We start from the raw sequence: 110,415 nt of genomic DNA, 5'->3' as shown, positions 1-110,415 counted from the left end.
TTTACCTACAAAGTAGATTTGTTCTAGCTTCCAACTTAAAGTTGTATGATGTTTTTCAAAAAAAAAAAAAAAAACTTAAAGTTATATGATAAATTTTTATTACTTATGGTCATTTTCATATGTTGATTGATTCAAATGGCTGTGCATGTATGTTTTCCAGGACTCTAAATGTGAATAATAATGAAATACTATCTTTTGTTTTATTCTTCCTTTCTCTTCCACAATTCCCCTCACATAATTCTATAACTCATTGTGTGATATTTTGACCTTTGTCACTAGTGGCACCATTTATGCATCCTGTCCGAAAGGATATATATATTATATACAATCAAAAAATGGCAAAATATAAGAAAGGGATAATTTTAGAAATCTCCTCTGAAGTTTTTGACAATTTCACTTAGCTCCTCTAAGGTTTCAAAATTACTCACGCCTCCCTCATCCATTTAAAATGATAATACTACTAATTTCAATATTTTAATAAAACTCCCTTCTTGCCATGTTTGCACAAAGGATAAATTTTATAATTTTTTTTCTTTTTCCTTCTTATTCATTTCTCTTATATTTCATTAGAAATATGAAAAAACTATTAATGTTGTCTCGAACCTCTATTCTGATCAGATGTTAAACTAGTAATATTTTTTTGATAACTTTCAATATCTTCCAATTTTTTGTATTAAAATAAGAATAAATCAATACTTAAAAATAAATGGTCTAAAATCACTGCTAAACTATGGTAGTTCTATCATTGTATTAGTCCACAACTTTCCTTCAAAAAAAAAAAAAACTAATTCACAAACTTAAAAGAAAAGATAACTGTTTCTTCTCCATCTTAAAAAGAATTTATATCTCCAATAAAGTACTATGAAAAGTAACCTATTAAATCAAAAAATTTATTGTTACAAGTGTAAAAGGCACACCCAATGTGTGTGCAATTTACAAATAATTAAAATGAATTAATATTATATGAATTTTGTTTTTCAAACAAATAAAATTGTATAAATGAATTAAAGAACTTTGACTTATAAGGCTATAGTAATTTGGTAGTTACAATACTTAAAGTGGTTATGGGTAATTATGTTGGTAAAATGTGATTAGGTAACTAAGGTAAAAATTTAATTTCTGTAATGATAAAATTGAAAGTTTAAAAAATAACAAAGAAAAGTTTACACCAACTGCCACCCTTCTACCTTTATATATTGTATAGATAATTGGTTATTAAACAATAAATATTGGCATGAAAAACTTGACATTCATTTCTATTATAAATTGTGAAAAATTACTTTATAATTATTTAGAAGAAAAAATTAAACTTTATAAGCTAAGGGTATTTTAGGGTATTCATTATGATTTTGGCCCTATTTTAAGGTTTGGTTATCAAAGTGTCAAATTAAAGAAGGTAAATGAAAATTTTAAAACTTTGAAGGAACTAAATGAAATAGTTAGAAACCTTTAAAGAAATTTCTAAAATTATCCCTACTAGAAAATGCTCCTTTTATAATATCTTAACTTGTCTTCCCTCCTGCTCCCTTCAAACTACACCAAGCTTTGGGAATCAAACCCAAAGATTCCAAAAGCAAAGTATTGGAGCACAAAGAAAATGGATTTTATTTGGGCATCACGTTATTTGTAAAAAAAAAAAAGAAAAGTATTTGCTTGTATGATAAATATTTTTTTCAATTAATTTTTTAAAATTTTTTAATTATTTTTTTATCTTTTATATATCACATTATAAAAATACTACAGTGGATATTTCAAAATGACTTTCTATTCAAACACACTCAATCAGTGTAGATTTTTTTTTTTTAACTAAAAGACACAATATCGATGCTTAAAAGTAACCAAGAAACATAACATTAAATGTTAGACATATGCATCAAATAATTTTGAGTGAACTTTAGATTTTAGCATAATTATTATTGGAGTTTTTAGATATCAAACGTTGAACTATGAGCATATTTTATTGTAGATTATATAAGATCTTAGGATTGAAGCATTCTCCTTTTCTTTTAACCATTTTTCACTTTTTCTCATATTTTAAGATACATAGGGAGTTGAGCAAGCGTGTCTGGATAAGAGAGTATTTGAAATATTATTTAAAATAATTATTATAATATTTTTTGTAATGTAATGTATGTGAAATAAAATGCATTAGAAAGAGAAAAAATTGAATGAGATTATAATTGTAACATAAACAAAATAATATTTGAAAAAAATATTATTGCTATCCAAACACACTCGAATACCTCAAAAAAACTCTAGTGAATTTCATTTCTAATTAAAAGAGGGATTAATTAATTATCAAATAACGTATACGGAAGAATAGAGATTTTGCCAGAAAAAGAAAAACAGAAAACAGAAAATGCAAATACCATTAAAGCGAACTTTTATAAAGCGGATCTTTGGCGCAACTTTTCAAAGTACCAGAATTTTAACTGCTAACGGTAACCTACGACCAGAAAAAACACCATGATTCTACGACCCTCTCTGAGAAGACTAAAGATTCTTGGACATTCTGAAATTCTAGTTCGAACCCATTACTCGGTTCTGTCGCAAGCCATAGCCTTTGATTCTGATGTATCGGCGGAGGGAGCTGGACCTTGGGAATTTTATAATGCGTACGAACCGTTTGGTGAAAGTTCCAAGAGGGACATTTCTCATTACAACCATATGCTTTTCGAGTGCTCTCGCAATAATTCCTACATAGAAGCTTTGGATCTATTCAAGTGCATGCATCGTTTGGGCGTTTTAATTGAAAGGTCGAGTTTTTCTTGTGTCTTGAAGGTCTGTGGATGCCTGAACGACGTTGCAGTTGGAAGACAAGTGCATTGTCAGTGCATCAAAGCTGGGTTGCTCGATGATGTTAGTGTGGGCACTTCTCTTGTTGATATGTATATGAAGACGAAGAGTATTGCTGATGCAGAGTGTATGTTTGGCAAGATGGAGGAGAAGAATGTTGTCTCATGGACGTCATTACTTACAGGTTTTGCAAGTAATAAACTGAATGATAGAGCTATAGAAGTTTTCAGAATGATGCTACTGGACAGAATCAGACCTAACCCTTATACGTTTTCCACCATTCTTGGAGCGCTAGCTGATGATGGCGCGGTTGGGAAGGGAGCTCAGGTTCATGCGATGATTGTTAAGAATGGCGTTGAGTCAACTGTATATGTGGCAAACTCCTTGATTAACATGTACTCAAAATCAGGTATGGCTAGAGAGGCTAGTGCTGTTTTTTGTGGAATGGAGGACAGGAATGCTGTTTCATGGAATGGGATGATTGCTGGTCTTGTGACAAATGGGCATGATCTGGAAGCTCTTGATGTGTTTTACAGAATGAGGCTCTCTGGTCTGAACCTTACTCAAATGACATTTGCTCCAGCCATTAAGTTATGTGCAAGGCTTAGAGAATTGACTTTTGCCAGACAGCTTCATTCACGGGTTATTCGACATGGGTTTGAATTTGATCCTAACATTAGTACAGCTCTTATGGTGTCGTACACCAAGTGTGGTGAGATGGATGATGCCTTAAAGTTGTTCTCTGTTGTGCAGAGAGGTCAGAGTGTGGTCTCTTGGACAGCAATGATCAGCGGGTACTTGCAGAATGGTGGAAAAGAGCAAGCTGTCGAGCTTTTTGGCCAAATGAGAAGGGAAGGTGTGTCACCAAACCATTTCACGTACTCTGCTATCCTTACTGCACATCCTGTTATTTCTCTGTTTCAAATGCATGCAGTAGTCATCAAAACAAACTATGAGAACGTGCCTTCGGTAGGAACAGCATTACTAGATGCTTATGTTAAGATAGGAAATGCTAATGAGGCTGCAAAAGTTTTTGACATGATGGAAGATAAAGATATTGTTGCATGGTCTGCAATGTTGGCTGGTTATGCTCAAGCAGAAGACACTGAGAGCGCGGTAAGAGTTTTTTGCCAGATGGCAAAGGAAGGGGTTAGACCAAATGAATATACATTCTCTAGTGTCATTAATGCATGTAACACACCTACTGCAGCAGTGGAACAAGGGAAACAATTCCATGCCAGTTCCATAAAGTCAGGATATAATAATGCCTTGTGTGTTAGTAGTGCTCTTGTGACAATGTATGCAAAAAGAGGTAATATAGAGAGCGCAAATGAGGTCTTCAAGAGGCAGAAGGAGAGGGATTTGGTCTCGTGGAACTCGATGATCTCAGGATACGCACAACATGGTTATGGAAAGAAGGCTTTAATGGTTTTTGAGGATATGAGAAGAAAAAAATTAGCAATGGATAACATAACATTCATAGGTGTCATTTCTGCCTGTACTCATGCAGGACTGGTGAAAGAAGGTGAAAATTATTTTGACATGATGGTCAAAGATCTTCAGATTCCACCTACAATGGAGACCTACTCCTGCATGGTTGACTTATATAGTCGAGCTGGAATGCTGGAACAAGCTGTGGCTCTCATTAATGGGATGCCCTTTCCTGCTGGTGCAACAGTGTGGCGCACACTCTTGGCTGCTTGCCGAGTTCATCGAAATATAGAGCTAGGGAAACTTGCCGCAGAAAAACTCATTTCACTGCAGCCGCAAGACTCAGCGGCTTATGTACTCCTTTCTAACCTATACGCAGTGGCTGGAAATTGGAAAGCTCGAGCAAAAGTGAGAAAGCTCATGGATTTGAGGAAAATTAGAAAGGAAATTGGTTACAGCTGGATTGAGGTTAAGAAAAAGACATACTCATTCGTGGCCGGAGATGTTTCACATCCATTATCAGACCGTATTTATATGAAACTTGAAGAGTTAGGTATTCGCTTAAAGGATGCAGGATACCAACCAGATACTAATTTTGTACTTCATGACGTTGAGGATGAACTTAAAGAAACCATTCTTTCTCAGCATAGTGAAAGGTTGGCAATTGCTTTTGGATTAATTATGACATCACCTGGAATTCAGATTCAGATTGTTAAGAATCTTAGAGTTTGTGGTGATTGCCATACTGTGATTAAGTTGATATCAAAGATTGAAAGCAGAGAAATTATTGTGAGGGACTCAAATAGATTTCACCACTTCAAAGGTGGATTATGCTCTTGTGGGGACTATTGGTAATTTTTACATTTGACTTGAGGTTCATATTCTATTAGAAAAATGTAGACATCTTAAGCATCAGGAATGAATGCTTTCTGCAGTTGCAGAAACTTTGCAGTGCTGTTGATGCATGGGACCACCATGCATGTGAAAAGTGGGTTGTGGCTGGTGCACGTCTATTGGGAAGCCTAAGAAATATACATAACAATCAGTGGTCAAGTTTTACTATAAATTTTCTGGGACACCAGGCAGCTTATAAGGAGAGCAAACAGACTTCAACTATCTGGGCCAAGCTGATGACTTCTTTTGAAGTACTTTTCTGGTGATTTCCCCAGAAGATGTATTAGTGCATTTCTTCATCGAAGGTTGTGTATATTCAAGTTAATAACAGAAGGGATAATGGGGAATGCAGATGCCCAAGCAGGTTGCCATCTGCCTTTAAGAGTTTCTCATATTTGACATCCATGTGCTGTAGACCTTGTTTTGGTAAGTGACTGCTTCCCTGCACACGTTCTTTTACATGTTAGAAATGTGTCATTTGTTAGTGTTTATCTATCTTCATTATTGGATTCTGATTGTTGTTTGTCTTGACAAAGGATAATGAAATTGATCCAGATAATGAAAGCTGGTTCTAAACTATGCGGGATTGAGCTATGCTCATTTCAATGCCAATCAAACCTTCTGATTTTGGAGATTTTGATATGATCACAGTGAAAAAATGGTGGATCAATGTATGCAAAATGCACTGAAATCATTGGTATCCTCTCATTTCTATCGCTTATAACATCTTATTAGTTGTGCTTGTTAAGTATATGAAATTAATCTATCTCCTAGTCATAAAGGGAATGTATGACTCTTTAAAAAATGTTTTGTTAGTAGGAAAAATGTTTAATCATATATGCTGTTTCTTTGATGTAATATTTCACTTGCATGCAGAATATTTGATAGGTGTGAGACCCCTCCACGCTGATTCAGATAGTTAGGTTGCTAAAGAGGTGTCACTAAATATTTGGATGGATATCACTCTTCAATTTCTTCATGCAAGTTTATAGTGCTCATATTGTAAGGAACATGATGAGAACATTTTACATAACTCACTATGCTTGAACTTTTCTTCTGTTTCCTACTATGGGAAGATGTCCTTTAGGATAGATTTTATACCTTCATAAAGCATTCCTGAATCTTAAATTTTGGCTCTCATTTGATTGTTATTTCTGAGTTAAACAGCATACAATCAGGGAAGCTAATAATAGCAGCATTCAGCAGCCCCTGAGCTAGCTTCTTAATCAATTCAAAGATTGGAATACCTAATTATTTAGTAGATCAAAATGAAGCTGCCTTAGAATTGAGACATTTATTAAGAGGTCCAGTTCTTGTATACATTTACTGCATAGTCTTTTGTAAAGTACTACATTGGATGCAAGAAGCTTGAAACTCCTCAATAGGATATACAAGTTTTGGAACAGATAGTACAATAGAATCTATGTTTTATAGAGATAGCACATTAACTGCAATGGGACTCCTGACTGTGTGTATTGCATTACTCCATGTCAAAGCCCCAAAAACAAAGCTTCCATTACTGGCCTTTGAGGGCGTAAAATTTGCCGTAAATGACATCTTGTCCCCTGCATTTGTGAACTTTAGCACACTAGGGGTGACTGTAACATGTACACCACTTGGTTGTTCTATTTTTGAGATGTATTGTGTTGATCCTTTACCATAGTAGGTAACAGTTCTCTGCACTGATAAACTACCATTCATGTTGGAGACTCCAATTGAAGGATAGTTAAAATCATAGGAAGGTCTAGAAGGGCTTTTGCATCTAAAGATTTGACTGGTTAAGTTTTTCAACTGTGCTGCTGTTGCACCATAACTGCAGAGGAAATCAATTACATCATTGGAATCCAGGTCGTAGATTAGTCCAGGCTGAATTGCTGCGACTGGATTTACGTGCCCAGATCCATAGTCAAATGGAGTTGCACAAGTGTCATCTGGATGTCTTCTGATGCAATTTCCGGTGTTATCTAGGACTGTAGCTGTTCCAGACAAAGTGATATTTGGATTCAGCAATCATACATCATGATAAGGGTACAATTGAACTGGTTAGGAATGTTTCCAATTGATGTTACCTGTTGTCATCATCGCAGACTTTATTGCTGCTGGGCTCCAGGAAGGGTGGGAAGTCTTTATTATGGCAGCCACTGCAGCCACATGTGCTGCAGCCAGGGAGCTACCGGAGATTACGTCATAGTCAACAGGGTGTAAGCCAGAGAAAAAAAGAGCTACTGGAGACCATGCTGCAAGAATATTCACTCCTGGTGCTGCTATATCTGGCTGCAGTGGGCATGTGAAATCATCTCAATCTTTGTCTTCTTTGTTTTAAACAACTTTATTCTTAACGTAGATTTATTGCAGAAGTGGAACTTTTATAACTTGGCCATTTGTAACCGTTCTAATATTGAACCAAGGATTAAAGATGATTCTGAGAAAAAAATTTTTCAGAAGCACAAGAACCTACTTTTATTATATCTGGAGTAATAATGTTTGGACCCTTCGAAGAAAATGCTGCAATCTCTGGTGCTGGTTTAGTGGCTAGAACAGTCTTGGTTTGGTATATGGCAGCCACTGGATTCCTATACTTAGCAAAGAATAATAAAATGCATGAGCTGCTGGGTTGACATTAATCCTTTTGGGGACTTTGAAACATACCTTTCAGTAGCTATATACTTCTGAATTTCTTCCAATTCATCTTGACCTATCAGAGTGGCTTGGGTTCCAAATTGAAAGACGAGATCTTGGGCAAGTGGTTCAACAAGTATCATTCCTACACCTCCAATGTTTCGTGTATAGACACCTAATTGTGTTGCATTGTCTGTAATCTTTTCAACTGTGCAGACTACTATTTTTCCCTTAACCAAGTTCGGATCTAGGCTGTTTATCTGGCAAAAGCTGAGAAAGACAGATATGAGAAAAAAAAGAGAGATTAAGACTTGTTCAGGAGATTTACATTAAATGTTTCAAACATAAAATAAAACTTGATTAAGATCTCCAGCAAGAATTTATGAACAGATTCTCTTCCCGTAAGCATATCATTTTGTTGAACTGTCAGTGAAGACCCGATGTAAGAAGAAATGATAGTTACTTCTATTTGCTATTTGTACAAGCTGGATAATCTCAGAGTGTATTAGCAATAAAATGGGATAGAGCCATGCCTTGCATTTCTAGGGGGAATTCCTGGAGCTGCTGCATCACTTCCAGCTATTAAACCAGAAGCACTCTCCAAGTTTGATGGATTTAGACCAAAACCCTGAAACAAGAAGGCGTTCTGGTAAATTTAACAGAGAAAATTATTTCAATAAAATAAGTTGGCTGCAAGAATTATGCTGCTAAAGAAATCTCCGCTCTGCAACTTTATACTAAAACAAGAATTTTGACAATGTAGATGGTGGAAATAACTAGATGGTATTGAAACACTTAACCTTTATTATTTTTGAGTTCCCAAGGCCGATGTTGGACTGAAATTCACGGTCCATGGTGCTGGCAGCAACTGTAAGGATCCATGGAGCAACATTGGTTGCAGTTTGTGCGAAAAAACCATTCCCTACAGATGCAGAAACAAGAATTCCTTTCTGAAATGCATGAAAAGCCCCAATTGACACCGCGTCATGGAAATAGCTAGGTTGGGGCGGTTGAGGACCGACAGCAGTAGACAAAACATCAACCCCATCATGAATTGCATCATCCAGGGCAGAGAGCATATCTGCATCAGTGCATATATCAAACCAACAAGCCCTGTAGATGGCTAGTCTAGCACTTGGTACACCTCCTCTTGCTGTGCCTTTTGCTGCCTCGATTAAGCTCACATCTGGGACCAAGGAGCCAGCTACAATGGAAGCAACATGTGTTCCATGTCCGTCGCTATCTCGAGCTGATCGGAAAAATGTCCCGTTGAATGACTCGAGAGGTCCAACCTGTGCTTCAAATCCTTTGAAATAGTATCTAGCTCCTATTATTTTCCTGTAAAAAGAGTTCAATGAAAAGTATTGACATCAGAGAATTCAATACTAATTAGTATATCCACTCTGATATCGCATATTTCTTCTTGCCTGTTGCAATTGGCCAAAGTGAACATTTCTCCAGGTACACATTTCCCCTTGAATTTCTTAGGAACAGGACCCAAGCCATGATCACTGAAGCTTTTCGATTCTGGCCAAATTCCTGAGAACGCAGATATACTCAACATCTATTAGTTGTAGCAATTGTAGTAATAAACATTGGATTATTTACCCAGCAACTAAGATTATTACCACTATCGATGACACCAACAATTACATCAGATTTAACTTTTATTGGCAAGTGATTGTATTGTTGAATTGAGTCTACTTTCAGAAACTTCCACGAGTGTGTTGTTTGAACCTTGTTTATCTTACTCTGGAACACAGATACAACCGATTCCTCTTCTACAGGATAGGTAAATAAGACAGTTAATATACTTTGAACACAAGCCTCGGAACCAATTTTCTGATTAAAGAAAGCAGGTTAGGGGAAACCTGCCAGCCGCTGGGCTTGATCAGCTGTTAACATAGCAGAAAATCCTCTAAAGCTTTTGGTGTAATGGTGATGGATCACATCCTGTGCACCTTCATAACTGAAAATCACTAGCAATTTTTCATCAGAAATAATGGAATAGTATCTCATTATTTTCAAACTTGTCGTCCAAATTAAGAAAGAGAGAGAAGTACATGCCTTCCAATTACTGAAGCAAGCATATGATGGTTATCCTTGATCACGGACTCTGAGCTTGGGTGAGCATGATTCCCCATGTAAACTATGTAATGCTGCATGGTTCAAGAATTTCTTGACATCAGTTCCTGAGTCTAAGCATGAAGAACGTCATAATCCATTATCCCTCTCTCTCTACCAGTAGCACCTTGAGGGTACAATCCTCCATTTTTTGCTTATGAAGTCAAAGTCTGTGAATCAAGATTAGTCTTGATTCCCATACTTCCATTCTGCACCTTCATGACTCTTGCTATATCGCATTAATTTGAAGGTCGGATATGGTTTTTACAGGGATGTAGACTGGTTGGTCCATGAAGTGCAGATGTTACTAATTTAGCGCTAATATATTCCTGTTTGTTCTCATCTTTGCTATATTAAAATTCAACATGACTTTTCATGCTCAAAATCATGGAATATTTGAACTTGTAAGCCTTCTGTTTTGGGACATAGGTGAAGTTATAACTCAATGGATACTGCCACAAAATCATGGCTTGGTGGGAAGTTCATATTAACTCGTGGTGTCAAGACAAAAGATGTGCAAAAATCCTACATCTCATTGTTCTCTACTCGTCGAAATCAGTTTTTCAAGGGAACATACAACTATTCATAGACGTAAGAATGAAATGTCAAGAATATTTACCTTTGCATCAGTGCTGATTGCATGTATGTATCCGAATCTCAGGATTAGGAAAAGAGCGAAAAGTTTGTGTATCTTCATCTTGTCAGCTCAAAAACTCAATAAAAAGATTGAAAGCAAAAACTAGCTGTTCATATGTTGTGCAGAGCTTTTAATTTGGAGGCAAAAAGTAGATGGGGACTATGTTCAGTGTTCATTATAGACACACACCTTAGGGTCTTTTCTCAACTGATTCTGATTTAGTAAAATCAGACTTTTCACAATAACTCATGTGTTTTTTGTTTATTGTTAAAAAAAGGTGATTTTAATAAATGCATAGGTGATCTTTGAAAAAGTTAAAAAGCTGATTTTTGACAAAAGATGACCCTTATTTGGTACATAGATGAATTTTTGTGCTAATTAAATAATTTTTTAATGCAGTTAATTACTTTTTTTATGAAGATTAAATGGTGAATGAGAAAAACAAGAACCACATAAATGAATCTGAGAGTGAGAATAAAAAGAAAACAGAAGGACCATAACAAGTTATCTGATTTTTAGATACTTTAGTAATTATGCTGAAATTTGAAGAGTAATTTTGGCCTATATGAAAAATAGGCTAAAATCAGAATTCAAAAACAAGTCAACAGTCAACACCAGCTTCTTCTGATTTCCAGTTTTTTTTCCGACCCACAAATCTAAAATTAATTTTTTAAAATCAGTTGAGAACACAATAAAATAATTTTTTGAAAATCAAAAGCTAAAGTCAGATTTCCAAAATTAGTTGAGAACAAGGCCTTTATCTCATTCATCCAAAAAAAAAAAAAAAAAAAAAAAAACAAAGAGCAAGAATTTCTCTTGACTCAGTCAAGTTGACTAACTAACTATTTAGAATTTTGTAAAGCCAAGACTTCCCTAGAATTAACTTGATCGTTTTTTTTTTTAAAGGAAAGTTGAATAGAATTTAGAATGGACGGCTGCTAATCTAACCAATGATTGTAGCTAGCCCACGTCCTTTGGTGTATTTAATTAATTTCCAATGTACGACTGGAAAAATAATTCCAATTCAAGCTCATATCCATATTCTTTTTAACGTGGGTCTTCCGGCCCGACCGCCTGTGTTCGTCTGAAATGAATTAAATTAAGTAAATAAAAAACTGTAATTAAACACAATTAATTAATTCTTTGATGTAAGAGTTTTGTGACAAGCTAACGGTCTATATATGCTTGACTTTTTGGATCTTGCCTGTTGCTTGTAATAATTATTATCAAAATTTAATGGTTGACTTTGGGATTAGTTGCTTTTAATGTGCCTCGTTTGAATTGCCATTTTTCTCCAAAAAAAAAAAATAATTTTTACGTTTTCGATTAACCTGTTTTCTAGTCTTTTTTTTTGTTTCCATCTCACATACATCAAATCATTACAATACATTTTTTCTACAAAAATTTCGAAAAGTAACAATCTAAACCGGCTTAAGTTGTAACTTGGAAGCTATAACCATACCTGCTGGAATTTTGGTTATAATATTAAATACCAATTATTTTGGGAGCTGTGGTTGTGTTGTCTAATTCTACGACATTATTTAATATAGTACGAGCACCAGAGGGTCAAAAATAATGAACTAAAATTGTGATGTTTTAAAAAAGTATTAGAACTGAAAAATGAATCAAACTATTTGGTACTCGAATCGAACTCGGCTTAGCAAGAGTTCGTTCGAGTTTGGTTCGTCAACTAGTTAAGTCAAGATTGAATCGCGTCTTATGTTCGATAACATTCACACTCGATAATAAAAAAAACTCGTTCAACTTCGATTCAATAAAATAAATAAGTCAAACTTGAACAAAATTTCAAACTCGTTAAAATAATCAAACAAGTTTCAACACTGGGGGGTTACTCGTTTACATGCACCCCAAGAAAATAACAGTTATTATGTGCGTTTGAGGTCCAAAAAGGTGTGATTTGGAATGTCGTTAATCCAAACGGACCCTGTGTTTCTGCTTCTTTTACAGTATCCATTCCATGACATCTTTCTGCTGTAGTTCGAAAATTCCCAACAATTCTTTGTAGAAGGGACATTTGGTCTTTCTTTTCCCCCTTTTTGGAACCATGATATTTTGTAACGTACAAAAATAGAATCCATGACAAGTGACATATAAGTTCTACCATGCATTTCAACATTAAGAAGATAAGAGTTAAAAGTGCCACTCGAAAGTATATGCATTACACGCTATAGGTGTTATATTTTTGTGATGCTTAATCAAATAATCATTCTATCGTAATTAGTCGGTAAGAAAAAAAATTAAAAACTGTTTAAAATGTTGTATGTTTGTTAGTATTTATTTTCGTTCAATGAAACATATAAAATGCTTTTGGAAGATTTTTACGAATCTGATGGAAGGTATATGTATCTTGGAGCCCTTATAAGGAAGTAAATACACATCAAGGGACTATATTGAAAATGAAAAATTTGTTTGCTTAAAATCAAACATAAAAAAAACCTCTTTCTTAAGGAATTCTTTTCCTTTTCCTTACAAGTTTCCGGGAACCAAATAGGACCTTCTTGTTTCAATATTGAAACATGATTGACATTAATTAGAGTCATTTTTATAATTTGGTCACAAATGTAATTAAGCATGTTTCAATATTCTACTTTTGAAGCATTTACATTTTTTTGAGTGAGAAAGTGTTTTGCAGTTTCAAAAATAGAGGTTACAATTCTGTTTGAAAACTCTTCTTGTAATATTAAAATAAAGCAATTAATTATGAAGGCATAAAATAGCAAAAACAAAAGTAAATACACATACACGCCCACCGTGGGGCTCGAACCCACGACCACAAGGTTAAGAGCCTTGCGCTCTACCAACTGAGCTAGACGGGCTTTTGATAGCTAGGTAACTTATATTTTATTAAATTCAGAGACCTAAGATGAGAAATTTGACTCAAGAATATAAGTATAAAAATATACGTGTATAACTGGTTAACAGATAATGTGAATACAAATGAAAATATGAAGCTAAAAATACTAATATACTACCTGATATACTTATCATTTTTAAGTACTATGCTACGTAGGCTAATGCCAATTTAATTATGAGACATCAATATTACGTTACAATCTCTTTTTTTACAAATTTTTTTTTCTATCATGGAAGAGATGGGATTTAAGAAGTGATAAGGGGCAATGGGAAAAATGAATATAATTTAGGATCTCTAGTTTTTGGAGTCTCAACGTTAGCCACTAATTATACATTACAATCTTTATATGAACATATATGAAATAAATCACCGGATATATTCCGCCTCTTATTATCTGCAATTAAGTATAAAATTGCCTTTTTTTATCATACAAAAAAAAAAGGTTTAAAATTGTTCAAAATTCAATTACTATTTGTAGAGTGTAATAGCAGAAACGTATTTGATATGCTTAGTCTAATTACAATTATTTTTTTAAATGTTAACAAACGTGCATAAAAAGGAGTTTTGTGAATTGAAAGATGAAGAGGTACTATATATATGAGTATACTACAACTTTTTAATAACTAGATTCGTTGGAAAATAATGCTAATTTGCACTAAGAATTAGTCCAGAGCCTAATGCTAACTGCCCAATAAAGATTAGCACAATATATAACACATTGTATCCTATCCACGCAACTCCTACATTTCTAGTAAACATTAGTGTAACAAAATACTGCACTGAAGAACGGTAGAAGAAGAAACCAAAAAAGGGTTTTCTTCTTTTTATTAAAAAAAGAGTCAATATCCTCAATATGGTAATAACACAAACTTAATTCTTGAGGTCGTAATTTTTAGCATTTCCATGTGGGGTAAATGCTCAAAAGCGTAGCACCACATCATGATGCTGCTAAGAAGTATCCATAATTTTGTACAACACTTAATTATTTACTTTTTTTTTAAATGCTAATCATACTTCTATAGTAGATAAAAATCTCTCAATATTGCTCCCAAAAAAAAAAAAGCTTCTATGGCAGACAGAACCACAACACGCATCAAGAATGTTTTGCTCAGAGCTGATCAAGAGTTCGTGCATGCAGAGCTTAGCTTTCTCCTACTCAGATTTGATATCACTTTGGCTCCTGAGGCTATCTCGCGTCTGAAAAAGATTCAACAGGGTACATTTGGAGACGGGATCAAATATATAATCAGCATATTGGGATAAACTAAGGAGGAAAATATAGTTAGTGTCGAAAAGAAATTAACGTTTACAAGGTACAACTTTCTATTTCTTTTGGATTCTGATGTTTACCACTTGAGATTTTACAGTGTTTGGTAAAAAAATGTTTACAGATATTATGTTTTGATGGATATCAAGATGCATTGCACGGTCAGATTTTAAAGCTGAACAAGGACGAAACTGATGATCCTACGGTATTGTACTGGAAAATCAAGAAGCAAGGAAAACAAAAGAGCAGTCCTTATTGGTATATGGGATTACTGAGCTTCAGACAATATATACTGGATTAGAATTCTCAATATTTGACACCTTAATCATATCAAACACTGTCGATCGAGGATGTTTAATTTCTCGTTGTTGCTAAATTATTTTGTGCCATGCAGATTAATTGATTGATCAAACAATTTGTTCATCGTGTGGAGATGAACACATGCTCATGTTGCTTTGAATATAGCCATGCAGTCATCTGCAAAACTGTCTACTCCAAAAGTAAAAGATAATGTAATTTTACCTTTTCAAAGACATTTTTCTGGTATCGATATCCCTGAAAAAAAAAACACATGAATATGAAAGTTCTGTCAATGACGAAAGTTCGATGAGGAAGTATTTGCTAAATTCACGTTTAATTATTTGAAAACATAAGAGTCACAAAAATGATAAGAACAAGAAGTTCATTGGCTGAACATATAGTTCATTGCTGACCTTGTCGGTTCCATATATGTAGTCACAGTAAGTGAAAACAGATGCAAAGTTGCTCTGACTTTTGCCCCCAACGTAATGATGGTAATCATGGTAAACTGCACCTCCATAAAATGGAATAAGCTTGGAGGGGCTCCAAGGAAATTCGTACCTGCACATATGGATAATTGTGCAAAGAAAGCAAAACATGTTAGTCGTTGAGTTTAGGTTGCTTAACTATTCCAGTATTTTGATGAATTGGCAACAGAAAAAGGAGAATGAGAAATCACCCGCTATGAGTCTCAATGGCTTCGAGCTGCCTTAGTATAAACCAAAGCCAAAAGGTGAGCATGTGACCGGGGACCATGAGAGGACCAAGAAATGAAGCAAGTCCAAGGACAATAATCTCTGCCCAATGAGCATAAGGTGCTGCAAAACCAATAGGAGCCGTATACTCATGGTGCACCCTGTGGATTTTGTTATAGCCCCATGGCGAATGCATTAGTCTATGGAGCCAATAATTTGCATAGTCCTCGACTACTACATACACCACCAGTTGCCAGAATACTTCTGTCCCAGATGGCAACGGCAAGCTTGTTCGGATCCCAATCCACTGCAAAGATTAGGGTGAAAAGTTCCTCAGTTCTAGTAGGGAATAACTAATTTTAGGGAGTAGTGTAACTTCAGTAAGTTAGGAAAACGTCTCTCTTCCTCTTCTGATCATAAAAATCGAAGGAAGTTTGGTGGGATTTCGCTAAGCTATGAAAATCAATAAAGGTAAGCAGACAAAATGATAATAAGCATACCGTACTAATGCATTTGGCTGCCTTCGGATTCAAGCATATGATTTTTCGCCTTTTGTAGTTATTTTTTTTGGATGAATATCATAATTTCATTGCATAAGGTCTGCATTAATGACATAAAAATATAATAAAACATGCAGCAATCACATTACGAATCAGCTCATCAACATACATTAAGTTAATTTTCAAGAATCCCATTTGGCAATCATTTGTACCAAATTGGATTTAAATCCGATACTTCGTTTCTTGAAACATTTTCCCACCAGAATGAGATAATATGTTAACTCTCTAACTAGTTAATTGATTCTATAAAATACTCGGAATTGAAACTTACTCAAAGACACGTCCATTTCCAAATAAAGGACCAGCTATGCAAACTCAAGAATTGAGAACGGAAAAGACAAACAACAAATCCTATTAAAGTAACTAGGGGAACTAGCCAAGCTTGTACCTTAATGACGGGGTAAGAAAGGACTTGCAGGGGGCCAACAGCATAGACAAAAGTCCACATAACTTTTTTGTAGCATTCCATCATGTCAGAGAATGAGTTTTTGAATTTTGGCTGAAGCTTGTACTTGTCAATCTTTTTGGACCCCAGGAGCTCAAGAATGACAAAGGGGATCGGAAACAAGGTGTAAAAGATAAACAAGAAAAGGGTGTTGTGACAATAGAGGATATAATCTGATTTTTGAGCCGAATATTTGAACCATAATGTTTCTGCAAATGTTAGATTTCTTCCAAGAGAAATTTCAGCTTCTTGAAGCGTATGGTATGGCAACATTTTGCTTAATTCGTGGCTTCGATATTATGGTTTCTTTTTCTCTCCCTCTCCCTGTACAAATTTAGATAGAGAGAGAAGGGGAAAAGCAAGGAAGAAGGAAGAAGGAAAATGCAGGTAGAGTTTGAATAAAAATGGCCGAAAAGGAAGAGAGGCGGGGGTGGATAGAGTTATCAATGCTGAGAATGATGTTTGCTTTAGGAGGGAATGGTCTAGCGAAATAGAAGGAGCCTCCTAGTGTTGACTATCGTAAATTTTTCTGCATGAACGAGAACGGATATAGGCCGGAAATTGCACAGATGCGGAAGGGAATTATAATAATTAATATTTAGATTCTTCTATTCCAATTTTCTAATTTTTTTTTCTTGCAAATTGCACTACTATCGTTACAATTGAGAATTAAAGTTTCATTCTGTACGTGCTAGATTTTGAATTACTAATAACTGATGTAGGTTAAAATAAGAAGTAAAATAGAGGATCTTAAACACTTTTTTCTATAGGGAAAATACCCAAAAAAAAAAGGGGGGGGGGGGCACAATCCCACTTTCTAGTGCAAATAAACACTCAGTGCTAATTTTAAGTTCATCAATTTTCATCTCATGTATTTGGAAGTTAGAAAAATGTTATGAACTTATTATGTTTAGTTGTTTGACCTATTCATAACTTAGTTGGTTGAACTTGGAGAAGCAATTACCAAACACAAGTATATCTTGCTTTATGTGGTTTTTACCATGCAAAAAATCTAGATTCATACAATGAAATAGAAAGGAAGATGCTTAAAATATATATTTTTTCATAAATTTCTATAGTGAAAATTTTGATAGAAACTCAAAAAATATCAACGGCCAACCACAATATGTTTTTGTATCGTAATTTGCGTTCACTTTCTGTGCAATTGTGACAAAGAATTTTTTAAAGTATATCTAACCATCACTCATATATATGTATGTTAGTGGGAAATTCTACAGCGTAGCATCCTACATTGTGGTCAGTGATGCGCTAAAATTGCAGTTATATATAGATGTTATTTTTAATTACAAATTGTATAATGAAAAAAAATGGCAATGAAGCGATACCAAAACATTGATTATGTGAATAGTTTGGTTTTTCCTCACAATCTTGTAACATGAGTTTGAATTGTAAAACACAAGATAATAGACATTTGAACTTGTTTTTACATTTTTTTAGGTGGGCAATTTGACAGAAGAGAGCAATATTGAAAAATATAGGGGGAGCAATTCTTAAGAAGCTTTCAAAGATTTGGTAGTTTTCTTTAATTTTTCAAGAGTGGATAGGGGGCAATTGCCCACTCTCAACTCAATGTGATGAAAAGAATAGTCCCACAAATTGAGGATGATTGAGTCTTATCCACATTATTCTGGGAAAGATTTACATTTGCTATTGCAGATCGCCTCAAAGTTTCTAACATATGTAGGGTTCGTTTCACTTGTCTGCGTCGGGTTGTCTTTCTGGCAAAGGGCCTAGAAATTCTGGTAGAGCCTTGCATATGCATGAATCGAATGTCCTGCTCAACGTAGGGAACTTGGACTGCGGATGATAGGGTGCAATTTTATCATTTATTTTATTATTAATTTCTCCTATTGCCTGATCCGATGTAGATTAATTATTAGATTCTACTCACTTTTCGTAATTTGTATTTATTTCAGGGAGTAGAATGAAAATGTCACAATTAATGCTAATTTGACAGCCATCGGAAAAAGAAATAAAAAAGAAGACACTCAGGGACATTTTTGGAACAAAAGAGACGCGAGGCCTTTTTAGTCATTTTGGCCGAAGTCTTCCTGGAAGGGGAGAGCCGCCGCAAAGGATATCAGTAAAAGGGGGCAGCCGCAAAACAGGAGGGAGGCATTAGAGTAGGTTTTTAGATAGGAAATAAAGTAGAAAACAGGGAGGACTGCTCTAGGAATTGCTTTTGGTTGACTTTTCTTTCGTTGGCTTTTGCTTAGCTTTAACTCTCGTACGTCAATTAGGCACAATTGAATGATTCCCTGTAGCTTTTCTCTTGGACGTTGGCTTTTCGTCCTTTGTGGTAGGGCTGCAAACGAGCCGAGTCGAGTCGAGTTTTGAGATAATCGAGCCGAGCTTTAGCTAAATTTTATCAAGCTCGAGCTCGACGAGCTGGCAATTTTCGAGCTCGAGCTCGAAAAAAATAAAAAAAAATTTTTATTTTTAAAAAAAATAAATAAAATAATATTTTTTCTGAATAAATAATAAAATATTAAGGATATATCCGTAATTTCACTATGAAAATAAAAAATAAAAAAAAAATAAATATATAATATACGTAATTTTATTATTAAATAAAAATAAAAATAAAAAATATATATATATATATTCAAGCTCGCGAGCCGGCTCGCGAGCTAACGAGCTTAATATTCTGAGCTCGAGTTCGAGCTCGAGCTCGATTAATGTCGAGCTCGAGCTCGATTAATGTCGAGCTCGACTCGAGCCGCTCGCGAGCGGCTCGATTCGTTTGCAGCCCTACTTTGTGGTTGCCACAAGATGGCCGCAGCTTTTGCGTCAGTTTTGTATGGGTTGTTCTCGTCAACAATGAGCTAAATCCCTTTATCTAGTCAAGGGACAACGGATGCTTTGGGTCATCTAAAATTGTGAGATCGATTTAAACTTAAATTACAACCATATTGCACCAAAGAAGAAAACTGAAGATAAAGCACATTGCAGGAAACACAAATAAACTCCGAATTAATTGCCATTTTTCCAGCAGATGAATGGTATTCCTATTTGTGGACTGGGCATCCAGAAACCACTGTCACAACATGAGCAAATGTATTCTTCCAGAGGTTTCTTCCAATGGGATGCAGCTACGAGTTAAGAAAAAAAAAAAAAAACTCAAAAATACATGGCAGGGTACGTGTAAAGCTGCGTTTGGACTTACCATGTCAGTATTAAGCTGGTCTGTTGCTACAGCAATTTGCGGTGCCGAAAATACATCAGCCTGCAACATCTACAATTTCAAGTCCAATAATGAACGCTGAAAATATGAAATACGACTTTCTGTTTGTTGTGTCCTGGGACAGATTTTAAGCTGGTAGTTTCAATTCTGAAAACAGCATAGCAGCTTTCATTTCTGCTCCGTCCATTCGGCAATAAGATGAGGATTTACTTGTTTTGCTTTGACCTTTCCTTTTTTTTTTTTTTTTTCTTTTGTTACGGGTTTCCTACTATGCCATTTCCACAGAAAGATAGATCAATGCAGGACTACTATGCTCGTGCGATTTGCTTTTGCAAATAACAGTTTTCAACACCAAGAAGTTAATTGGTGACATCAGTTTTGCATACATATCCTTCAAAGTTAAATCCCTCAAGAGCCTCCCCCGGTTTGACCGCTCCAACCATGAACCGGCCTTCTTTCCGAATTGATTTGTAATATAAAACTGTTTTGGTAAAAAATCAGCCAAAACCATATAAAAAACAGATTAAACTAGTGACCCGATTGAAGTAGTTGACTCAGTTCTCAAACTTTTCTTTCTTCTTTTTCCCAAATATAATTTGAGTTACCTAAATTGTAACACTTTCATTTATTACGTCACCCATTTAGCGTAAATATCAATATCACTCGCTTTCCTAAATTATCTCTAAATCAAAATGTTTTTATCCCTATAATCTCATTAATTTAGCATTAATGATTCCAACTTGTATTAATTTGTTTAAATTTAGTTTTTTTAAGTAGTTTTGGAGAATGGACGTATTTTAACCATGAATTTACATTTTTATATATAATTATTAGGTGTATATTTGATTGCAAGTCCAATATTTTTGGAACATTTTTTATGATTGGCCAAATATAACCAAGAACTTAATTTCAATATTTCTGAAACTTATAAAAATATAAAATAATTATAACATCATGCTGACGTCAGCAGATTTTTGAGACCGATTCGATCAGCTGATCCCCGACTCAATAGTTTAGCCGAGTCGCTATCCGGTCCGATTTTAACAACATTGGTTTTCACTTAATAAGGGATAAATATAGCGTTAAGGAAAATGTATCTAATACACCACTTGATTGATTGCAGAATTTCCAAAGTTCTTACATGTTCCCTTTATTCCTTTCGTAAGGTTTCTAATAAAAAATTTGAGTAATTCCATAGAGGACAATGACATTTGAAAATGGGATGGTTATAGAATTGCTCATTTCTATAAAGAAAGCACGCTAAGTGCAATGGGACTCCTTACTCTATCGATCCCATTGCTCCATGTTAATGCTCCAAAAGTAAAAATTCCACTGCTGGTCTTTGAAGGTGTAAAATCAATCCTGAAAGTCAACTTCTCCCCTGTATTTGTAAACCTTAATGTTGGTGGTATGACTGAAACATTTACACCTGTGGGTTGTTCTAATTTTGAGACATAAACTGTTGGTCCATTACCAACATAGGTAACTGTTCTATACACTGATATGTTGCCCTTCATGTTGGAGACTCCAATTGAAGGATAATTGAAGTTGACGGAAGGCTTTGGAGGGTTATTGCAGTATATAGTCTCGCTGGTTAAGTTCTTCAGCTGTGCAGAGGTTGCGCCATTGCTGCAGAGGAAATCAATGACGTCTTTGAGATCGAAATCATAAACTAGCCCAGGGTCAATTGCTGCAACTGGATTTATGTGCCCAGAACCGTAATCAAAAGGCGTAGCCCGACTACCATCAGGATGTCTTCTGATGTAATTCCCGGAGTCATCTAGTATTGTTGCTGTTTTAGAGAAAAGGAAAAGCATTAGACTGTGTGAACTACAATAGAACCAGTAAGGGATTTTTTCGGTTTGAAATTTTGTAGACCTGTTGTCATTATTGCAGATTTTATAGCTGCAGGGCTCCAAGAAGGGTGGCTAGCCTTTACAATTGCTGCCACTGCAGACACATGTGGACAAGACATGGAAGTCCCGGAGACTATGTTGTAGTCAAGTGAACGTCCACCAGCATCACCAAGAGCTACTGGAGACCATGCTGCCAAAATGTTCACTCCAGGAGCTGTTACATCGGGCTACAATTGACATGTTGGATTAGTATTTATACAGCAATTTTTTTCTTAACATGTTTTTCTCAAATTATAATGAAGTGTTTGATTTCTTGAGGGTTAATAGCAGATTGGTGTTGTACATAAGTATATGATAGAAAATACATATATTGCTTGTGGAACTTCCAAGAAATTTCTAAAGTTATGATGATTTTTAAAAAAATACTACAAAAGTGGCATTTTTTGTATGGGATTCCGTTCAGGGGTTGTAAATGCGAGCTCAAGGAACTCGCATTTGCTGAATGCGAGGTCTCCCTGAATTTTCCTAGCATTCAAATCAAAAAAAAAAAAGAAAAAGAAAAACAGACCTCGCATTTAACTGTTAAATGCGAGGTCATATACCTCGCATTTAACAAATGCGAGGTTCTCGCCCAGGCAGCTCACTCAACCCGTAGCTCTCTTACAAACCCAGCTGCAAAGTTCCTCCTTTTTCTCTTAGTTTCTCCTCTGCTTTCTTTTCTTTCCTGCTCCAGCTCATCCTTTCCAACCCTCCGAAAGCTTCTTGCTTCCACTCTTCCCTTTTCCCCCCATTTCACTCTTGCTCTTTGTCTTCCTCAGCCCCAGTTCTTCCTTTTTTTCCCAGTTTTTCTTCTCCCCGAAAATCTCAACCTTCTTGCTTGCCCTTCTCGCTTTCTTTCTCTCCAAATGCCACTCCAATTTCTCTCCCCTTCCAAGCTGCGTTCCTCCTCTTTTTATAACTTCAAGAAATCCCTCAACCCTAGCATCCATGGTAATTGTTTGCTGCATTTTTATGGCCAGAATTTGAGCCGTTTGATGCTCTTAATTCCAGAATATTCTTGGCATCTTCTGGTGAGTGAGGTGGAATTGTGTATTGGTAATCTTGGAGAAAAAAGAAAAATGAAGAAAAATCCCATTTGTTGCTTCTCATTTCCAACCGCGAGGTCTTGTACTTCATGCTGGTTCTTGTACCAGCAAATGGAGCAAGAAGATTGAGTACCTCGCATTTAAGAAATGCGAGGTATCTCAGCTCGCATTCTCCAAATGCGAGCTTTTTTTTCTGAAAACACTTACCTCGCATTTGTGAAATGCGAGGTACCTGAACTCGCATTTCACAAATGCGAAGATCACATTTGTGGAACCAACTTCACAAATCACCCCCTTTGTAGAATAACTTTTTTTTTTTTCATCACAATTTAAGAATTTTCTCCGGAACTTCCAGGGTTATAATTGAACCAGAACAGTGGATAAAAATTCTAGCCAAACATACTTTGATTATATCTGGCGTGACAGTATTTGGACCCTTTGAAGAGAAAGCTGCCATTGCTGGTGCTGGTTCAATAGACATTTGTGTAGATGTTTGAGATAGTCTAGCCACTGGATTCCTGTAACAGGAAAAGCAAGCACGTCAAAAGACATGAGCACTGTAATGGTTGCTTTACACAAGCAAGTTCAAATGTATATATGTCACATGTGCAATAAGATATCTAATCATAAGAATTACAATTCTGTTCCAAAGATCTACAAACAAGTCAGTTATGAGCAAACTTACATTGATTAAATATCTATTTGAAAGAACAAAGATAAATCCTGATATTTCAACGAAATTTAGAGCTTACTTTTTTGTAGACATGTAAGTTTGAAGTTCTGTTGCTTCTTCTTGACCTATCACAGTGGCTTGGATTCCAAAATTGAATAATATGTCTTGGGCAACTGGATCGGCAAGTATCATAGCTACCCCTCCGATGCTTCTTATGTAAACACGCATTTGAATTCGGTCAACATGCTCATTCTCGAGTTGGCAGACCACAATCTTTCCCTTAATCAAGTTAGGATTAAGTGTGTTTGTCTGGCAAAAGCTGGAAAATCAAAAGAAATCAAGTCAAAATTTAGAGTTTAATGTCCAATTACAATCCCAAACAAATATGATCATCTGCAGCTACTGAGATGTAATAGCCAACGTTTCTGATTTAATCACCATCCAGAGTTTCTAAAATATGAAATCATGGAGAAAATGAATATCCTGATTCTTTGACAGTAAGCAGCGTCCTAGCCTTTGGGCATTCAAAGACAACAAGAGGAAAATTTTTCCCTCTTCAGAAGAAGTACCTTGCATTTTTCTGGGGAATTCCAGGAGCTGCTGCATCGCTTCCTGCTATTAAACCAGAAGCACTATCCAGTTTTGATGGATTTAGACCAAAACTCTGTAACAAGAAATTCCTTTTTCAACTCATGATCGGTAAAAAAGAAGTTTATGGTAAAATACTCGCATATTGACTTGAGACTATAAATTATTGGTTGGCGTAAAGGTACCTTTAAAACTTTTGAATTTCCCAGATAAATCTTGGATTGCAACTCCCGATTCAAAGTACTTGCAGCAACAGTCATGATCCAGGGAGCAACATTAGTTGCAGTTCTTGATAAACCAGCATTCCCAGCTGCTGCCGAAACGAGGATTCCTTTAGAAAATGCATGGAAAGATCCAATTGACACTGGATCCTCAAAGTAGCTGGTTTGGGGCGGTTCAGGGCCTAAAGAAAGAGAAAGAATATCGATGCCATCACTAATGGCATCATCTAAAGCAGAGAGTATATCTGCATTATTGCAAATTTTAAACCAACAAGCTTTGTAGATGGCCAGTCTGACGCTTGGTGCACCTCCTCTTGCAGTGCCGTTTGCCAACCCAAATAAGTTCGCATTTGAAACCAGCGAGCCAGCAATAGTGGAAGCTGTGTGAGTTCCATGGCCGTCGCCATCTCGGGGTGATCGGAAGAAAGTTTGGCTGAATGATTCAAGAGGCTTGCCTGCTTCAAATCCTTTCAAATAGAATCTAGCTCCTACTATCTTTCTGTTGCAGTTGGCCAAGGTGAACATTTCCCCAGTTTGACATTGTCCCTTGAATTTTGTGGGAACAGGGCCCAAGCCTTGGTCATTGAAGCTCCGGGATTCAGGCCAAATTCCTGAATGTAAACAAATTAATGTCCAGTCTTGTGAATTTAATGTTGATGGCCATCTTTAGAGACGCATGATTTTTAGGTAAATGTTTAAGGGGATCCGAGGCCTCTCCAGTTTCAATTTTGTCTAGTTTTGTAATCTAAAAAACATTCGTTGTAATAGGTACAATTTTAATATAAACTGAATTTGTCACTCAAACTACAAAATTCACGGTCACACCAAAGTTATACTAATTTACATCAAAGTTGTATCAATTTATACAAATTGACAGAACTGGACAGAAGTTGTGAGAGAGACCCCGGATCTTGTTCTAGGTGCTTCACTCAATCGACTACTTACCGGTGTCAATGACGCCAACTATTACATCTGATTTTACGTTCATTGGCAGCTGATTGTATTGTTGAGCAGAATCCAGTCTCAGAAAGTCCCATGATTGGGTTGTATGGATCTTGTATTCCCTACTCTCGAATACCGAAGTAACCGAATCACTTTCTGCGCAAAAGTTTTAATAAATGTAAGTGACGTAAATGCAACTATAGCGTACCATACTCTGGCTCTGCAGTAGATTATCAAGAAGATCATATTAGTTATCAGTAAAAATAGTTTGAAACGTCCCTTACAATCCGTTACATATTTTTTGTCAGTCATTTTTTAAATATTAATTTTACGTCCCTTATAAATTTAACTTAACTAAAATTGATCTAAATCTAAGTTTCCGACCACTTTTCAGTATGAAATCATTACGTGACCTACATATAGTCATTTTTTATATACAAAAATATCAAATCCCATTTTTTAATGGCACAAATGAATATAGAGTGGGTCAAATCTCACTTTTATAGGGAAAAAATAAATATGATTCAGGTTGGATCGAACATTTTTAGAAACAAAAATGAATATGAATTAGGTCATTTATTTAACTACAAATAAAATCTAACTTTTTTATTCCTAAACAATGATCATATGTGAATCACATGATGGATTTAGGATAAAAAGTAGTCGAGAACTTAGGTTGGAATCAAATTTTACTGATTTAATTTTATAAGAGATGTAAAGTTACTATTTCGAAAATAAAGGATGAAAAAATTCATTTGGCGAAATTTAAGGGACATTTTGAACGATTTTCCCTAGTTAATATATGCTGCTTTTTTTTTTTTTTTTGTTGCAGTAGATTTTGCAAAAAATTAGTTAATCAAAATAAAAGGAAAAGTTACTTTTGGGTAAACTAAAAATTTTATCTTTATTGCCGATTAAAAAAAAATGCAATAACTAGGCACAAAAGTGAAGAAGAACATAAAAAATATTGATGTTCGAAAAATCATAATCTAGAATCAGGTGAAATAATCAAATGACAATACCTTTATGCTTAAAACTGTCAATTAAAAAAAAAAAAAAAATCTGACCTGCCAGTTTTCGAGCTTGTTCTGGCGTTAGCATGGCGGAGAATCCTCTAAAGCTTCTGGTGTAATGGTGAATCGTCGCCTCCTTCGCTTCTTGGAAACTGAAAATGGAATTACAATCATTTCACTTCTACTATTTTCACCAAAGGAAGTAGAAATCTTGTGGAAGCTCCTGGTTTAGCTGTTTCTTTCAACATTTTGTCATTCTCTACCACCAACTTCTTGAAAAAACGAGACATCTGGGGAAGCTCAAATATATGTATATGTACATGCCTTCCAGTCACAGAAGTGAGCATCTCATGGTTAGCTTTGATGACAGATTCCGAGTTGGGGTGTTTGTGATATCCCATGTATACAATATAGTGCTGCAACATCACGTAATTTTGTCAAGATTAGTCCTTTGTGCTTACAAGAAATGGAGGTTTATTAGTCGATCGATCGAGCATTGTCAGAATTAAACCAAAAAAAAAAATCCCCCCGCCCTTAAAAAGAGAGAAAGAAATCCACACTGAAGTTGGAACTGGCTTCCTTGATGCAGCAAAATATTGAGTATCAGTTTTTGCATGCTTCCTTTTTCTCCAGTTTCTACTTTCTACATTTGAGCTTCCCCCAAGAATGGAGCCACACTCACAGAGAAGGGGGGGAAAAGTAAGAAAGGCAAAAGGGCAATGACTTTGTTTAATTTATCCATTACCTTTGTATTTTTGGTGGCTGCATGGGAGAATATTGCAAGCCTAAAGAGGAGGAGAAGAATGAAAATTGCAGTTGCTTTCATGGTTTTCCAATCAGAGAATTCCACAAATGGTTCAAAACAAATATATAGTTGTTGGTGATCAGATTGTGATGATTGCTTAGAACCATTTTATAGGTGGAATACAAATACTCTTTCCTAGATCGAGTTAGGATGGTTGGCTTCATGTGCCGGCTTGACATAGGGTTTTTAGTTCCTTAGAACAGGTTAATTGCAGGGATTATAATTCATGCAAGTTAAAGTGTTCGATTCTTCCATTTCCAAACTTTTAGAGCCCAAACAAATTACTTCATTGGAGTAGTCAGCATTACCTTGGAGTTTCCTCCTCCAAAAGATTTAAGAGCCGGCTAACAATTTGAGAAGCATCAACTTGACACTAGAATAAACTTATTCTGGAAAAGAATCACAACATATTATTGTTTTCAAAGTTGGAATATCTTATAGAACTCAATAAATGCGGTTTATTTAACCATCAAATAATCAAACTTATTTAAAGTTCATTTGCCAAAAAAAAAGTTTCTTAAAAAGTAGGGTTCATGTTCGAAATCTTCTTTTGGAGCTCATTCCCAACTAGTTTTCTCTAATTTGTGAAATGCATGAGAAACAAATTCGTTTCGAACTGGATTAGCTTATCTCAATAAGATTATTAGTTCATATTTTAGCAATATTTTACGGGTTCTTTTTCTTTCTTTTTTTTTTTTTTCTTTTTCATGGATTACAAACCCATTTTTTATAAGATCTTACTAGAATTTCAAAGGTGTATTAAAAGGATAATTGTAGGAAATCGAAAATAACATGGAATTTGTGTCGACCTTAAAACTCGTAAATCTGCCCTTCAAGGAAACAAAATCTTCTTAGGATTGGAATGTAGCATACTAAATTCTCGAAGGTTTCATAACTAATGTATACAATTAACAACTAATATTACTAATTAGGGAAGTCATCTATATAATAATTAAAGGGGATTATTTCAGCCCAAGACAACTGCTTTGCGTAAAGCATATGGCTTTGATACCAAATAATTTGGTTAGAAAGAAACACAAGTCAATTGGAATTTACAAAAGTTATGCAGTGCTAGAATTCATTTCAAACGTTAAACAATTATGAGTCATTATTTTCTTAAAAGTCCACTCTCTATTTTATCACCCCGAAAGAAAATAAGAAAAATTTGAAGCAATTGTTTGCAATGGCCAACTCAAAATTGGATGTCTACCTTTTGATAAACTTAGTTTATGCTTGCATACTCCAAGCAAGTAGTTCCATTTGGAAAGAAAGGAACAAAGTTTTTGAATAAATTACATCTATAGACAAAAATATAGGCCGAAATCACGGACCCAAAAATTAGAAACAAGTTATGTGTGTGATGTATCCATAGCATAACCCTTCATCTCCTTGTTTGTATCATACTATATATAAAACAACAAACATCTGGTGGTTCCATTGTGGTTTTCTAGCGGGCTATTTACACCAACATTCTAACTTGTATTTGAAATTACAAAAATATTGACATTTTTTCCCTATTTCTATAGGAACAGAAATGACTCTTGAATTATTATTAAGAAAAATCGTTCAAAACGTCCCTCATATTTCACAAAATGAATTCTTTCATCCCTCATTGATCATGTGTACGAATAGTTTTTTCTTGTTTTTGAAACCCCATTTATATGTCTGTTTAATTTTACTTGAACAATACGAATAGCATGTAATATATCTCTATTTGGTTTCACCTGAACAAACTAATTGTAGTTGTACGTGAAATCAAATAGAGATATATTACATGCTATTTGTACTATTCAGGTGAAATCAAATAGACATATACATGGATTTGAAAAAAAAAAAAAAAAAAGCTATTCATGCATATAAATCGGATTATGTGAAATGTAATTTGACATTTTTGCCTTTAAAACATGATCATGTGCAAGGCACGTGTTGGATTCTAACAAAAAACTAGTCAAAAACCTAGATATAAATTAAATTTAACCAATGTGAATTTGTAACGAACGTAAAATTAAATTTTTAAAAGTGAGGGATGAAAAAAGTTATTTTACAAAATGTAAGAAACGTTTTGAATGATTTTTTCTAATAATAATTCAAACGACGATAGTTCGATCCCATTGCCGACTTAATCAGAAATTAGCCCAAATCTTAGATAATAGTAGTGTAGCTGATGCCTCCAACCCTCGTTGAAATTATATAATAAGTTGTATTTGCTATTGCAATTATCGTAACTTGACAAGAGTGGATCCCGTGCCGAATCCCCGTCAAACACGAATTGGGGACAAGTACAATTGGCCTTAGTTGCAATTTTCTATAATTACTGTACAATTGATCCTGAACCTTTTCTTTACAATTACATAAATGTACATGATTTACACATCCAACTAAATTATGGAGTAAATCTTTAACATAAGTTCTACCACAAAAAATTCCTACCGTACCAAAGGAGTATGTAACTCCAGAAAGAGGAATCAGACAAGGTGACCCCCTATCACCATATCTATTCCTTTTGTGCTCAAAGGGGTTCTCTAACTTACTAAAGCAACATGATGAAAGTGGATGATGGCTACAGATGGCAAAGGCCATTAATTCTAAGGACTTTCAACCAGAAGGATGCAGAGAAAATCCTGGACATTCGTATCAGTATCTCAGGGAGAGAGGACAGCAATTACTGGTTACACAGCGGAAATGGTAACTACACTGTCAAATCAGGATACAAGGAATTGTGTAGAGGGACAACTGAGAAAGAGGGGAGAAGAGGAAATGAGGAAGAAACGAGTTTAGCTAAATCCAACAGGGGAATCTGGAAGAATTTGTGGAAGCTAATCATTAAGAGTAAGCTAAAGCACTTCATCTGGAGGTGTGTAAATGGAGTATTACCAGTCAATGGGCTAATATATAGAAGAACACATAAAGGTGACCCAATCTGTGAAGGATGTGGAAAGCAAGAAGAATCTATTGAACATGTGTTCTTTCACTGTAGAAGAGCTCAAGAGGTGTGGAAAATGGCACCAATACAATGGGATGGAATAACAGAACAGACAAGGAACTTTTTGGCTTGGTGGAATGCTATTATGGAAGCCACAAGTAGGAGAAATGGCATGGACCATGTAGAGCTAACAGTAAGCATTCTTTGACAAATATGAAAAACTAGAAATGATTGGAAGTTCAATGCCAAACAAAAACACCCATAGAAAGCTGTTCAAAAGGCTCAACAAGAGTGGTAGGAGCAGGGAGCAGCTCAGAGAAAGGAGAGAACCAACATTGATGATGCTGGAAGAGATAAAGAGGAAGTAGTTGCAAAGGAAGAAGGAAGTGACGAAATCCAAATCAGAGTGACAACTCAAGTGCGAAAAGAGTCTAACAGAGTTGGGATGGGGATCATTGCAACTAACAGCAATAATCTGGTGGTGACAGCATGGGCACTTAATGACAGAAGCTCGGGAAGTCAATTGCAAATTACTGCGGATGCTGTTAAACTGGCCATCATCAAGGCCAGACTACAGCATTGGCAGAAGATTAAAGTGTACATCCCCAGCAGTCAGTTGTTGAAGGAGATAACAGTAAGGAAGACCAACGACATCAAAATGGCAACGATAATTGATGACATTAACAATCTGAAGTCCTTATTCCAGAAATGCTCTTTTTGTTTGGATAGGAGCTTAGATTCTAGATGTAAATTGATTAGTGATTATGCCTTAGGCATCTGTCAAGATGAGGAATGGATCAATCCACAGTGTGTCTAGCACTGTTGTATAGAATCACTCGAGCCTTTACTTATATAAGTATACATCTTTTGTTTATCAATACAAATTCTACCGTTGTTAAAAAAAAAAAAAGAAGAATATCAGAAAGACATTAATACTAGAGTGACACCAAGAGTATATGCACAAAGACTCTTAGTTTTCACATGTGCCCCTTTTACCTTACGACTAAAAATGATAACCATGTTAGTAATAGAATTAGTGATTATGTTTTAGACATTTTACATGATGAGAAATGGATAAATCCTCTATACTACTAAGCACTTTTTGTATAAAAATAAGGGCCTTGCTCCAAACTGTAAAGCTTATTTTATGATCAATATAAGATTAATATCATTTTCCGGAAAAAAAAAAAAGAAAACCCAGGAGAATAAACAGGCACCATGTACGAAAGGGAAAGAGTCTGGCTATCGACAATTCAATACCCTTTTATCACCATTTTTGTTTTTGTTAACCACTTTTGTCTGGGCTGCATCATGCCGCATTCGCCCTTTTGACAGCCTTGTTTTGTTCAAATACCTGTCCCCCCCCCCCCCCCCCTCAAACATCTTGTAGAACTTTTGCTTCAACTTGCGGCAATGGGGACTTGCATGAAGTGCTACTAGAACTCGTCCAGAATTTGTACTCAAATATGTTAATTACTCTTGAATGCCCTACAAGTGAAGACTAATTAATTCTTCTACATAGAATTGGCACGAATAGGGAAGGACTAAAAACTTGAAAAATTCAAATAAAAGCATTTTATGTTATGTACATTGTCCTGCAGAGGCCTAAAAAAGAAAATTTCTTGCAGAGAGCTCTAAAAAACAATTGATAGCTACGGCCCCACCATGTTGAAATCTCAAGGACAAAAGCACAAAAAGCTGGTCTTGGTCATCGGCAATTGAGATTCAATCTGGAGAATCATCTCCAGACCCAGTGAAGATGCAGATCCTGCGTAATCGAAGCTGCATAGTCTATTTCTTCTCATTTTCGAAAGTAAAAACCTAGGCAGCTACAATAATGAACGCTTCCAGGTCACAATGACAGCAACAAAACCAGGGACTTTCTTTTTCATCACTTTCCTAGATTCATATGCATCAAGAAAGGAAAAAAATTATATATCAAGAGATGAATGTATTTACACTGAATTAGAAGTTCTTTCAGCAGGCGACTAAAAGGTCCAATAGCACGTAACTAAAGAACTATGTCAGATATTTACCAGAAAAGAGATACAAAAATATCCAGACGCAAACCGCAATTATTGAGGCAACATTCATACTCATCTTTTTGACATTTAACAAAAAAAATACATTGATATTGGAAGTATCAGAGTTCACTTCTTGCGGATAGAAAGGCAAAGCCGTGTATCTTTCCTCCGAAAGAGGCTCGTACAATCAGCACAAAGTTCATATAGAATACAAATGAGAGTAAGTTGCATAAATAGCACGTCCAATGCAACCTTTCTCTCAACCTTCCTCTCCAAACTCATTGGTGAATCTCTCATGCACCTCAAGGTCAGCCTTGCTCACTGTTGGCCTCTGTCTTGCCAACACTTTGTCAAAGTCTATTTTAGATATCGGAGGTGGGACTATCTGCATGGACATTAATCAGAAATACTCTCAGTTAACATTCTGCCGAGAACAAAAAGGAACATACTTGATCATTATATTATCATCCAGAATCATTATATTATACTCCATCATTATACTTCAAAGCATCACCTCAGTGATGTCAAGAGGTAATCATGATGACAGTAGATTGACAAGTTCATGCTCTGATAAGTATTTGTAATGACCATCATGGCAATGACGTATGCCACAAAGCAAGCACTTACAGACATTAAAAATCCAGCTAATATCGTAAACCAAGTAGAATTGACCCTAACATAGAATCCAATGTAAGCATCTATCTCACCTTAGCAGCAAGTCCTTTACCGGCTAGATCCTGCATAGTTATCTGGACAGCACCTGATTGCTTTGGTCCACATGGCATCCACATACCATTAGGAGTATTTATAAAGAACATGGCATCTTGAGTTTTGCGAACAGGTTCAAAAAGGACATCCTTGACCTATAGAACCAGGACAATAAATGTAAACATACACACACAGTCTCCAGAAATCACAAATCTTAACAGAGAAGCCAGTGAGGAATTAATTGATTTTTGTTCTTTAGGAGAATACTATATACTTGTCGAATCTTACTAAATCCCACACTTACACAAACAGAAATATCTGATCCAGAAAATCCTTCTGTCCTACGAGCCAAGTCTTCGAAGTCACTCTCAGTCAAGTTGTGAGGTGTATCTCCTAAATGAACCTGCAAGCAACAGAAAAGTTAACATTTCACATTCAACTACGAAAAAAAATTGGATGTCCTAATCTTCAATCTACCATCTTTCACAAAATAGATAAGGAGATCATTACTTTAAACATGTGCTGCCGGGCCTTGAGATCCGGTAGAGGAATATAAATACGCTTATCAAATCGTCGCCTAATAGCCTGGAGAAACAATTCCACATTAGTCAAGAATCAATATCCTATGAAGATTATCAAGAAAAGTACTTTAAAGTGCCATTATTCAATGCTCTTATCTGCATAGACACATACTGCAGCATTTACTCTGCAGAATGATGGAAACTTTTACCACACCACTACACCTTCAAGAGCATGTAGGTCATTTAACAAGCAACATATTACACTACGCCTTACCTGATCAAGAGCATATGGAGTATTTGTGGCTGCCAGAACTAGAACTTTCTCATCATTATTTCCAACCCCCTGAAAGTAAGATAAGGTCAACATTCTGGATCAGATACATTGTTGATGCAGATAATTTCCAAGCAATATCTTGAATCCAAATACCAAGAGTTCAAGATAAAACATGTAGGATATTGAAAACTGTTTACAGAAACATGAAATTGAGGTATCCAACTGATTCAAAATTGAAAGGATCAATAACTGATAAAATGATGTCAGAGATCTGGCAAACAGTTCACCAGGCAATAACTACAGTTAATATGATCCATGACTTCAGTTCTACACCCACGACCAAGAATCTTTCCTCCCTTTCCCCCACCACAAAAAAATAAAACAAGGAAATACTGCAGATTATCCAAAATAACAAAAAGGCCAGGGCTCATTAAATGGTTCAGGCACTTTGACATGGATTAACTCTTTCTATTAGAAATGACAAAGTTGACAAGCTCAAGCTTCACCTATTGCCTTCCCCGTAGCTTAAACTTGAAGCCTCACACTGCAGGCTACTCAGCAACAGTCCAAATCCAAATAGTATGTATGTCAGAGCCAGTAAAAAAACCTTGAAAGTTTTTCAACACAACTAGTGGAGAATTTCAGGAAGGATGCAAATGTTACAAGTACAACCTCCAAGCTTAAATGACTTGTAAACATCTTTCATCTCAGAGGATGCAAAAGCCACCACTCCCCCTACTGCACACTACACTCCCACTTCCCCTTTCATATCACGAAATCATCCCTGCACTTCATCATTGATACCATAAAGCACACTCAGAGAAAGTAAATGGCTTCCCCCATGCCTTTCTCCCACCTTTATCCTATGCATGATACAATGAATGTGATAAAGCTACATGTAGAAGGAGAAATTACATGACTAATACATGCAACAATGCAACAATTACCTGCATTTGTACAAGCAGTTCCGTTTTTATACGTCTTGAGGCTTCACTCTCATTTCCTTCACCTCGCTGACCACACAAGGAATCAATTTCATCAACAAATATGATTGAAGGAGCACTTTCCCGAGCCATCTGGAAAAGGTTTGAAACTAGCTTTTCACTCTCACCCATCCACTTTGAGACCAGGTCTGAGGATGAAACACTGCATAAAAGAAGCAGTTGGCACTTGCCAACTTTATGCTCTAAGTTCTTGAAAGCAGATTCTCAAAACAAAAAATAAAAAATAAAACAAAACATCAGAACAAATAGTTTGAAAGACAGAAATTTGTGTCTCAAACCAAACAATAAACAAAATGCACTGTCAGAATAACATGTCTAATTAAAGACAGAAACTTGCATGCTGAACCAAACATTAAGGAACATGCATGCTTTTACACAATGCAAAGTGCTATCAACATAGTACTTAGTCTTGTAGTTGGCAAACTTACACACCACATAAAGATCTTGTCAGATAAGACTTATGAGAACTCCATCACATGAAGAATAATTAACAAACAAAAGAACAATCTACATTCTAAGCAATCAAGTTCAAGGAAAGTACAAAAATCATCAAGATACACCTCAATCCAGCAAAGTATTAAAGCTGCTATTGAGGAATCTATCCACATGCAACTCAATCCAGTGAAACCAAGAGCCACCAATATTGAAGAACCTAGCACTCTTCATTCTTTATGTCATGCATCAAAAGCAGTGCAAAGTAAGAATGCATTACATGCTAGCCAACAAATTAATGAAATAGTCTAATTCCCCAAAAAAGAAGGTTAACTGGACACACTTGCACACACAAACATACAAAACAGAAAAACATGCAAAACCAAAAACCATGCATAGATATAATTCCTGTTTTTAAGACAACTGGATGCAAAATGTGGAAAATAAGCATCAATAGCAACACATTTTAAAAATAAATAAATAAAAGGCTCTGCAGTTCAGGTAAGAAATACTAAGAAGTTAGTCAAAAACTTTTCACTTCTAGGTCTTGAAGAAAATATCCAACATATGACCATATAACTAGCTTGTAAGCCCACACCAACTTAAATATTATGAGATTAATTTAGATAGTTTCCATATACTGTACCTGAAAAAAGTGGAGTCTGCTTCAGTAGCAACAGCCTTTGCCAAAAATGACTTCCCTGTCCCTGGTGGACCATATAAAAGAAAAGCCCTCCATGGCCGTCTCTTGCCTAAGAACACGAGATTGCTAAGCAGATTCAGTTTAAATGAAATACAGATTGTTTACAACAAACATGAACATGTAATGATAGTACCTATTAGATGACTAGATATTATCAACTGCATGAACTAAAATACGTTCCAATTATTAGGACATATAAATCTTTTCAAAAAACTCCAACTAACCTACACTTATCATGGTGGCTGGTAAGTAAAGTCTATGGAAGGTACATAGCGTCTGGATATTCAGATCTATGGACTCACGAATAAAACACGCAAGTTGGCATTAAAGGAGACAAATACCAAAATTAAGGCAGTTCATGTTATTTGAAATTTTTGTAAGAGATACCAATCACATGAGAAGAAGATATTATTTTTTCTCTGTAAACCCATACTTGATAGTAGTACTGAATGAGAGTTGGCAAGCTATAAAATACACAAAATAGTTCGAAAGAAAACATGCAAAAAGATTTATGCATCTGGGGACCTCTGGAAACTGACACAACCATTTCATTTTGGGTTTGAACCAATTATTTAACTGGGATTATAACTTAAGACGTTTTATAAGTACTAATTCTAGAAAAACTAAGTTTCACTAAATAAATAAACATTTCATATAAAAACTGAGTGACATCCTAAGTAAAATGAGTGACAGCCTCAGTAAGATTGAAGTCTTAGAGATGAAATAAATTCTTTCAAACCTTAGTCTAGAGTCTGCTATCAAAGGCAGTAGAACTTGAACCTAGTTTAACTCATGCAAGAATTGGTGGCATTTCTGACATCATCTAATCAAAATTTTGTCCTGCCAGACTAGGTTCTGTTATATGAACCACACTTGTCTCCTTAAACCAGCTAGCTTATTTCCCCAAAATAAAACCTAAAGTTAAACAAACTCCTTAGGATGTAGAAAAATTTAGCTCAACATCAAACTTGAAACCTGATTCCCTATCAAATAAGCAACGAGCTACTAAATTAATCTAATGCCGACAAAGCTGACATTCAACCCTGACAGCTAGGAGAAAGCTCCAGACTATCACCAACATATTGGATCCTACTACTTATCAAGACAAAACAACCTCAAGAATTTCAACTAATTTGAGTAAATTAACTTGCCCATCCAAATAATGACGAATTATAGGTAGAAAATTTTGCAACTTTACTACTAAGTTCACCAATCCCCACAAAATCCAGCTAAAAAGCGACAAATTTTTACCTATAAATTCCCATATGCCCAACAATAACAGACAGTAAGGCAAGGAACTTTACCCCTGGGATTCACCACTCCCAAATACTAACACAACATATTTGACTACCAACGACTACATAATATTCATCAATCCAACAAAAATCAGATCAGAATCAGGCAGACACTAACCAGTGAAAAACTGGGGGAACTTAACGGGCAAAATCACAGCTTCCTGCAAAGCCTGCTTAGCACTTTCCAATCCAGCAACATCGTTCCACTTTACATTCGGTTTCTCCCTAATAATCGCCGAATTCAACCCAGCCCTAAGCTTAGCCTGCTCAGGATCCTCCCCATCTCCCTCACCACCACCACCATCCTTGGGTTTCCCCTTCGGCCGCGTGGCCACCGCAGCATCGCCGTTTGCCGCCGGTCCCGAACCACCACCCTCGTCTAAAACAGCGCGAATCTCCTCGGCACGGCGCAGATACTCGGTAAACTTCTGGGTAATCGCTTCCCGAATCTTAGGGTTTTTCTCGTACTTCAAATGAGTCTTGAAATACTCCAGCGCGTTCATGTACAACGGGAACGCCTTCGCATAATTCCCGGCGTTATCTTCCTGAACTGCTTGCCGGACATACTCGATGGCTTGCTCCTTGAAATTACTGTACATATTCTCCAATCATAAATCAACAAGTTTTTCCCTCTAGCTAGAAATATGTATATATATATATAGGTTGATCGAGGGGAAGATTTGGGGGAAACTAAGAAAAAATCGAAGAACCCTAGAAATTGTGAGTAATGGTGAAATTGAAAGGAGTTTTGATGAAGAATATAGGAACAGGAGTAGAGGAATTTTGCGTTAGTTGACTCGAATCTTAGACGCGTGAGCAGAAGACGCGGCCAGCCACGGCTGACAAATTTACAACCCGAATAAATGATGCGGGAAGTGCAAGAATCCGAATACATCTATCATCAGCACTTCACAAGGCGCTAGACCAAGCAAGCGGCAAATCACAAAGTAGCCAGTCAATGGAAAATTCTTTTCTTTTTCCCGTTTTTGGTGGCAACCCCACTAGAGATTTAATCTAGACGGGGTACGGTTCCTGCATAAGTACTTTTTTGATTTGGGAGAAAATTAGTAGAAAAAAATTGCACAAATCGTCTCTCTCACACATATTGTTATTATTATTATTGACGTGAAATTTTAGCTTTTTAGAATCAAAATGAGTGTTTGTGGTCCCTAATAAATAAAAAAAAAAGGTCTTTTCAAATTGATAATGTATAATTTTGAATTTATGATGCATATTTATCTCTTCATTCAGTTCAAAACTTCTAATAAATGATTAAATATTGATAATCTGTATTTGTTAAGTTATACAAAAGTATCAACACATAATCTAGAATATATGTCCCTACCTTAGTTCTTTTCAGGAATAGTGATCAACCTTTTCCTACTGAAGGCCTACCATCAATTTTTAGTTCACAATTTTGTTGGACTTATTTGTTGGGAAAATATTGTGACCTTATAATTGCAATCAGTTTTCACACAGAAGGACATTATTGGCTTATACCAATTTACTATATACAAAATTAATCACTTCCAAAATTACAATATCCAAAAAGGTTAGAATTTTAAAGGGTGAAGGGGACAAAATATCTTTACAAAAAAGAAGTGGTGGGGGGTACTTGTTTTAGGTAAGGGTAAAAAACAAAAAAAAACTCCCAATGATAAATCTATTATATAGAAAAGCACCTTCCGTGGTTTCAAAACATACAACATCACACGGAATCCGTTAAACTTAACGGAAATGGATGAAATAATCAAAATACCTTGATATAATTAAACAAAAGACAACTCAAAAAAATCATTTGTTTTATTTTCTAGATAGAGAGAATTGAGGGTTGAGGGGTAGAACAGGTATATTTGTTAAAAATTAGGCATAGAAATTTTTTTTTTATGTTCCAATAAGTCATTTTCCATTAAGTTTAACGGATTCCGTCACCTTTACAGTTTAGTTCAAAGCATCAAATGTCATGTTGTACGTTTTGAAACCGCCGGAGGATTTTCTGTATATTAGATTTACTACAGCGGACTTTTTGTTTTTTTACACTTCAGATATAGCAAAATTCCCATAATAAAAGATGAATAACAAAATGGACTAACTTTACTTTACACTCTTTAGTTGTACCTCATGTCTCACTTTGATCTTAAATTATAAATTGGAATACTTTTGTTTTTAAATTATAAAAATTTTCTCATTTAAATACATTCATAAATGGAAATCTAAAAACTAACAAAATACTAGTCATTTTTTTGAGCAGTAGTATTGCACATTGCAAGGGCAGAGAAGAAAAATTAATAACCAACAAATTTCTAAAAATAGAGGGAAGAAAGGATTTTGGAGGATCTAAAGTGGAAATTCGGGTACAATTGAAAAATTAAAGTGTTCTAATTTAAAATTTAGGAACTAAAGTAGGAATCATGGCATAATTTAGGAGTTAAGGTGGCTTAATTCAAAGATTAGACACTAAAGTGAGAATGGGACTATAGGAGTATAGTTGAGGGTGCAAAATGGAATTAAGCGTATTAAAATAGGACTTCGTAACTTTTGCAAAAGTACCCTTCTAATAAGCCTTGAAAGGACCTTATCAAAAAAAAAGAAAAAGAATAAGCCTTGAAAGGAAAGCGTTCCTGACAGCAAGCTACTAGGTTTCACTGCCACAGAAAAGCGTGAGATACAGTAGCGTTCGTGGTGCCCCTTTTGTGGGTTTTAGTGAAGCCCCCGTCTTGCTTGTGCCTTGCTGCGCTTGCTGCCCTTAACCGATAATGGGGAAACACGGGAAAAAGCTAAGTCAGCAGCAGCAGCAGAAGCAGCAGCGCAGAGGTAGAAGAGCCTTTTCATACAACAATGAAGAAGAAGAGGAACAACAGTATATAGAGCAAAGGGATTCTGAAAAAAATGACGATGAATCCCAAGAAGAGGAGGAGGAAGAAGTAGAAGAAGAAGAAGAAGACAATGAAATTAGTCAAAGCCCATCAAACAATGATGTTCCTTCAAAGTTCTTACTTTATCAACAATCTGTTCAGGTGAATAGTAATCAAAATAAGAACTTTTAAACCCCATAGCTGTTATCAGTGGATTCTTGAAGCCACAGTTCTTTTAAATGGTTGAAAGTTGTGATTTTTTTGGCTCGATAATCAGGCATTTTAGTTTTTTTTTTGTTTTAATGTTTGTTGAATGAATTGCAGTCACCAAAAGGGGACATAAGTTACCTGCAAAAATTCTTCTTGATGTATGTGGGTGGAAGGATGCCACTACATCTGCAGGAAGATTTCTGTGGCACTGCTCTTTTAAGGTATGGTACACTTATCTAACTGTTGCAACTTTTTTTCATTTTTGCACCGATCCTTTTCTTTTGCGAGCTTGTATGTACTTTTTATCTCATATAATAAGAGTGTTTATCCCCTTTTCGTTCAATAATTTTTTCCTCTTCATATTAATCCATCATATACTGAAAATGCATTTACTAAATTTCTGTCCCCATGGGGCATATTGGATGAGGATAATGGTTGTTAGTCCATATTTTGTTCAAAGAACAGAGAAGCATTAATTTTTGTAATAATATATAGAACTGCCTTATTTGACAATGTCTATACTAGGACCTGTCTAGACTTAGCTTCTTTTATGCTATATGCATCAGGTGATTTTGGTACCTTGACGTGTTATTTAGGTTACAACTCCGTACAAAAGTTGATTTTCCAACTTAATTGTTTTGTCAAGCCTACTGGTCTCTTGGTTATGAACTATGGATTTGCAGATCTTTAGAAAATGGCACAACCAGGATATCTTGTTATTTCTTCATTGGATATGAGTTGCACTCCTGATGAACGTTTCCAGGGCATGGAGTGGAGGAAAAATAAACAAGTCTCCATGAAGAATGAAAGAATGGCTTTACTCAAATCAATTTATTGCCTTTTTTCCCTTTCTTTTCTCCTAATGTTTGGACAAGAGGATTTGGTGCTGTCGGACTGTGTACTTGCTCCTAACAAAAAAGTTGACATGTTTGTATTACTATAAACTCTCGCACTGAGTAAGGTCGCACTTAATTGAATTTCAAGAGCACCGCATTAGAGTTCCTTGTGATTTGCACTTTTGTTTGTTTGGATTTATAGTACTTTTGATGTTGTAAATTTTATATATGACTCTGAGCCATAGCTAGCTCCTGGTTTAAAAAACTGTAGTCAGGGTCTAGGCATGCCAAATAAGTCTTCAGCATAAAAATAAGAAATTAGATTTTTGTTTTTTCTTATCCTCAAAATTAGTTAATTGGTTCCAGTAATTTGTTCATTAATCCATATAGTTGCAAATTAACACTACTCTATGATTTTGGCAGTACAGAATGGCTTCGTACTGATGCAAGAAGAACGGCTATAGGCCTGGATTTGGACATTGAGGCACTTAAATGGTGCATGGAAAGCAATCTAAAAAAGGTTGGTGCCGATGTCTACTCCAGAATATTCTTGTTTCATGGCAATGTCTTGGAACCTCTTCAGGCTACCTTGGTGAACTTTGATCCTCAAGACCTTGGGCAAAGGATTACATCAGGAGATTGCCAGAATGGCCCGGATGCAGTTTTGGTGAACTCTAGTACACAGGGTAGTCTTCTTGGTGTTAGCCATAAGTTGATGAAGGATGCTCGACTCCCAGAAAGAGATATAGTGTGTGCTTTTAACTATAGCTGTTGCTGTCTGCATAAGCGTCAGGAATTGGTTTTATATTTCAAATATGCATTGAGTATCTTGAATAAAAGAGGAGGCATTTTTGTTATGGATCTATATGGAGGTACATCATCCGAGTGTCAACTGAGGATGCAGAGGAGATTTCCCACTTTCACAGTAGGTTTACTGAACAGATTCATATTATCTTATTGCCATTTTATTAGTTTTGAGTACATTTATCCATTGCCAAGTTTATGCTTACAGATGACAAATGCTTCATTCTCTGTCCTTGTCCTTTTAACCTGGTAGCTTTAGGTCATGATACGATACTACTGTTCATCATTCATAGTATGTGCATGCAGATAGGGGCAGTTTCTGTTGAAAGATTGGTCAAGCATGATACAAATCTTGATGTTATTGGTGATATTTTCGGCATTATACCATTCCCCAAAATCTCGTGGTGGGAGTCATGGTAGCCTTTTGAGAGCACCATTGAATGTTATCTGCTATTTTTGTTGCTTTGCCTTAGTCATGCATCTTATCTATCTGAAGCTAGTTACTTGTCAATAGAAACAAAAACCTATCTGAAGCCTCTTCTGTGGAATCATCTAATTCCACAGGCTGGGCAAATATGCAGCCACAGGAAGTACCAATAGTACTATATACTGTACCATTGATATTGTAGTTTTACTCTTAGCTATCTCATTACATTACTTCCATGGGGGAGTCAAAGATAGCTGAGTTGCCAATTATTGACTGCACCATATTGGATGTGACAAACGAAACGAAATATCGTTGTGCTTGTTGTGATGTGGTCAAGCTCCTTTGATTTTGATGCCTCCTCTTCTAGTAATAATTTTCCTGAAATAATTATACGGCTATTTCATTTTTGTATGAATGATCAGACATCCAAAAATGTGTTGCACGCAGAAGCTCCATGCTCAAATTTACACTAGTTGTATTGCACGCACCAAGCATTTTGTTTATATTAATTTCTGGGATTCAATTAGTTTATACAGGACTGAGGAAACAAGGTCTCAGCATTTGGCAGGTCTACTCTGCACTATTTATTTTGCTTCCTTTCCAAAGATTACGTTGTGAAGTTGTTTTTATTCTTGATTTGTTGAAGATTATGATATGAACTTCTTGCAGTATATCTGGGAGCAAGCTGAATTTGATGTCCTGCAGAGGAAGACCAGAATCAGCCTCCACTTTAATCTCCAAAATCAAAAGAAAAAGCTTCGCCATGCCTTTTCCTACAGCTGGAGACTGTAAGTTGAGCAGCTTTATCATGGTTTCTGAAAAATCTCTGAGATTGTTTGAAATATAGTAAGCTGGCACTTTGAGAAATTATGCTCAGCACCACAATACTTTATAAAAATTTGAGAGGAGAAATACATAATGAAGTAACTAATTAAAGGTCAAAATTTTCTAGATGAATAAAAAAAATCATCTTTTCTTGTCCACTTATTGGTGTATGGGTGTCAAAATTCGATCCCCATAAAATTTTGTATTTTCTGGTTAAGATTTCTTTCTAATTAAAAATAAACTAATACTCTTCATTCAGTAATAGACGTTTGTGGGGTAAAAGTTTCAGCATAAAGAATATTGGGCTTGGCAAAACTCTAGATTATGGTGTCATCTTCACATTGCGTAACTTTCAAGGTGCATATGAAACATATCCTGAATTCCTTGATGATTTATTGAGAAACTCAAGCCACAAATATGCATCCCCTGCTTATGATATTACATAATCTTTCTGATAAAATGGATTCAGTATTGATGTGTATCTGAAGAACCTTAGGCTCCAGCTTATTCTTGTCCTGTCAATGTATCAAATTTTGTTATGGTTCCTAATCTAGGGACCACTGTGGTATACCAGATACTATATGTTTGTAAAATGTAAGACTGGTGCTGAGTGCATTTAGGCTTTCTACATTATTTACACATAGCATAATGTGCACAACGACTTTAAAACGTTCCTTTCTCCTCAGGTGGTCATTGCCAGAAATCAAAGACTGTCTGGAAGAGGCTGGATTTCGGTCTGTCCACTTCTGGATGCGAAGTATGCCTAACAGTAAAGAAATTAGAAATATAGATGGGTTTGGCATTGGACGAGATATAAAATATGAAGAAGTAACCAGTTTTCAACAACAGGATTCATGGAATGCATATATTGTAGGTGTTGTCTAATTATCAAGTAGTGGCAGTGGTAATCATATGAATTTTTGAGCTGATGGAGAACATGTATCGTGAAAAGATAGGTAATCAAAGAGCTTTACTTGATTATTTGAGTGAATATGTTTCACATCCCTTTTTGGCAGCACTTTTCCACCCTCCCCAGATGTGCCTTAGAACTGTACCAGTTGTCACCAGCTAAATTTGCCTTTAACTCATTTCTCTATTTCTAACCTCATAGTTGATTCTTTATTTGTGGAGATCCCACAGAAACTTACAGTACAAAAAACTCTTATGTAATCTTTGAGATGCCAAACAATGTTATGCTGATTTTTTATCCTTTCCAATGATAAATGCCATGACAGAGTTCAATCCATGTTAATTACAGGTGTAGGAATTACTAATTCCCTTCCCCCCCTTTTTGATCTTGTAAGAATGCCACTGGATTGTAATCATTAAGAATGGCTGAACCCAGTTGATGATGTACAGAGTTAGTTGAAACTGGTAATAACAAAGAGTGACAACTAATGCCCTCTTTTAATGCTGTGGGCTAGGGTGGGTGCAGGAGCAGGCAGACAAGAGGCAGGGGAAGTGTTTATACTTTGTTGGCTGCAATTTTAATAAGAGTGCTGCCTTTTCTCCCTGCAAAATACAATCTGATGAAACACATCAAAATTCTTTTTTCTTTGATCAAGTAGAAGGACAAAAAGAAAATCGATTTGAAGTTGGAACCTCTTTGAGAGGCCCTGAATGGAGTGCTACTTTTCTTTAGTTTTAAGAGCAGATTGTTTTCCATGTCCAAAAGCACGCGTGTTGGAAAGTCCTCTTTGACCGCCACCAGCTATGCTTTTCTTTGTTTACCTCTTACTTGGGGAGGCTGTTGGTGCCAAGGTTTGGGGAAGGTATTTCTGGTTCAGGAATGAATGGCACTGGAAAGTGAAAGGGTTTTTGGTACCATGGTTTGCTACAAATGAAAGAAATGAAAAAGAAAGAGTAGAGTTGCAGACTCGAGGATTGTGATCTTGTGCATTACAATCTTTTGACTTTTCCAACCAGATGGATTTTGGGAAGATGGTTGTTTTGCCATTTAAGCGTGTGAGGAATTACTTTTTTTTTTTTTTTGTGTGGATAAAATATCATAATTTCATTAAAATCTGCACTAATGACAGATGTTACATCATCAAACGTACACAGATGCAAGCAATTTAGATCTATGGTTTTTCTTGCAATGGTCTTCCTTTTTTACAGTACCAATACAAGCAATTTGGGCTTGAGCGTCGGCAACCTTGGCCATTCATGTAAGGTTGTGGTCTATACTTTCATCAAGTATTTAATAACAGGGACCCTTTTCAATACACTAGTAATTGCTTTTCCTGCAGCAGCTCAAGCCTCAAAGGCCCTTTTTCCCTTATGGCAATCTTTACCTTCAAAAATTTGTTCTTGTTTGATTATTGCGAGGCTAAAGTTTTAACCAGCATATTGACTTTTGTCATATCGGAAAAAGAGAGAGAGTAATAAAAGAAGGGGAACAAATTAGTGGCTTCTTTTGCAATAAGAAGCTTCTTTTTTTGGGTATCTTGCAGCAACTAAAGAAAGTGGATCCTATGCGGACCTTTTAGCACCAGTGCCTGATCTTGTCAATTAATCAAAGCCTGCCTAAAACCTTCACCATTAAGTGTTTCTAATTGGTACCAAGAAACTAATGAACATTCTTGTTTTAGTGGTCAACAAACACCTTTTACCCCTTTTCGATTAACCAATACTACTCCCTCCTCCGCTCCAAAATTTTAGTTACACGTTGAAAATTCAATTTCTTATCAACAGTGCTTTGATTGCGACGTTTGAACTTTAATTTTCAATCTTACCACTCAAAATTTGATGAAAAGTAGGGACAATATTGAAAAAAGAAAAGATTAAAAAAAAAGAGTTTTAACTTTTTAGACATGACAAATATGTATTTTAAAATATTTTAAAATGAAAAGTAGGACAAAAGTTTTAGGACGGAGGAAGTAATAATTAATAGTACCACGCTTATTCTGTAACTTGTGGCTACAGTCAGTAATAATTAATAGTACTACGCTTATTCTGTAACTTGTGGCTACAGTCAATACTATATGAATATAGTCACGTACGCTTACATGAACCTGCACAATTTCCTACTAATCCAATCTAATTGCATCATTCGTTACGTCAATTTCTTTTATAGTATTCTGCTTCCGATGGAGAAAGATGCAGTTATGTCCATTCTGCAAATTTGGTGTCTATTTTTACCATTCTGCTCGTGGAATCGATGTTGGAATCCAAACTAAATACACTATTACTACTATTCTTGCGTGCACGCAGGGTTGATGTTATTTGTCTGTGATCGAAAGGGATGATTTTCCTACTAATTGATTTGGTCAACTTTTATTTAATGTGGTTTTTTTACTAGAAAAATTTGTACATGGAATATTCAAATGGATTTTCAACGTTGCATGGAGAGCAAGTGAAGAGATTCACACGCACTATTTCGAGTTCCATCCGGGGCAAGAATACCTGTCGTTGGATTCAAATAGTTAGTTGATCATGGAATGGTGCATGTAACACCTATAAGACTTTGTATTGAAGTAATGCATGCCACATACGTAAGATAACTACTTATGGCAGTAAATTACGGAGAGTTTCATTCTTTGAACGTATGCATTTTTTTTTCCCTCTGACTTATAGTCGCTTCCTTCTTACCATCCAATCCAATCATTTTCCGAACTTATGCTCCATTTCGAGAACAAGGAATTGTATGATATTCTGATATCAAGATCTCTCAATAGACCAAATGGGCTGTTGTTTTCAAAGGTAGAACTAGATGAATAGTTCAAGGAAAACAAAAAAATGTTGGTTGGATCTGAGAGGGACAACATTCAATTAGTTCAAAGAAACATCAACATCGTTTTATAATCATATCTAGTTAATTTTAGCTTTTATGTTAATTAAAAAGTTTAAGTAGATATGTAGTGTAGTGTCAGGACTCATGAGGCATAATTTTGCAAATATTTCTTTTACTTTCCACAAACAGCTACTACACCCCACTACCCACCTTCCCCAAAAAGAGGGAGAACAAAAAATAATTAAAATGTTGATGGCAAGTATCATTCTCCTTTTAGCAAAACCAATAATATATTTCTTGAATCTATACATATTGTTGATCAAAAAAAAAAAAGAAAATCTATAGGATTGACATTTCAAAACTCAGTTAGAGATGATAATGACAACCCAAATTCCAATTTTCACTTTAAAAAGATCAAACATCATTTCAACAACTATTTCAAATACTGCCTTTCCCAGAAAAGGCCAACCCAACACTACCAACAAGTTTTTTTTTTTTGGGAAAAAACAGCATTAGGATTTCAGGAAGTCATAATCAAACCACAAAAGGACACACACTGCACCCACAGAGACACACGCAATCACCGAATTTGAGCCATCCAACGCCCTCATTTCACACATTCCAAGCCAAATGGAATCACCAACAAACAAATCAATCATCAAAACTACCAACTCAACCCACCTTCCCTTCGTGACCGTCTCCCCTAAACCTGCCGTCCCCGCTTCTACTCTTCATCACTTCCATCTCGACTCTCCTCCCATGTCCATATAACCCCGCGATTCCCCTGATCCCTGTCAAACCCACCTCAATCTTCACCCAGATATTGCATACGAATCTACTCCAAAGCTCAGCTCCTCCTTCTTCTTGGCTCACAAGACATGCAAAAGATCCCGCATTTTATCAGTTCTTGATGTCTATCAGTTCTTGATGTTTAAGGGACGCTTGTTTTGACGAGTCCATAGTACAGTATATTGTTTCCTTCTTCTTGCAATATGAATCAGATTCGGAATATCCTTATTTTCTCCAAATTCTTGCATATTATTGGCCATTCTCTTTAGCAATTCAAGGCTGTCATAGTCAGATTAGATCTCTTGCTTTCCAAGTTTTGAGCTGAGCTGCGAAGGTAGACAGCCCGATGAAGCGAACTGTCCACCATTTATTCAGTGTACTCTTCTTGTTGGGGGTCCTAGGACTGCTTTCCTTCAGGGTTATCCTTCGCCAGAGCTCTATTCAGCTGAGAAATCAGAGCCCTTTCCTGGAAGTTGCGAATTTTCGAGTAGATAATGAGACCCTTTTGAAGTATGCTGCGATTGATGTTGGTGAGCCTAAGTTGAAGCAGGAGATTGAGCAGTTGTTAGAGGGGAATTTTCGGAACCAGGGTCGTCATAGATCATTTCTGTCATCAGGGAAATATCGGATTGATGTTAGAGCTAGGTCAGCTAGGGGTCTACCGGTGCAGGTCCGTTCACCTGAGTTTAATCAATTGTGGTTGAGCTTTCGGAGGCACTTGCATGATTGGTCTAGAAATAGGAGGTTTCAGTCAGATATTATGTTGGATTTGGTTAATGAGCTCAAGGATTTGATGGATAAAAATGGTGGTAAAACAGAAGGGTTGGGAAGAAAGTATAAGTCTTGTGCCGTTGTTGGAAATAGTGGGATTTTGCTGAAGACGGCGTATGGGAAGTTGATTGATAGTCATGAGGTTGTTATAAGGTTGAATAACGCAAGGATAGGGAGTTTTGAAAGCAAAGTAGGAAAGAAAACTAATATTTCCTTTGTGAATAGCAACATACTACGCCTGTGTGCGCGGAGGGAAGGCTGTTATTGCCATCCTTATGGGGCTGATGTGCCAATAGTTATGTATATGTGCCAGCCTGCGCATTTCTTGGATTTCTTGGTTTGTAATTCTTCGCACAAAGCGCCGTTGATTGTTACTGATGCACGGTTTGATGTGTTGTGTGCCAGGATTGTGAAGTACTACTCGCTGAAACGGTTTCTTGAGATAACAGGGAAGGATGTTGAGGCCTGGAGCGCTGTTCATGATGGGGCTAATTTCCATTACTCTTCAGGCATGCAAGCTGTAATGCTTGCTGCGGGGGTTTGTGACAAGGTCAGCATCTTTGGCTTTGGAAAATCAGCTGCTACTAAGCACCATTACCATACTAATCAGAAAGCTGAGTTGGGTTTACACGATTATGAGGCAGAGTATGACTTCTACGGAGATTTGGTGGCGAGACCAAAGGTAATACCATTCATCTCAGACAAGTTTCGGTTCCCTTCTGTTACTATATATCAATGACATTGTCTTGATACATCTAGCTCTGTAAACTGGTAGACGTTTTGTTGAGATTACGTTTACCTGTTCTTTGGCAGCCTTCCACGTGATAGGAGAGTAGAATAGCACAATTGTATTTTGAAACTGTTCTTTGGCAGCCTTCCACGTGATAGGAGAGTAGAATAGCACAATTGTATTTTGAAAATCAGGCAAAGCATCAGCCCAAGAAATTTTGGGTGAATTGTAACAGTATAATTGAATGAAATGCAAATTCTTATACTTTTGACTTTACTCAGCATTTGTTGCACTCTTAGTTTTTGACTTATCCAGTTATTGTCTTGAGGTAGAACTAATGGTACCTAGAAAGAATGATACCATCTTCCCAATCAAACATTATGTAGATTATGACACCACCAATATATTTGTAGATGGCCTTTGGACTGAATTATCTGCATCAGTTGGGAGTTGATTTCTTTTTTCCTGGATCATGATGATAGATATGAGACGATCTGTTGGCTTTCTGTTCGCACATATCAGTTCCTTCTATATTCTTTTGTAAATCAATTGTAAAAGATCTTTTAATTACAAAACAAAAGCTGTACAGCTGATCAAAATATTTTCCAACTATCCAGCTTCTGGAGATGTTGACAAATATTTTCTATCTATCTGGCTTCTATAGCTGTATGGTTGACAATGAAAAATATTTTCCAACTATCCGGCCTCTGGAGATGTTCCCATATTTAATGTCATCGTCCAAGGTTCAGTTTGTAGGATTTCTTAGCGCTTTCCTTGGAGATGCTCTTTTGTTGAATTTTTGTGTCTGACTAGTGAATATCAGCTTGATAATGCTATCTTAGCAGGATTTTCATGTAATCAGAACACATATATATACGAGTAAAAATTGACTTCACTGTCTACTTTGCCAATCATGCTGCATGTTGGCAAAGATTAAAGTTTCAGGAAGTGTCTGTATTATCATACCCCAAGAGACAGAGCCTTTACCATTTTTCCTTTTTGGTTATTTCTCCAGTAGCTTAGATCATTAGAATTTTGTCTTCCAACGGCTCAATCATATCACAACAAGCTAGATGCAACAATTTATATTTGGCATACCATCTTGGAACTATTTTCTTAACATGATTCCTCTCTTTAGAGTCAACTGCTTTTGCATTACGCTTTCTTAGTTGAAGTGTGCCTACGACAGTGGAAAACACAGCCGCAGGTACTTGCTTAAGCAATCCCTGTAAAATGTGCAAAACATTGCTAAAAAACATATAGTTTCATATTTGGGATCCTAGATTATAGAGTGAAATGGGAAGTAGGATTTTACAGAGAATGATACATCAGTTGTTTCTCCTGCTTAAGCATGCATAGTGGCATGAGCAGGCAAGTTGCTTTAATGTCTTGAATGTACTCATTAGTTTCCATCTCTCCAACAAGAGATTATGTTTGTGGCAATATTTTCTGCTAAAGCAAGCACACTAATTGTTGTGATGAACTAAGTGCCTCCACAGGCTCAGTTGTTCTTATATGTTCTAATTGTGATCCTGCTTGTATTTCCTCTAGAGGCGCTTCTATTTCAGCTTTCAGCCTGATTTGAGACAAAATTATATATGCGACTTGAATGAGTATTTATTATTTAGATTCCGGTGGTTCTTTGAGGTCTCATATAAACATCACAGTAAGAACAGATTAGGCACCATTAGGTAGTACAGAAGAAATAATCCAAACGGCATTGTGCAATATGCCTGTGAACCCTGTAATCAGGAATATCTTTCCATTCCAGACCAGGACAACAAAGTTGGTTATTGTGTGTTCAAAACAAGCCTCAAGACAAACGCCCCTAGTCCATATTGTCTTGTGCGGTGCCCTGCCCTGTATACAACACTTGATACACAGACCATTTAGTTCATTTTCATTAAAAAAAGCACCAGTAATTTGTAAACTGATCGAGGATCTTAGTGTTCCTTTCAGACCAGATCATTGAAAAAACACATAAACAAGCCACCGGTTTAACATCACGAAATAGAGAGATTGTATCACCTACAACTACACTTTTAGATGTTTGAAATAATTACAGCAAGCAAAATAGATCATTAGTAACATTTCTTGTTTAAGTTTTAGAACTCCAACCACCCATGTAAGTACCAACCTTTCCAGCACTCCCTTTCTAGTTTCTAAAACGAGAAAGGTGAAGCGATTTATCTACATACCTTCCCTGCCCTGTTATTTTCAAAAGTCTCTCCCAAAAAAAGCTGCTCTGCTTCATCTCTCTACTCCTCTACGTCGTACTCCACATCCTGTTCTTCATACTTAACTCCAACCAAGAACCTTATGCATACCTGACAAAAGGAAAAAGAAAGCCCAGAAAACAGAATTCAGCTACATATTCTTCTCCTACCTATCCAACTCCATAGAAAGTTTTAGCCAGGCCATATGAAAATTTTTTACCTGCTGTGGATCATAGACAGCATACTCATTGTACTCAAGAAGACTGTCTTTGTGCTCCGAGGGAATTAGGCGGCCACAAGGCACCTTGATGTCATCCTTCCACACAAGGTGTTCTGATTCATCGGTTTTCTTTCGACCCAGACCTTTCACCCCCGTCTTCTTCTCTTCCAGGGACTCTGTATCCTGCTCATGGACACGAGAGACGAGTTGAAAATCACCTACAGGTAAGCATGTACTTCTATGAAACGGGTTTAAGAAACAATTTCATGTACCTCAGGTGGGCTACTAGTTTCAAGAATCTGCTCCCCTAAGGATGCAACAGCCAGTACTAGGAAACCATCTGGTCTATCAACAGCTGTAAAACCATATCTAGCTGCTTCTGCTGCAGCATCAGAGCAGACAATGGCCCTGCCAAACTGCATAGAAATAAAATCATGAGCTTCTAAAAGAATAGACCTCTATGGATGCAACATCAGAACGGACTTCATTACCATATAACCGGGAGCAGGCAGTGAACAAACAGCAGGCAGAAAACCTTTGTGCAAGTGCCTCAGTAGATTTGAACTTCGAGAACCTTTACATAGTATATCAAAATTGTGTGAGAGCTGTAGGTGAAGTTCGAACTTTGAAGAGGTGAAACCAAAGAGAGAGAAGAAAATAAAGGAAAGCATGAAATCAAGCCTTACCACACCACAGGAGCATTTTGTTTGGTAACTTCTTTATTTCTTCAAGAGAGGGGCATGCACTTGGTTCAACCTCATAGATGTTCTCAACAGAGACGCCATAATTCTGAAAAAAAATGAAATTTTTAGCGAGATGAAAACTCAAATTTCATAGCAGGTTCTGTGATTTGACGTCGCTAGACCGTGAAGATTACAAGAAGTGATGTGTAAATGATCTTACAATTTCTCCAACTTTATAAGGTTCAGAGGTCCTCTCAAGATAATTTACTATCATTTTGTAGTCACTTGAATCTCTGTCAAGAGTAGAAATAGAACATCCCAGCTTCTTATACCGATCAAAGAGAGGATCCTCAACAATACCATCAGACATTTCTCCTATAACATAGGAAGCTGCAGTAATGTCTCTGACAGTTTCAAATGCAGCTGCACCCTGCGCAGTCATGCCAAGGATTCAGCTAACATAAATATATTGCAAGGTGCCAATATCTCGGAGAAAGTTCCCTAGGAAGAAATTGACTCACATGCTCTGCTAGATCACCCAAGTCACGGAATGTAAAAGGCCTTGTAGAGGGAAAAACTGTAAACCATCTTTGGCTGAAATCAGTCCAAAATGCCTCAGTCTTTGGTCCGGACTCCTCCATAAATTTCAAATTTTCAACAAATTCCAGGAGATAACTCTTACCTGCAATTAGAGAACAGCGCCGCCGGCCGGGGGGGGGGGGGGACTTTAAGTACAGCCTATGCTCTTAAATAATAAATTACAGAAATGAGCCTTACATCTATTCAAATGCACATCTGAGAGCATTCCGATGGGAAATTCTGGGTAATCTAGTCCCATTTCCGTCAAAGCATATCTGAGATCATGTAATTAAACTTTAAATTGGTCTCAAAGTTAAAAAAAATTCAGCAACTTATGCACAAGGGACTCTACCTATAAATCTCTTGACTGCACAAGATTTTCATGAAATTTGCCACCATCGGATCAAGCTTACTATGCACAACTGCTAATCCAAGTTGCCTAAAGCCAATTGCCCCATGCCTAACTTCCACACCATCGGCCTATTCCCGTGGTGGCACAACAGAAACATTAGCAAACATGAGTGTCACCGCATATGTTCCGTATAAGAAATGTCTTAGCCTGATTATGATGAGCATTGATGTATACCATGTCAAGGGGATAGAACTTGCCAGGCTTCTTCTCAAATTTCTTCTCTCTTTCCCACGGCTCAAACTCATTCCCAGTCACCTCCTCGAAAATCTTAACAAACTCCGTAATTGCGTTATCAATGTTTTCCCTTTCGTTTAGCTGATCATCTGCCCTCTCAATGTCACCAATTCTTCCCCTTTTTTGATACATATGCAATCGGTTTTCAGGTACGATGATTAATTGCATAATGTGGAAGCTGCATTAATTAGATTGATCAGTTTAAACCTGGAGACGGATTAATAAATCCATAAACATTGGGAAAGGTTAGAGCAATACTTGTTTCCTCGTTTTTGATTGCAAAGAGTAAAAGCGCAATTGTACAGTATACCATCTTTCTCGAATATCTTCCCACCCTCATCCTGCAACTTTTGTATCCTTATGGACACCCCTTTTTCCATAAACCTTTAGCTGCAAAGGATGTATTGAATATCATTACAAATATGCTCGACCAATCAAAAGTTTTGAGTATGAATCTCCTTTATAGAAGATCAGAAGAACCTCAGCCGCAATACTCTGGATTGCCTCTTCGCTTGGGTCCTGCTTGTCCAAAGGAATGCCTTTACCGGCTACAGCCAGATGACTCACAATGTCATAAGCATCCAAGGGTTGTGCTTCTTTTTTCTCAATGCTATCAATTAACCATTCTTCTCTAACAACAGGTATCCCCGTCTCACTGGTGAATATCGTTTTACACGAGAGAGAAAGATTTCAAAACTTCAAAATCAAACAACTGAATATATAAATCACGGATGCAGAAACTCATTGTACTTATCTGCTTAAAATACGAATCACCACTTACATTGCCTCAGCCAGTTTGCCAGAGCCACCACGTTCTCGCTCAGCTGATAATGCAACTAGGCAAGTGACCCCTGGAATTGCATACTTCCAATAAGTGAAGCTGATAAGGACATAACTGCATTAAAGAAGGGCTTTGTATCCTTACCAATAACAAGGTTGGCAACCTTCCCCCCGTGTTTCTCAATCTTTGATCTCCAGTGTTGCTATAAATGAAAATACTGGATCAGGAACACCTCAGGGCTATATGACAGTCGAAGCAACAGAGATAAGAAACTTACATGCGTTCGACTTACACGGCCTGACAGCGAAATCACCATTCCTGTAAATGGTTTATCAGCCAAAGCCAACTCCCTCTGGGGGCGGCTGCTTGAATCTTGATGTTTCTTTATTATCAACTAAATTACCAAGTAGCATGTTAGGCAATTCATGAAAATGGCTTCTCAACTTTAACTCGTATTATAGGTAAGGAAAAGAACAGTGTTGGATTACATCAGAAACCGGAGACTTCTCAACAGATTCAGGTCTCTCCAGGGGCTCATTCCTTCTTGGTGGATTCTTAGTCGTATAGGTGCAACTTGACCACTCACTATATTCTCCCGTGCAGGTATATTCCTTACCGTTGCATACCAATGTACCACCACATATTAGACAGTTAGCAAGTGGACCATAAAACAGAATGTCTTGGCTGCTTACAGAAAAAGGGATAGAAAGAAGACAGTATAAATTAAGGCCAAGAAACTGCTTCCAGATAATCTTGATGCATAGCTATTAATAGTCATATACTGCTAACATAAAAAAAAGTGCAGGTCTGACATAATGAGTTTATGTCAATGATGAAAATATATTGTTATTTTCATCTAGAAATGGAACCTTGCTTACCATATGGGGACAACAGCATCATCCAAACCAGAAGGATCTTGGCCATTTGCTTCAAGTATTCCGCGCATTTGTTCGATAGACAGATGCTCCCTCGTAGCTTTACAGAACTTGTCGAAATCTGCTGGCATCCCAGAAGTTGTTTTTCCATTATTCCGGTCATTGTCATTCTCTGATTTCGCCTTCTTGGGCGACTGCCCTTCCTCGTGCCCTTTGCTCTCTGCCTTCTGTTTCCTTGTTACCATTCTATCCTCCTCAGCAGGTTGATGAGCATGAGATCTTTTCTCATGAACCTAAATATGGACACATCAAACCACATTAACTAGGACCTCATTGTAAAAACGAGTTTTATCCATGCACGCCCGAAGTACAAAGAACAAGTTCCTTTTCAGTTCCTTTTTTTCTTTGGAAACATTTGCTTTGGAAAATCTGATGTACTAGTATTTGGTTTGAGGAATCCCCAGCAGGTGAGAAAAATGATGATACATACATTCCCTAGTCAGCTTTATTATATCATTTTCCCTTCAATTTTCTTATCCTTCTTGTTGGAAGTACCGCTAACCTACATACACGTTTGGCATTAAAGCTGAGGCAAAGTTTGGCCGTTTGTGTTTGCTAATTTTCGCATTTATAAAAATAAAAGCCAAGACTACCGTCCATGTTAATTGCACAATTACACAAGAAGAAACCACCATCTCCTTTTCTAGCTTCTTCTTTTCGCCATGCAAAAAATGGATACTATTCTATAATTCAGAAAAAAAAAAAGATTTATACCACTAGACTATTCCGTCTTTCATTTGATTATTTGGCTATCTTGTTCTTATTTTTCCCCTAGAAGACGCACCATTTTCCAAAGAAAAAAAATGCTATAAAGAATAATAAATAACAGCTCAACTCTTTCGAGTTCCAAGGGCAAAATCAGCCCACTAACATATTAAAGTTACGGTTAATCATCAATATTTCTTTGAGAACCAACCATGTCTAAAGAAGCAAATTGAACAAAGAATCAGCAAGAACACAAACCTTCATCTTGAACCAGATTTTCTTTCTCTCGGTTTTGTGCTCAAATTCCTAACCAAGAAACAGCAAAATACAGAAAAAAAAAAAAAAAAAACACTGGTTTATCTTTTTCCTTAGAATCAGAACTTCAGGTAAAGAAAGTTTCTGTAAAACATTTAGTCCTAGGAAGGTACTCTTTTTCACTTCACCAACAAGCTGGTGTTGCATGCACACAGCTCAGTGAACAGACACGTACTCCAAACATGGGTTATCTGTCATCCCACATAGCTAACAAGTGTTGATGAGAATTGCATCGCTTGCCACGACTATCAACATTGCCTAAGGTGCGGACAAGTGTTGGTTTAAACCCAAAGAACTTTACCGTTCGCAAGAGTTCTTTATTAGGTTTCTGGGATGCATGTTGGTTTGATCTTTGTCAGATGCTTTAATTAATGCTACTAGATAAAAACAAGGTAATGGATGCAGGGCTAAGGTTTGTGTAATTCGATGTCTATCTTAAATTGTCCTGGGATGTTGGTTTAATCTTGGTAATGCTTAATTTATGTTACTAGATATAAAAACAGGATAATGCATGCAGGAGGACTTGGGATTGGGACTAAGGTTCGTAATTTGCATGCAAGAGTGCAGACAAAGGATGGCAAGCTAGTTTGTTTATTGTAGTAGCAATTCTTTTGACACTTGGCAGCTTCTGAAGTTGCTGAAAAAACCTATCGTGTCCACCAGATAGAATAGGGACTCGGGCAAGAACGTTCCTGAAGGTCACGTGCATTTTGCATACGACGTAACTCTATTTGTATACGATATAATTTATTTTCAATAACGTGTAATTCTATAACAAAATTTTGTGAATTTCACACATATTATTAAAAATAAGGTATAAAATGAAATCTGAACCTTACAATTTTTTTGGTTAAATCTTGGCCATAAACTGCTAAGAACGGAAGCAACCGTTCCTGCCCTCTTCCGATAGAATAACATAGATCTTGACGCTGGAGTAGGTAATGATGGAAGCATTAGGGCCACAATTATTAGATACAAAAAAAATTCTTTTGGGGGTGCGCTTTAGACATCAGACTTAGAAGTAACAGAAGTTTCCTCTACAAAAACACCAAAAAAAAAAAAAAAAAAAGAAAGAAGAAAAAAGGCAAGAGGATATGGGCTATAAGCCCTTGGCTAGTTTGAGAGCAAAGCCTTCTGACCCAAATTATGGGCAGCAACCGGGTAAGAAGTGATTGTTAAAGATGAATGATTTCAAGCTATGTAGACTTGATTTTTTTTTATCGACTGTGGGTATGTGGATCCGTGGACTGGTTACCGTACGATCCAACTAATCTCACTACGGGCTTGGGAGAGGCCTGCCCCAAGCATCACCAGTCACGGTAGAACTGGGATTCGATCCTTGGACGTGGCTCTCCCCCAACTGGGACTACAACCACGGGACCAAACCCGGAGGGGCAAGTTTTTTCATGTTACTATTTGATTATGTGTTAATAAAATCAGTCACTTACCAAAAAAAAAAAAAAAATGTCGGGCACGGACATTTTATAGACAAATGAAAAATTAAAAGAAAATACTTGTGCATTATTAGTTCATAACAATTTATTCGACCATTTTATTTAGCCCTATGTTAGACGTATTATAACCCTAAAGGCTTTCCACAAATGGAAAGTTATTATCATTTTCTGTTAATGCTCCAAAATTCAGGTCTAAACTGGTGGGAGTTTGCATGTTTTAGAAAATAGGGTTTTTTTTAAAGCTCTAATCCCTCTCCATTAAACACAATGCCAAACTAAACCTTCATGGTGGATAAAAGCAGAACTTTTCTGAGCTTTTTCAAGCTGGGATAACAATTTTGCAATGTCTATATAAGCCCTTGTGAAGAAGCCTGAAAGATAGTAGGTATATGTATCTTCCACTATTGCCTTCAAAACTATAAAAATTTGGAACTATTATTAGAACTGAAGCGTTTTATCTCAAAAAAAAAAGGGAAATAACAACATCCTTTATCTTTTTATTGAATTTCAAATTACTACGGATGGTTTGATAAACACACAGAACTCTACTAATTAACATGATTTGAAGTTCTGGAATAAAGTTTTTAAATTAACCCTAAAATAATAAAATCCTGTCTAGGAAGGTCCTTCTATTTTCTTTCTTTCTTTCTTTTTTTTTTAAAAAAAAATGAACCATTTAAAATTGCTCTTTACGATCAAAAGATAAAACTCTTCTGCAGTAATTCAAACATCAACTAAAAAAGGTACGAGTCCTAGGACTAGTCCTATTGCTGATATATGTTTGCTCCTCCTTGTATGAACACATTATCTTGTATGCATATAAGAAGCTTGGAGAAGGTGAGTCCCCCCCTCTTTCCACACTCGACAAAGCATAGTGGGGGGGATCCCCATCCCCCCTTGACCCTCATCTTCAAAGTGCAATCGGACTTTTTCCATTTTCACTGCACACCTTTGATTTCATCTAAGTCAAGCCTACCCCATAAACAAAGTACGTACATACATTCGTGTATTCAACTCAGAAGCTTATGGGGATGACACATTTTTTTCTATTAAACACCAAAATTCTTCAAAGATTTTCCCTAAATTATTGACCTAAAATCAACTCCTGCTGCCTTTTTCCGCAATCTTGCATTTGTCTAACACGTTTTATACAATCAAAGCAGTCTAGGCAATAAGGACCAAAGAATTCACGGAAAAGTTAATCTTTTAAAGTAATAATAATTCCCTTGTAAAGATGTCGTTTACCTTTTTCTCTGTTTTTTTTTTTTTTTTTTTCCATTTACGTGTTGTGCCTCCAAGTTGGACTAACTTTTTTCTCATAATAACTTCTCCAACTTACAAACCGGAGCAGTGAATAAAGAAATCGCGGAGAAGGGAAAAGAAGGAGGAGAGGAAGAAAAGTAGTGGCGCTGATGCCGGCTTGACTTGCCAATTGGCTATAGTATTTGTCTCATTTTTCGGTAAAAAAGTGATGTAAACTTTATGTTCTACCTTCATTGCTTGGAATTATTAATGGTGCTTATAACATGGGGCAGGACTGTTCCCTAATCATATTACACGCCTTAGGATTTCCTGGTGGCTGACTTGTGTTTGTATGCCAGGAGGTAGCCCAGTTCTATGATTCTACCAACAATCCAAGTTAGAACTTTGTACAATTATCATAGTAACTTGTCTGGTTGTTAATTAGTCCTAATGCTGTTTGAGTTATAATCAGCATCACCACAGCGTGTTACTTGTAATCCATACCCAATCAAGAATCTAGCTACTAGTATTCATAACAGTTACTACTAATTCAGGATTATTATCTCTCCCAAACCTATTGATATTTAAATATGTGCGCCCCGTGTTTAATAGCATTGTCAGAAGAAACTATTTCAGGAAGTTGAAATGTTTCTCCAAAATTAATTATACAAGTTTGGTACTATTTTGAGTTTTACAAGTATATATAATTCTCATATATAATCACAATGTATATATGTATATGGTGCTATGTGAGTTACTTCTTTCAACAAATGTACACCAAGTTTATTTATGATACCATATATTTTGAGTGTTAACGAGACAATGCATGGTTGTGGGAAGAAAGTGGATAATAATAGCACATCATGGTACTACTACGCAAATCCAGATATTGAAAATTACAAGGTAGCCATGAAGCTGGTAGCTTTCCATCAAGAACAGTACCCACAATGGCTTACATGCATAATAGAACGATGGAAAAGCATTGGGATTACAATTTAGCAATGAAGCTGACAAATTTTCTCCATGCCTCACTAGTACAGAATCTTGATCATCAAAAACAAAAGAAGAGAAAATTCATCTGCTTCACCACTTCAAGGCAATCACCAACAACAGTCCAAGTGTCTTGCAAGAAAATGATAAAAATTCACATGATGGGATTACAAATTAGCAATGAAGCTGACAAATTTCCTCCATCCCTCAATTACTACTGTACCTTGATCATCGTGAACAAAAGAAGAAAATTCATCTGCTTCACCACTTCAAAGCAATCACCTTATTATGCAAACCCGAATATCAAACCGTGCATATACGTACCCATAAAAACATTCATAAACACTACTCACCCCATAGAAATTGGTCAAGTGCTCCATAACAAACCGCCCCCTATATGCTTCCTCCAATGGCAGTCAATCGAGAATTTTTTGTTATTGAGCAAATGCCTGTTGGGAGAGAGTGAAGAGAGAAAACCCTCAAAGAAATACTATATAGAGGGTCCCCGACTTTCATCTTTTTTTTTTTTCCCTTCTTCTTCTTGAGAATTTCGAAATGTTGAAAAACGATTTTTTTTTTCAAAAAAAAAAAAAAGCCTTCATGGTATGGTTAATACTGAGCATTTTCATCTTCAGAGCCACCAGTGATGCATTCCTTTTCATCTTCAAAGCCTTCAAGAGAAGGGTGTGGAGAATGACCGTTTCCGAAGGATCTTATATGATCCTTTAATGATCTTTTGTGTTTAAAATCAGAGCCACAGGTGCAATACCATAATTTCCCACAATTCTTCTCATGTGTCCTCCAATCTCCTTTGACTGCAAAACTTTTGCCACATTTTCTACAGTTGAATGGCTTTGCTCCATGCTTTCTCTTGTAGTGAGTTTGAAGGGTTCTGAAGTCTTTCAATGGCTTTGCTCGAGGATGATTGATGTTGTTTTTGCAGCCTTGTGCACAGCAATAGCAAGGAAGCCTAAGCATCGCTGCTGGTTGTGCCCCTCTTAGGGACTCTGGACCTTTTCTAAATTCAGAACCATGACCCCACATGTGCATCTGCATCAATAGAAATTTACTCTTACATTTGTACTCCAGATGATCAAATGGTAGAAAACTATTTTTGCACAACTTTACCTTCTAAAGTATACATTTTGGCTTTTGTAAAGACAACAATAATGTGTACAGTCGAAAAAGTTGTTTTTATCGTTTTCAATACTTTAGATTCATTAGGCTTCCCATGAATTAAGATGCCGTTAGATATAGGCTAAAGTGAGATAATACACATTAAAGAATTTATGGCTGTAAAATGTTATCAAAAATAAAGGATTAAGGTTAAGAACTTCCTAGGACGTTAAAATTGGAGTAAATGAATTTAGGTTTTTTTTTTTTTCCTTTGGATTGACGGATCTTTCTGTTATTAATTGTATTTGGCATCCATTTTCAAGTAGAAAAATGATGGATAGGCCATTAAAGTCCAAATGTCAAGAAGGGTAGCATATTCTTCCATCTTAGCAATTGCCTTTAGTCACTAGACTCTGAAGAATTTTTAGCATATATGACATTAAGGACAATGGAATCAAAAAATTATAAAGCCAAAAAAACCACAAGTGTTTCTACAACGTTTTTTTGGCAACAATAAATAAGATAATAGACATCTGTGTACGTAACAAATGCTCGTATTTGTTGTTATAATTGGAGAATGCAAAAGAAAGGACATAAAGAAACGTCGATTGACCCCAAAAAAATTTATAGGTTAGGATTTATCTGTATCAATTCAAACCAAATATTGAACTTAAAAAAATGATTAATTTCCTTATACTGAAATAGTTTGACATATGAGATGAATAATAACAATAATAATAATAATAAAGAGAGAGGCTAAAAATCAGGAAAATTGAATGAAGGCCCTGTGCTATATTATTATTCGTAATAGTACTAGTATAGCACGTATGGAAGCAAAAATGAAAAAAAGAGAGAAAAAGCTAAATCAGTTCATAAAAATGGTTTAAAAAAATTTTAACCATCCAATTGGAGAGAGAGAGAGAGAGGGAAATCCTTTTGTTGCAGAAGAATAAGAATATTAATAACTCATAGTCGTATTTCTATGTGTGCTAATTTGGGGGATTCATAGCATAGTCGAATTTTACTACTAGACAAGAAGTTGGAAATTGAATATTGCAATCCCATTTCTTGTTTAGTTCACATTTTAATATCGTTCTCTTATCATCTTGAGGATTCAACATATCAATTCCTAGATCGAAAGAAAGCTTTGGAGGCTAAAAATTCTCCTTCTGAAACCAAGAAAAGGGGGTGGGGTGTGGGGTTTGCGGGGTTGGTTGTGTTCCATTGCCGTTTGTTTCCATGAAATTCCAAAGGAAGAACCAAAAAGCCAAAAAGGACAGTACTATTAAGAATAAAAAACCCCCCACAGAAGAAATGAGAGCTAAGGCCACAATTTTTGGAATCGGGAAGTGGGCACACATATTGCAATTTCAATTCCCACCTCAACCCAAAGACTTTCCCCACCGGGATCGATCTTCATCCATAGAAAGCAACCATTGCAACCACGTCCAAATCACAAAATTTCCATCCTAGAGGCCTAGAATAACCATACACTTTTCCTAAATTTCGTGAGCTAGTTTGGAAGCACAGACCATGGAAAGCTCGAAAGTCCAATTCTGCTGGTAGGTCTGCGGTTTATAGCAAACATCTGGTTGCTCTTACACGAGAAAAAAAAAAAAAGTATTCGACCCCAAAAAAAATTAAAGGTGTAGGAGGAGGATATATGAGAAGAAGAAAAGCACACGGATGTAGGATAAAAGGTCTGGCTCAAATCCTGATTTTCTTGCTAGAAAGAGGAAACAAACGAGTACTAGATAGCCGATTATGAAGATGAAAAATGACCTTATAGTTTCCCTTGAAACATGTTTCTTTTGCTTGTTTACAAACCAGACTTTCTTGATATGGCCGGCAGATTTCTATTCACAGTATTGGCTCTTTCTTCATGCATGGAAATAAAATAACATATTTATATAGTTTCAAAAAACCATCATGGAGAGTGCATACAAGTAGTGAGTGCCCATCAATTGTATAATTTTGTGAAGGTGAAAAATCAAGAACCAATCCCCAGGAATAAAGAAAATAAAATTCACTAACCTGCATATTATTGTACCTATTGAAGGTCTTGTTGCATATGTTACAAGCAAATTGCATTGGTCCAACAAGGATCTGTGCTGGTGTTGGGATCCAAAATCTACTCTCATTGTTGAAAGTACAACCGTCAGTACTAGGACTCTTCTGATAATTATCCACAGGTTTTTCCTTCAAGTTGTAGGGCTTTGTCTCACTATCAGAAGAAGCACTACCTGAATCAGGCAATCCTATGTGAAGGGCAACTGTTACTTTCTCAACCTTATCTGATCCCTTGATTCCAAATATACTCTCTTCTTGCCCTATTCCATCCTCATCTAATTCCTCTTTCAATGGTTTTTTCGTGTCGGTGAACTGGCTAAGAAGAGGCAAGCATTGGATGGATTCATGAACTGCTAGCTCTTCTTCTTGTTGTTGATAAAAGAGAGGAAGTTTCAAGAAACTCATGGGATTTGTGAATTGATCAAGGAATTCTTGTTGAGTACTTAAGGTGGATGAAGAAGATGAAGATGAAGATGAGGAGGATTCATGCGTTGGCTTGAGCCACTCAATGAAGGTTGGAGCTGCCTGAAAGCACATATTCATGTCTTGGACATGGCAGTTTGTTGTTCTAATTCCCATCTTTGGAGAACTCATTTGAAATCACTACCTCTGAAGGCTTATATGTAGAGACCTATGTGTGAGAAAAGCTTACACTTGAGGTTGATATACAAAAGGCAAAAGGTGGTTTGGTTTGTCTTTTTGGAAACTTTTTCCACTTCTCACCATTCTTTTCTCCTCTGGCATTTGCACAGAGAGAGAGAGGGAGAGAGAGAAGGGTGAGAGGGATTTAACACACACACACACACATACACATACTGAGATTAGTGGTGGGGTTAAAGAAAATGACATGCAAATATGTGGCTCACTATATGAAGAGAATCCTAGAATAGTTCAAACAAAATCCAATTTGTAGCAAGTCAGGTTATTGGCTGTGAGTTAATTTAGAAATTCGATACCTGTGTAAATCCATAATCCAATCAAAAGCAAGAAGTATTTGGGATGTTATCAAATAAGTCAATATTACATCAAAAACAAGTAAAAGACGGAGAGGAAGTATTAGTATATAGAAGATGCACACACACAAGCATGTACCTCAATTGAAACATGAAAGAAATCAGTTACTTTATCATGTTAGACTTTTGGGCAAGATTTCAGTCAAATTCTTCTATAACATCATGAATATAGACTAAATGGTTTACTTTTGCTTGTAGTTCATTAAATGTATTTAACTATCCTTCATTATGCGTCATATTTAATTTCTCTAAAATCAGTTGTAATGTACCTTTAATCCTTATATGTCCTTGGACTGGACTATTCTTTTACAACCTTCCATCATCATCATCATCATCTCTCTCTCTCTCTCTCTCTCTCTCTCTCTCTCTCTCTCTCTCTCTCTCTCTCTCTCTCTCTCTCTCTCTCTCTCTCTCTGGTTAGAACAGCTCCCCATCTCAAAAAAAAAAAAACTTAAAAAATTAAAAAAAAAAAAAAGCGCCCTTTCACCTCTAAGTGTCCAATATGCCTCTAGAACTGGATTTTGTTTGGCTGATGAATTTGGTAGGTATGCTTTAGTCATTGATCATAATAATATCATCCATTGTATTGCATGTTAAGTCAAAAGATAAGAACAAGTACCTCCAATACCTAACGAAAACTGTTGGGATATTAACCAAACAATAGTAAATTTGTTGGTTTAACCTCAAGTTCTCTTCTTTCCACATTTTTTTAAACATCCCTTTAAAAAAATCAAGAAAAAGAACCGCTTGTGTCCCTTAAAAATAACATTTGTTTAGTTGAGTTCCCAGTGGCTGAACGAAGACATGACAAGAGATAGCTCATTTTCACTCTTTGGCTGTGAAAAAAGGTCATCCATAAAGATTCCTTTTTTCGTTGATTAATCTTTCCTGGGCAAGTGCATTAAAATTTCCCCTTCTTTCACAAGGTAAAAACACGTCAACTCTCTTATTTATTACTTGTGAATTAAAATTTTATTTAGCAGCACCCAAAAAAAAAAAAAAAAGCATTTTATTGGAGATACAAAGCTAAATTTTTTAAGCTTTTTTTTTTTAAAAAAAAATCTGGCTCAAGAGCTTAGACATCAAGTTTATTTACACTGATATGATATGACCTCAAATCAGTTTCTTCGAAGCATGATCAAAAATTTCTGATTCAAGCTCAATGCCAAAGGAATTCTGATAACTCGCCATAATTGCATCTGGAATCTAAATATCACTATTCTTGCTAAGTACACCACTTTTCCACTTAACAATTTTTAATGTCTTAATCAATGCCTAATGTAAGAATCAGGAATAAAAAAGTTCACAGAATTTATACTATCCGCAGAGGAAAATTTGAGCGTTGTTTTTTTTTTTTTTTGAGGAAAAAAAAATGTCCAAAAATCACGTGTTTGACCAGAAAATGAAACCACGACTTTTAGTTGGGGCTTGAAGGGAGAAGATACCAAAATTTTCTGTCCATCACCAAATCCATGGAAACAACTCAGGATTTCAGTGTCCAAAATCTACACATTGCTTCTGTTTATTTTGCTTGATCATGTTTTGACATAATTTTTTGTCATGTTTGACAATCCCATGACATCTGGTGCCAATAATTTATGATTCTAGATTGACGTGTTTGTAGATAATAAAGCTTTAGCTCTTGTCAACCAAAACTCGTACAAGATTTGTAGGTACCCTCCAAAAGGGCAAAGATAGGATCTGCCTCGTGAACATATTATTGAAATTGTCATCCAGTAAAATGTCGCCTCAACAGGCTACGAGATCTCATATTGATTCCCATTATTCGTCAAGGTTCCAAATCTTTCTTTCCTCCTTTCTTTTTCTTCAATAGGTCTCCTTGCAGCTGGCTTGAATGGTTATGAACAATGCCCAAAAGGTGGAGATATTTATTTTATCCAATAATTATGCTTAACGTGTGAACCTGTGGAATTAAAAGGTTTGGAAGATGTCAACAAGCCAGTCTCCAAGGCAACAAACAAACACAAAGTTTGAGTTTGATAGCAGCGTACGGATGAATTGTTGATCTTTGAAAATAATTAACACAAAAGTAATTATTAATTCTTTTGCTTTGACTCTAAATTGAACTTTCTTTTGGAAGCCATGTTTTGAAGGAAAAAGTGTAAGAATAAATAGATTATATATATATATATATATATATATATATATATATATATTAAAGTACATATGGTACCATAGTGAGCGCAATTAATTGCAACCTATATCAAGCCATGGCAAACTCAATAATTATGTACACTAAGGAGGTATTTGGGTTAAATTCTTTGTTATGAATATGGGGTTTTACCTATTTGGTTGGAAATCCGAGTGTATTTTATTCTATTAGTGAATTGTTAGTGAATTAACAAAATTTAAAGCTCAAGCAATAAGTGGAGAATAATAATGGGCAAAAGTGCACATCATTTCTATTGAATGATTTTCATAGTGATTTATCAAACAATAGATATGTGGGATATCATTAACTCAAATATTCTTCTTGACCTTTGTGTCCATTACCAAACACCCCCTAAGATCATATAGCTAGCCCCAATATTTGAGACCTAAATACCTCATTAAGATACCTCATTAATACCTCATTAAGATTTTGACAAAAAAAAAAAAAAACCTCATTAAGATGCAAAATCTTTTTATTTAGCTATAATTTCAAAAACAAATTAATTAAGGTGTCGAGAATGTAAACATTAAACATAGAAACATGAGTACATGCAAGCCTACGAAAAGAACTTGTGAAATATGAGTGCATTTCATCCAAATGACTAACCAAATGATGCTCTATAATCAATCCTTCCCTTGTAGCTTCATCATTAATTCTCTAATTGATGCACTCTAGTTGAGGTTAATTAAGTGCTATGAATTATCCGACAAGACATCATGAAAGCGGATTTTAAGGAGATTAAAAAGAAGCTGATCTATCTCTATCGGCCTTTTAACCTTTTCCATTTGTATATTATTGGCACTGTGTATGATTCTCTCTGCAACCACCTCTTTTTCCCACTTTTTTTCAAACATAATACTTACCAGACATGTACCCTTTTCTGCTTTGTTTTTCAACCTTTCATACTTCCAATCAAGGAAACCAGGTCCTGACTTTTTGGCATTACATTTTCCCACCATCACTGCCCTCACAAATATCAAATAAAAAGCTTTTCTGCCCTTTGGGCCTACATTTGCTCTATTCATCACAAAAAGGAAAACCAATCACCAATCTGGCTAGCTTAAGAAAGGGTTAATTATCTTTAGGCTGCCCTCAAATTAATTAATAACCTTTTGTATAAAGAATAAATCTATGCTAAAGAGTCAATTATGAAGTGGTCGGACCAAGACAAAGGTGTCCATTGATGCATGGTCATGGCTAATTAATTTTTCCTGCTCTTTTTTATATCTTGATTTTTGAACTTTTTTTCTTTGCATGCTAAACTATTTTTGCTTACAGAAGTTAAAACGGACTAGCTGCACAAAAGAAATGTATTTCCAATAATTCTCAACTTCAGAGGACATAGTGAAAAAAAAAAAACTTCAGAGGGCATGGTGAAGTTACAACACATCGCACTTAAATGATATGAGCTAGTCATATTGTAGTTAATACTAGGATGCGCGGGTGTTTGGTGCCTGTAGGGAACGAGATTTTTTTATTAAACAAACAATAGTACATTGTGAGAAGAAATAAAATTTAGTACGAAAAGATAAACGATATAATCAATTAATTCACACAGAATTACAACAAAACTGTGTCAAATTGAAGGTCGTTGAAAATGCAGAAAGACAGAGCAACACATAAAGCTAACCTTATTCGAGAATCCCTACCGAGAGTTCTTTCTTGCTGTTGCTCCAAACCTATAAGATTATAACCAACCCAGACCAATTGGAGTTAGGCGACGAGAAAAATGCTATCTTGTAACTAGGCAACGCGATAAGAGTCGTTAATTGTAAGTACTAAGAACACATCGACAAAATTAAGAAAGGAACTGAAAAATTGTGAGGGCGAAATCTAATCTCACGCTGAACTACCAGGAGTAGCTGGGATTGAAAAGCATTCTGAATTGATTAGTATTAAGCCAGGTAAAATTATCCCAATCCTAGAATACAAACAGGGAGAAACTGATAATCAACCGTTTAGGTATTAACATACCAATGGTTCGGCAATTGAATTGGGTGTAATTAATGACGAAATAATAGGTAATTTCAGAGTTGAACTCGGATGGAAGAGAAAACGATAAAGCAAATCATTGTAGACAAAGGCAAAAGGGGAAAACTTAACTCTTGAAATTGAAAGGGGATAAACTAACCAACATTTGTGGCTCATAAATGCAGATTATAAATGATAGCAAAATGGGTTCCTACCATTAATAGAAAAATCGTTGGCACATTTCCTAAATTCGATTGTCATTCAAACGTTTCAGACAAAACAACATTTCAAACAGTTATTTGCGACTGAAAAGGAGAATTATTGGTAGTTGAGGGATATTCCGGTAATTATACCAACACACAAACATATATGGGTTATACAAAATGCAAAAACGGTTGTACACTAATTACACATTCCATCAATACCCAGATGGCTGATCAATGACAACTTTAAATGTATTAAATAAGGTCATTTCAGTAAACATACCCAAATACATGCTTCCTTAACTTGTACCTAAAGCTTTTAAACTAATACACAATATTTTACATTCCCAAAAACCCCCCACCTATGCGGTTGAAATTCAACCCATTCTTTGACCAAAACTCAATCTTATATAGTATAAGGAATTGCCCCCACAATATTTATGTGTTTTTTTCTATTCCGTGCCCACTGTTAAGCACATTAAAGTAACAGTGAGTGCACAATAAAATTCTGACATTATCATCACCTCCTATGTTGGATACATTTTAACTGAGTAAATTTAAATTATGGTAGGCAAACAAAAACCGGACCAACTTTTTGTCTTTAGGGCATATAATAGAAGAATTTATTTGCATTTAACTAAACTTAAGAATTTTTACCTTATTAGATTAGGGTGTGTTTAACAAAACTAAAGTTTGAAATCTAAAATTTAAAATTTGAATTTGTTAATTCACTAAATTGTTAAGTACTAAATTCATAACATTTTAGAGTATTCTTTATTAAGTGATAGGTGAACAGTTTGTCACTTATTATTTTGAGTAAATTTTGGCTAAATAATTCAAAATCACTTAAATAATTAAGACTTTCTATTTTTCGTTATCAAATGCATTTAAACATATTAACGTTTAAACACATTAAATTTAAATTTTGAATTAGATTATTAAACAGAGTCTATGTTTTAAGGGTTATTATCACTTTACCCCCTTAACATTTTGTATCACTATAAATTTTCTCATTAATGTTATTTTTTAGTCACTTTATCCCTAAGAATAACAGTGAAAATTAATAGAGTTTGTTAATTCAAGTGAAATGACATATTTAGTGCTTAAAATTATTATCACTTTCCCCCATAAACTATAGCCTTATTATCAATTTATTCCCTAGAGTTAATTTTTATCAATTTATCGTACTATTAGGCCAACATAGCAAGTTAAAGAACTTTAGAAAAAGTGGCCTCCTCTTTTTGTAATAAAAATAATAAAAAATTTAGAATGACTCTTTTCCTTTTTAGTATCAAGAAGAAAAGTTAAAATATTAATCTTTTTTTTCTTGGTAATCTTATTAATATTGAAAAAAATAGAAAGATAGAAGGAAGAGAGAGAGGGAGAGAGAGAGAAAGAGAGAGCTCAATTCTTTTTCGAAAAATTACAAATAAGAAAGAATTCAATATTTTTATTATTTTGAAATTACTTCACTTTTCTATTTACCACCCAATTCCAATCCTAATGCTAAGGATATTAAAGTAATATGATCATATTATATTCATCCTTATTTCCTTTCTTTGCAAAATCTAATTTTATGTTTCCTTCTCTTTTATCTCTTTTTCTTTTTCCAATATTAATAAGTGTGAAAAAAGAAATTTTATAAAATCTTTTTATTTTTATATTTTTGGGTTTCTTAGAGTGAAAAAAAAGAGAGAGAATAACCATTCCAAATTTTTATTTTTAATTATATATAAAAAGGTCAATACATTAAAAAAATTTTGAACATACTAGTTAGGTTAACAATCAGGTAAAACAGCTAGAAAATAATATTAGAGAGTAAAACGATTATATCATTATAATTTAAAGAGATAAAATGATAATAACAATATAGTAATGCTATAAAATAATATGGTATTTTGCTCCAAATTTTGTTAACATGTTAAGGTGAATTACCTATGGAGATAAAGTGACTAAAAGATAACAGCTCAGAAAAACAAGTTGTTCATATACAATACTATAGTAATACACAAATAAAAACAACTCCAAAGCACCACATCCATGCAATATATCAAAAGCAATCCAAATATACAAAAAAAAAAAAAAATACACCACCACCAACACCAACCACCAAAAACACACCACCACATATCGCCCCTTCCCTTTCTCTCGTTCCTCCATCCTTCTTCCTCCTCCTCCCTTTTCCCCTTCCCTTCCTCCTTCCTCCTTCCTCCTTCCTCCCCATGTCTCTCCCGCTGTCCCCCTCCCCCTCTTTAGTCACCCACCATGGTGAGTAGATCTAATCCAATTGCCATGGCCAACAACCGGTTTCTAGTCGCAAGTTGCGACTAGATTTGGTTGCGAGCAGCAACCATGGTGACAAGATCTCTTCCAGTTGTCATGGCTAGTGACCAGAGGGGGGGAGGAAGGAAAAGGGGAGGGGAGGGGTGGGGTAGTGGTGGGTGGTTGTAATATTTTATAAAATTTTAAAAATATTTCAAAATATATTTTTAAAAACACCATTAAAAACATATACAGTAAAAGTTTTTCACCTATATTATTACAATAAAATATTTTAAAAACATTCCCAAAAATAGCTAATTCAAACAGAGCCAGCATTAGAAATAAATTGATAATAATGATATAGTTTGAAGAGATAAAGTAATAATAACTCTTTAAATGTTATGACCCAATCTTGCCTTTTGCTAGCTAGACACACAGTAGGAGAAACCGTGTATACTCTTTGAACTTTGGTATTCTTAATTTCACATGTCGTTCTCAACACCACCTTAGAAGCTAGGTTACCTAAAATTCTTTGCTTTTAAAGTTTAGTTTAAAGCCAAGACTTCTCAGCACTGTGCATGATTCACATAACCGCGTAAACTTGTTTATGGTCTTCTCCGTCTATTGTCAAATGTCTCCAAAAACATTCTTGTTTGACCTATGCTTCTGAAATTTGTAGCTAAATTTGGCTTGCAAGTTAGGTGATAAGTCATGAAAATGATTCACAAACTTTGACTTGCTTCCATGTACTGAATTTGCCAGAAGCCAGATTATATTTCGTCAAAGAAAATTCTGGGTCCATGTATGCATGTGTGTTTATTCTTATTTCTTTAAATGATCATTACATCATTTTCATGTGCAGGGATGTCCTGGTCCATATTTATGACTAACCTTCCAATATCTAATTTACCTCAAATTCATTAAGCATAATGCATAGTGGTTTTGTTGGTATCCACGACATATGATCTAGGTATTTGCCATTTAATTTTCTATCATAAGTCTCACGCTGCTTATTGAACTGTTCGTTTTGGCAAATATTTTTTCGGTAAATATAACTATTTCTTTTACCACAGGTCATATTTGGATTGCAGATTTTTTCCAAAAAATTTTTACACTTTTCTTTTTGGATGAATGGGGTGGTTTAGAAGGCGTTTTCTGATTTATGATTCCTTAGTAAACACATTTTTCAATCATTTTTTTACTTCATGTATATCAAATCACTATAGCACTTTTTTTTTTTTTGTTTAGAACTCCACAAAATAGCAATTCAAATGGGCTTATTGTGGTCCAAATTAAAACTATAAAAGCACTCTATAGTCTATAGATAAATTTGAGAGTCAAAATTGAAATTCAAATGAGTTTTTGGCATAAAGACCGTAATGCCCTTAAAATTGACACTTTGAAATTGTTGAAAGTGTCCGAGTTTCACGCCTTGGAAAAAAAAAGAATTTGAGACAAGTACATATTGAAGTAGGCAAAGTGGGGCATTCTAGAAATTAGGTGGTATGCATGCTTTGCTTTGATGGAAATTTAGAATTTAGTGGTGTATTCTATTGTATATTCATTAGTAATAGGCCTTCTCACTCACAAATGAAAACAAGTACAATAATATACACACTTGTACAAATAAAATTCTACCACTACTTCTCAGCCCAGTGGCTAATCAAGTTATACTAGTACGTACATTCTAATCATTACGGAGTTTGTTGTTTTGGTTTGAACACAATTAATGGAATTGCATTATGTACAGCAGGAGACTGCTGCAAATATAATATTGTTGAAAAATTTAAATTTCCTTTTATCTTACGTTAGTCATACTTCCACTCAACAAAAATTTTGTTAAGGTACAAATTGCATTCAAATTTAGTGGCTAAAACCCCGAATCATACTACTCAAACACATCTTTCTGCTGAAAAACTTTAAAATAAACAATTAGAAGATGGAATTTATTTCCACATGCAGCTTGGATTGTGGACAAACTCTTTCTATGCCTTAAAAATAATTAGCAAAAGGACAATTTCAATTCAATATCTGCATTAATGGCATCAAGTTTCAAAGTATGGTGAAGACTTAATTGACCTCAACAGTGAAATTGCAATCATTTACTTATTTTTGGGCTGCAGTATAATTAAATGTTGAGTGCCAAAAATACTAGTAAACGTGAGTGGCAGACTGGTTAAACCCACTAGGTATACATACTCTAGTTTCTAGTCAGGTCAACAACTATAGGTACACCAAAATGAAATGAAATGAAATTTTGGCCACCTTTGTGAACTATGACCGTAAAGAAACAAGATTTTAGTCCGATCCGTGTTGAAGTAGACCAATTCCAGGGATTAATTTTGTTCGTGGCATCTGTCCCTCCTTATGAAAGACTACCAAACAAAAGTATAGATTTTTTTTGTTCTTGGATGTTTTCAAGTCCTAATTAATTTCAATATTTATGCTTTTTGAAGTCTCTTTAATTTGTTCAAAATTCCAAATTCATCACTACCCCCGCCCCCCTCCTCATTTCCAAGTTCCAACTGGGAACTTTGATCCGGGCAACATTCAGGTCCTCTAGATCATTGACCTCACAGTTGGCTACCTAAGACTATGCACAGTCCGCTAATCGGAATTAATGGCTTTAATTTGTACGGGTGGCAATGAATCGTATCACGTCGTACTCTATCGTGTCATTAATGGGTACGTTGTTTACTTTCTCATACGTTAGTCTAAGCCCTTATGAATTTCATGACTTTAGCCTTTTCTGCATCTAATTGTTGAAAAAGCTTTTCTTAATTGGAATGTAGTTTTTCAACCTCGCATAATTACCAAGACCTGTGATTTCTAGCTCCAAACTTGGTCTAGGCAACATTTAGTCCTCTAAAAGAATTGACTTCATTCAGAATTTACTCAGCCGGTCTTCCCACGGCCAAAGTTTTGGTTGATCCCTTGTCTACGTGTAGACCATAACTTAAGTTTAATTTTATACCCCCTTTATTTTTAAGAGGGAATTTTTACTATACATTTTATAAATTAATACTTATATAATCGTAGGTTTACATCAGGTTTACGTAAGAATTGTTTAATTCACCAACATGGTGCACCTGCAGTAGCACTAGTCTTGACAAATTAAATTCTAGGCATGAAAAGTTCCTACATAAGCCATAGGTAATTCTTCCCGTTTATATGGTTACTTTTTGGAGTTTTCGTAGAAAAATTTACTGTAACGATTGTGTGTGTGTGTGTGTATATATATATAATGTAAAATAGTTATTGAAAAATACGTTTATGCAAAAGATAATTTTTTTTGATAAAGAACTACAATCCAAACACCAAGGACCTGTTTGGAAGGTGAGTTTTTTAGGTGTTTGTATAAAATTTTACTGTAAATCACTGTAAAAGTTGTAGAAAACTTTTGTAAGATGAAAAAACATTTTTTCTTTTCCTTTTTCTTTCTTTCTTTTTCTTTCCTTCTTTTTTCTTTTCCTTCCTCCCTTCTCCTTCCCTTTCCCCTCCCCCTCCCCTGTTCCCTCTCCCGAACTCTGCAAACACATACAAACTTTCTTTTCTTTTCTTTTTTTTTTTTTTGCTTTTCTCCTCCCCCCCTCCCCCGCCACCCCCTTTGTCCACCATCCCTTTCCTCCCCTCTCCCCCGCCACCCCCCTCTGCCCGCCACCCCTCCATCTCCCTCCACTGCCATCCCTTTCCTCCCCTCTCCCTAGCACTCCGACGCCAGAAGAAGGCCGGTTATGGATTTTTATTTTTATTTTTAGCTTTTTCTCTCCCCCTCCTCCCCTCCCCTCCCCTCCCCTCTTCCCCTCTCCCCCTCTCCCTCCCCTGCCACCCTCCCCCTCCCTTAGCTGCGATCTGCGACTAGACCTGCAAAGAGGGAGGGGGAGGGGGCTGCAATCTGGTCGCCCTCTCCCTTTGCAATCTGGTCGGGCGACCAGATCGCAGCTAAGGGAGGGGGAGGGTGGCAGGGGAGGGAGAGGGGAAGAGGGGAGGGGAGGGGAGGAGAGGGGGTGAGGGAGAGGGACAGAAAAAAAAAAACTTTTGAGATGACCGGCGCAGGGAGAGGTGGTAGAGGTGGTGGCTGGCGTGGTGGGTTGGTGAGGGAGGAAAAAGACTAAAAGTTGAAGGGAAATTTTTGGGTTTTAGATTTTTGAAGTGTGTAAATAAAAAATTTTGAGAATTTTTTTGAGATTCCTGTAGCAAAAGTTGTTAAAAAACTAGTTTTATACAAACTTGCTAAAAAATACACTTCCAAACAGGCCCATAAAATTCTCGTAATGGACTTTAAAAACTTTGGATATCGTCATAGGTTCAGCCGAACTTTACGCTCTCAGTGCCCACTAAATCACTACTGTTGTCCAGAGTAAAATGTTTGAAGCAGCAGTAAGTTATTACATTAGGAAGACTGTATATTAATGACTGATTACATAATTTAGGGTATATTTCTACTCTTATTTTTATATAATAAGGCAATTTATCAGCTAAACCAAAAAGGGAATTTTGGGAATATAAATGTATCTTAACATCATGCATGTTTCGAAGCTGTTGTAAGCTCAGCTAAACAACAATATTCATCTAATTGAAATCATAATTTAAGAAAATTTTTTGCTGACAGGTGTGCCCTAGCACACTTAAATGATATAACTTGTCATGTAATTACGCACAATCACAATTATTACATCCCCTGTATGTAGACATTTCCCCTGTTAGCCAAACCGATTTAAATAAAGGAGGATTAAGTCAATGTCATTTACCCCAATGAATATGAACGTACCAAGTTCATTGAATGGCCAATCCACCTTCATATCAACCACATATGCCCATAAAGCTAATTCATTAGCCATATTTTATTTTCTTAATGGTCCAAAACCTTAGATCCAAAAATCCCTTAAATTAAATAAGACTTTGTTATCGGAGTTAGGATGCAATGATCATGTAAACCAATTCTTATGTGTGTATGGAGAATTGTGGAGAACTCTTTTTAGATCTAGAAAGGAATTAATGTGTGAAGAAATTGTGGGGCAATTTTTAATTGCATAGGCTAATAAACAAAACTTCACTCAATTCATAGAGCTAGACTCGAGGTGAAGGCTCCTAACCTATGGCCCAAATTTCACGGTTTAAGAAACGGCCGAGGGAAGTTCGATCGAGCCCAGAATAAAGTGACATCAAGAGTTCGGCCCAATTGAAGACTGCTTTCAGCGAATTTACTGTACTGCTCTCCAGGTTGTGAAAAATTATGCCAACCTCCCACAAAGATTTAGTAAGACAAACCTTTATTATGATGCTTAGCATTCTGAAGAACATTAATTCGTTGAATCAACCATATTTCTAACTTTTTTTTTAAATAAACCATATTTCTAACTACATTGAACTTGTTATTTAGTTATCATTGTAGGGGATATCAAACATTATTAATACAACTAGCTGCCGCAATCTTTCTGTATTTTGTTTTTCTTTATTTTAAACCTTCAAGCAATGCAATCTTGGTTTGTAATGCAATTATGGAAGATAAACCATAGCACCATTAGATTACTGTATTTAGTGTAAATAACTAAAAATGACCTTTTGGCTTTGCTTATTACAACATGACTCTTCGAATGTTTCAAAATATCCACATAACTTCTTATAGTTTTAGATAAAGTAAAAATTTGATAAAAAGCAATCTCAGTAAAGTCATTAGTTGAAATATCACTTAAGTACTTAAATAGAACGAGGGTCTAACTACTTTACACGAAACTGTAAGAGGATTATGTGAATGTTTATGTAAAAAAAATCGGCAAGGTCAAGTTACTGTTAGTTATACTTTCATCACACGCATTTTTTGGAGACGCATAGGTCAATCGGCGTAACCAAAGGTGCTTTTCATCTATTTTATGATTTATAAAACTACAAGAACTTTATGTGAATAATTCAAAACCTTAACGAGATCATGTAATAATATGCAAAATTACTAGGGGTTATTAGTATTTTACTCATAAATTTGTCTGACCAATCAAGAATCGCATTTTCTCATGATGGTACAGGCGCAATTTTCGTGTCCCTCTCCATTCTTCCCCTCGTACAAAACTGGACATGCAACATAATTTTAACGTGGTTAAGGCATTGATATATGGATTTACAAAGCGCAGGTAAACTGGCAAAGGCAATGGTGACCCTCTTCACAAATTATGGACAGCCACTGATCATGCGCATGCTTGCCTAATCTAGCTTATGCTCAAATTGCTAGCATGGATGAGCTTTCAGTAGACGAAGCTGTTTATGACGTGTTTACAACTCAACAAAGGAGCCCGCTGCCCCCTTTCTATCTAATCATTCTGCTCTAGACACGTTGCATAGAAAATTTAGGCAGATCGATAGCAGCAGACCTTACCCCTTGTAGGATTTGAAGGGTTATGTTTCAACTTTCAACTTTCAAAGGACATGCACAACTAGCAAGACTAGTCGTCTTATCCATACTGGTTAGACTTCTTGGCATCAAGTCTATCTAAACCATCATTATCGATCAAGTGGTGATTTTTTTTTTGGTCGAAAAGCCTACCAATGCGCTGCCATTGAAGTCCAGTACTTCCAGTCCATGGCTAGGTCCAGGAGTTCAAGCAACTGGCCAGACTTTTTATGCCTAAAAGACCACCCAGATTCATGACTTCCTTTTGCTTTAACATCTTTGTAGGCCATGGAATGGAAATCATGACAGCTCCAAGCTAAGATAGTCCGCTAAGACATGGGGTAAAATTGCTGACAATTGTCTACGAATGTCATACTGCGTTGGATTCTGCTCAGACGGGATTGTGAACCAATCAGCTGGATCTAGTTTGTGCTGTAAAGTTTGAGGGAGGAAATCATCATTTTGTTCGTTTACTTTTGGAATATTGTGGGCTAGCGTAGCTCCTATCTTGCTAGGCTAGCTGATATGAGATCAATTAATGTAGAATATTTTACATCAAATGAGAGATTTCTAGTGGAACTGATTACGTGCAGCACATATGCATGATTTTTCAAAAATTTTGGACGTAATCACAAGCCCTAATCCGCCATGAAGCTCAGCCCTCCAATATCCTCTGTCCCTCCTACAAGACATATGATTCTTATATAATTATATTAGGAGGTCTCAGTGGAAAATTAAGAACTTAGGATTCTGATTTAGGAAATTACCATCAAATTCCCACCAGTATTCTACCTTCTTTTTTTTTTTGGATTATGATTGGTTCATGAAGTAGTAATTTTTGCTCTGTTTCCACGATAAAAGTTGGTAACTCAACTCAACGAGGGTTTCACGAAGAGGGTTGGTTGGAAATTAGAGTTTAAGGTTTAACTCCCCAAATTGGAGATATTTAGAACAAATACTAAAGGGGCAAAGGTGCTTTTTGATCCCCTTTTTTTCATTCTTATGAAATTTCTCTCTAAAAATTTGATGGTGATTAGTTTGGATATATAATTACATGTGAGATTTTTTGACAATATTAGAGTTTTGGGTTTTCATGTTCTCTGCAGTTCCGAAAATGAGGATGAGCTTTTTATTCCAGAGCCAATTGTTTTTTTTTTTGGGGGGCTCTCTATATATGAGTCTTAACTATGCACGTGCAATGCACATGATCAGCCTATTGGAAATCTTCAATTTATTTAACATTAAAAGTCCTATATTCGCTATGTTCTTTTCAACATAAGGGATTAAATTGACTAATCGTGCAAGATAGGAGATTACATTGAACCATAGTATCTCAACAACAAAGGACCATTTCAATTTTCATAGTTTTAGGCTAATTCCCCTCATGTTTCAATTGCATCATTTTCCCATTTTTCTCAAACTCCCCAAACCATCTTTCAGATATCTTCACAGCCATTAAACAGATACACAATGAAATCAAAATAAGATGATAGGATGAGCTCCATCTTTAACAAGCACTGTGCATAGACATTGAAAGTAGAAGGAGTGGAGTATTTTTTATGGCAAAACTTGAAATGTTGTAGGGATTTCTGCCTCGATATTTACCATAGACTGGCATATATAAGATGTATTGCTTTGGAATCATCATCTGTTACTCTTAAGTCTGAAACTCTGCAAAAGTCCTTGTAGAATCAGAAATTCACAATACGCTAATCATTCATATATTCATATATATCGAGTTAGCATCATCTTGAGCTTGATGCGGACATAGCTCTACATGAATCCTTAGCTTCTCATGCATTATCAATCACTTCCCCTAGATGTTGACACTTCCTGCTTAGCTTTAAATTTTCTGATGAATTCATACATGCATTGATTGCTTCGCTGGAAAAATATAAGGTTTCTCTGACCATTAGTCATGTCGCTCTGTCTCTCACGCTCGCTCTCTCTCTCTCTCTCTCTCTTGTAAGGGAAATAATGGATTCATGTAAAAGGCTTCTAAGATCAATTAATAGCCCAAAGAAAGAGAAAAAAAAAATAGAAAAAGCATATTATAGCTAGCCAACGTGCAATTAGTTCAGAAATTTAAAATTGTGTGAAAAGGTTAAGATATATACTTGAATGTTCTACATCAGAGAACTGGAAAATGAAATTTTGTACTAGCTAAATAGCAATAATGCCACTTGAAGAAATTCAGAAATTCTTAGCGTCCGAATTAGCCTGCTTGGATTTGTAAAATGATATTCAACTTCGATATCATAAAAGTCATTATTGAAATTTGAGTAGTAGTACCATCACAGACGTCTGTAACATGTAGAGTTACAGACCCCTATTATAATTGGTAATGCTGCTATTTTTTAAATTTTTTCATAAGAGTCTTCTAAAATTATAATCTGTAAAAGGGTTCATTATTAGTATTAATCTAAAACTAGCTATCGACGACTATTCATCTTCCAACATATAAAACGAAACAACGGGAGAACAACAACAGTCTTGCGATTCATTTTGGGCAAAAAAACTTGCGATTGTTGTTGAAGAAATTAAACAAGCAAATCAAGATTGTGATTATCTAAACAATTTAGATAAAAACCCATATAAAAAGTATCAAAACCTGCTTATTATAATTTTTTTTCTAATTTTTTTATTTATGTCGATGACTTATAATTTGGTATCAGTATAGCTTAAATACTAATGGTGGATACAGGAATTAATTAAGTGCCATCGTTATTAGGAGAGTCGAAGAGGACCCATTATTTAAGACAATAAGAATTAAGGGCTCTTTTTAGCAATTACCATAGGGCGCCCGTAACTTCCAAGAAGTCAGGACCGTGGGCTAATTGCTTAGATTATATGTAAAAAAAAAAAAAAAAAACATCAGCCAAATGCACCTCTGACACGGGGTTGTTCTTATTCTATACCTCAGCACGGCACCAAAATTAAATTTCGCAGAAGTCAAAAAACTGTCAGTGCGTTCAGCATTGTGTCAGTCGGAGCCATGGCTGACAGCAATGCTTCTGCATCAGTCTGAGCCATGTTGACTGTGCATGGCTTCGACTGACAGGACTGACTGTGTCAGCTCGAGACGTGATGAGCTGACATCCGGAAAAAAAAAATTTGGAGATTAATTTCTAGAGTTAGGGTTTATGATTTTTGGGTTAGGGTTTTTTACGTTAATGTTTTAGAGTTGAGTTTTTATGTGTTTTAGATATTTTATAGAATGCCTAAAACACATAAAATATCTAAATCTACATATTAAAAGAAAAAAAAGGAAAAATAAAAACAAAAGCTTGGTCCATATTGTTTAACCCAACCTTTAACATAACAAATTTGGACATTTGGATGAGACGTCTAATCCAAACATAAATTACCTACATGACTCTAATACGGTGAATGTAAGCCCCCATAGCATATACGAGTAAGTCCAACTGAAAACTAGAGTAATTAAATTTAAAATCTAAAATTAGTGTTGGCTCTTGTTCCTAATTTGAAATACTATTTTACATGCCTTGAAAGGGACACATAAAATCATGCAATTCATAACTTATATTCAATTATATTGTATAGCAAAAACCTAAAAACCTAAATTCTAAACCATTAACGCAAAAAACCTAACTCTAAAACCTAAAAATCTAAAAACCCAACTCTAAAACATTAACGTAAAAAACCCTAACCCAAAAATCCTAAACCCTAACTCTAAAAATTAATCTCCAAAAAAAGTTTTTTTTTTCGGGATGTCAGCTCAGAACGGCTCGAGCTGACACAGTTAGTCCTGTCAGTCGGAGCCATGCACAGTTAGCATAGCTCGGACTGACGCAGAAGCATTGCTGTCAGCCTTGTATCAGTTGGAGCCGTGCTGACTGTGCACAGCTCCGATTGACACAACGTTGAACGCACTGACAGTTTTTTGACTTTTGCGAAATTTAATTTTGGTGTCGTGCTGAGTATAGAATAAGAACAATCCCGTGTGAGAGGTGCATTTGATGAATTTTTTTTTTTACCTATAATCTAAGCAATTAACCGGGACCGTGATGTGATGGTCATGTTTTCCTTGAAATTTTATCTCCCACTCTCTTATTTGGTATGAAATAAAAATCATGCTCATTGTGTCTCCTTCCCCAACATAAGTCAGAATGATCCAACAGAAAACTTCAAAATCTCCTTTCCAGTACAGTATTAAAAGAGAAGTCTCCATTCAAAGTATAAACATAAATGTCCTTATATGTGAACATAGATGTACAACATATACTACTGTTACCACGTAAAAACAGTTAACATTTGGTTTCTACTTTTTGTCCATTAAATTTACTCCCCCACCCAAAAAAAAAAGAGAAATAAAAGAAAAAGAGAATGTGAGAGTACTTCATGTATATATTATGCTTCTTATTCAGGAATTCATAAAATAATTATCGAATAAGGTATAATATTTCCTCTTATCCCCTAAATACCCGTAAAGGGTTTGGTTTGATGCATTACATTTATTTCATTTGGCTGTAAAAGAGTAGTAAAAAGTATGCAATGAAACCCCAAATAATATGAAGAAGCACAATTGTTGAAGTTCTTTTTTCCTTTTTTTTTTTTTGGCAAAAAGAGTTCTTACTTTGTTAATATTTCCTTCTTGTGAAGACTGCACTCAAATCTAGAGGGATATGTTCTCACTTTTCATTAATGAGTTTTTGAACATTCAAAATAAAAGATTTAATTATCAAACTAGACTCAGATATGAAAAAAGAACTTCCTTATTTGGATTGCTGCTATTTTTTTTTTGGAGTTTTACAATTAATTATCAAACAGTTCTTTGACAATTAAAAAGATTTTACGTCACACTTGAAAAATAAAGCCTGTACCTTTCCGTAAAACTTGACAAGGTTCTTAGATATGGGTACAGGATGTGCCAGTCAATAATAGGTCGTTCCATAGGTTAAAAGATTCCAAAGAACGGAAGGAAATTGTGGATGACTGTAGAATTGCCAATAATAGGTACAACTCTAAGCTACAAGGGCACTGTATATATAGACTGTCAAAGTCTCTTCAAAAGCTGAGAGCCTCGAAATGGGATTTTAGCTGTTTGACAATTACTATATATAACAATTTGAACACATACTCTTTATCCCCAAAACAGAGTCTTTACCCCCAAAACAATTCGACACATGCATACTCTTTATCCCCAAAATAGAACAATTCGAAAACACACTTTTTATCCCCAAAATAGAGTCTGAGAATTATACATTTTCATGATTGATGCCCCTTCGTTCGTGCACAACGCGTTCCTGGTTGAACAAGTACCAAGTCATGGCAAAATAAACCTCAATCCAAAAGTGAAAAACACATTATTATATTGCAATTTCTCTAGTTTGAACAAATCGTTGGCTTCAAAATATTATGCAATGGAACGAGCTAGAAACTGACTCATCCCATTCTGATTCGGTTCTTTTTTGCTGTCACCAATTTGCACCCAAGCAAATTTCAATAGAAAAGGGCAAAAAAAGAAAGGTTGAAAAAACAAAGGAACATGCTAAGAATAATATTATTAATGGTTGAGCAACTTCTCACCATTTAACTAATCTTGTAGCATATATAGTACATAACCTGAAGTCTCTAGAGTAGACAAACTAGTACATAAAAATGGATCTAATCCCACTGTTACATTAGTACGTACTTTGCAGATTTGCAACAGTCGATATTTTATTTGCTTCATAACATTTTGGTCCTTGTCTTCAACGCCTTCTTGGTGCTGTTTCCCTCCGGCAGTTGAAGAAAACAGCAGCAACAGGAACGCCAAGTTCATTTTCTTCGGCAAATTTTCTTGTGCTGAATTGATCTCTTAAAAGTGGTGCTTTCACTGTCTGTCTTCCTTTCTGCTTGTACAAAAGGAATACAAACCTGTGGACCCCTATATTTGGGCTTGGCACTTCATAAGTCACCACTTCTCTCCCTGTTGATATATTTAAAAAAAAAAAAAAAGAATATGAAATCAAAAAAAGTTTAATAACAAAAGAAAAAATTCCCAATGTATGTCTGGTTTATTCCTCCCTGAATGTGAGGATACAAAGAGATAACACATACCAAATAAGGAATTTGTCGTCCCTGGGATGTCTGTAACTATCCTGCCACATGGTCAAATCAAGTTAAGACCAGTATTGTAACCCTATGGACAAATTTTTCTTTACGAAAGTTTTTCATTCACTTAAGTCAGCTATTCACGAAGACTAACAAACCAAGTCTAGCTTAGTTTCTTCAACTACTAACGTGCATGTTTGGTGTTATGCATATTGCGAATTCCCCAATTTCCACGCACATATGACGCTCGGTGATTCAGCAGGACGTTTGGGTCATGCTAGCTAATTAAGACAACAGAGATACAAACACAAAGAGCAGATAGATAATATATACTACAAAGAAATGCATACCAGTGCAAGTGCTCTCTAAGGTATGGATCACTAGGACCAGGAACATCAGGGTCAGTCATGATCTGCAAGATTAAACAAACTCACTCAATAACGTGGTCATAGATACAAAAAGAAATGCACAAGATAAGATTAGAAAATGGTGAAAATTGGATGCGGAAGAATGAAAGTGTTTACCAGTGTGAAGAAAGATCTCATGTCACCTCCAGGAACTTCGACTTTTGGTTTGTTGGCAACTGAGGAAGGATATAGCTCATGCCCATTATGCACTTGCTTGTTTGAATTGTAGGTTACAGTCATCTTTGTAGTTGAAGTGATGCTGTCAACAACATCTCCAACAACTCCACTAATCACAAGAGGATCTGCAACTTGTGCCATTCTTGAAAAGGAAGGAGAGGAACCAGCTATTGCTTGAGAAGGTATTCAAAAGATTGGACAATACTACGGGTTTTTCTTTTTTCTTTTTTTTTTGGGGGGGGGGGGGGGGGTGGTGGGTGGCTGTGTGTCGAATTCTATTGCTGAGCTGAAGAGTGAAGACAGGAGAAACCCAAATTTATAGTGCAAAGAGCACTGCTCAGGCTGCTTCAGGACTCAGATGACAAGTCCATTTAAAAACTACTCAAATGTGGAAACCAAACGAAAAGTTCTTCTTACTCACTTTCTCTAGGTTGCTGCACGTTTGATTGTATAGGGAAGCCTGAGAAGATTGATTTCATAATTTCGGTTACTTCGCAATCCTTTGTCCTCGACCGACCATGTGAATTGACAACAGCAACCCCCTCAAATCTCTTGTGAACCGAACCTAAGCGTGAACGTTGAAGCTGATAAAAGTGTAATAACTTCACAGTTGTTTGCTTTCCTCGATTCAAATCCGTCAGCTTTATCAGTTGAGTTATTTGTTCCACGTTAATTGAGAGAGGAAGAATCCGCACAATTAATTGGTTAGTGATTTCTTCTTAGGCTGGACTAGTGCATCGTTCTATTCTTGGTATTGGACTCAAAGGTGTTCATCATCTAGTAATTAGTAATCTTATTAAAATCGAGTGTTTAAATTCTTTTTCTACAAGACCAACATATTAGTAAAACTTATAACACAACACTAGGAGGGACAGCCCGCGCGACGCGCGGGAATTTGGTGCTTGTGATTCAAGATAATTAATAATTATTGTTTAATATTTTGTAGTATAGGAACTGAAATATGATGATTTTATCATGTGATTTTAATAGAAAATCATAAGTTACATAGTGAGTCAATAAAAATAATGTGCAATAACACATCCTTATCGTTATACTATATAAGAATCCGTTGTGAACAAAGGTTATGTTTGAATTTCAACTATAAAGATAAGAATAGTTTGAAAATGTAAGAATGTTTGAAGTGTAATTGAAAAGTATTTAAAGGTCTCTTCTAAAACTTATCCAAGATGATAAAACATTTTAAAGTATCAATTGGACCTTTCATCTCTCGAATCTATATATGTTCGTGAAAGATCCTTCAAGCAATGCTTCTGATTTCTCCCTTGACTTAATCTCAACCTGAATTATCAAGTCAAGTTTATCCATCAATTACTTTGCGTCCAATCTAATCTAAAATAATTTTATTTTTTATTAACTATTTACATAATTTGGGGGGTATAATACGACTTAATCACATGTTTCTTATAGAGATAATAATGCCAAAAAATGATAGATAGATAAGAAACTTAAGTGGTCTTTTTCAAAGTTTTGTAGAAACTATTCAAATTTAGTGTTTTTTGCTAGGGACATTTCTTTATAATCTCATAAATAAATTCAAATCTGCATAATTATTAAATATCTGAATTGAAACTATCTTGATTATAAAAAATTGGTGCAAATAATATTTTCTAAATTTGAAATTGTAGAAAATGGTAAGTAAAATCAGAAGAAATTTCTCATATGAATTCGAATTGCAAACTATAGGTAGAAACTGCTTAATGATATTTTCCAATGTTTACTTGTATAAGTATCCAATATAACATCTTTACTTAATTGACTCGTTTGAATTATGAATAATAGTTGTTTCAATCAAATCAAGAAACATTATTTATCATTGTACAACATACAATTATGAGTAAATGAATTAATACAATGCAATCAAAATGGTGCTGTAGCTAAAGTATTTAAACTCATCAAGTTTCACTACAAATTCTTTTACATAGCATAAAAAAGCAAATTTTTTGTATTTGAAACTATATAAACAGTATAATACAAGAACGATATCATAACATGGAAAGCAAATAGAGTACAAATGACATCTTAGTACTATGTAGCATGATTAATTTTCTTTTTTAGTTTCAATGAAGTACAAAATTCTAAGTTAATAAATTTTACAATCATAACATTCCCAATTAAAATAAACACAAGCTAAATTTCAAATCATATTACATGAAAAAATAACTACTTGAACCATAACTGGTGGAATATAGTCAACAGATCCCTGGAGTCAAGAATAATAGGAGAAATTTCATGAGAAATAAGGTTATTTGACTTAAATAAAGAGATAAAACCTTGGCTGAGGAGGAGGAGATGATAAAATTGCTTTTCTGATTATTTTAGAAAGTGACAACATTATCTCAAATTGTACTTTGACCAGAGACAGAATCTTGGGGATCTACTAAGAAAAACAATACAATTAGTCAGTTTTTGGAATTAGAAGTATCAAAAGGCAAATTATATGAAGTTCTTGAATAAATCAATCATCAGAAAAAAAAACTACAATCGAAGAAAACAAATCCAAAAAAAAAACTACAATCGAAGAAGATAAACCCAAAGAACTCACCTCAATTTAAAAGAAAAACTATGCATTCCACCAAATATTTAATAACCATAATAAAATCAAAGAGGTGAAACCGAAAAAAAAGAAAGGGTATCGGCTAAACATGAGGACATAAATATGATAATGATTGTTCAGATAATAACTAAGTTAATTAATTTTAATTAAAATCAAACTATGTAAACATCCAATTAATTCCTTAACGGATGAGAAAGGTTTCAGGAAATTGGAAGGCTTCGATGTTAGTATAATAAATGATTAAAAGGACTTTTATGTAATTCTATCAAAATACAAGCTTTATTCAGTTGTATTTGATACTTAACTTGACACCAAACATTATAACATGCCAAACATATCCCTAACCTTAAATGTCTGAAAGGTTATATAAGTAATTATAGTGAAATTAAAGTTATAATGACTTGTACTCAATGTTCCAATTACTCTTCAAACACTCTCACATTCCCAAAATATCCTCACCCCTGCGGTTGAAATCTAGTCTTAAACTCGTTTTTATATAGTATAAGGATATTTTTATAAATTATAACATAACAAACTCATTCCCATAGAAGCATAAGTTATAACCCCATTAATTAATATATTAGCATGTAATATAACATATTAGTAGGTACATAATATACATATATATATATATATATATATATGTTGGGAAAAGGGTACCAGTACAGGCACACAATATCAGAATTAACCCAAGATAAATTTCTCTTTCCCCAAGTACCAGTTAAAATAGGAATAAACCAAATCATCAAGGAATAATATTAATAGTGATAATAAAATGCAAGAAAAAAAATAAAGGCACAGGACACCAAGAATTTTACGTGAAAAACCCAAATTGAGAAAAATCACGGGACCTAGTCCAGTCAAAAATCTCTACTATCACAATAATGAGAATATACAGGTCTATCCGAAATATTCGGATGACAATAATAGCACCAATATCAACCAAACAAATTGCTACAAAATCACCCCGAAAAACTACAACTGTCAAAGAAGTGGGTTTGGAAAGATGTTACCAAACGAAGAAGAAATCTGAAATTTGAACCGGTAGATGAGTAGAACTTGACAAGAGGATCGCATGTATAAAATTTCGTCTCAATCGAGTTCCGAATTACTCTCCAATCAATACCTTAAAGTTTCTCTCTCTCTCTCTCTTCGTTGTTCTCTCAAAAGTGCAGGCTGACTTTTTCTCGCATGCAAGGACCGAAGAATGAATTGCATCTTGCGGCTGCTACTCCTTTATATATAAGCTTGAGAAACCCTCAAGCATTTGCATAAGTGGGTTGGCCTGCAAATGAACTGGTTCACACCCAACAATCTCCCCCTCCAGGTCATTTGGGGGGCTCCACCAAAACCTGTTTCTTGTTTGCAAAATAAGAGTTTCTCCTTAGGCAATGTCTTGGCAACCATGTCAGCACCATTATCATTTGTATGCACCTTCTCAAGTATCAACAGCTTGGAATCCAGTACTTCCCGAATCCAATAATACCTCACATCAATGTATTTGGTTACAGAGTGAAATGTAGAGTTCTTACACAAATGAATAGCGCTCTGACTGTCACAGTAAAGACTATACTTCTCTTGTTTCATACCTAACTCCTGAAAGAATTTTTGCAACCAAAAAGTCTCCTTGCATGCTTCAGTGGTTGCAATATACTCTGTCTCCGTACTAGAAAGGGTGATATACTTCTGTAACTTACTTTGCCATGACACTGCTCCCCCTGAAAAAATCATCAAGTACCCAGATATGGACTTCCTATTATCAAAATCACCTATCATATCTGCATCAGTGTAGCCATCTAGCATAGTTTTACTATTACCAAAACATAGACACAATCTAAGAATTTCCTTGAAATACCTAAGAATTTATTGACAACTTTCCAATGCTCCTTACCAGGATTAGAGAGATACCGACTGAGTACTCCAACTGCATGAGCAATATCTGGCATGATGTAAACCATAGCATACATCAACCTATCAACAGCCGAAGCATAAGGAACTTTCTTCATATCTTCTTTATCTTTCTCACTTGTAAGATATTGTTTGATATTTAATTTAAAGTGACTTGCAAGTGGAGTTGAGACTTCCTTAGCATTGCTTATGTTAAACTTGTTGAACACTTTCTCAATGTATTTTTCTTGAGACAACTAGAGCTTCCCATTTTGTCTGTCACGTGAGATTTTCATCTCCAGTATCTGTCTAGCCGGGCCTAAATTTTTTATTGGAAAGGATTTACTTAACTCCTTTTTCAACCTGTCAATTTTGATAGTATTACTGCCAACAATCAACATGTCATCAACATATAGTACGAGAATAACAAAATTACCATTTGAAAAATTTTAAACGTAAACACAGTGATCAGATGTAGTCCTGTGGTACCCATGGTCTGTCATAAAGGAGTCAAACTTCTTATACCACTGTCTCGGTGCCTGTTTCAACCCATACAAGCTCTTCTTGAGACGACATACAAGATTTTCCTTACCACTTTCTTTGAACCCCTCCGGTTGCTCCATGTAGATCTTCTTTTCCAAGTCGCCATGCAAGAAGGCTGTCTTCACATCAAATTGCTCGATCACCAAATTCAAATTGGCTACAATACCAATAACAACTCAAATCGATGACATTTTTACTACAGGAGAGAAGATTTCTTCAAAATCATTACATTTCTTTTGACTGAATTCCTTCACAACCAATCTTGCTTTATACTTTGGTTGTGAGATGTACTCCTGAGTTTTCAATCTGTAAACCTATTTGTTCTTTAGAACTCTCTTACCCTTAAGCAGTTTTACTAAGTCATAAGTATGATTCTCATGCAGGGACACCATCTGTTCTTGCATGGCTCGCAACCAGTCATCTTTATTCTCATGCTCTAGAGCCTCACCGAAGGACTCGGGCTCTCCTCCATCTGTCAACAACACATATTCATGAGAATTATATCTGCTAGAAGGTTTTTTCTCTCTGGCAGATCCTCTAAGCTCTTCTTGTAGTGGCGGTGGTAGTGTAGGTGGCGTGTCATGCTCAGGATCATCAGCAGTAGGGTTATCACCATCATTAATATCCTCTCTCTGCTCCGTCTCAGCTCCCCCTTAATTAAAATCAACAGGTACTGGAATTGGATTTGGATCTGAATTTGAGCTAGCAGGAATATCATCTGAGAATTTTGAATTATCACCTTTATCAATGTCTTCAATGGTTTGATCTTCAAAGAAGACAACATCTCTGCTTCTTATCACCTTCATCTCAATAAGATCATACAACCTATAACCAAAATCTTCATGTCCATAACCCAAGAAGATACACTGCTTTGATTTTACATCAAGTTTTGACCTTTCATCTTTAGGAATATAAATAAATGCCCGGCAATCAAAAACTCTCAAGTGCTTAAAAGATATATCCTTTCCCGTCCATACTCTTTTTGAGATGTCACCATCTAGAGGAACTGATGGAGAAAGATTAATTAAATCTACCGCAGTCCTCATTGCCTCATCCCAAAAGGATTTAGGCAACTTAGCATTAGAAAGCATAAATCTGACCCGTTCAGTAATGGATCTATTCATTCTCTCTACTACTTCATTCTCTCGCGGAGTTTTTGGCACAGTCTTCTCCAATCTATTCCCACGAGACTTGCAATAGATTTCAAATGGTCCTCTGTACTCACCACCATTATCAACACGTACACACTTTAACTGTTTACCAGTTTCTCTTTCAATTTTGCTATAAAAGTCTTTAAACACATCCAAAATCTGATTTTTGGATTTCAAAGCAAAACACCAAATCTTTCTAGCAAAGTCATCAATAAAAGTTACAAAATAAACAGTACCACCAAGAGACTTATCTTTCATATAACAAACATCAGTGTGTACCAATTCTAACGGATTCGATTTTTGAGATGGAGAAAAATTTTAAAATGCAACTCTGTGTTGTTTTCCATATATGCAGTCAACACAGGGTTTAAGTACATTACATCTAACTTCAAGTAGGAATTGTTTGCGAACAAGTGTCTGAATTCCCTTTTCACTTATGTGTCCAAGTCGCCTATGTTAAAGGTCAATTGAGGAATCACGAACTGCATTCACTTCTTCCTTCCTCAACTTGGTTTGCATCACGTAGAGGGTACTATGCTTCTTTCCTCTGGCAACAACGAGATTTTCTTTGCTGAGTTTCCATTTGCCTTCACCTTGCAAGTTATAGTAGCACTCATCGTCAAGTTTTCCTGTAAAAATAAAGTTAAGTCGAATTTCAGGAACATGTCGAACATTTCTCAATATTAGCTGGCATCCGGTATCTGTATTCAAGTATATATCTCTCATGCCAACAACTTTACATGAGACCTCATTTTCCATCCTAACATATCTGAAATCTCCTTCGGTGTAGGTTGAGAAAAATTGCCTGTAAGAAATAACATGGTAGGATGCACCTGAATCAACTACCCAATCACTGTCATAATGAATAATATTCACCTGACCATCGTCACAAAATATAAACATATCATCATGAGCCGTCACAACTGCTGTGGTGTTCTCATCATTTTTTTTCTTCGCCTTACCCTTTTTTTCAGTCTGATCCCGTTTTAGGATTCTGCACTCCTTTATATAATGCCCATTTTTTTTACAATAATAGCATGCAATATTTTTTTGCGACTTAGACTTGTCTCTGGATTTGTCATTCCTGTTGTAGAGTCCTCTACTTTTATTTCTCCCTTTTCTTTCTTTCTTTTCTGTCACCAGGGCCTGAGACTGATAGACAATTCTTTATTCCTTCCTCCTGAACTCTTCATTCATCATGGCCTCTTTTGCAATAGCTATGGTCAACACATCATTCGGAGCTAAATTACTGATAGAGACCACCATGGTTTCCCAATTATCCGGTAGTAAACTGAATAATAATAAAGCCTGCACTTCATCATTCAAATTCAAATTTAATGTAGTTGTCTGGTTTATCAATCCCTAAAAATTACTCAAGTGTTCAGTCATATCTTTCCCATCCATATATCTCATTCGAATAATTTGCTTCAGACAACTAGCCTTGTTCAAACCTGTCTTTCTTTCATACATACTCTCAAGTTTTTTTCATAATATATCAGCTTTGGTGTCATTAGCAAAATATTGAAAAATATTTTGACCAATCCATTTTATAATATTACCAACAGTTTTTCTGTGTATATTAGCCCATTTTTCATCACTCATATCACTTGGTCTACATTTATCCCCTAGAACAGGTTCAAACAAATCTCTACAATACAGGTAGTCTTCCATTCTAGACTTCCAAATCGAATAATTAGTAGCATTCAATTTTATCATGCGACCACTATCCGAATCATCCATTTTTAATAGGTACAATTGAGCAGTCTAGGTACAATTGAGCAGTCTAACCTGACTGTTCTGATACCACTTGTTGGGAAAAGGGTACCAATACAGGTACACAATATCAGAATTAGCCCAGAATAAATTTTTTTTCCAAGTACTAGTTAAACTAGGAATAAACCAAATTACCAAGTAATAATACCAATAGTGATAATAAAATGCAAGAAAAAAATAAAGGCACAGAACACCAAAATTTTTACGTGGAAAACCCCAATTAAAAAAAATCACGGGATCTAGTCCAGTCAAAAAATCTCCACTACCACAATAATAAGAATACGCAGGTCTATCCGAAATATTCGGATGACAATAATAGCACCAATAGCAACCAAGCAAATTGCTACAAAATTACTCCCAAAAACTATAACTGTCAAAGAAGTGGGTTTGGAAAGGTGTTACCAAACGAAGAAGAAATCTGAAATTTGAACCGGTAGATGAGTAGAGTTTGACAAGAGAATCGTGTGTGTAAAATTTCATCTCAATCAGGTTCCGAATCACTCTCCAATCAAAACCTTAAAGTCTCTCTCTCTCTAGCTCTCTCTCTCTTCGTTGTTCTCTCAAAAGTGGCGGCTGACTTTTTCTCACATGCAAGGACCGAAGAATGAATTGCATCTTGCGACTGCTACTCCTTTCTATTTAAGCTTGAGAAACCCTCAAGCATTTGCATAAGTGGGAATTGGCCTGCAAATGGGCTGGTCCACACCCAACAATATAATATACTATTAATCAATAAAATTTCAGAATAATAGGAAAGCTAAAGTAAAGAATGATAGGAAGACAATCTTCTTTAAAAAAAAAAGTCAAAACACAAATTATCCTTGCAATCCTAAGTGTTTAGGAAAAATTATTGAAGTACTTTAACAAGAAAATACCTTGAATCATAAAAGAACAAAAGAAAAACTAATACCCCTTACAACAGTGTATTAAAATTATAGCAACTTTTGACCGATTTATTAATATCGTAGCAAATTACTTCACACCAAGTCTACAGTAGATAAATATTAGTACATAAAAAGTACTACTACAACTCTACCAATCACAAGGGATCAACTATTTTTGCCATTCTTGAAAAAGAATGAGTGGAATCAGCTACTTCTTGAGACAGTATTTTAAAATATTGGATAAACGCTATGGGTTTTTCCTTGTGGAAATATATTGCTGAGCTGAAGGCAGGCGAAACCTATATTTATAGTGGAAGCCAAACCAAAAGGTTCTTCTCTCTCTCCTTCTGAAGGTTAAAGCACTTTTGATTATATACAGTGGAAGCCAGTAAAACTTGATTTTTGATAATTTTGTTTATCCTCGATCCACCATGTGAAGTAACCCCTCGAATATCTTGTGAGATGAACATGAACACTGAAGCTGATAAAAGTGCAACAAGTTTTGAAAAACAGGAAGACAAAGTGTTTAATATACTTGTAATAACTCACGTGCAAAGCATGTGATTAGATCACCCTAAAACATTATATATGTTATTACTATATTTCTTTTTTGTGAAATGATAATTGTCACAATCATGATATAGTATTTTTCTTATTTTATTTTACCAATTTTTTTTACATTGAAATCATACATATCATATTTTACAAAATTTTTATATAGCTCTATATATAACTTATAGTTCAAAGTTTGACAAATCAAATAATGGTATTATGATATTCAACCAAATTTAGTAAATACTCATAATGTCATTACACTATCATTAAGATTTTATATCCACAAAACAATGTTGTTAACCAAGAAAATATAAGTAGACGTCAAGTATTGGAGCAAGAAATAGAATTTATAAATATTAGTAAAATGAAGGTTAAATTTATAAAATTGATTTCTTGAAGGTTATTATAGTAAATGAATTCATTTATTATGTTTCTATCATTCCAAGTCAGTTGTTACGCAGCATGTTTACCCCCTCGCCATGATCTCCCAATGAGAGTCTAGATATGCCTTCTTCAACTAAAATGAATGGTGAAAATTTTAGTGAAATCATCAAATTTAAACAATTGAAAAGATGATATTTGACCATTTCCTAGAGGATTTGACATAATTTCAACAATTTAAACCGTATATACAACACAGATATATCTAATCACTCTTTTCACTTTTTTATTTTTTATTTTTCCTAAGAGCAACAAATTGCTAGTATAGTTAAAGTGAGTTTATTATTTATAAATTGAATATCAGAACCATTTTTTTTTCTTAAGATTTAGGTGTCATGAATTTTCATGTGAAGTAAAACTTAAAATTTGCATAGATGCTGTTTCCATGTTCCACTATGAACACCATTACCCAGTAAAATGGAAAACATAAATGTTGTATATATAAAGTCTCATACACGGTTAATTTTTGTTAATACAATTAGCTATTGGACTTAAGTGAAACAAATTTGAGGAGTTACAGTGTAAAGTGAGAATGGGATAAAAGTTTGATGCACAAAGTGGAATTAGTCCCCATATAAATATGAGTGCAAAACGTATGAGTTTAACTTTTTTTTAACCTACTAGTTTAAGTTTTTATGTCATTGTTGAATTCCAAGTTTTATATTGAGTGTCTTAGATGGACTCTCTCAAATTTTTTACCCTAACAAAATGTGTGACTTCCTCAATTCCCCATTCGAATGATAGAATATATATATATATATATATATATATATATATATATATATATATATAGTACATAAGAAAGTCCGTGAATTCCTCAGTTCCCTATTCAAATGGTAGAATATAGTGCATTACCCTTGTAACAAGAATGTATATTTTGCTGGTACTTAATAATTTAGGCAGAGCAGTTTATCAATAAAACACACATTCTGATGCATCGATGCACTTATATAGTTATATACCAAACGCTTTCATGATTGTACAATTACCAAGTCATTGCCAAAAAAAAAAACCTCGGTACAAAAGTGAAAAAACACACTCATTTGAACAAGTAATTGACCTAATATATCCTTGATAATGCTTTTATCCGATTTTGGTTCGACTTTCATTGTTGTCACCAATGTTGATCCTACAATTTTTAAGAGACAAGGGCGAAGACCAAAGGTGGGAAAATGGTAGTGAAGATGATTAAGCAGCAGCCCAGCGCTTTATTAATATCGCAGCAAATTACTTCACATGAAGTCTAAAGTAGATAAGTAGTACATAAAACTGGACCTAATTCCACTCTTGTAATCGAACTTGCAACAGTTAATATCTTATTTGCTTCATAGCATTTTGGCTGATATCTTTATGGCATGCCATATCTGTCAACGCCTTCTTGCAGCTGTTTCCCTCTGGCAATTGAAGAAAACAGCAGCAACAGGAAGGCCAAGTTGATTTTCTTGTGCAAATTTTCTCGTGCTGAATCCATCTCTTGAGAGTGGTGGATTCACTGTCTGTCTTCCTTTCTGCTTGAATAAAAGGAATACGAACCTGTGGATCCCTATATTTGGCCTTGGCACTTCATAACTCACCATTTCTCTCCCTGTTGATGGATATAAAAAATTAACAAACAAAGGGGAAAAAAAAAAGAAGAAAACCAATTTATTTATTTGTGCTTTATTTCTCCCTGAATAAAAAGAAAGAACACATACCAAATGAGGAATCTGTCGTCCCTGGGATGTCTGTGACAATCCTGCCATGTGGTTAAATCAAGTTCAGAGTTGTGTGTCATCATATAGTTTGCCAAATATTTGTGTGTAATCACATAGTATGCCAAATATTATCAATAATGTTTTTCTTTGCCAAAGATTTTCATTCCCTTGAGTTAGCTATTTTAGACATTTATGCCAAAAAATTTGCTGATTGAGAGACTAAGATTTAAAACCAAGCCTGGCTTAGTTTGTTCAACTACTAATTAACATGCATCTATAATTTCATGCACAGTGCATGATGTCCGAATTTCAAAGGTTACTAAGAATTACCATCAAGCTCAAGGTGAGTTCTAAGAGTGTCCATATTATCTTCTCGTTTCTTTCATCTCCTCCCAATTTTACTTTATTTTTTATTTTTAGGGTTTTTCTATTCTTTACCTGAAAAGTGCACAGAACAACAAGCACATAAAAGAAAGGAATTGGCCCATGCCAAAATTTTTACATTACCAACCGTCCCCTAAGTTGAGAATGCTTTAGTGTTGAAAATTTGAACTTTTTGCAAGCAAAGTTAAACCGGATCCGAAGAGTACTTTTGTTAAAGATAATCTCTTTGTGGGGGATTGACCATTCCCATGAAGAAGTGATAGAATGATTTCTAGAATATGATGCTAGCTGATTCAGTGGGACATTTAAAACAAGCTAATCAATACATTAGAAACTATAAGCATAAATTAATGGATAAGTACATAACTAAAAGAAATGCAGCTTGAGCTCATGCAGTAGGAACAAAAAAAGGCAACAGCTCCGTGTTTCCGGGGGGTCTACCAATGAAAGATGAAATTTTACTATTGGAGGCTGTTATATTGTGTATAAGTTAAATTTGACAGCTTTATTTCAGATGCTTCATCAGCAGCTAGTATAACATGTTATTTATTCACTGTTTCATACCAGTGCAAGTGCTCTCTAAGGTATGGATCACTGGGACCAGGAGCATCAGGATCAGTCATAACCTGCAAGATCAAAAGAAATTCATTGAATGTAATGGCGACTGATGGAGAACTGAAATACACAAGAAAAGTTTAGTAAATGGAGAAAGAGTTGAAGGATAGGGAAGTATGTTAATTTTTACCAGTGTGAAGAAAGATCTCATATCACCTCCAAGAACTTCAACTTTTGGTTTATTGACAACTGAGGAAGGATAAAGCTCATGCCCATTATAGACTTGCTTGTTGGAGTTGTAGGTTACTGACATCTTTACAGTCGGGGAGATGTTGTCAACAACATCCCCAACAATCCTACCAATTACAAGAGGGTCTGCTACTTTTGCCATTCTTGAAAAAGAATGAGAGGAATCAGCTATTACTCGTGAACGTACTTAAGAGATTGGACAAGACTATGGTTTTTTTCCTTGTGGAAATCTGGTACTGAGCAAAAGACAGGGAAAACCCATATTTATAGGGGCTAGTTGCACACGAATTGCACGGCTCAGGCACCTTGAGGAAGCAGGTTAAAACTCGAATTCTATTAAAAAATGTTCAAAAGTGGAAACAAAAGGGAAAGGTTCTTCTCCCTTTCATTGGTTTAAGTCTAATATGGGCTTTTGTAGCTGTAGAATGTATAAAGCACGTTTAATTATATCAAAACAACAGGAGAAACTTGATTTGACAAGTTCAGTTACATCTCCCACGCTTTATCCTGTAAACGTACCCCATTGATTAACCCCCTCGAAACTCCTGTGAGGTGAACGTTGGAGCAGAGAAGAAGTGTCACAACTCAGCTGTTAGATTGCTTTACCCGTATGTGACTTCCTCAGATTCCGATTCCAACTGTAGGATATGGTGCATGCCCTCGTACAAGAATGTATATCTACTTCTTTTGGTACTAAAAAGTTTTAAGAGAATTGGGAAGATTACCTGATTCTGTGTGTAACATATTGCAGTTTACATTTCTTGCACCAAAAATGTATAGTTTCACATAACACCTATTAACGGTTGCTACCATCAACTTTTGGGGGACATGTACAAAAAGTAATCTGAAAATTCTGGTAGATATATCTCCACGGCATGATTCAAATTTTTGTAGATATTCTTGAGGTCCCTCATCTATCTTGATTTTATGGTTGTGTACGATTTTAGGTATCTCTCTTTTGTCCATTTCATTTTGTTTTTCACGCAGTTGTACGTCCTAAGCGAGGAATCATGTTACCCTTCATAGTTTTTATGGTATGAAAGGGAAGGTGAAAAAGAAAGTGGTACACATAGTCTCTTATACATCATAATTGACCAATTAAGTCCTTTATCTCGACAACGGGTAGCTAGTGTAGTATTCTTAACAATAAATTAGCAAAATCTAATTACGGATCAAATATGTGCACTGTGCATGTACCTAGAAAGGGAGGTTAATCAACGTAATGGTTCCTTACATTTTGAAAAACTTCTTTTCCAATCCTTCATATTAAAAAACGGAGCAAAATGATCCCTTGTTTGTGCAAAACATACTATTTTGATCCAAGAACTCATTTCTAGCCAATTTTCTGGCTATAACTTAGATTGAATTATTAATTTATCACCTAAATTACTAAAATCAGCAGCCAAATTATTGCATGTGGTCCACAACTCAAACCCACATAATTATTAACTTAAACAAGTTGGAATCAATTTAATTTTGTTGCTAATCAAAAGTTTGATGATTAAACTTTGATTGATTCCAGAATTTAATTTCCTTAAGACTAAATTAGTGTTCTAATAGGCAAAAACCTCGTTTGCTGAGCATGTGACTACTTTGATGAAAAATGTTGTTTTTTTCCATTTTTCCTCAAAAATTATGGGCACATGAATAGTTTGTACCCTTTTTTTGGTCAAAAAGTTGGTTTGGAGACCAAAATGGCATTGTTGCACTGTTTTAAATGTAAGAAACCAAAAAGATATTTTTCTTGAATGTAAAGGACCATTTTGGTGATTTTTCTTTGTGTATTAATGATACACATGAGTGCACATCACCAAATCCATAGCATTTATCCAATTTTCCATCAAGAGTCCTAAGTCGGTTAAATTTTGTCAAGATAATGGACTAAATTAGCTAATTGTGATAGATGAGGGACTACATTAGTTAATATACCAAAAAATAAAACTGTAATTTCTGCTTAGATTCATCATTCTAGCTAACCCTATTCACGAACCTTTTGTCGATTACAAAATGGAGACAGTGTTGATGTTTGTTGAGTATTGTACACACGACTTCCTCAACTCTACCCCTACACAAGAAAGGGGAAGCAAAGAGAGAAACTGTTGAACTCCAAAAATGCTTGTTGATGTTCAAAAGTGGTGCATCGGGTCTTCTTCCACTCGCACACCTTCTTCTCTGGCGCATTCTTCTCTTACAATAAACAGGCAAAATTTTTCTTCAAAATAGCTTTCGATGCAGGCCTTGTTTGGATTGCAGTTTTCTATAGAAAAATTTTATGTTTTTTATCAACATATTTTTTAATTATTTTTTTATCATATATATATCAAATCGTTACAATATACTTTTCTATAAAAACTTCTAAAAGTATCAGTCCCGATGACTCGTAAATGCCAGTATTGCTTTCAATGCATTTTTCTATTACCGAGGACTCAGATTTTCTTCGAGGAGCGTCCAACGAGCTAATACTGTAAAGCAACCTGGTATCGTTCTGTCATATATATTGATGATGTTCTGCATCATCATTTGCCCCATACCTTTCACTTGGTTGTGAAATAAAAGCAAAAGGTAGTCTCATCGTGGTGTCTTTCCTACACTCAATTTTCCTCTGCCCCATATCTAAAATTTGTGGGCCAAAAGTACTTAAGTGTGCGTGTGTGTCCACCACAGTGCACAGGAGCTTTCAATCCAGTTACTGTTGGGACATTCTCAAGCTGCTAAATCAACAAAACTTTAGCATTTAAGGTAAAGGACAGACAAAACCTCCTCTGTGGTGTCTTTAGAACTTTCCCAGAGCAGACAAGGTTTCTACTTATGGAAGCCTTTAAAAGAAGAGTGCACGAGGGTATAAAGGAATTCCGTGGAAAATGTCGCAAAGAACGATAGTGAGAGTGTGACAGGTCATTTCAAGAATGGAGGAATTGATTGGTGCAATTTCTCTACTTGAACTATTAAAAAAATGGTAGCACAATACTCAATAAATGGAACCCCAAAATTAACATTTCTTTTTTCTAAAAGTCTGTTAGGGAGAAAAAAATTCTGAGAAAGCCAGCTAAAGAGGCCATCTAAGCGAACTCACATAAAACGGCCAATATATAAATCACAAATTCAACGTAGATCCAAAAGTTTAAACTGCTAGCTCGTCGACCTTTATTTCCATATTAAGAGTTCTTTTTCTGTCTCACAGACCCATTCTTTTTCAAGATCTAAATACCATTGACTCTTTCATTTAACATCAATCAAATCCCTTGTCAAACTCTCGGTACACTTAATCTAACACTAGTCAATCTTTACGATACTTTTGGTCCATCATCAATAAGAAAATTTCACCAACCCGAATCCGAGAAAAATTCACTTGCCAATGAGTAACCCAACTCATAATCAAAAGCCTCAAACACCTTACCAAACTCTTGGTGCACTTGGTCCAATACCAGTCAAATTTCATGGCACTTTTGGTCTACAACCAAGAAAAGAATCTCACCAACCCAATTCTAATAAGAATCCACTTACTAATGAGTAACCCAACTCATAGCCAGAAACTTTGATACCACGTCGAGAAGAATTCATTTGTCAATGAGTAACTCAACTCGCTCACTTTGATGCCACGTTTGATAAGATATCACTTGCCAATGAGTAGCCCAACTTGTAACCAAAAGCTTTGCCTTGCTAATTAGTAGTTGTAACTAGAAGCCTTGATATCACTTTGATAGAAAAATTTACTTGCCAATGAGTAGCCCAACTCATAACCAGAAGCTAACCAAATGCCTTGCCAATTAGTAGCTCCACTTGTAACTAGAAGCCTTGATATCACTTTGATAGAAGAATTCACTTGCCAATTAGTATCTCCACATGTAACCAGAAGTCTTGATATCACTTTGACGGAAGGATTCACTTGCCAATGAGTAGCTCAACTCCGCTTTGATACCACCTCCGAGAAGGATTCACTTGCCAATGAATCAGAAGCTTTGATACCACTTGGACTACTTGTAACCAGAAGCTCCTATTAAGAAGGAAGAAAAAATCCAAGAAAACCCACGAAATAGGCCCAATACGTAAGTTAGAAATTCAATATTAATTCAAAAGTTTAAACTATAAGGTTTCGAATTCTTATTTACATATTGAGCACTCTTCCTCCATTTCTCAAATCAACGTGGAATACAATTCCCTACGCATGAACTTAACAAAATCACTCTTGAAGATCTAAATTTCATGCCTTTCTCACTTGCACCTTTCTTCCTTTTTCTCCTTTGTCGCCACTTCTTTTTCCATCTTTATTATGTAGACCTCACGTTTCCAAAAGAGAATCCACAATTTTGCTCTTGCCTACTTCTAAGTTACCTCCCTATTGCTGGCTCGAGGCACAGTGCCATATGGCTATCAATTAATTTTCTTGGTTTTTTTGTGCTCTGGGGCGTCTAATAAATATCTTAATAAAAACTTATGCATCATCAACTTTTATGAGATGAAACTTATCAAAGTTGATTTTTGAGAATCATGATAATTTTCCCTTGATTATAGGTGTGTCTTTGTGAGTGCAACGTACTTGATATAGATAACGGCCAAGGATGCAGAAGCTACACCGTAAACATAACGGGAACAAAAGAGATGAAGAATCTTACTGTAGACGGACTATGCATGCAGGTTACTGAGCATTGAACTACTCCAAGTAAGTTCGAAAGACTCCAACTCTCAAAAATTTTTTTAAAGTCCAAGATAGCGGTGCTGCTCAACTGTTCAATTGTCAAGTCAAGATAGTAGGTTATTAGAGTTCTCTTTAGCCATTGACTCTAGAAATTTGTGATTTATATTGTTCTATTGTACTTCAGGTACTTTTGTTTATGATACAATTCCAATTCGATAGACCCCAAAAAAATAATAATAAAACACTCCTAAGAAAAAATTGAGTGTGAGTGGAAGTAAAAGCAACTCACCAAGTTGCAAGAGGTAGGAATTTGTTATGCCCATCTCGTGACTAGCCGTACTGGTTTTAGGATTAATCCCAAAGTTCTTCCACCACTCAGCCTCCCTGCCACCACATAATCAAGTACTTAATTAGCAAAATATTAATTGTCAAGATAATGAAAACAATATTTGAGTTAATCTAGATTTTATTCCTTGTAATTAATGGTGCCTCTTAGAGTTAATCTAGATTTTATCATATCAAGCTAAGAATTTTCGTACACTTACCACTAAACTATCAACGAAAGCACTCCACACTATTTGAGCAACTTAAATGCTCGGATTCTTGAGAAATTATTTTTTTCCTTAATACTTAAATCATCAAATTGAAAGAATGTATTTATCCGGGACCACAAAATTCCAATTGTTGTATAGTTTGATAGATTTGCTCCCCACGTAGACTTTGCATGCTAATAATGATAGCTTAAAGTTTACTGTCAACAAACCTTAAGCCATGTACACCACCAATTCTCTAGGAAGTTTTTTTTTTAGCACGATTATCACAACCTTTGGACGAAACTGAGATTAATTTACAGATGTATGTACGCTTTGAATGTGATAGATATTTAGAGATGAATGTATATACGGAGATTGTATGTATGTACATGCGTATATGTACACATATATGCGTACATGTATATGAGTATGTATGAGTTGAATTATTCCGGCTTATGTTGAGGCAAAAGAAAAAAAGTCAAGCATTTTCTCATACACTTTAGGAAATTTAGAAAAGAAAGAAGCAATAGAATTTCTTGTTTCCCTTTTTTAAGCCCTCACATAGTAAACAACTTATCTGCTCCTTGGTCATAATTCCTTGTCTTCCATTTAGAATAAGATTCTGTCCGCATATATAATCTTTAGCTTCTAGAAATTAGTTTGATGATGTAGACATGTACTTCCGGAATCAAACTTTGAGGTAATGCACAAGGAATCAGTAATTACACTAGAATTTGTAACAAGTCATGATGCAATTATCACTGGCTGTGCATTTTCGTTGTAAATGATTATGACGAAACAAGTTCTTGTCTTTTGAAGATCTATTCAGCTTTTGCTTGATATCAATAATAATCTAAGATTTCATAATTAACGTGGTCTGATGTGATAATTACTGCATTTAATATGACTAACAAAGTTACCGCCAGAACAATGGAATAAAATCTTGGCATAATTAAATGTTTCTGCTCTTTTTTAACTAGTTTAAAAGAGTGACCATCATGATTTTTGGCATCATTCTACTTATATATATGTATACACATGGAAAAGCATAGGTTAGTATGAGTATATGGAGTTTTTCTGCTTCTTCCTTTGATCAGCTATTGCGCTCGGGAATTTCACTTTACTACATCAAATCTTCTAAAAAGAATGAGCACAGTCATCAGATTATGGCAAAGTTGACATATTGATCACCAGGCAAAAGAGAAAGTAGATATAAAGCTACATATGGATCTTCCTTGACAACAATAATATGATTCATTTCCTCTTCAAATGAGTCTTGAAATTTCGAAAAAAAAAAAAAAAAAAAGATAAAGCCGCATCTTCAAATGTATTGACAACTCCAGTGTCAAAAATGAAACTTAGGATTAGCTATAATCCTCTGGAGTGATTTCAGTTTAGATTTGACTCTTGAAAGCATGCATCCAATTTGGTACAAAGATTATTTGAAGTTGACTGTGAACATTTAGACTTTCAAGGGTTTTTTCTTTTCCTTTAGCAGAGTTTCAAGGGTTTGATTCTTGTTAATTTTAATCTATCCTTATTGTTAGTGATATTAACCTGTTAGTGTTGACAATAAAGCGTAACTTAATTGATAAAACGCAACAAGACACTTCACCTAAATTCGATATTATCACTTTGAACATTAACAATGAAGTACAATTTAGTTGATAAGGCACAATAAGACATTACGATTTCAAATCATCGAGAGAGTAAAATGAAAACACGGTTGATCTCTAAATATATATTTTAAAAAAGTATTTACTTGAATGGTTCTGGTTCGGTCCAGAGTATAATTTGCCTACGGGAGTCCGCAGCTACATTTGCGAACTTGCAAACCCGCAAAAAGGCTTCAAACTTTTTTGTCAGGCCTGTGGCGCCCAATGTTTAGAAAACCCAGCCATTCCAAAGCCCAGCCCATACAAGTTAAAAGTATTTGCTTTTTTTTTTTTTTTTTTTTTTGCTTATTTTCGTTTTGTATTGAAGTGATCTAATATCTATTTTGTTTTTTGGCAAGGAAAATGTTATTAAAAAATCCAAACTAAAACTAAAACACTCCATTTTTTTATTACATTAGAATTTCAATTAAAGTGTAAGAAATTGACTTCTCTTTTTTTTTAAAAAAAAAACAAATAAACTACACCATCCAGCTTGAATGACCATCATGTCCTAGTTAGCAAATTCAGTTGACATCAATCTTATTGAATGTTAAGTGCTAACCAACCCTTTGCAAGTGACAATAAATTGACTCCTTGAAGACTTTACAATAAGAAAGAGTTGGATCAAATGCAAGTAATTTTTACTATGATTGGCTGGCCAGTTAATCTTCACCACTCACTAGTGCTACTTTTAACATGCCCTTGTATGATTAGATTATGACCAGACAGAGATTAAGACAACCCTTCATTTTCAAAGTGGCCTAGGAGTGGGGTGTGATATTGAGATCGATTATTGATGTTATGTCAATGTGCAAACGCATGATCAACATGCATATACCGAATTCGTGGTTAATAGCCTGTTGTCGTTCAATCAAATCTAAAATCTAAAGATAATTTTTGTTTACGAGAGAACTCGCAGCTGCTACCCAAAAGTATGCACTGGAATATGGCAAAACTATAGTGTAATCCATAGCACAACTATCTTAAGTTGGCTTGGACTTCCAACCAACCAAAAAGGGAAAAAAAATGTATATAAAACATTAGTTCAATAATAAAAGAAAACATTAGTTCAATAATAGGCCTAACAAAGTCATGTAGCAAAGAGTACAAACGACATTTATTTCTTTTGCATTCATATCAAAGGAAACTGCAATCCTTGAAACTTAACCGCTGCAGTGTCATTTTCATCTCCTAAGGAGACAAGTTCAGCACGCTTCTTGTAGAAAACTTTGGGTTAATTTCAGAATCCTCCCCTGAGGTTTATCATAACATTGCTTAGCACCCTCAAAGTTTTAAAAAATCTCACTTACCTCCCTTATTAACATGACGTGACTAGATGTCCCAATCAAAGGCATTGAAATGACAATGTTACCCTCAATATTTTTCTTCTTTTTTTAAGTAGACTAGGAAAAGAAAAAAAAACTTATAAGCTAAAATATCTAAAAATAAAATAATAAGAAAGCCATCTAAAATATTTTTCTCCCTCTCTGTTGCAAAAATTTTTGCTTTTAATTTTCCTCTTTGCTACAACCAATCTCCTAAAATTTTGGCTCAAATTTCCCTCTTTGTGACAAAATTTTTGTTTTCTGCAAAATTTTACTCTTAATTTTCGCCTTACTACAACTAATCTCCTGAAGTTTCTTTCTTTTTATAACATTGAAATAGCTTCAGAAAACCACTAAACTTTGACTCAATGGCCACCAAAAAGGGACTAACTCCCTCTTTGGGTTGTAGGTCGGGGATTTGAACCCCACCTACAATGAAAAAAATTCAAAGGATGTGCCAGAGCATTCCTTTGATTTAGTTAGGTTCGTATATCTGCTAACTCCTTACAATATCTCTTTAGACTCTCCTTTCCTATAAAATAGGATGAATTAGGTTATAAAAATATTATCATTATGACAAAAAAAAAAAGAAAATAGTTTTAGATATGGCCCTTGCACATATCAATGTTCTTTGATTACGAAGTGACTGACCTCCTCATATGCTATGTTTAATATTCCAATTTATTTGTCTTTTGTCATTTTTCAAAATTCATAAATCAAATTGCACAAGAGTAAAAATGAAAAGATAATATATATAATCTCCTTCCTCTAATATATTTTTTAATATTACTTTTACATATAAGGGATGACAATATTACACAAATTGTCAGCCTAAGGGAGCCATATGAGATTTCTGACACTTTAGGATTGCTAGGTGATATCAGAATAAATCTCAAGAGAGGTTTCTAAAATTAACCCAACAAAACTACTTTATTTGTAGGGATAATTTTGGAAACCTCCCTTGAGGTTTGTGACTATATCACTGACCTCCCTCTAAATTTTAAAAATTACACTAACCTTCCTCTAAATTTTAAAAATTACACTAACCTCTATTGAGATTAATTATCTTGTAACATCTAGGTCCAACCAACAATTAAAAAGTAATATTAGCATAGAGAATATAATAGAATTCCGCCATTGCCCCTCATCTATCAAATTATTTAATTAATAAATACCAACCCAAATATTAAAGAAAACACTAAAATTTGCTATTCATAATCAAAAATTAAATCACATATGGCATCAAAAATAGTATATCATTTTACATATTTCACTTAATATAAAATTCAAATTAATCATTTCAATTACAAGCTCATTGTCAAATATGATCAATAATAAATAATCAAAAAAATTTATAACTAAAATATACAAAAAGTGAACTTTAATACCATGAAAATCTCAGTAATTAATTTTAATATGTTGATAAAAATATTTATGATGTTAAAGTTTGTTCTCTGTAATATTTTGGTTCCAAATTTTTTAATTATTTGTTCTTGATCATGTTTAACAAAGGGTATGTAAGTGAAAAAAGCAATTTGGATATTGTATTAAGTGAAAAATATAAAATAATACACTATTTTTTTATGTTATATGTAATTTAATCATTAATGATAAACAGTAAATTTTAGTGTTTTCTTTTATCGTATGGGCTAGTATTAAATTAATTAAATAATATAGTAGATACGGGACAATGATGAAATTATATTATTTTTTTCTCTCCTGATGTCATGAAATTATATTATTGGTTAGATCTAGATATCACAAGATAATTAATCTCAAGGAAAGTTAGTCTACTTTTTGAAACTTGAATGGAGGTCAATGAAATAGTCAAAAAAATTTCAGGGGAGGTTTCTAAATTCATCACTTACCCGTATCAAAAGCACATTTTGCATGTGCATATAAGCATATTGGGTGCCCTCGTAAAATTTGGAAGTATTACTCTGGTTTGACTTGTCCAACACAGCATAAAAAAAGCCCAACATCTCTCCCAACGCTCAAACGAAGAAATTATCAGTTGCATCGCCTACAGCACAAACCAAGAAACTAGAGAAAGAAGCTCGTTTCAGCCTTTCTTTATTTTAAAGTACGTTTCCTTTTGTTTTATTTTTTTCCAGTGTTAAATTGAAATTATTTTCTATTGCATCTTTAATTGTTCCTTTTTTTCTAATTTCTAGTAATTAGTGTGAACATATATTCCCGTACTCGAGGATCATTTTATTGTGACTTATTACGGGCCAGAAAAGGGTCTGGAGGTAAGTTTACACATGAATGGTACTTTACAGGTAAATGGACAGCGTGATTTGGCCCACGATGTAATTTAATTTCCGAATCATTAACTTTTAATACTATGAATTTTGATGATTTCAAGAGTTCGATGGCAGAAGGTAAAGCATATAATTTCAAGCTTGAATTTTGAGATCAGGACAATTGTTTACCACTTTTATGATGAATTAAGAGAAGGAAATGCATTAATGTTTTCCAGAAAACCAAAGATAATGAAGGAAAAAATAATAGTAGAAATGACCTACTCACTATTCCAAAGCAAATTATAGGGTAAATTATATTTTATCCCCCTGTAGTTTATCCTTTTTTTACATAACCCCCCTACGATTTCAAAAGCTATACATAACCCCCTCATGGTTTGGATTAAAGTGTCAAAGTAACGGAAATAGTCACTCGTAACGGAACTTCTAAAAATATCGAAATTACCCTTATAAACACATGACACATTAAACCTGTATGATTTTTATATTTTACCATATAACCCCCTTATGGTTTAATACTTTACCATATAACCCCATTATCATTTTCAAAATATACACTTAACGCCCTTTGGTTAATACATAAATTTCAACTTTACATAAAGGTATTTTTAACATTTTAGTTGACGCCGTTATGAATGATCATTCTCGTCACTTTGACACTTTAATCCAAACCATAAAGGGGTTATGTATAGATTTTGAAATTGTAGGGGGGTTATGTGAAAAATACTAAACCACAGGGGGTAAAGTGAAATTTGCCCCAAATTATACTATCAAGTTTCAGAAGTTTACCATTTTCTTCCAACTTTCTAACACGAACCAAGCTTTTGTTGCCCGATTTTAATTCTTCAACGTATTTCGAGAATTCAACAAAACAGTTTATATTTACTTTTTCTGGATAGCAGATAGCCTCAAATATAATTTTACTACCATTTCAATCCGTGTTATCCTTTTACAAGTCAATTTACATTTTAGAGAAAAATATATGAAAACTAAAACTAAAGAGTTAGAAAAAAAAATGTCTTAACTTTTGTCGCTTATGTTGCTTATGGATTACTCAAGGCATATTCACTAATGAAACACCATGTTAATAATAATAAGGATTAATTTCACTTTGTCCTCCCAAACTTTGGACGATTACCCACTTCAGTCCCTAAATTTTAAAATGGGACACTTAAATCCCTAAATCCTTATAAAATGGGACATTTCGACCACCAATGACATTCAAGATTTGTTAACAATTTTCCTTAAGTGGGAGGTATTTATAAGTTTAGGTACTTAAATGTCCCATTTTGAAGTTTAGGAACTGAAGTGGGTAATCATCCAAAGTTTAAGGGGACAAAATGATATTAACCCTAATATTATCTCAATAATCAATGTCACCGTCCCTCTCAATCAGACGCTCCGTTGCATTATTGTACCTCGGTCTCTGTCGTGCAAGTCACTCTCAGCTGTACCAAGAAATGGATTGTCCGCCATAGGTTTGGACACTTGTGGAAGTTACGTGTTTGGATTGCCATTTAAAAAATTATTACGTTTTTCGTGAATATATTTTCCAAATACCTTTTTAATTTACATATATCAAATTATTACAGTAATTTTTCTACAAAAAAATTCAAAAAAATGCAATCCAAACATAGTGAATTCAGTTCCTCGGAGACACCTTTTTAAACTTTGCCTCCCATAAAAAGTATCAATTTTTTTAAAAAGGTGAAATTACAAAAATTCAATTACTAAGGTGTAAACCTTATCTCCTATCAATAATGTGCTATTATATGTGATTTTTTCTAAATCCATCATATGGGTGCATAGTATATCCTTCTGGTTTGATAGTGGTTCAGTTCCCGTTGGTTTCTCTAGATTCCGTTAGGCCACTTCCTCCCCCGTAGTATAAGTTAGAGTAGGAGTACAAATAGGTTAGACTAAATGTTGCCGTCTGATAAAAAAAAAAACACCTATTCTCGTGAAAAATGCACAATTTACTAGTTATTGTTGCACTTAATCAATTTCTCGATTTAATTTCACCTTTTTAAAAAATTTGATAGTTGAAGTCCTAGTTAAAGATAATATAGTAGTATAATATAACAAAGATATTATTAAAAAATTTAGTATCATTTTAGAAAAGAATAAATCATACATATATTGACAATGCATACACTATCACGATTGGATGCATGATACATAAACAAAATTTGAATTTAAATTTTAAATTCAGATGAGTTGTCATGTATCTAATGGTAATGGTATATGTAAAAGATTAATCCTTTAGTAAAGTAAATTATTGTTTTCTTTGGCTCTAATAATTACGAGGAAAATATGAAAGTTATAGAGTTGTGACTCCAATATTTGGATTGTAATTTTCTATTAAAAAATTTTTACGTTTTCGGTAAGTATATTTTTCAATCACCTTTTTTACTTCATGCACACATTAAATCATTATAGTATATTTTTCTATAAAAACTTTAAAAAAATAGCAATCTAAACAAATTAAATTTCCAAGTCTACCTTCGAGGATCTCCTCAATCAATTTTAAATATCTCTATACTTTTTTTTTTTTTTTTTTTGCTTTGTATATCTCTTTGTCAAACATGGGGAGATTCTGGAAGAGTGAGACGTACAAGGGACCAATTTTTGGTATCCATTTTTTCTTAAAGGTACAAAACTACCAATGAACGCGGCGTAGAAGAAATTTCCAGAAATTAAGGGATAATATTAGAAACCTCCCTTGAAGTTTCTCTTAATATCACTTGGAACCCTTGAAGTTTTAGAAATATCACTTACGTTCCCTAATAATTGTAAAAAGACTATTTTAACCCTCACTTGGCACATATTTCACAACATATCAAATAAATGGAACTCAAAAATTAAAAAAAAATTGAAAGTCATTTTCTTCTTTTTCTTTTTTCTTCATCATTCTCTCTTACTCGTATTTTTCGGATAACTATGCAATATTTTATTTGTAAATTATAATAAATTAAATTTTGTTTATTTTTTACTTTTTGTGATTGTGATAAAATGAGATATGATTTATTTGCTTATTTTGAATTGATTTTTATAATGATTAGTACGGTTTAATGATTTGAGTAAGGGTTGAGAAGATATTGGAAAAAAATATAAATTCATAAGAAATAGATTTTTAGCATATAAAATTAAATTGATACAAGTGTGTTTCTTTTCAAATATCTTTTTTATTTTTTGTATTTATATTTTATGGAGTATGGCGTTGTGATGCGGTAATACTATAAGAGATTGTTTTTTAGTTGATGGTTTTCTTAAAGTGAACTAAGTGATTTAGGAATATTTTTATTTAGCAAGTGAAAGGGTAGTTTAGGATTTTTAAAAATTTTGTTACACAAATAACAAAAGTAAGAGAGATAAGTGATATTTTTAAAAGTTTAGGGGTGTTAGGTGATATTAAGAGAAACCTTAGGGGAGGTTTCTCATACACTTGTTTTATTCTAAGTAGACAAGATTTCTACATAGCTCAATCGAACCGAAGATGATACTCCCTTTTTCTAATATCTTCTCCAATTTTCTCTCTAAACCTTCTCGCATTTTTTTTTTGTTATCTTTTCTCGTCAAATGTAATTCTAAGAAGCCAATATTTATATTAACAACATCTAAAAAATATGCTTCTCGAATCGATAATCTCAAGACAAATGAAGATTATTCTCTTATCTTTTCAAAGAATAAGAAGGATAACACAAACAAATATGATAGCCTTGAAGTTTTTGTAATTGTTTACAATTTTTGTATTTTTAAAATTTATTTTTTGAAAAAAATATGTGCAATAGGTTTGATACATTTAAAAAAATTCAG

General features: G+C 35.1%; 10 protein-coding genes, 1 non-coding gene and 1 pseudogene across 13 annotated transcripts; 3 read left to right on the top strand and 9 right to left on the bottom strand.

The window, feature by feature from the left end:
- The first annotated feature begins 2,325 nt into the window (after positions 1-2,325).
- On the top strand, positions 2,326-5,802 carry LOC113720382 (pentatricopeptide repeat-containing protein At2g27610-like). 2 transcript variants are annotated; one of them, XM_027245267.2, is made up of 2 exons: positions 2,326-5,547; positions 5,677-5,802. In XM_027245267.2, the coding sequence occupies exon 1, from the start codon at positions 2,467-2,469 to the stop codon at positions 5,080-5,082; it is 2,616 nt and encodes an 871-aa protein (XP_027101068.1). In that variant the 5' UTR covers positions 2,326-2,466; the 3' UTR covers positions 5,083-5,547; positions 5,677-5,802. The 2 variants fall into 2 exon arrangements, with proteins under 2 accessions (XP_027101068.1, XP_027101069.1); XM_027245268.2 differs by having other exon boundaries at positions 5,658-5,802.
- A 570-nt stretch (positions 5,803-6,372) lies between these two features.
- On the bottom strand, positions 6,373-10,696 carry LOC113720387 (subtilisin-like serine-protease S). The gene is made up of 11 exons (XM_072075974.1): positions 10,484-10,696; positions 9,808-9,899; positions 9,612-9,709; positions 9,369-9,521; positions 9,168-9,279; positions 8,541-9,078; positions 8,274-8,368; positions 7,771-8,010; positions 7,580-7,694; positions 7,191-7,395; positions 6,373-7,097 (listed from the first exon to the last, which is right to left on the bottom strand). The coding sequence occupies exons 1-11, from the start codon at positions 10,559-10,561 to the stop codon at positions 6,550-6,552; spliced, it is 2,274 nt and encodes a 757-aa protein (XP_071932075.1). The 5' UTR covers positions 10,562-10,696; the 3' UTR covers positions 6,373-6,549.
- On the bottom strand, positions 10,667-16,916 carry LOC113720384 (methylsterol monooxygenase 1-1-like). The gene is made up of 5 exons (XM_072075977.1): positions 16,587-16,916; positions 15,623-15,945; positions 15,357-15,504; positions 15,166-15,198; positions 10,667-10,708 (listed from the first exon to the last, which is right to left on the bottom strand). Exons 1-5 carry the CDS (start codon positions 16,914-16,916, stop codon positions 10,667-10,669), a joined length of 876 nt encoding a protein of 291 aa, XP_071932078.1.
- Positions 13,266-13,338, bottom strand: TRNAK-CUU (transfer RNA lysine (anticodon CUU)). The gene has a single exon. It is a non-coding gene; the product is annotated as a tRNA-Lys (tRNA).
- Positions 16,917-20,961: 4,045 nt separating the features above from the next.
- On the bottom strand, positions 20,962-26,946 carry LOC140004449 (subtilisin-like serine-protease S). Its single transcript, XM_072075989.1, has 9 exons — positions 26,551-26,946; positions 26,281-26,378; positions 25,217-25,369; positions 24,236-24,882; positions 24,032-24,126; positions 23,542-23,781; positions 23,193-23,307; positions 21,727-21,931; positions 20,962-21,640 (listed from the first exon to the last, which is right to left on the bottom strand). Exons 1-9 carry the CDS (start codon positions 26,649-26,651, stop codon positions 21,093-21,095), a joined length of 2,202 nt encoding a protein of 733 aa, XP_071932090.1. The 5' UTR covers positions 26,652-26,946; the 3' UTR covers positions 20,962-21,092.
- A 5,083-nt stretch (positions 26,947-32,029) lies between these two features.
- LOC113720389 (protein SUPPRESSOR OF K(+) TRANSPORT GROWTH DEFECT 1) lies at positions 32,030-37,776 on the bottom strand. Its single transcript, XM_027245275.2, has 8 exons — positions 37,034-37,776; positions 35,564-35,669; positions 34,429-34,627; positions 33,482-33,550; positions 33,197-33,271; positions 32,991-33,089; positions 32,686-32,841; positions 32,030-32,363 (listed from the first exon to the last, which is right to left on the bottom strand). Exons 1-8 carry the CDS (start codon positions 37,512-37,514, stop codon positions 32,238-32,240), a joined length of 1,311 nt encoding a protein of 436 aa, XP_027101076.1. The 5' UTR covers positions 37,515-37,776; the 3' UTR covers positions 32,030-32,237.
- A 1,728-nt stretch (positions 37,777-39,504) lies between these two features.
- Positions 39,505-43,863, top strand: LOC113720386 (uncharacterized). Of its 2 annotated transcripts, XR_011839478.1 has the most exons (6): positions 39,505-39,932; positions 40,095-40,201; positions 41,240-41,741; positions 42,495-42,615; positions 42,717-42,835; positions 43,559-43,650. XR_011839478.1 is itself a non-coding variant. In XM_027245271.2 (5 exons), the coding sequence occupies exons 1-5, from the start codon at positions 39,672-39,674 to the stop codon at positions 43,755-43,757; spliced, it is 1,188 nt and encodes a 395-aa protein (XP_027101072.2). In that variant the 5' UTR covers positions 39,505-39,671; the 3' UTR covers positions 43,758-43,863. The 2 variants fall into 2 exon arrangements, 1 of the variants encoding a protein (XP_027101072.2); XM_027245271.2 differs by lacking the exon at positions 42,495-42,615 and having other exon boundaries at positions 43,559-43,863.
- A 3,302-nt stretch (positions 43,864-47,165) lies between these two features.
- On the top strand, positions 47,166-49,171 carry LOC113726682 (beta-1,6-galactosyltransferase GALT29A-like). The gene has a single exon (XM_027250531.2). It carries the CDS (start codon positions 47,741-47,743, stop codon positions 48,902-48,904), a length of 1,164 nt encoding a protein of 387 aa, XP_027106332.2. The 5' UTR covers positions 47,166-47,740; the 3' UTR covers positions 48,905-49,171.
- A 1,646-nt stretch (positions 49,172-50,817) lies between these two features.
- On the bottom strand, positions 50,818-56,552 carry LOC113726673 (protein ADP-ribosyltransferase PARP3-like; annotated as a pseudogene).
- A 3,008-nt stretch (positions 56,553-59,560) lies between these two features.
- Positions 59,561-63,599, bottom strand: LOC113726669 (zinc finger protein WIP3-like). The gene is made up of 2 exons (XM_072075938.1): positions 62,812-63,599; positions 59,561-60,711 (listed from the first exon to the last, which is right to left on the bottom strand). The coding sequence occupies exons 1-2, from the start codon at positions 63,439-63,441 to the stop codon at positions 60,271-60,273; spliced, it is 1,071 nt and encodes a 356-aa protein (XP_071932039.1). The 5' UTR covers positions 63,442-63,599; the 3' UTR covers positions 59,561-60,270.
- Positions 63,600-82,568: 18,969 nt separating this feature from the next.
- LOC113726084 (CEN-like protein 2) lies at positions 82,569-83,636 on the bottom strand. Its single transcript, XM_027249642.1, has 4 exons — positions 83,436-83,636; positions 83,262-83,323; positions 82,918-82,958; positions 82,569-82,786 (listed from the first exon to the last, which is right to left on the bottom strand). Exons 1-4 carry the CDS (start codon positions 83,634-83,636, stop codon positions 82,569-82,571), a joined length of 522 nt encoding a protein of 173 aa, XP_027105443.1.
- A 10,872-nt stretch (positions 83,637-94,508) lies between these two features.
- Positions 94,509-96,384, bottom strand: LOC113726020 (CEN-like protein 2). Its single transcript, XM_027249516.2, has 4 exons — positions 96,128-96,384; positions 95,947-96,008; positions 94,999-95,039; positions 94,509-94,889 (listed from the first exon to the last, which is right to left on the bottom strand). The coding sequence occupies exons 1-4, from the start codon at positions 96,326-96,328 to the stop codon at positions 94,672-94,674; spliced, it is 522 nt and encodes a 173-aa protein (XP_027105317.2). The 5' UTR covers positions 96,329-96,384; the 3' UTR covers positions 94,509-94,671.
- Between the last annotated feature and the right edge of the window lie 14,031 nt (positions 96,385-110,415).

Source organism: Coffea arabica, chromosome 1c (assembly GCF_036785885.1).
Source record: "Coffea arabica cultivar ET-39 chromosome 1c, Coffea Arabica ET-39 HiFi, whole genome shotgun sequence".
Lineage (NCBI taxonomy): Eukaryota > Viridiplantae > Streptophyta > Magnoliopsida > Gentianales > Rubiaceae > Coffea > Coffea arabica.
This window is presented reverse-complemented; position numbering and strand designations above follow the sequence as displayed.

Excerpts from the sequence above, each read along its gene's own strand:
- LOC113720382 (XM_027245267.2), top strand. The coding sequence starts at position 2,467 with ATGATTCTACGACCCTCTCTGAGAAGACTAAAGATTCTTGGACATTCT.
- LOC113720387 (XM_072075974.1), bottom strand. The coding sequence starts at position 10,561 with ATGAAGATACACAAACTTTTCGCTCTTTTCCTAATCCTGAGATTCGGA. Across the intron at positions 9,710-9,807 it reads CTTGCTTCAGTAATTGGAAG|TTATGAAGGTGCACAGGATG; the intron begins GCATGTACTTCT and ends AGTGATTTTCAG. Across the intron at positions 8,011-8,273 it reads ATTCCCCCTAGAAATGCAAG|CTTTTGCCAGATAAACAGCC; the intron begins GCATGGCTCTAT and ends TGTCTTTCTCAG.
- LOC113720384 (XM_072075977.1), bottom strand. The coding sequence starts at position 16,916 with ATGTTGCCATACCATACGCTTCAAGAAGCTGAAATTTCTCTTGGAAGA. Across the intron at positions 15,505-15,622 it reads GCCATTGAGACTCATAGCGG|GTACGAATTTCCTTGGAGCC; the intron begins GTGATTTCTCAT and ends CCATATGTGCAG. Across the intron at positions 10,709-15,165 it reads AGAAAAATGTCTTTGAAAAG|TTGAGAAAAGACCCTAAGGT; the intron begins GTAAAATTACAT and ends AATCAGAATCAG.
- LOC140004449 (XM_072075989.1), bottom strand. The coding sequence starts at position 26,651 with ATGTTGCAGCACTATATTGTATACATGGGATATCACAAACACCCCAAC. Across the intron at positions 23,308-23,541 it reads ACTTACATGTCTACAAAAAA|GAATCCAGTGGCTAGACTAT; the intron begins GTAAGCTCTAAA and ends TTCCTGTTACAG. Across the intron at positions 21,641-21,726 it reads ATCTGCAATAATGACAACAG|CAACAATACTAGATGACTCC; the intron begins GTCTACAAAATT and ends TCTCTAAAACAG.
- LOC113720389 (XM_027245275.2), bottom strand. The coding sequence starts at position 37,514 with ATGTACAGTAATTTCAAGGAGCAAGCCATCGAGTATGTCCGGCAAGCA. Across the intron at positions 35,670-37,033 it reads GTTCCCCCAGTTTTTCACTG|GCAAGAGACGGCCATGGAGG; the intron begins GTTAGTGTCTGC and ends TCGTGTTCTTAG. Across the intron at positions 33,272-33,481 it reads CTCCATATGCTCTTGATCAG|GCTATTAGGCGACGATTTGA; the intron begins GTAAGGCGTAGT and ends TTGTTTCTCCAG.
- LOC113720386 (XM_027245271.2), top strand. The coding sequence starts at position 39,672 with ATGGGGAAACACGGGAAAAAGCTAAGTCAGCAGCAGCAGCAGAAGCAG. Across the intron at positions 41,742-42,716 it reads GGAGATTTCCCACTTTCACA|TATATCTGGGAGCAAGCTGA; the intron begins GTAGGTTTACTG and ends AACTTCTTGCAG. Across the intron at positions 42,836-43,558 it reads TTTTCCTACAGCTGGAGACT|GTGGTCATTGCCAGAAATCA; the intron begins GTAAGTTGAGCA and ends CTTTCTCCTCAG.
- LOC113726682 (XM_027250531.2), top strand. The coding sequence starts at position 47,741 with ATGAAGCGAACTGTCCACCATTTATTCAGTGTACTCTTCTTGTTGGGG.
- LOC113726669 (XM_072075938.1), bottom strand. The coding sequence starts at position 63,441 with ATGAGTTCTCCAAAGATGGGAATTAGAACAACAAACTGCCATGTCCAA. Across the intron at positions 60,712-62,811 it reads ATAGGTACAATAATATGCAG|ATGCACATGTGGGGTCATGG; the intron begins GTTAGTGAATTT and ends CTATTGATGCAG.
- LOC113726084 (XM_027249642.1), bottom strand. The coding sequence starts at position 83,636 with ATGGCACAAGTTGCAGATCCTCTTGTGATTAGTGGAGTTGTTGGAGAT. Across the intron at positions 83,324-83,435 it reads TGAGATCTTTCTTCACACTG|ATCATGACTGACCCTGATGT; the intron begins GTAAACACTTTC and ends TTAATCTTGCAG. Across the intron at positions 82,787-82,917 it reads GACGACAAATTCCTTATTTG|GGAGAGAAGTGGTGACTTAT; the intron begins GTATGTGTTATC and ends ATATATCAACAG.
- LOC113726020 (XM_027249516.2), bottom strand. The coding sequence starts at position 96,328 with ATGGCAAAAGTAGCAGACCCTCTTGTAATTGGTAGGATTGTTGGGGAT. Across the intron at positions 96,009-96,127 it reads TGAGATCTTTCTTCACACTG|GTTATGACTGATCCTGATGC; the intron begins GTAAAAATTAAC and ends TTGATCTTGCAG. Across the intron at positions 95,040-95,946 it reads CTTAGAGAGCACTTGCACTG|GATTGTCACAGACATCCCAG; the intron begins GTATGAAACAGT and ends ACCACATGGCAG.